The following is a 143,081-nucleotide window of genomic DNA, read 5'->3' as shown; positions in this document are numbered from 1 at the left end:
AATCCCATTCCAATATATATTGACCAGGTTTCAGCCTATAGAAATTAGAAAAATCTTGCAGTTCTTTTGGATTATAAAGTATTTCCTTCGGAATCAGACTTTGTATTTGTTCCCTTGGAATATGCTGGGTTTGACCCTAGTTACGTCCTGGTGGCAACAAGGAATAGTTAGGCTGTGTCTTAGAGAATATAGGCACCTCCTTGAAAGGCTCTTGCCTCAGGTGAGGTTATTACAAGGTCTTCAAGCAAAAGATAGCTAATCTCAGACATGGAAGATTTTCAGCTTCATCCAAGTCCATGAAGATGTCCTCATTCCAAGTCTTGGGGACACTTTCCAAATTCTCACCCTAACTTTCGCTGGGAAATGTGGGCTATGAAATGTATCTAAATCTCATTTAGATACTTTTAGGACTGCCACAGATGCTCTCTAGTTCTCTGACAAAGACTTGAGCTGAGATTTGAAAGAGCTGAGTGTGACATTTTCTTCCTATAAGCACTCCATGCACTCAGAAGCAGGCATCCCACCTCACAATGTTTATAGTGATCTTCATTCTAAGCAGCCACGTGGGCCCCCAAGGCACCTGCCTCAGGGGGTTCTTTATTACAATAAATAATTTGAATATCAGTGTCATTCCATCCCATGGATTACCAGCATCCCATTTCATGACAAAGAGCTCAACATTTCATTCAAGTCTAAAGACAAACCCAAACACCTCAAAAATTCCATCTTTGAGAGTCTGTTTCCTGGGACTCCTGATCCCAATTTCTGAATCAATCAGGGTTCAGTCAGGATACATAAGCTATACCAGTTACTTTCACAGGGAGAATTTAACATAAAGAAGTGTTAACCAGGTATTGGAGAACTGGAGGGGCAAAAGGAATACTATAGTAAATGCACAAAGCAGCTACCAGCCCTACAGCTGGGAGAACATAGAGAGTAATTTAGGATTATTAAAATGCAGAAGCTTTGATGGAGGGCCCCACGGAGCTGGGACTGAGAGAGCATCTGCCATCTGATACTGGTTGTCTGAAGAAGTATAATGAGACTGAGATTGTGGAAAAAAATGCAAACTTGAACCAGCTGCTCCTACGGGAAATAACTGTCATTGCCAGGGTAAGGAACTGTTGCTTAGTGACAATGACAGTAACAGGAACAAAACAGAAAGGACCAAGTTCCTTGCCACTGTTCTTGACTTCCAATCTTCTTCTAGTATTCCCTATTTGCAGGCTGACAGAAAGCCGGCTGGTAAAGAAGAAATGGGATTTGCAAAGTACCAGCCCTGGCATCACATAGCTGAATTTGGAACTGAGACTATAGCTTAATAACCAATACTGTGTGTGTCTGTCTGTGCATGGGTACACTTGCATGTGTGTTCATGTGTGTTTTCCGAACCATTTTAAAGTGAGTTCATCGTGTGCCTTTACCCCTACATACTTCAGCATGCATCTCCTAAAAATAAGGACATCCTTTTTTTTTTTTTTTAAACAGTTTCACTCTTTTTGCTCAAGCTGGAGTGCAATGGCGCGATCTCAGCTCACTGCAACCTCCACCTCCTGGGTTCAAGTGATTCTCATGCCTCAGCCTCCCCAGTAGCTGGGATTACAGGCGCACACCACCACCCCCAGCTAATTTTTGTATTTTTAGTAGAGATGGGGTTTCACCATGTTGGCCAGGCTGGTCTCGAACTTCTGACCTCAGGCAATCACCCACCTCGGCCTCCCAAAGTGCTGGGATTACAGGTGTGAGCCACCATGACCAGCTGACATTATCCTTTCTAAGTACAAAACCATTCTTCACACCTGATAAAAAGTAATAATTCTTTAATATTACCTAATACTCAGACCATATTGAAAGTCCCCCCCCAATATCTTTTATTTCTGATTTTATTATCTTTTATTTCTGAACCACCTTTTTATTTTTTCATGACATTAAAATTTTGAAGAATATCCCACTTACTTGATTGGAGTATCTTCTTGTATGCCATTTAATGAATTATTCTAGGTTTTCTGCTAATCAGAGATTAGGTTGAAAGGCTTTATTCAATTCAGGTTAGTATCATTTGATTCAGTTTAGTAGGTGTAAAATGCCAAATTGTTACATCCTTGGTAATGCTAAATTTACTTAATTGGTTACAGAGTAGCCACCAAATCTATGTTTTTCCCTTTGAGCTTTTTTTAGAATGTCTTATTTTTAATATGTAATACATGCATATGGTAAATTGCAACCGTACAGAGAAAGCTGTGACTCCCGTCCTATCTCCCAGCTCCAGAATTCTCCCCAGAGGCAGCTACTGTTACCAGATTATGGATTTTTAAAGAGATAGTTATTAATAAACGAGTATGTGCATGGGTGCCTGGGTACACTGTGTGTGTGTGTGTCTGTGTGTGTGTGTAACCTTTTTTTCTTCACAAGTAGTAGCACATTACACATTCTTGAATACTTCAAGATTTTTAATTTACTGTCAATAAAGTAAATTTACTGGATGTAAATTAAGTGGATGAGGCATAGTCTTCTGAGTGTTATTTAAAGGGCATCTGTAGAAGTCTTTTGAAATAGAAGATTTAGATAAATTAGTCACCTTCTACTTCAGAACAGCTAACAGTTAAAATACCCCTTTCCAGCCACTAGCAATATCTCATTTATGCAGTTTAATCATGTCTCATTTCCTTAATGTGGGACTCCTACTTTTCTTCCCAGCCAAAAGGCAAAGATGGATCCTTTATTTCTCATATTCCCTCCTAAAATCACGCGGGCGAAATGTGGCAAAGCCTGTTTCTGGACTCATTCGTAGGCTACTTTCCTCAGAGCCTGATTCTACAAAGCAGAAGCCTCTAGAACTTAGCAGGGCATTTTCTCAAATCAAATGTTAGTTCATTTCTGATCCACACACTGAGTGGAGAAACCTCATCAAGAGCTTTTTGCATCAGATTCCAAAATGAAGTCTTTCCAGCTGAGGCCCTTCGAGTTACATCTGGAAACTGATTGGAGCTTTTCTGGGTCAATTCTTGTTGAATGTAAACGATACCTATTTTAGTCTGATTTCTTCTACACTAGGGCTCTGTCTCAGAGCTTTAACTTTTTTTTTTTTTTTTTGGAGATGGAGTTTCACTCTTGTTGCCCCAGCTACTGGAGTGCAATGGCGCCATCTCAGCTCACCGCAACATCTGCCTCCCAGGTTCAAGCGATTCTCCTGCCTCAGCCTCCCGAGCAGCTGGGATTACAGGCATGCGCCACCACGCCCAGCTAATTTTTTTGTATTTTTTTAGTAGAGATGGGGTTTCTCCATGTTGGTCAGGCTGGTCTCGAACTCCCGACCTCAGATGATCCACCTGCCTCGGCCTCCCAAAGTGCTGGGATTACAGGCGTGAGCCACCGTGTCCGGTCAGAGCTTTAACTTTCTTAAAATCTGAAATGGGGCCAGGCGTGATGGCTCATGCCTGTGATCTCAACACTTTGGGAGGCCAAGGCAGATGGATCACCTGAAGTCAGAAGTTCGAGACCAGCCTGACCAACATGGTGAAACCCCGTCTCTGCTAAAAATACAAAAATTAGCCGGGCATGATGGCACATGCCTGTAATCTCAGCTACTCGGAGGCTGAGGCAGGAGAATTGCTTGAACCCAGGAGGCAGAAATTGTGGTGAGCCGAGATCACGCCATTGCACTCCAGCCTGGGCAACAAGAGCAAAACTCCATCTCAAAACAAAACAAAACAAAACAAAAAACAAATAAAACCTAAAGCAAGAAGAGCCTCTGAGAACTCTGGTTCTTCTTTTCCTTCCCATGAAAACTACTCGCTTGTTGACGCCCTCTGCCCAGCTAAATATAGTCTAGTAGAAGGAACTTATGGCTGGGTGCAATATTTTGGTTATCCCAACTCTGACCCTCATTCAATGTGTAACCTTGGGAAGATGACCTGCCTCTGTGCCTCAGTTCCTTCAGGTGTATAATGAGGGAAATACTTGTCCCAAATTTGAAAGATGGAACAAAAAGCTATTTTAAAATTTTTTTAAGAAAGCATATCATTGTAGAGGGATTACTATTATTAACTATCCAAACTCTGGCACATCCCCAGATCCAGCTCATCCATAAGAGCAAAAGAAGAATTTCCAAAAACTACAACACAGCATAGACTTTATTTTTTATTTTCTTGGAGGGAGGGATGTTGAATAAGTAACATATTCCCATGGTTTTAAAAATCAAATCATTCCAAAAGACAAGCAGTGAATAAGCCTCCCTCTCACAACTGTTTTCCAGTTCCCCTCTCCAGAGACAACTTCATGGGTTACAATTTCTATATCCTTCCAGAAATAATTGTTTTTATAGCCATGTGTGTTTGTGTGTTTTCCTTGCCTTTCTTTTATTAATGTGTATAGTAGCGAACTATATACATTGTTCTGCTCCTTATTTTTCTCACTAAACAGTATATCTCAGAGATCATTCCATATAAGACATAGAATTCTGCCTCTGTGTAGATATGTATAGTGATTTATTTAATCAGCTCCCTGTTATTGGGCATTTAGATTGTTTCCAATCCTTTATTAAACAAAGTTGCAGTGAATATCCATATGCACATTCCCGGAATAAGTTCCTGGAAACAGAATGGCTATATCAAAAAATAAATTGTGTATTTTTAATTTTTTTAATAAATCAGCAAGCTTTCATGTGGGTTGATCTTGTTTCATTCTAAGTGACATAATACACAGAGCAGCCAACATTCACTTCAACATCATGGTCTTTTAAACCTGGGCTGTTTTGATCTTTTCCCTCATATGGCATTTCAACAGTGAGTACAGTTCTCCAGGCTTGAGGGCTTAGAAGTCTGTGGAATGGCAGCAAGTCCTCTCTATGAACAGCTGTCTCCCCGGTACTGCCACATTGGTGAGCACCATCTGGAATTATCTCATTCTGGAGAAACTCACAGACCCTTATTAAAAGTAAGCATCTGAGAACTTGGGTCTTGGCCATCAGCTGTTTGGAATGATTCAACAATAGTTTTAAAATATTATTTTATACCAAAATTGGAGAAAATAAAAGGCTGAAAATGGCAAAAAAAAAAAAAAAAAAAAAAGCCTACATTTAAATAATGAGTGTAAGTCAGAAGACTTTCTTCTTGGCTCCACAACCATTAAATCATTGAAGGTCTCTGGACCTCTTTGTCTTCGGGTATAAAATGAAGACCGTGGACCAAATTATTTCTCAGGACCTTTCCTCCTTTGATATTCTGAAGATTCAGATGCAGCATAAGGGGTACTTGTCCTCCCAATCTGACCATTTTCAAAATGCAAGAAGTGTCACAAATCACTACATGATTACTATCCAAATGGGTGATACAGTTGTGAAGGGATTTAGACAGTGATGTGCTGGTGAACAGGCTGGGGGCTGGGGTAGAGGGAACAGTGCTCTCATTTGTAGAATTTGCTGATTTCATGGTGTGATTACTTTCACATTACCAACATGACATCACTAAACTCAGAGTTGGGAAGAGATGCATGGAATTGGCTGCTGGGATCCACCAAACCACCAGTTAAGAATGCAAAGAAGGGATTTTCTTCATACTGTTCTATGCTGAGAGGACTTCATAAAAGAGGAAAGATTTGGACTAGGTATTGAAGGATATTGATTAGGACTTTCCATGGTAACTGACAGAAACAATTCAAACTAGCTTAAATAAAAAGAATATGAGAATGAAACTGTTTTAGCACAAGTATCTGAAAAAAGGGCTTTAATAATGTAGTCATGGCACTTGCTCCACCTTTCAGTTCTTCTTGAATCTACTTCTCTTTGTGTATTCATGTCATTGTCTCCTGCCATAAGCAGGCTGTCTCCAAGTGGCAGGAAAAACATGGCTAGTGGCAGCCCAGGGGCTACCTCTTTGCAGTCAGCAATTCAAAAGAAAAGCAATGCACTCTTATGGAGATCACATGGAAAGACTGATTGGCTCACTTGGATCTCATGCCCACCAATTCAACTCCTAACTGGGCAGAAAAGGAAAGGGTACGTAATTCACATGCCCCTGGCACTGTAGCCAGAGAGCAGACAGAGCACTAGGATAGACCTCTCTTCCCCTACCACCCAAAACACGTGAGAGTCATCCAAACAGACTTCACCAATGGAAAAAGCCATGAATTTCTGGTAGAAATAATGGTAAGGCTTTGTGGAGAGGCAGAAGAAGATATAGTAATTAGAGGGAATGGCATATGTAGGTGCAGAAATGTAAACATTGATGGTGCATTTGGGAGTCAGTGAGAAAACCACCCTGAGCAAAGCAGAGCTTACCTATGAGACAGTGGTTTGCAACAGAGGGCAATTTTGCCCCTCTGGAAAGATTTGGCAAAGTCTGAAGACATTTTTGTTGTCCCAGCTGGGGTCGAGGAGGGCTGCTACTAGTAGGTAGTATCTAGTGGGGAGAGGCCAGAGATCCTGCTAATCCTACAATGCATAGGACAGTCCCCTCAACAAAAAAAGGCTGAGTTTAGGCTTTATCCTCTGTTACACAGGGAAGCATTAGAAAGATACTTAGAAAGACTAAGGTAGCTTGTACATACCCTGCTCCTTCTGCCTGGCACCACTCCTCACCTTGGCCACCTTTGTATGACTAGCCCTTTTTTATCCTTTAGGACTCAGCTTAAATATCACCTACTGAAGAGATCATCTAGACTTTTCAATCAAAGTAGGTTATCTCACAGACTTCATACCGTTATTCTTTCCCATGTTTCCCTCTTATTTTCACCACAATTTTGAATTATATGTTTATTTGGTTGCTGGTTTCACATCTGTCTCACAAGGAGAGACCTTCCTTATTCAGTCATCACTGTGAGCCCAACATCAAGCAGAGTGCCTGGTGCATTGTAGTTGCTGATACTTAATCAATGATTAATCTGAAGGTTGATGGGAGGATTGAAATGGGTTGAGCATAGGAGGTGGATAGAAAGAGGAAAGAAGGCAGTCCTCTAGATTTCTTCTCTGCTTGTTCTGATCCACACTCATCTCCTTTCCCTGACTTTCACAGCACCTATAGTTCATAACATGACATGTCAGTTAGGATTTTAAGCAAACATGAATTTAATAAAAAGAATCAAATAGACTCAGAACCACTGCAGAACAAGTTCTGGCTTGGGCTTGCAGGAATGGGTCCCAAAACCTGCCGTTGTACTAACCCCACCACCCCAAGGGATGTGGCCTTCTGCCACAATCAGGAGGCTGGCGACTGGCCTAGTCTGACTACAAGAACACAAGATCTTTGGTGTAATCTGGGGATCAGGAACTGGCAGAACTCTAGAGTCACACTGCACCTTCCAGGTCACCACCAGCAAAGTGGATTCCTCCCAGGCTGCTTGCTGCCTCCTCTTCACATAACTGTTTTTGTTTTTTGTTTTTTGTTTTTCTGAACACAATTTTGAATTCAGGTCTTTCCCAGGTGCACAGGACTGGCTAAGCCTAAATTATAATGGGAGCCCCAACAGCAAGGAGTCTAGGAAATGGATTTTTAGCTTTCTAGTTTCTGTTGTATAGGAAAGCACACCAAGAAAAGTTTGGACAATTGTGGAACAAGCCAATCTGCCACATCTGCCTCATGGCTGCCCCGCTCTGTGGCCATCAATGTCATAATACCATTCATCTTCTCTAGATGGATACTAGCATGTTCTCTAGCTGTGAATGGATGTGAAATGAATTGAATGAAATCGAAGGAGAAAATCCTCCTCTTTCATGTTCACACTTTACACCTTTACTATGGCACTTAATTGTATTTTGCCTCCTGCTGTACTCTGTGTTCTCATTCAGAAGTTCATCTCTTTGTCCCCATACTCATAATAGGTAATAAATGTTTATAGACTGTGGCCGGGTGCAGTGGCTCATGCCTGTAATCCCAGCACTTTGGGAGGCCGAGGCAGGTGGATGACCTGAGGCCAGGATTTCAAGACCAGCCTGGGCAAAACAGTGAAGCCCCATCTCTACTAAAAGTACAAAAATTAGCCTAGTGTGGTGTTGCGCACCTGTGGTCCCAGCTACTCGGCAGGCTGAGACGGGAGAATTGTTTGAACCCGGGAGGTGGAGATTGCAGTGAGCTGAGATTGTGCCACTGCACTCCAGCCTAGGCAACAGAGCGAGACTCCATCTCAATCAAACAAACAAACAAATGTTCGTAGACTGAATTCAAGCAGAAAGTAAAGACAGAGAGAGGCTAGGGAGAGGAAGTTCTAAGCCCCATTCTAGCTTGACACAGTTCCTGCAGCTCGTGGAACTGCCACTTGACAAGTATTTTGGATTGCATGCTACATGAAGCCATCACCACTGCAAGGAACCATAGGACAGGGACCCAGGAACTCTGCTAGGCTTCAGGAAACCTAGGTTCCAGGTATCCTTCAAAAGTTGGGAAAACATGTGCCCCCATTCATTCAATCAGTAGTGTTTATTAAATGTTTCACACTACCAGGTATAGCAGCACTGCCTTTCTTAACTTTTCATTTACCTTTTTTTTTTTTTAACCAATGAGAGCATGCCAGTGATTTCAACCTCTGTCATAATGGAGCCACATGGATAACACACAGATATTACCACTCTACTCTAGGAGAGGGGCTTTCCTGAGCCCTTTAGATTCTGAATGGCCTCCAGGCATTCTAAGCAGGTTCCTCACCTTTCCAATTGCTGACACATCTGACCCAAGAGGCGGTGGATGGAAGTTTCCTTTCCAGCCATCTGTGTATCAACACCCTAAACTCCACTCCACATGTTATCATTCCTTCATTTTTTGAGCTCACACTTCCCCTACATTCAGACAAGTCTCAGTCATCTCTCAGGGTTCACCTGAAACATCAGTGTCCCAGGCCTTCCCCTGACTGCCCAGTTTATACTTTAAGCTTTTCTTTTCTGTAACACTCATTTCACTTGTAACCACTTGTGTCATCCCCAGCTGGAGGACTCTAAGTTTCATGAGGGTAGGCATCAAGCCTATTTGTTTCCCTCTATGTCCCCAGCACCTTGCTTGGGGACTGACACACAATGGATGCTTATTAAATATTTGTTGAATGAATGTTTGTTGAGCCTACAAACTTTCTTTCTCAAATAGTATTTGTGTAATATTAGTAATAATTCCCTACATAGTTCAATGGCTTACCAAACATCTTTATGAGTTAGTGTCCCAACTTTGGGGTAAAGGCAGTGCAGGTAATATTATTCTCCCAATTTTTTTAGAAAATAAAACACCATCTGTGAGATTATCTGACTTGATTAAGGTGGTGGATACAACATTAGAATTCAAATGCATATCTGTATTAAACTTCTGACTGTAAATTTTGTGTCACTTACCAGCTGTTAACCAGATGCTCTGGCTGTGCGGAGTGAAATATGGGTAGCTAGTGGAAGAGAGCAGTGGAAGGAACAGGAAGAAGCAAAAGCCAGGCCTTGGAGGATTTCCTTTCCTCCAGTACCTGCTTGATTCCCAAATAGGATTGCTTTGCCTATCCTGGGAGCTGAGACCCTCCATAAGTCTCTCAATGACTTGAGGCTGGGCCAGAGAGTGAGTGAGACCAGTGAATCCTCACCTTCTGGGGAGAAGAGAAATGAGAGCTGGGACACAGGGGAACTCACCCACACTAGTGTGTATGTGCACACTCACATCCGGACAAAATCCACACCAAGGCATGCATAGAAATCAACACATAGAATGAACCACTGCACAGTCATACACACATTTAAACATACACCCCACATACAGATGTCAAACCAACACACAGAATGAGCCCCTGCACAATCACACACACATTTAAACATGCACCCCACATACAGATGTCTAGCCACTATCGTGTACATCTAACCACTGACGTGCACTCCAGTTGTACACCAAGCTGCCATCTTGGACATGTGCATGCATGTGTGCATACACCGAACAGCCCTGATGAAAATTTGGATAAACGCACGTACGCACACACACAACTAAACACATCCCTGTGATTTATCATCACACTCAAGTACATGCACACCTTTGCAAACGCGTGGGAAACAATCACTGATCACTCTGGCGCACAAAACCTCCAAATACACTAACAAGCTCTACAAACGCAGAGATGCATCGACACACCCGAGTTGTCATCAGCACTGCAAGTTTTTTCCAAACAGCTGCTAAAAAGAGAATGCTGCGCTGCGGGCCAGCCCACGTGACCGGGAGGAAGGCTCTCCCGCCCATGACGGGATGGGAAAACTATGCCTGGGGCCGGCGCTCGGCCCGGCTGCTGCCGCTAAGGAAAGCCGGGACGCGGAGCCCCGCCGAGAGCTTCTTTGCTGCGGACGCCCCTGGACGTGGCGGGCAGCCGCGAGGGTGAGTGTCCCGCACCGCGGTCAGGCGGGGGCAGCAAGTGCGCGCGGGGAGGAGGAGGAGGAGGACTCGCACTGCTGCGGGCGGGGCGGGATGCGGAAGGTGGGAGAGCTGCCAGCGCGCCTTTATTGCGGGCTGGGCAGCTCCTGCATTCCTGCCTCTCGACTTCTGCCTTCGTATTATAATACAAATTAACATGTTTTGAGTCCTTACTGTGTGCCAGGCTCTGTGCCCAGTGGTTTACCCGTTCCAATAGTAACACCCGTAGCTCTGCCATCTATTGAGCGCCTACTTTGTGCCAAGTCCTGCCAGCACTTTACTTGTGCTCTTTCATTTTCATGACAACAGATTATCCCCGTCTACAAAAGAGGAACTGGGCTTAGAGACATTAATGACTTGGACAGGGTTGCACAGCTAGTAATTGATAAAAAAGGGACTTGAAGTCTGGTAAATCTGAGTCCAATACCCGAGCTAACAATCACAGTTAACATTTACTGAATGCATTATTTCACTTAACCTTCACATTTATTTAAACATATGATACAGACTGGCAAACTGAGCTCAAAAGGTATTGAACGGCAGGCAGAGATTTGTACCCAATGCCTCATGACTCTCTTCACTCTCCTTCCCCACCTAAACTACTTGTCTTAATATGCTTTGTCCTTATTTCTCCATCCCCACTGCTGCTGCCCCATTCTAGGACCTCGCTTTTCAGCTAAACAGTTGCAGTGGGCCCTAATAGTCTCCCAGCCCAGGTCTCTCCTCTGACACCATGAGTCCCTTGCATTACCTCATTGTGATCCTCCTCTGCTCCTTGACCACAAAATTGCCCTGCTTGGAAGCCTGCAGAGGTCCCTTCCTTAGACTGGCCATCTCTCAGAGACCCTGTGTTTCCACCATGCTGAAGTAGCAGTAATAGAAAGACAATGTCTTACATAGGTCAATCCAAGGCTGGTGCTCAGTTAGCACTGTTAAAAATCTGTCCTCTCACATCCTTATTTTTGCCCTCCCTCTGCACCATTCTGTAATTTATTCTGTCATCTGGAGTAATTATATCAATTACTCCTGCTTTCAACTGCCCGATCCTCAAACTCTCCGCACATTTCCAAGCATCACTACAGCTCTTCATTGTAACACATCAGATTCACTGCAGAATTTGTTTCCTCCAAAATGTCTGACTTCTCCCCATCTCCTAGCAGGGATACCACACTTACCTGTCTTCCAATCCTTAAACCTTAGGGTTACCTTTTGTTTTAAATGTTATAAAAGTAACGATGCTCATCACAAGAAATTCGAACAGTTCAAAAAGGTAGAAAGAGAAAAGTAAAAGCCCACACACTCCCTCCCAATTCTGAAAGGTAACCCCTTAACAAGATTGTGTCTTTTCGGAAAGTATTTCCCCAACCCTTCTGTACATATATATACTCTGTATTTGTGCTGTTTTTTTTTTTTTTAAACTCAAAGAGAAGCATACTTTACATTCCATGGTACAACTTGCTTTTTTCACTTAACAGTGTGTCTTCGCCATATTTTCATATCTGCATACACAGGCTTACTTTGTTCTTCTAATGGGCATAGTGTGTCATTGTATGGATGAACTGAGATTATTTTTCACAAGGCTGGAGTCACGTTTGAAGCCACTCTGTCTCCATCGAATATTCAGCAAGTTCTCCAAGGTGTCACTTTTTTCCTCTGCAAATCTCCCTATTCTTCCCCCCGTCTCACTATTCCTTCTCTTATGCTGACCCTGCTGATCAGACAGCCTCTCCTGCTGTCTCAATCACTGATGCTTCCTACTCCTGAATGTTCACTGTGGGGTAACAGAGTCTCTCTCCACACCCACAGCTTCACCCACTCCTTCTTCCTGGTCAAAGGCCTGCCAACCTTAATTTACCTCTGTGAGATGAACTCTTGCATAAATCAAACTTCTGTTAGTTATATTCCATTTTAGCTTCTCTTTTTTTTTTTTTTTTTTTTTTGAGAAGGAGTCTCGCTCTGTTGCCCAGGCTGGATGGAGTACAGTGGCACAATCTCGGCTCACTGCAATCTCCGCCTCCTGGGTTCAAGCAATTCTTCTGCCACAGTCTCCCCAGTAGCTGGGACTACAGGCGCACGCCACCTCACCCAGCTAATTTTTGTATTTTTAGTAGAGACGGGGTTTCACCATATTGGCCAGGCTGGTCTCAAACTCCTGATCTTGTGATCCGCCCACCTCGGCCTCCCAAAGCGCTGGGATTACAGACATGAGCCACCGCGCCCAGCCCATTCTAGCTTTTCTTTTGAAAGGAATTATGTGCCAAATATTTTTTCAAGCAAATAACCTTCCCCTGGATTTGTTCACTTCTGTTAAGCGGCTTACTCCTATAACACACATACACATGCGCATACACATCACTGCCCTGTTAGTAACTCCCCTGTTAGCTGAGGGGCCATGGTAGAGGAGCATGAGCTCTGGGCCCTGAGCCAGCAGGCCTGAGTTCCACCCAAACATTGACCTAGGAAAAGTAATTTTTCCCTTTTCTGAGCTCTGTTTTCTCTTCTGCCAAGTGGAGATGACAGTATCAGCCTCTTAGAAGTGTGGGGATATTTAAAGGAGATATGAACATCAAAACTTTGAAATAAGAACACACAACATACATGGAGAATCATTACTTTTTTCCTCTAGATTAGGGTTTGCAAACCCAGATACTGACAGAGACTGTGCACAATGTGTATAGGAATGGGATGCATGACATTTGGGAGTGGTGAGGACTGTGGACACTCTAGAACACAGGCTCTCTGTCCTAGTCAGTGTGGGGCACCGTGACAACACCACAGACTGGGGAGCTGCAACAATAGACATTTATTTCTCACGATCCCTAGAGGCTGGAAGCCCGTCATCAAGGTATCTGCAGTGTTGGTTTCTTCTGAGTCCTCTCTCTGTGGCTTGCAGGTGGCCATCATCTGCTGTGTCTTCACATGGTTGTCACTCTGTATGTGTCTGTGTCCTGATCTCCTCTTAATGTAATGACACCACTCATACTGGATTAGGGCCTACCCATATGACTCATATTACCTTGGTTACCGTTTTTAAGGTCCTATCTCTAAATACAGTCCCATTCTGATAATCTAAGAGTTAGGACTTCAATGTGTGAATTCTGGGGAGACACAAGTCAGCCTGTAATACCTTGTCTCAAGGGGCAGCTACCTGTTGACCTGCCCAAATGCAGGCTCAGTGCTGCCCAGATCCTTCTGCTGCCCAAGAAAAGCTGCAAACGTCGATGTTAACAGAAAATCTCCCAAGTTTTACATTGGCAACAATTTCAAATTAAAAACCCAAAACAAAAAGTACAGAGTAGTCTGTGATCTGTGTGAGGCCACTGATAAGCCAACTGATCCCTGCTTGTCTAGGCTATAATTTCCTCAGTGGCAGGGGCATGTTCCATAGCTTTTTAATCCTCCTCAGCCAGTCTCTGCACGTTGTTTATTTTTATTTTTATTTTTTTGACAATGTCTTGCTCTGTTGCCCAGAATGAAGTGCAGCGGCACAATCTCTGTTCACTGCAGCCTCTGCCTCCTGGACTCAAGCGATTCTCCCCACTCAGCCCCCCAAGTAATTGGGACTACAGGCATGCACCACCACGCCCGGCTAATTTTTGTAGTTGTTGTAGAGATGAGGTTTTTTCATATTGTCCAGGCTGGTCTCGAACTCCTAGGCTCAGGCACTCCACCTGCTTTGGCCTCCAAAAGTGCTGGGATTACAGGTGTGAGCCGCCACACTCAGCCTGCACATTGTAATATTAACAAAAAGTTAAAAGCTAATCATTGAATGACTAAATTTGAATTTTACAATCTTGTTTAAAGTAGGGCACACCTGTAGAAATCCTGTACCTCTTTGCATTTATGCCCAGCTATACAATTGCATCAGCCATTATAACTGCTTTCATTGCCATTGATGCCAAAGTTTGCAAATGTTCAGCTCCTCACAGGGTCACTGTTATGGCCACTTTACAGATGGGGAAACAGCAGACCCAGGTCTATCCAGGTCTACCCAGGTCTGCTTGTTTACTCTCATGAGTGTGGCAACCTTCTCCCATGACATCATCTCTCTCTTTGTTCTCAGGAATGATTATTGTATCAAAAATCACTACTGTTACTGAGTGCTTACTGTGGGCTGGTTGCTGCATTATCTCATTAAATATTCACAATTACTCTGTAAGGGAGGTGTGAGCAGTCAAATTACTCAAGGGAGGCATTCCTAAAGACCTCAAATAATTCAAAACTGGTGTCATTAAAAGCTCACGGGCTGAATGGAAAACCAAACATCGTACGTTCTCACTCATAAGTGAGAGCTAAGCTATGAGGATGCAAAGGCATAAGAATGACACAATGGACTTTGGGGACTCAAGGGGAAAGGGTGAAAGGGAGTGAGGGATGAAAGACTACAAATAGGGTACAGTGTATACTGCTCGGGTGATGGGTACAACAAAATCTCACAAATCACCACTAAAGAACTTACTCATGTAACCAAACACCACCTGTTCCCCAATAATCTATGGAAATTAAAAATTTTTTTAAAAAGCTCACCTGCTGAAGAATGGTAGATATATCTGATTACCTGTTAGGACAGTGCTGTTATGTGGCTATAGCATAAACACAGTTTACAACTTACAATTCACACTGCCTTACAAGATTCTTGACAACTTTTAACTTGGGAAAATTGGGGTTATTTCAGATTTCACACATCAAGTGAAACAATGAATATTCAAATTCAAATAAGACCATACAGTATTATTTTTCTCATTTTACAGACAAAGAAACTGAGGCCTAGAGAGATTAAATAGCTTGGCCCAAGGTCAAACAGCTGGAAAACGACTTAACCACCAGACCAGCTCGTGCTTCTCTAGGGGTAGACCTGTATCTGATTTTTTTTTTCTTTGTAGAGATGGCGGGGTGAGGTGGGGTGAGGGTCTCACTTTGTTGGCCAGACTGGTCTCGAACTCCTGTCTTCAGGTGATCCCCCCACCTCAGCCTCCCAAAGTGCTAGGATTATAGATGTGAGACATTGTGCCCGGCCCTGTATCAGAAGTTTAGGGTTACTCTGAACGCCCATCAGGGCCTGACCAGAAATGACTCCATGGAAGTTCTTGGGTTCACCCAGAAAAGTCAAGGAAAACTTAGCCTTTTCTCCCCGTCCCCTTCAAAGTTCAGATTTTGTTTCTCTCCCTCAGTTCTTAGATCTTCAAGTGTAGTCCCTTTTATGTCATTCCCAGGGATTGTTGCCTAATCCCAAAATTTCCTTCCCCTACCGCCTGCCTGGTCTTGAATGCTGTTATGTCTAGATGCTGTTAGGTGCCTATTACAAAGGAAAAGGAGAGTGAGGCTTTTCTTTCCTGGTTACACAGGTGTGCCGGCTGGATGCTCAGGTAAGCAGACAGTTATAACCTGCCCAGGTAGTTCTAGGGATCAGAGTGGGCCCTACAGGAGCAGCAACTACATCTTTTCACCTCTAATTCCCCAGTGTCTGGCCTCAAAGGCAGTAATAATAAACCATACTATGTATTGGGTATCCATGTGCCAGGCTACAGTATCATGCACACATGCACACCTCATATCCCATTTGGCCCTGTCGCTTGATGAAATGAGCACCATCCCGCTTCTTCCCTGGTCTTTGTATTATGGAGCACAGACACGCCAGGTGGCTCAAAGTTGTGGAGCCAAGGCAATACCCCATCCTTCCCTCAGAGCAGAAACAGCAAGGCATGAAAAAAGGCCCAGCCTCCCTAGGACTTTTTTTTGGTAGCACCTGACAGAGCCATAACTCAAACTAATAAGTGAAAATGGGAATTTATGAGAAGCTACAGGAGTCTCTACCTGAAATGCATGCAGGACTCAGGGTGGCAGATCAGGACTGGTTTTTGTTAGTTCAACTGCAGTTAGTGGCAATTACAATTTTAAACAAGGTCTTAAAACTCGTATCATTACATTCAACATCCATTATCTTGTTTGATTTTCGGAAGGGCAAGAAATAATAAAATAATAGAAGCTAATGCTTTTATACCTCTTGCCATATGCCAGGCCTTATTCTAGAAACATTAAATCCTCGTAACAACTGTCTAAGGTAGGTTCTATTATTATAGTGTTCATGTTGGAGAGGAGGAGACTGAAGGGGAGAGATTAAGTAACGTGTAAACGTACTACAGCTAGTTCATGGCATCTGAACTCACACAGCTATGCTGGAGCTATTATGGAAGCCACCATGCAGCTATTGGAGACTTGAAATGCTCCAGTCTGAATTGAGATCCGCTGCAAGTGTGAAATACATCACTGGGCTTCAAAGACTTAGTACTAACTTAAGAATGTAAAATGTCTCATTAATAATTTTTATGGTGATTACATGTTGAAATGATGATATTTGGGAAATCAAGGGCTAAATAGCATTGAAATTAATTTCATCTGTTTCTTTTTTACTTTTTTAATGTGACTACAAGACAAACTGACACATGTGACTTGCGTCATTTTCCTATTGGGCTGAGCTGCTCACACCCACTCCCCCACCGCTGTAGTCAGGCACGTGGAGACTGGCCCTGAGGATGCGATATGGGGATGTGAACACCCTCAGCCGCCTTCTCTACCCCTCACATCTCACACAGCTGCTGCATTCTTCTCTCCCATGGCAGTCTTTGGTCTCCACGTGGCAGAAAACAGCTGCTTGATGGCTTTGTCTTCAGCTGCTCCAGAGCCTGACTCTTGCCCTCATTGTGCAGAAGAGGCAGCTGAGGCTCAGACGTGCAGCAGGCCAGGGCCCAGGGGGTGGGCTCCACTGCCCACCACGTTATACACCACGTTTGTCATTTTGTAAAGGCTGGGCTTGTATATATTAGAAGGTATAATTCTTCGGCTTTAACATACGGGCTGATTTCCTGTGTGCTTTCAGGAATTCTTGCTGAGACAAACCCCTGGCTTCTGAGACCTTGTTAGATCATGATGTGTCCTTGGATCTCATTTTCTAGGCTGAACCAGAAATGAGGAGAGAGAAAATAGCAGATCAAATATTTTCTGAGGCATCCTGTCAAGTGGGCCCCAGGACTTTTAAGCCTCTGTATTTAGACTCTGGATTCTGGACAGTTTCCAAAAGGACACTGATCTTGAGATCTGGAGAGAGGGGACATTTCGTGAGTACTGTGAGGAGCGGCAGCCAGCCGCTTTTTCCTCCAAAGGATCTCTTTAGCTTTTCAGAGAAGCTGGAGAGGACTGTTTCCAATTTACTTCCTGGAATTCAGGGAGGGTGTGGAGTGTTTTTTATTATAGTATTCTATTCTCCCATCAAAGTGGATTTTCAGCAAGCTTCATCTGCAAGCAAGCCTTGTCCCTTTTAACACCAAACACAGGGAGAATTGCCCTGCTGGGCGAGATTTGGGTGTCCTCCTCCACCAAGGATGAGGCCTCCCCTGAAACACTCCGGGGGCTCCCAGTGGGAGTTCAGGACTGTGATCCCTTAGTTCAATTGCAACTAGTAACAATTACAATTTTAAATACGACTCTAACTTTTGTATCACGTTTTGTTTTCAAATCCACTATCTTATTTGATTCTCTGAATAACCCTGTAAGGCAGACTGGGCAAATGTTAATATCTCCATTTTACAGGTGAGGAAATGAAGGCCCAGATAAGATGAAATGACTTTTTCACAGTCACACAATCAGTAAGTTACAAAACTAGGACTGGGACCCCAGTCTTCAGAATCCAAGCCCAGTCATTGCACTTGGTTTTCCTCAGTAGCCAAGTGAGGCTTTGTCATCCGCACGTTTATTGAGACCTTGTGATCCCCTTGTTTTATAAATTATACTAATACCGGTGGGCTGGGGAGGTCCTCAAACGCCAGTGGGACCTCGACCCCAGCCAGTGTCCAGGCTCTTGACACCATCTCAAGAAGGAATTCAAGGATGAGTCAGAAAATTGTGAGAGTATGGTGATTTTTTGCAAGGGAAAACAGTACACACTCAGGAAAGGGGGCTGTGGGCATTCTCAAGAGAGAGTTGGGCGGAAGTGTTTGGGGTTTCTATCTTTATGGGTTTCTTTAACCAAGAGGTGGAATATTCATGAAAATTCCTGGAAAAAGGTGGAGATTTCCCAGAACTGTGGTGCCACTCATTTCTACACCAAATATGGGTGTTCTCGGAGCTGTCGTGGCACTGGTGGGTGTGTGATTGAGTACATGAATGAGCGTATAAAGAGGTCCTAGGTGAAACCTAGATCAAATCCATCACCATGTTGGGTCCAGTGGGTCTTAGCCAGCTTGGTCCACACCCTGTTTTTCAGGGTCTTATCGGTCTATATAGCCTCTAATCATGTCAAATTGCTGCCTGGGATTTTTCTCCTATGACCACCCTGGATTATTCCAGTCTCCGTAAGGGTGGCCAGTTCATTCAAGGTTATTCAACAGCTGCGTGTTGAGCACTTACTCTATGCAGTGCTGCGCTAGGCTCCAGCAGCCCAACTGAGAGCAACATGCAGGGCCCATACGTTCCTGGACCTTCCATTCCAGGGAAAGAGCCAGAGAGTTAACAAGTCAAGAAACAAACAAATACATAATCACAAGTTGGGCCAGGTGCCTTGAAAGAACAGGATGGGAGAAGAGCATATGCAGGATGGGTGCAATGCTTTGGATCACGTGATCAGGGCAGGTCCCTCTGAGGAGATGATATGAGACCTGAGATTTGAAGGATGAGGCTGGCAGCTACCTGAGGGCTTCCCAGAGGAGGCTAAGGATTGGGGGCATTTTAGGCACAGTTCTTTCCAACTGTGGAGCGTTTACAGTGTCAAACACTGGGCTAGATAGAATCTTTGAATGCATTCCTTCACTCACTTCTCACACAAACTCCCTGAGGTAGGTATACTATTATTTTCATTGCATAGTTGAGGGAATCAAGTGCTGGGTGTTCCATGGCTCTTAACCACGGAGTTAAATGCCACTCCTATCTGTCAGTATGTCAAAACCTGATAACCAACAGGTCAGATTTATTTGAGCATAATTTACATCTTCCAATCTGCAACGGGAGACTGTTCAGCACCCAGGCCTAGTAGGCTTGCTCAAGACAAGTATTCCTGGAGCTTCTACTACTAGCAGACACATTCAGGAAGGATCAATGAGAGGCCCACATCCCCACTTTTGGCACCTCTCACATCACAGTCTGGGCAGAGGGCCCTTGGGAATAAACCAGAGGGCCATGTCCTGTGGGCCAGGAGGAAGACTTCCCTGACAGTAGACCCAGCCTGTGGCACTTTAGCTCCTAGCGCTTTTCTAGAACATGTGTATTGATGAATCATTAGCTACTTAACAGAGAGATGAGAAGCCCAGGGACTGGGCAGCTGAAAGCCAGACTTAAGAACTCATCCAAGTTCAGCCAGGTACGGTGGCTCACACCTGTAATCCCAGCACTTTGAGGCGAGGCAGGTGGATCACGAGGTCAGGAGTTCGAGACCAGCCTGGCCAGCATGATGAAACCCCGTCTCTACTGAAAATACAAAAAATTAGCTGGGCATGGTGGTGCACACCTGTAGTCCCAGCTACTCAGTGGGCTGAGGCAGGAGAATTGCTTGAACCCAGCAGATGGAGGTTGCAGTGAGCTGAGATTGTGCCACTGCACTCCAGCCTGGCAACAGAGCGAAACTCCATCTCAAAAGAAAAAAAAAAGAACTCATCCAAGTTTAGCAACCCACAATTCCATTTCTGGGGTTTAACCAACTAATATTTTTTATCCCTTTAGTAGGAAGGCTCTAATGAAGGCTTCCATATTCAACTAACACCTTCCCACCCCCAGAAAGGACAATTTAGGAACTCAGATTGTTTTTTCACAGGTGAGAAAGGACTAATACTTACCTCTCTTCCAGTTAATTGGACAGCTCTCTATGGAGCACCTATTCTATGTAAGGCATTCTGCAAGGCTGGCCCCACCCTAGGGGCCAGAGAGGGAACAACCTAGCCCCTATACTGTAAGGGGTCAAAAGCAAGGAGGGATTTGATCTGATTCGGGTTAGAAAAGCAGAGGAAAAAAGAACAGATTTGTATCAAGGGGTGTCAGTGCTCTCTCTTCTGGATTTCAGCCACTGTCTGGTTTTCTCTTCGCTGTGAATTTTCTTGAGGGCAGAGTCTGCGTCTCCAACACTTACTAATTAAGCAAATATTTCTTGAACATTCACTGTGTGTGAGGAAGTTTGAAGCCAGGTGGCCAGCTGGGGTCCTGTACTCATGGAGCTTACATTTTAGTGGAGACACATGGGGGAGGCAACCAAGTAAAGTGAATATGGGTGAGTGGTTTCAAGTGCTGGAAAAGAAACAAAGAGCTGGGAAAAGGGAGCTTGCAGAAAGCGGGCCCTGGCTGAGAGGGCACGTCAGGGAATGCCTGGAGGAAGTGACACTTAAACTGAAATACAGCAGATAAAGAGCCAGCAAACCAAGAGGGTGGAGCCGTGAGGTTACTGGTGGAGTGGCTGGAGCCTTGGGGCTGAATGGAGCTTGGCCTAGAAAAGGTAGGGGGGGTGGGTGCTGGGCCAGAGGAGCCGAGGGAGCCAGGGAGGAGCTGAGGTTGGGGCAGGGGCTAGAGCCAGCTCAACTGGGTCATTGTAAGCCATGGCCTGGGTTCTGATGTTTGCTATTTTAAGCCAGCACCTACTGGAGGGTCTTGGGGAGTGACACCCTGATCTTTTGGTTCAGGCCTTGGAAACTCCCCCATTAACACACCAGAGGGGCTTATGGTGGGGACGCAGGGCCCAGGAGGCTGTCCCCTCCACGCCTCTCATCACCTTGTCTAATCCAAGTGTGGGCCTCTCAAAGGACAGGAGGTTTTGCTCAAGCATTGATTTACTCCAGCACCCCAAGAGAGAGAAAAAGCATCTTGTACATTTTCAAAGTCATGTACTGTGTGTGTAAAAATTGTAAAATAAAATACGGGGCATCAGAGAGATTTCTCTATGGCTGTGTGTGGTTTTGGCATATGCTTCAAGGTCTTTTCTGTAATGTGGAATATTTAGGGGGAAAAATATAAGAAATGCTGACATAATGGAAAGCATTTGGGTACTAGGATCAGCCAAACCCAAGTTCAAATATAACTTCTGCCACTAACTACTTGTGTAAACATAAGTAAATTAGCCTCTCCAAGTTTCAATGTCTTTTATAAAATGGGGGGAAAATAGCAGGGGCAGGAAGCAAGGTGGCATGGATTAAGCATAGTTTTCAGAGGCACACAGACATGGGTTTGGATGCCATCTCCATTAATCCCTGATTGTGTGACTCTGGGTAAATAACTTCACTTCTTGGAGTATCTGTTTTTTCCTCTGAAAAAAAAAAAATGGGACAATAAGGGCTCAGGTAAGCTTCATAGGGCTCTAGTAAGCTTTGTATAAAACAATGCAGCAGGCTGGATGCGGTGGCTCACGCCCGTAATCTCAGCACTTTGGGAGGCTGAAATGGGTAGATCGCTGGACTGGAGTTTGAGACCAGCGGATGACATGGCAAGACCCCATCTCTACAAAAAATACAAAAATTAGCTGGGCATGGTGGCACGCTCCTATAGTCCCAGCTACTCGGGAGGCTGAGGAGGGAGAAACACTTGAGTCCGAGAGGTGGAGGTTGCAGTGAGCCGAGATCACACCACTGCACTCCAGCCTGGGCGACAAAGTGAGACAAAAAAAGCAATGTAGATACAGGGCTTCACACAGTGCCTGGAACATTGTAGGTGCGTAATAAGGTCAGTTTGCTTCTGCCTTGGTTTCCCCATCTGTAACTGAAGAGGTTGGATTAGATGGTTCCTTGAGGCCCTCCCCAAGTTCTTGATTCTAAATGTATTTAAAAGGTGCTAGCTGAGAGTGGTGGCACACTCCTGTAGGTCCACCTACTTGGGACAGAAGGCTGAGGCAGGAGGATCACTTGAGCCCAAGAGTTCAAGGCTGTAGTGAGCTCTTGCACCACGCACTCCAGCCTGGGCAACAGAGCAAGACCCCCATCCCTAAAAAGAAAAAAAAAAAAATTAAAGAAAGGCCCTGGAAGAGTTAATCTGCCTGGATTCCTTGGGGCCTTAGTGCCCCTCTAAGCACCCTGCCCCCCAGGCTTTCTCAACACCCTTGTGTAGAGAGTGGGGTGAGGGTGGGGCAGGGCACAAGCTGGGAGCAGGGCTATTTGGAGCCTTGTTTTTCTTGGAGGTGTTGTGGAGGCAAGGAGACTCTCCTCTCCCTCCCTTCCTCTAGGTTTGGAACTAGAATCTAGTCTCCCCGCCTTTATTTCCAAAACAGTTCCTGGCTCTAGCTCCCAAGACTCCTCTGGGACTCCAGGAGCTTCAGGCTCCAGTTCAGAAAACGCTTCCTCCCTGTGTGTCTCAGACATACACCCTTCCACCCAGGCACTGGGGCCTGCCCCAAACCAGCTTTCGCAGACAGGCATTCCCTCTTTGTCCAGAGAAGCTGGTGCAAGGCCATTGTGGGCAAGAGAGCAAATCCGCCTTCCTCTTGTGGAGCCTGTGTGGCTGGGCATGGAGGTCAGAAGAGAGAGGGAAGTTGTCAGCTGTGACAGATGGTTCCCTTTCTCTCCCTCTCTCTCATCCGGCTGGCTCTCTTTTCTGCCTATCTCTCTCCCTCTCTCTCGTCCGGCTGGCTCTCTTTTCTGCCTGTCTTCAGCTAGCTGTTTGCAGGATTCTCATCTGCCTCGAAGACTCGCTTCTACTTCCTCCCTCCCTCTCTCCCTACTGCAAAATGGTTGTAGACTGCAACTTTCCAAATCATTTCGAACCTGCTTTAAAAATTCAGTTTCTATTCTGGGGGTCCCAGATGTGCTGCAGCTCACAAATAAGGCCAACCAGTTTTCCAAGACTCTCCTAACGTAGACAAGGGAAAGAAATGGTGATTCGCAGGGCCTGGGGAGTGTCTAGGCCGTAGTTTTCCAAAGCACCTGTCATTCATGTAACATTTCCATGATGTTTGCCGTACCTGCCTACCATCTCTACTATTATTTATCCAACCTAGGTTGAGCAAGTGTGACATCAGAAATACAATCAAACTGCGTCCTTATTTTTGCCTACCCCTCCCTACTTATAATTTAGTCAGTGAGGGGAGCTCCTCCTCCCCCTGGTTGAAGTCTCCACTCCCAGGCAACCCACACCTCAATTTCCATTCGAAGGTGAGATTTCTTCCTGCTCCCCCAGTGAAGGTGTGAAACGGGCAAGGCCATCTGCTCTCCTTGTCAGCTCACCTCTTTCCAAGTTGAAGGGAGGGGAGGTACAGGGACAGGAGGAGGATTTCTAGATGTTTCACGACTGGGGCGGGCCTAGACTGCTCTGTGTCTCTGTGCCTGGCAGACATTTAAAGCTGTCTTTTCCATGGGGGCCTTTTGCAGGCTCTTTGGGAGTAACCATTTTGGGCCCTGTGATTGTCACACTGCTGGGATGTGGGCAATGAACATTTTCCTTTCTCTGCAAGTCTAGGCCTTCCCCTCAGCATCTGTTTCCAGGGTTAAAGATCCTGGAGGGGGCAGGAGGAGAGGTATGGTCAGCCTCTTTCTGAGGGGAACAGCCAGAGGCAGCCAAAAAGCCTGGACAGGCTTCAAGAGCCAGGGGCCAAGCAGAGTCTGAAGGGAAAGGGGATTGAAAGCCCAGAAGGAAAAATGAGTTCCAAAGGTCAATGCCTGAGTAATGCCCCTGCTGTGCAACCAGGACCACAGCTGCCGAGGATCCCCCTAATACTTAAACGCTCTGATTGGATAGCCACAGGCTGAGTGAGGACTACAAAGCCCACAGTGCTTTGTATCTGGAAAGAGAACAGATTGAAGTCTGAAAGCCTCACCATTGGAGCTAGAAGAGACCCTAGAGACCATCTACTCTAGTGGTTCCCAAAACAAGGTCTCTGGACCACCATCAGCAGCATCCCTTGGAAACTTATTAGAAATGCAAATGGTCCAGCTTCACCCCAGAACTAATGAATCAGAAACTTTGGGGATAAAGCCCAACAACCTGTGTGTTAACAAGCCCTCGAGGTGAGTGTGATGTGCACTGAAGTTTAGGAACCACTGCTCTAGCCCAGCCCCTGTTGTTCAGGTGAGGAAACTGAGGCCCAGAGAGGGAAAAGGGTTTGCCTAAGGTCACAAAGCAAGTTGCCATTTTATAGTTAATCGCATGGCAGGAAGTCATGCCTGGGATGTTCCCCCTCCTGGTTTCATTCTTGAGAGAGAGGCTGTTAATTACAAAGCAAAGGAACTGATTTGTTGAGAGATCTTGGGCAAGTTGCTTATTTCTGCTCTGGGTCTCAGTTTCTGCGTATGCATAGTGAGGGCAGGGAGTAGATACCTCCAGGTGCATAGCACACTGATCTCCAGTGGGATCATGCTATTGTTGCCATCAGCCTTAAGGACACGGTCTAGCCTGGGACAGGAGGGCACAGGCTCTGGATCTGGACGGCCTGGTTCAAACCTTAGCCCTGCCATCTACTCATCGCATGATGTAGACCAGGAGTGTCCAATCTTTTGGCTTCCCTGTGCCACATTGGAAGAAGAATTGTCTTGGGCCACACATAAAATACACTAACGATAGGTGATGAGCTTAAAAAAAATCGCAAAAAATATCTCACGATGTTTTAAGAAAGTTTACAAAACTTGTGTTGGGCTGCATTCAAAGCCATCCTGGGGTGCATGCGGCCCACAGGCCCTGGGTTGGAAAAGCGTGATGTAGACACATTGCTCAACTTCTCTGAGCCTCCGCTTCTTCTCCTGTATCTATTCTATAAGGGTATTGTGAAGATCAAGTAATGAATGGAAAGCTCTTAGCACATGCCTGGTGCACAGGAAGCGCTTGGGGGAGGAGCTGCTACCACGGCCTGCCAGGGTCACTCAGGTGATGGTTGACCTCCACTCAGTAACTGAATCCTCAGCCCTCCTCATGTGCAACCCTGAGTCTCCCATGAGAAGCAGACTAGTTGCAAAGTCACCTACAATTCAAACATTATCCTTGTAGAACTGTAACTTTCTATTCATGCCACAGATTTGGATGAAACCATGGATCATTTCTCTCCATTCACAGCTCCTCCCAGTCATCAGTCTCTGGGTCATAAGTTCTGCATCCATTTCAGCCACTCTGGAAGATGATGGTCTGATGATGAGGCCTCACCCCCGAGACCCCTTCAAAGTGTATTCTGGGTAATGACTCCACTCACCCAAATACGTCCTCAAGATATGACAACTCTGTCCACATCACATCTACTTGTATGTGATGCAGGAAAGAGCAAGAGACAGAAATCCAACTGAGAGTATCCCAGCTGCCTCCTCCTGTGCATCCCCTCTGACCAGCCCCAGGTCAGCTTGGTGGCCACACTCACCTGTCACAGCTCTCTTGCCTCCCACAGGTAACCACCATGATCCCCTGGGTGCTCCTGGCCTGTGCCCTCCCCTGTGCTGCTGACCCACTGCTTGGCGCCTTTGATCGCAGGGACTTCCGGAAAGGCTCCCCTCAACTGATCTGCAGCCTGCCTGGCCCCCAGGGCCCACCCGGCCCCCCAGGAGCCCCAGGGCCCTCAGGAATGATGGGACGAATGGGCTTTCCTGGCAAAGACGGCCAAGATGGACACGACGGCGACCGGGGGGACAGCGGAGAGGAAGGTAAGAGGCCTATACCTGCCACTCTCGTTCCCACCTGGCTGACAGCATCCAGCATGTGGGGGGCGTCATGAAGTTAATAAAACTAGTATTAATCCTCTTCATTATAAATCAAATTACTATTTACTTATAAATCTATCTATCTATATCTATATCTATATATATTTTTTCCCCCTTGAGACAGAGGCTTGCTCTGTCGCCCAGGCTGGTGTGCAGTGGTGTGATCTCAGCTAACTGCAACCTCTGCCTCCTGGGATCAAGCAATTCTCCTGCCTCAGCCTCCTGAGTAGCTGGAATTACAGATGCATGCCACCATACCTGGCTAATTTTTGTATTTTTTAGTAGAGAGGGGGTTTCACCATGTTGGCCAGGCTGGTCTCAAACTCCTGACCTCAAGTGATCCATCTACCTCGCCCTTCCAAAGTGCTGGGATTACAGGCATGGGCCACTGTGCCCGGCCTCAGAGCAGTTTATTCTGAAAGGAACATGGGTATTGAATTTTGTGTTCCTGCCCCTGGTGCACCTTTGGGTTGCTAAGTGACTTTGGAAAAGTCTCCCAAAATATTACTGAGAACTCTTGATAATTGCAAGTGACAGAAACTCAATTTATAGTCCCAAATGGAATGTATTAGCCCATAAAACTGAGACATCAGGCCAGGCGCGGTGGCTCACACCTGTAATCTCAGCACTTGGGAGGCCGAGGCGGACAGATCACTTGAGGCCAGGAGTTCAAGACTAGCCAGGCCAACATGGCAAAACCCCATCTCTACTAAAAATACAAAAAATTAGCCAGGTCTTGTGGTGTATGCCTGTAATCCCAGCTACTCTGGAGGCTGAGGTAGGAGAATTGCTTGAACCCAGGAGGCAGAGGTTGGAGTGAGTTGAGATCGTGCCACTGCACTCCAGGCTGTGAAACAGAGCAGGACCCTGTCTCAAAAAAAAAAAAAAAAAAAAAAAAAAAAAAGCCTGAGAAGTCCAAGAGCCAAGCTCCAGGAATAGCTGAGTCCAGGAGCTCAAATATCATTGTCAGGGCTCTGCTTCTCTCTGTGTTTGTTGTATCCTCACAAAGGCTGGAAGTTCTGAAATAGCACTGCTGGGCTCCAGCCCACATCTTCCTGGCTTCATCCACAGAGCAAATCTCAGAACAGCCAATTCTCCTTGGCCACATGTGTATCCTGGACCAATTCCCTTGACCAAGGAGGTGAGGTGCCTCCATTTGCAGGGCAGGCTCATGGACCCACCCCTGCGTGTGTGTGAGTGGGTGGTGGGGGCAGTCAGTCATTGTGACTGACAGCCCCGCTAGGACCGTATGAAATGAAATGGTGAAGGGCAACTCCCCAAAGGAAGGAATGCCAGGCAGACGGCGAGCAGAATGGATATACTCTACAGACCTTTCCGTTGTGACATTCCTTATATCTCCAAACTTTCACCCCAGCAACCAAGCACTTTTCAGTGTCAGCGGCATCCCTAAGCCTACATTTTAAGCAGTAGAGAAATATAATAATTTTTATTTGTATGGCATTTTAATATTGACAAAGCACTTTTGAACATGTTGCCCATCTGACCATCCATATTGTATGCCAGAGGGATTTTTATTTTCCCCATGTTACAGATGAGGATACTGAGAGTCAGAGTGATTCAGTTGATAGCAAAATGTCATCCTTGCAAGAACGTGAACTTTGGAAACAAACCTGGACACTGATTTTGACAAACTACTTCTCTCCAAACCATGGTTTCCTCATCTCTAAAATATGGATAATAATAGCACCTGTCTCACAAGGTTGTGGTAAAGATGAAATAAAACAATGTATGAAGCACCAGTCTCAGCATAGACATACAATAAATGTTAGGCACCCTGTAATTGACTTATTGAGCTCACATAACATGCAGATAGCTGACTCCAAATCCAGGTCTTTTCCTACCACACCAAACTAATTCCTTCAAAGGTACCTCCTCCCCAGGAGATTAGTATAAAAGTAACCATCGTAGCTTTAACTGGGGTGGGTCTTCCAGCGTGCTGGGCACTGGTGTCATGATATCCAATTTCCTGACCACGGCGGCAGACTCAGGTCTGGACATGTGCTCCAAGCAGGCCAGCTAGAGTTTTCCCTGAGATTTGCCTATGGATCCTGAGGGACAGAGTCTCTGCTGTTGACTTTTTCCCCAAATAGATAAAGCTTACCAGGAAGTTCTACCATGTACTGGGGCTGCCTTTGGCCATCTGTTCTGCTATGTGTTGAGTCTCTGCAGAGAAGGAAGCCACCACACCAAGGAAGGCAGTGTTGGGAGAGTCCCAGCGCATGTAACTCAAACAAAGCTTGTCACCCTGGGGCCAATTCAGGATAACATCCAACCACCCGCCATCACCACACATACAAATTCACCTCCAGAAAAGTCTTTCAAGAGTAAAGTCAGCTTTTCCCAAAGTCTCTCAAAAAAGGTAAAGAAGAGGGAAGCACATTATATAATACATGGTAGGACCTCCTGGTAAGCTTTTTAATCTATTTGTCTCCCGCCAAAATCCCCAAGTCAAAATGACTTGGAGGCTGCGTGGTGGCTCATGCCTGTAATTTCAGCAGTTTGGGAGGCCAAGGCAAGAGTATTGGGAGGCCAGGAGTTTGAGACCAGCCTGGGCAACATAGGGAGACACCATTTCTACAAAAAATTTTAAAATTAACTAAGTGTGGTGGCGTGTGCCTGAAGTCCCAGCTACTCAGGAGGCTGAGGCAGGAAGATTACTCGAGCCCAAGAGTTTGAGGTTACAGTGAGCTATGATCGCGCCACTGCACTCCAGCCTGCATAACAGCGTGAGACTCTATCTTTAAAAAAAAAAAAAAAAAAAAAAAAAAAAAAAAAAGATTCTGTCTCTATTCCTCTTCTCTTGGCCCCTTTTCCCACCTTTTGTTTATTTTCATTTTTTCAAGAAATAGCTTTGTGACTTTTCTGAGTTTTATTTTTTCCCATTCTTTTTGTTTATTTTTAATTATATGAGTAATATACAAATACAGTCTCATTGTAATATATTCAAACAATGCACATAAAGCAAAAGTCCTCCTTACTTACTACCCCTTCTCATCCTTCCCTCACCCTCCAGAGGTAACCACTATTAATTGGTTAGGTATGTATTCCTGGCCTTTTTCTGTGTATTTACATATGTATTTAATAATACCAGGCATTGTCAGGCACTTAACATAAGCACTCTGTTCCTGAAAATCAAGTGTTCAGTAACAAAATGCAATTTGGAAACCTCTTTCCGAATTATGTAAAATAGGAAAAATTCAGATGCATTACAGATTAACTCAAAACTCTAAAACACAGTGAAATGCCTACATACAAATGTATAAGAAACAAAGTAACTTGTTAGGATGTAAAATGCCTAAAACTTTACTTCCTTGATCACCCAGTTCATATGGTTCTAACAACCTTGTGTCGAGTGAACTCAAGTCATTATCCATATAGGTTTTGCTTAAAATGTTGTATTGAGTTGAGGGGACATAAACTAAATTGATTTTATGCAATCAGTAGCCAAAAATGTTGGATTGAGAGAAATGTGCATTTTATGAAACATTAGAGTATGAAACATCAAAAAGCCTTCTAAAGGAAAACACTACTGGGGGAATTGTTCTGCAGGGAATGCCAGCTAGTATTTAGGAACGTTTGCTATAGGCCAAGCACTCTTCTATGCGTTTAAATGGGTGTAGAAATATTTAGCACTGTGGGCCGGGAGCGGTGGCTCACGCCTGTAATCCCAGCACTTTGGGAGGCCGAGGTGGGCAGATCACGAGGTCAGGAGTTTAAGACCATCCTGGCTAACACGGTGAAACCCCATCTCTACTAAATATACAAAAAATTAGCTGGGCGTGGTGGCAGGTGCCTGTAGTCCCAGCTACTCAGGAGGCTGAGGCAGAAGAATGGTGTGAACCTGGGAGGCGGAGCTTGCAGTGAGCGGAGATCGTGCCACTGTGCTCCAGCCTGGGCGACAGAGCAAGATTCCGTCTCAAAAAAAAAAAAAATTAGCATTGTGGATTCCATTCCTTTTGTTTTTCTAATTTTTATTTTTTAGAGACAAGGTCTTACTCTGTTGCCCAGGCTGGAATGCAGTGACACAATCATAGCTCACTGTAACCTGGAACTCGTGGGCTCAAGGGATCCTGTCACCTCAGCCTCCCAAGTAGATGGGGCTACAGGCACATGCCACCATGCCTGACTAATTTTTGTATTTTTTGAGAGACTGTCTGGCTACATTGCCCAGGCTGGTCTCAAACTCCTGGCCTCAAGCAATCCTCCAGTCCCAGCTTCCCAAAGTGCTGGGATTACAGACGCGAGCCACCATGCCCGGCCTGCCTTCCTTTTAACACAAAGGGTCTGGCCACCTGCTCTTTCCTCTTAGTGTATGTTAGAGAAGGTTTCATAGAGCACACGTAACTCTACTTTTTTTTTTAACTTCTGCTAGAAATCCACAGTATAGATGGACCATAATGTTTTTTATCATTTGTCTTTGGATGGGCATTTAGTTGTTCCCATTTTTTGCTATTATAAGCAATGCTGCAATAAAATCCTTGTACACGTGGGCAGGGCTTATATGCACTAGGCAGGGATTTTACTAAGATCAATGTGTTGAAATCAAGAGGCTTTTTCCAGTTCTCTTCTCAACCCATTACCAGCGCAGCCCATGGAAGGATTGAGCTGGCAGACAGACCAGACCCTTCCTTAGAAGGCAGGAAAAGGAAAGGGTGTGAACAGTTACAAGTTATTCTTTTTGCCCTGATCCACAGTGATTCTTGAAGGTAAGTATCATCATTTCCATTTTCCAGAGAGCTAGCATTAGGATTTGCACCCACTTCTATGTGTCTGCAAAGCCTTCTTGTTCTTTCTATTACCCAAGCCCTCCTTCTCCAAGATTGGAAGACCAAGGCGCACCCCTCTGCCTAGGTCTGTGAGGACCCTCCATAACACCAGCTGCTCTGTCTTCCAGGTCCACCTGGCCGGACAGGTAACCGGGGAAAGCCAGGACCAAAGGGCAAAGCCGGGGCCATTGGGCGGGCTGGCCCCCGTGGCCCCAAGGGGGTCAACGGTACCCCCGGGAAGCATGGCACACCAGGCAAGAAGGGGCCCAAGGGCAAGAAGGGGGAGCCAGGCCTCCCAGGCCCCTGCAGCTGTGGCAGTGGCCATACCAAGTCAGCTTTCTCGGTGGCAGTGACCAAGAGCTACCCACGGGAGCGGCTGCCCATCAAGTTCGACAAGATTCTGATGAACGAGGGTGGCCACTACAATGCTTCCAGCGGCAAGTTCGTCTGCGGCGTGCCTGGGATCTACTACTTCACCTACGACATCACGCTGGCCAACAAGCACCTGGCCATCGGCCTGGTGCACAACGGCCAGTACCGCATCCGGACCTTTGATGCCAACACCGGCAACCACGATGTGGCCTCAGGCTCCACCATCCTGGCTCTCAAGCAGGGTGACGAAGTCTGGCTGCAGATCTTCTACTCAGAGCAGAACGGACTCTTCTATGACCCTTACTGGACAGACAGCCTCTTTACGGGCTTCCTAATCTATGCTGACCAGGATGACCCCAACGAGGTATAGACATGCCAGGGTGGTCCTCCAGGCAGGGAACAAGCTTCTGGACTTGGGCTTACAGAGCAAGACCCCGCAACTGTAGGCTGGGGGTGGGGGGTCGAGTGAGCGGTTCTAGCCTCAGGCTCACCTCCTCTGCCTCTTTTTTTCCCCATCATTAAATCCAAACCTTTTTATTCATCCAACCATCTATTTATTCACTTCTTTTTAAAGTATCTACTGTGTAACAGGCACTATGTTATTCTCTGAAAGATGCAGCAGTGGACAAGACAGAGTATCTGTCCTCATGCAGCTTACATTCTAGCAGGAGATACAATTTACAAATATACAAGCAAATAATATAATATTATGCCAGGACAGAAATGAACATGCCATGGTTGACAGTAATAGGAATAACAGGAGACAGGGAAGAGGTGGAAATTTGTTTCTTTTTTTAAATTTGCCTTTTTAGGTTTACTTACATACAGTGACTCTCCAGATTTTAAGTTGACAACTCAGTGAATAATTTTTACTTATTGAAACCTCCATGTAGATCAAAGAACAAGCTATTTCCAACTTCTCACCTCCCTTCGCCAAAAGCTCTCTTAAGACCCCTCTAAGACAGTACCTGGAAAATTTCCATTTTTGAGCTGAGTTCCAAAGAAGGAAATAGAGCAACGCAAAGGCCTCGAAAAGAGGTCTCCAGCAAAAGGCTCTGCAAGTGCAAAGACCTTGACAGGAAAGAGGGAGGGGCCAAGGTAAGAACTGAGAAGGGAGGCATGAGGCGTGAGGCTGGAAGATAATACAGAACGTCCCAGGCCATGGCAGAGCTCGTTCCATTCAGAACGTCCCAGGCCATGGCAGAGGTCGTTCCATTCACGAAGGCTTATCAGAATACAAAGTGACACTGATAGGCGGATCATCTTGAATCTGCTCATTGCATGAGTCAAGTCGGCCACAGACTTGAGCACTTTATTATTAGTTAATCTTTTGCAGGCCCGCTTCTCAATGAATGAGATACACCAGGGTATGCACGTGCACCTGAGAACCGCTGCTCTGAGATGGCAGGAATGGATCCCATGCAAATGAATCGCACCCCAAGCACAGGTGTTGCCAGTATGCAGGGATCTGGGGGCTTAAGAAGCTGCAGTAAAAGTCCAGGTGCTGGCGGGATGTGGTAGCTCATGCCTATAATCCCAGGACTTTGGGAAGCTGAGGTGGACAGATCATTTGAGGTCAGGAGTTCAAGACCAGCCTGGCCAACATGGCAAAACGTCATCTAAAAAAATACAAAAATTAGACAGGCGTGGTGTTGGGCGCCTGTAATCCCAGCTACTGGGGAGGCTGAGGCGGGAGAATCGCTTGAACCCGGGAGGTGGAGGTTGCAGTTAGCTGAGATCCTGCCACTGCACTCCAGCCTGGGCAACAGAGTGAGACTATCTCAAAAAAAAAAAAAAAAAAAAACGCAGGTACTGAGAGCCCCATGAAACGATTTGCTGGAGATAATTTTCAGTTGGAGCTGCAGCTCCCTAGCAGCTTTCTCTGGCTGCCCGCCTAGTGAGATCCTCAGGGACAAGGATAGCTGCACGGGATGGTTCCGGAAGGAGTGGCCATCTCCATAAATAAAATGGGGTTTATTTAAAATAACTCCATTTTCTCTGGGCCATAAACGGTTTGGGGTTGGGGTAGGTCTGAAAAGTTCAGGAAAGGCTTTCCGGCCCAATCAGATTGACGTGTGGGTTGGGGTCCCCTGCAGCACCCCTGTGGGAAGGGGTCAGCTTTGGTCAATGAACAGTTCTTTTTACCTTTTCTTTTTCTTACAAAAATAAATTTTAGGAGAGCCTTTCGCTTCTTCCTCTTCCTTCCCTCAGGGATATAGGCATTTGAAGGCATTTGACTTAACCCTTTGTAGCCCAGGTAATAAATCCAAACTCAGCAAGAATGGGCTGGACCCCAGAGCTCTGTGGTTGCCACTTTTTGGCCCATATTGAACTGATGTCCCCTTGGCATCTACCAGGGACTCCTCAGGGAGAGTGTGGGAATGATGGGGGAAGACTCGTCACTCTTTTGTAGAGCGTGGGGCAGATGATAGCAGAGACCTTCCAGGGCCCAGGGCTGGGGTCTTGTCTTCCTTGGATGTGGTCTAGCGTTGCTGCAGATGGTGAGTTTGTGGCAGGTGGGGCAGAAGCAGATGATGCAGTTGAGGCGGGTCTCTGGTAGCCAGTGATGTCAAGGATGAGGGCTCCTTTATCCCCTGACACTTCTGAGGATGGCTGCCTCCTTGGTGAGCCACTTGGAGGTCTCAGGCTGATCATGCGGGATGGTGGCCCAGATGAGGAAGGGGATCCAAGGCGGTGGCCTTCCCAGATGCACTGGGCCCCAGCCCTTCTTCCTAGCTTCGGCTGATTACTGTGGGCTTCAGCAACCAGGGCCTACCTGTAGGTCTCCACGTTTGTAAGCACCACAGAACCCAGTGCATCTTTGTGCACTCAAATCGCCGTTGATCCAGGGGTATTTTCTCATTCATAACACACTTTGAAAGGCGGCCATTCCCCTTCTGGAGAAAGCCTGGAGAATCTGCAGCTCCCTTACTTACAGTACAAAGAGCACTAGACACACAAGGCCCTCACAGGCCAGCCCAACCCTGGGTGGAGCCTCAGGGTTCAGCTGACAAATGATGAGGGTCGCACTCCCTATGTCTAGGGGGGCTTCGTGGGCTGACTTCTGCATCAGGACTATGATGAGGGTGGGGGAGCGAAATTGAGGCACTCACGTCATGCACAAAATGTAAGAGGGTGACAAAAACCTCAGTAATCAATAGAAATATATATATTTTTGAGACAGGGTCTTGTTCTGTCACTGAGGCTGGAGTGCAGTCGCACGATCACAGCTCACTGCAGCCTCGACCTCCTGGGCTCAAGTGATCCTCCCACCTCAGCCTCCTGAGAAGCTGGAACTATAGACCTGTGCCACCACACACGGCTAATTTTTAAATTATTTGTAGAGACGGAGGTCTTGCTATGTTGCCCAGGCTGGTCTTAAACTCCTGGCCTCAAATGATCCTCCCACCTCAGCCTCCCCAAAGTGCTGGGATTACAGGTATGAGCTAGCACACCTGGCAGAAATAATTTTTTTAAAGATGGAATCTTGCTCTGTCGCCCAGGCTAGAGTGCAGTGGCGCAATCTCAATTTACTGCAACCCCTGCCTCCCTGGTTCAAACGATTCTTCTGCCTCAGCCTCCCGAGTAGCTGAAATTACAGGCGCACACCAACACGGCTGGCTAGTTTTTTATTTTATTTTTTTATTTTTAGTAGAGACGGGGTTTCACCATGTTGGCCAGGCTGGTCTCAAACTCCTGACCTCAAATGATCCACCCACCTCAGCCTTCCAAAGTTTTGGGATTATAGGAGTGAGCCACCACCCCCAGCCAGAAATAATATTTTAATACAATATTTTAATAAATCAAAAATAACCCAAAAACTCTATGATAAACAAAATATCAGAATGTTAAGTAAAGATGAGATCTGACAGGGCCGGGATCAGGGCGAGGTAAGGGAGGGCGAGTCATGCAAGATCAGCTGGATCCTGGTGTCCATCCGCAGCTCTGGAGCCCTTGGCCCCCAGGCCTCACAGGTGAAAAGGCTTTTTTTCCCTCCTGCCTGTCATCTTCACTTAGGCCACTAGGGGGAGAACGTCGACTACACAAACCTCCAGGCCTGCGGCATGGTGGCTGGGAGATCCACCCTGGTCTCAGGCTGTTTTTTAGATTGCCTGCCACAAAGCAGGTTGTTGTTCAGTCCGTTGAAAGTCTCTTTCAATTCAGCAGACGTGTCCTGAGCACTCACTGAGGCAAGGCTGGAGAATGCACCCGGGGTCCCCAAACCAGGTGAGGAGTCAGATCTATCTGGCACCACAACCTCATTCAGCAGCCGAACCTCCTGCGGGCACAGCTTCCATGCGCTTTCATAAAAGCTCCTCAGCCGATTCTAACCCACAGCCAGCTTTGCCAAGCTCTGGGCCGGGCTGAGGGGAAAACTAACACAGGAAAGACTCGAGTTCTGCCCTTCAAGGGAGGACATTTTGTGTGCCTCCCTTGTCCCGGTGTCATTTCCACGGCTGTCCTCAGGCCGGGGTGGCACTGAGAATGGAGCAGAGTGTGGGTTTGAAGGTCACCTCGCAGGCCCAGCTCCTCAACCACAGCATCTGAGGGTGCTCCCGAAGACCTCTGTGGCTTCCCAACACTTTTCTCTCCCTGCTCCAGAGACAGAGACCCAAAAAGAATTTCTCCAAAAGAGGCCGGGCACGGTGGCTCACGCCTGTAATCCCAGCACTTTGGGAGGCCGAGGTGAGTGGATCATTTGAGGTCAGGAGTTCGAGACCAGCCTGGCCAACATGATGAAACCCTGTCTCTACTAAAAATACAAAAAAAAAAAAAAATTAGCCGGGCATGGTGACGGGTGCCTGTAATCCCAGCTACTCGGGAGGCTGAGGCACTAAAATTGTTTGAACCCAGGAGGCGGAGGTTATGGTGAACCAAGATTGTGCCACTGCACTCCAGCCTAGGCAACAGAGTGAGACTCCGTTTCAAAAAAAAAAAAAAAAAAAAGAATTTCTCAGAAAGAGCCCAAAGATGGTGGGGTTTGTTTTTTATTTTTTATTTTTTAAACATTCTCCATCTACTTCATACTTTTGCCTCAGATTGGCCCTGACTTAAAAACAATAATGAAGAGTTCAACCTCATCACAGGTATTTATTTTTGCTGATGCCGTTGCAAACTTCCGACACTCATTTATCTCCACCCCAAGTGGGTTTCAAGCTGATGCTGACAGCGGTCCGAAATGGCTTCCTCGTGTGAAATGTCCATATTCTATTTGGGGCTCTCTTATCCCATAAAACACACTTAATGTGTGAGCTTCAAGACATGGAGATCAAGGGCCTCAGAGGTGAAAGGCTAACGGGGCATTAATCCTCAACCTCATCACAGTTTCCTGTCACTTGGCAGAACTAGATGGACAAATCACTTTTGAAAAGCTCCTCATTCCCTGGTGTTGAGTCTGGTTCTAGGCATCCTACAACCTGAAACCGAGGAGGATGTGGAGGGTCTAGAAGTGCCACCTGCCATAGGAGTGTTGGCTGTTCAACCTTGAGGAGAGAAGACTGGGAGTCCTGGTGAGACTGTCAGGGAGTAGCACCGGTGGAGTAACGGCAGAGCTGAAGGGCAAGTGGGAGTTGGCAAGGGAAGCTGGATGGAGAGGGCTTTCCAGGGAGGGGCATGGCAGGCAAAGGGCCTGTGGTGGGGCAGGGCATGACAGAGGGGAGGAATCAAAGAAGCCCCTCCCCAGGTCATGGGGGCAAAGTGTGCAAGGGGAGAAGATGAGGGGGCAGAGCCCAGACCTTGAAGGCTGATAGGTCAAACTAAAGATGGCTATCTTGACCATGAGAATAACAGGAAACCACAGCATGATTTTAAGGGGGCAAGTGACATAAGCAGACTTGGGTTTTGAGAAGACCACTCTTGCAGCTATAGGAGAAACATTTCAACTTACCCTATAGAAGAGCTTTCATTTTGTTTGTTGGTTGGTTTGTTTGTTTTGAGATAGAGTCTTGTTCTGTCGCCCAGGCTGGAGTGCAGTGGTGCCATCTTGGCTCACTGCAACCTCTGCCTCCAGGGTTCAAGCTATTCTTCTGCCTTAGCCTCCCGAGTAGCTGGAATTACAGGCACCCGCCACTACACCTGGTGAATTTTTGTATTTTTAGTAGAGATGGGGTTTCACCATGTTGGCCAGGCTGGTCTCGAACTCCTGACCTCAGGTAATCCACCCACCTGCACCTCCCACAGTGCTGGGATTACAGGCGTGAGCCACGTCGCTTGGCCCAGAAGAGCTTTCTAATAGAATGCTAGACCTTGGGAAAGTAATAACAATAAAAACTAACATTTACTGAGTTCTTACTAGGAATGAAACACTGTGTGCTTTTCATGGATTAATACGTTTGGCCTTGAGAACAACATGTAAGGTAGGTGTATTACGATGATCCACTTTCCACAGATGAACAAATAGAGGCTAGAAGAGGTTCAGAAAGTTGACTGAGGTTACCCAGTTGGAGAAGTTGCAGAGCAGGAGCTCAAATCCAAGTCCTTCAGACCTCAGAGGTCATGGTCATAATGACTACAGCCCTCTGACATCCAGGCTGCAAGGGACCACAACTCTGGTTCTAACCGTGGTTGCACCTGGGTGGGGTGGTAAGACTTCTAATCCTGTCTCCCACCCACCAAATGACTCTAATGCAATTAGTCTGGAGTACAGCCTGGACATTGGGAATTTTTGGAAACTCCCCAGCTGAGTCTGTGGTGCAGCCAGGTTGAGACCCATAGGCAGATAGCTCGTAAAACACTTGAGAGAGCTGTTGCAGGGAAGAGCCATCTCTCTGGCTGGACTCAGTGATCTCTGAGTTCCCTTCTAGCTTGGATTTTTTTTTTTATTTTATGATTCACCAGTTCTGCTGCCAGAAGGCTTTCTCCAAGGTGACTGAATTTCTGGAACTGACAGATGGAGGCTGAGGGACCTTGGTAATACTGTGTCAGCTCCCGTGGCCAGTCAGGGAGAGCAGAGTCTTCAGGGCTGTATCTCCGTGCCCTGCCCACCATCTTCCCTCTGACGCAGACCAAGCCCGCAGACCAGTGAGAGGAGAAGAAATGAAGTCAGCTGACCCACAGTTGGCACTGCCAGGACTGGATGCTGCTGGCTGTTGGCCAGGATCTGATCCACTCCTTTGAGAGTGTCAGGAGCTGTGGAAGGTATGGGGTGGGGGGCGGGGTTCCTCCCAAGGCAAAGTTCCTGTAGAGGTCAGATGAGACTGAGCTTGAGAACTGAGTTATCAAAAAAACCTCAAGGAACATCCTTCACCTGCCCTCTATGGCTCCTTAGCTTCTTGAGGTTCTGCTGCTCAGAGCCTAATGTGATAAATAACCTCTTTCTCTTTAGCCACCTGGTCTCCTGTCACTTGAAGGGGTGGCAAGCTCATTCCCCACTCCAGGCCTTTGCACCTGCTGGTTGAACAAACTGTGATGCATCCATACCATGATGTACTACTCAGCAACAAAAAGAAACGAACTATTGATACAATGAAACAACCTAGATGAAAAATTATAAAAAGTAGTCATCGCTTTTGGCCCCAAATCCCAACTTGAAGAAGGGAAATGCTGAATACGTAAAAGACTAGTTATTGAAATAAATGCTGTCAAAGGACAAAATTTTGACAAATTTAAAGGTCTTAATTGGCTTTTATTTGCAATTCTAGAATCAGGCAATACCTCATATTCTGTAAAACAGAATGAGTGTTCCTAGAATTGGAGCAGAGAATGTTGGTTTTATAGACCAAAAAGGGCTGAGGAAAGCAGAAACAGAAAGCAAAAAGCGGATGGGTTGCTTCAAAGTTACTTTCCTTGTGAAGGTTAAAGAAGAGGGGACTTCCTTATCATACCAGCTAAAACTAGCTTGTTTAGAAATTTGGCTATTGTCTCTCCTGATTTCTGGGAAGGTCAGATAAACAACTTAGTTTTGGCTGGGTGACATGGAACTTCAGCATGACTGATTCCATTTTGGTTTATTCAGTTGGGCCTAACGCAGGAGTTCAGTCTAAACCAATGGCCTCTTACACATTTTATTTAACAGCACTTACTGAGGACCTTTATATGCCAGGCTCTGTTCTGGGCCCTGGAGATAAAGCAGTGAACAAGACAGAGAAGGATTCCTGCCTTCATGGAACTTACATTCTAATGCAGAGACTGGCAATAAACCAAGTAAACATAAAATAAAATGGGGTTAGATGGTCAAAGTGCTACGGAGAGAAAATAAAGTAGGGGAGAAAATGGGGATGCTGGTTAAGGGTGGATTACAGCTTTATGGGGGTGGTTAGGGAAGCTGTTACTGCAAAGGCAACGTTTGAGTACAGTCCTTTTAGAAAGTGAGATGAGAATATATGAGGGTAGGGGTGGAAGGTAGCAGGGAGCATTTCAGGCAGTGGAAATATCAAATGCAAGAACCTGAAGCAAGAGTAAGCCTGGTGGGTTGAAGGAATAGCCAAGAGGCCACCATGGCTAGAGTCCTTGGTCAGAGAGATCATGGATGGCATTTATGGACCATTGACCTGACGGTGGCCCCTGGAGTTTTGTTGTTGTCTTTTTTTTTTTTTTTAAGATGGAGTCTTGCTCTGTCGCCCAGGCTGGAGTGCAGTGATCTTGGCTCCCTGCAACCTCCACCTCCCGTGTTCAAGTAATTCTCCTGCCTCAGCCTCCTGAGTAGCTGGGATTACAGGCACCCGCCACGATGCCCAGATAATTTTTGTCCTTTTTGTAGAGAAGGGGTTTTGCCATGTTGCCCAGGCTGGTCTCAAACTCCAGACCTCAAGTGATCCACCCGCCTCAGCCTCCCAAAGTGCTGGGATTACAGGGCATGAGCCACCTCGCCCAGCCCCCTGGAGTGTCTTGTACAATAAAACACTCACATGTAAACAGGAAATAAATGTGAACTCAAGATCCCCCTGCAGAGATGCTGATTGTGTGGGTCAGAATCTGACCTTGTCCTGAAGTAGGTTTCATAGTGAGTAACAAGAAAAGGGGGGCAGGGTAGGAAAGAGCTCAAGAGAAATGCATATCTCTGAACAAATTATAAATAAGAAATAATCCCCCAGAGTAGGATGGGGATGCTTTTCCTGGGCTTTTTCTGCTCAGGTTCGGTGAGGTGATGGTGGAGAACTTAGCAACACACAGGAGTAGGAAGTGGAACATCCCCACTCAGGCTGCAGCCCTTCTCACTTTCCCTCATCGGCCCTGGGGTCCAGACACTCCGAAATGCTTTACAAACAACACCACACTTTAACAAATTTAATCCTCACAGCAACCTCATGAGCCAGGTCCTGTCTTCTTTGTTACATTTTAAATCAACACCATGTAAAATAAATGCTTTCGATTTTAAAATTTGTCTGTTAAAAGACCCTTCAAATGGATTAATTTATTAATTAAGACACATTCTCAATAGCAGAAATGCCAAAAAATCAATAATAGGATTGAGGAAATTTCAAATGGACATCCATTTCATAGATAATGAAATTGAGGCCCCTGCAGTTGGAATTAAACCATCAGGGGCTTGAACCTGAAACTGTTCCAGCCCCAACTCCCTCATTTTAATAACTGGCAACTCCATCCACCCAGGTGCTCGGCTCAAAAATGTAGAAATAATTCCCTCCACCACAGTGTTGTCACGGAGGGTTTGTCTTAGTCCTAAATTAGCGGGACCTTGAATTGGCAGATGGCACCTCCTACTATAACTCCCATCTGTTGATTTCTTGATCCATGGCCCAGCTCGTGAATTTTGCTGATATGTTTTAATCTTTCGAATATATGTGATTTTGACATTCTCCTTATTAACATCTCTATTTGTATGAACATAAAAATAAAATGTTTTTCTCAGCCAAATCTTTGAATCGTATTGAAGCTTGAGGAAAATGGGCCGTGGCCTTGAGTACCTGGAACACGCTGATAAAGTTGATCCATTTGGTTGTGTGTTTCCAATTAGTCAACCACAGCTTGCAACTTGGCAGATATGAGTAACAGATGAAAAAACACTTTCTGTGTCAGCACTAATGGATAACTGAAAGCAAGTCGACAAAGATTTAGAAAATGAGGCGTACATCTAAAAGAAAACCACAATATTATGAGGCTGAAATGGTACTGAAATATTACAAACACTTGGAGGAGTAAGTAAATCTTAATGTATTTAAATTGAAGAACGTGTTTGGATGTGTTTTGGGGTTTTGGCTTTTTTTTTGTTTTTTTTTGTTTTGTTTTGCATGTTGCTCATTATATAGAGTTACAAAGTGATAATCACTTTCACTCTGGCAATTATACATTTGATTTGTTTATACCATATATATATTATATATATATGCACATTTCTTAAGTATTATCCATGTCTTGGATTTTATTGCTCTATCTTCAAAGCCATATCTTGTTTATAGAGATTGAGGTTTAATTGCAAGTGCTAGGCTAGAGCATGGCACTGTGGTTAATTTTGCCAGGTCTTTTTGAGGTTTAAGAGTAGTTTTAGGCTGGGTGCGGTGGCTCATGCCTGGAATCCCAACACTTTGGGAGTCCGAGGTGGGTGAATCACAAGGTCAGGAGTTCGAGACCGGCCTGGCCAACAGGGTGAAACCCCATCTCTACTAAATAAAAAAATTCGCTGGGCATGGTGGCAGGTGCCTGTAATCCCAGCTGCTCAGGAGGCTGAGGCAGGAGAATCACTTGGACCCGGAGGTGGAAGTGGCAATGAGCTGAGATCGCGCCACTGCACTCCAGTCTGGGTGACAGAGCCAGACTTAGTCTCAAAAAAAAAGAAGAAGAAGAAGAGTAGTTTTAGTATACATAGGATGAATGCAGTTACTGAGCTTTTAAAATGTGCCAGGCCCTATGGTAAGTGCTTTATACGCATTACCTAAGTCCTTCTTACCCATCTGAGATCTCATGGGCCAAGATTATAATCATTCCCTTATACAAATAGCCCTTACATTCTTGCCCTTTTCTCTCATCATTCTTTCCTAGCAAAACCTTAATCCAGCCAAACCCAATCCTTCTCTTTCTTCATTCTGTGAATGAAAGTTCTCTAAAAAGGAATTTGGAGGAAATAGGCTTTATTTCAGTGAACACTTTACAGACCAAGGGGACACAGCCTTTAGTGTAAAATGAAGATATGTTCCAGAGACAAAGAGAAGGTTTGGCTTTTTTGGGGGGGGTGGGGAAGTTGGGGGGACAGGGTCTCACTCTGTCACCCAGGTCGGAGTGCAGTGGCGTGATCTCAGCTCACTGCAACCTTCTCTGGGCTCAAGATTCTCCCACCTCAGCCTCCCAAATAGCCGAGACTACAGGCCCATGCCACCACACCCGGCTAGTTTTTTTGTGTTTTTTGTAGAGATGGGGTTTCACCATGTTACCCAGGGTGGCCTCCAACTTCTGGGCTCAAATGACCCACCCGCCTTGGCCTCCCAAAGTGCTGGGACTACAGGAGTGAGCCAGGTTTAGCTTTTATAGAAAAAGTTCCTACATAGGTTTCCAATCAAACATGTTTATGCAAATGAAGGATTCAAACTTGCTTAGTTCTGAATTGTTGATACAGCTGAGTTCTGCTTGATTGATACAGCTGAGCCCTGATTGGCTGAAGTAGGTGAGCTCTGGTTGGTTGAGGTGAGCCCTGAAAGTCCCAAAATTAAACAGAGGTGAGGGGTGTTTGCAGAACTCAGAGTATGTGTGTGATCTGTAGTCAGCAAATGGTCATTTGGCTCTATTTTAAATTTAGGCCCAGTTAGCCACTCAGGATCTATCTTGAAGGATTGGTTCTTTCAGGTTCACATTTGTTCACAATTCACTCATTTCCAACTAAATATTGAGAAGAACACGTAACTGTGCTGAGTGGTCCTACTTTCAATTCATGCCTACAAATCCCCAACGGCACAAAATGTAACCTGGCAACATTTTGTTGGAAGGAGCTCTACCAGCTCCTTCCCAACCCCCGACATTCTCAATGCAACGTCCCTGAGGTGGGAGTCAACATGGTTGGCTCAAGGAGCAGAGTAACAGGAAGAGAGTGGCAGGTGATGACCTCAGAAAGGTTACAAGCACCCAGATCATGTAGGGCCCTGCAGAACATGGTAAGCACTTGGCTTTTATGCTGAGTGAGACGTGAAATAATTGGAGGGCTTTGAGCAGATGCGTGATGAAGTCTGGTTTCAATTATAACAGCATTCCTCCAGCTACTATTTGAGAATAGACTGTGAGGGGCAATGACAAAGGAGGGAGACAGGAGATTAGTTTAATAATCCCAGCAGCCAAGTTCGGTGGCTCACACCTGTAATCCCAGCACTTTGGGAAGCGAGGCGAGACGGAAGGATCTTTTCAGCCCAGGAGTTCGAGACCAGCCTGGGCAACATGGTGAAAACCTGTCTCTACACCCTAAAAAAAAAAAAAAAAAAAAATCAAAAATTTGCCGGGCATGGTGGTAGGTGCCTGTAGTCCCAGCTACTCAGAAGGCTGAGGTGGGAGGATTGCTTGAGCCCAGGAGGCAGAGGCTGCAGTAATCCATGATCGTGCCACTGCTCTCCAAGCTGGGCAACAGAGCTAGACCCTGTCAAAAAAAAAAGAAAAAGAAAGAAGGAAGGAAGGGAGGGAGGGAGGGAGGAAAAAAAAAATCCCAGCAAGGGATGATGGGAGCTTGGCCCCAAGTGGTTGCAGGAAAGAGGTAAGAAACGATGTAATTTTGGCCATCTTTGGAGATAGAGCCAACAGGTTTCACTGAGTATTTGGATGTGGGCTGTGATGGAAAGTGAAGGGTCAACACTGACATAAAGGTTTTTGCCTGAGCAACTTTAAGGCTGGAATTGCCCTTCACCAGGATGGGAAACACTGCTCCTGGGAGGAGTGGGAGGAGCAGGCTCTGTGGATGGGAGCAGGAGGTGAGTAAATAGAGTTTGTTTTGAGAAACATTGTGTCAGAGATGTCTATAAAACATCTGTGTAAGTTTCCTAGAGCTGCCATAACAGATTACCACAAACTGTGGCTTAAAACAACAGAAATGGATTCTCCCACAGTTCTGGAACCCAGAGTCTGACATCTACATGTCAGCAGCAGGGCCGCGCTTACTCTGAAGGATCTTGGTTGGACTCTGTTCCTTGCCTCTTCCAGCTTCTGGTGGCCATCAGCATTCCTTGACTTGTGGCTGCATTGCTGCGGTCTCTGCCTCCTTGGTCACACAGCCTTCTCCTCTTCTGAGTGGTTCTCCTCTCTTTGTGTCTTATAAGAACACTTCTATTTGACTTAGGGACCCTCTTAGAGATCTTCTCACCTCAAGATCCTTAATTACATCTGCAAAGACCCTTTTTCCAAATAAGGCCACATTCACAGGTTCCAGACATTTGATGTAGACATATTCTTTTGAGGACTGTCATCAACAACTAAGTTGAGATGGCAAATGGGTAGTTGAATGTATGAGTCTGGAGTTCAGAGAAGAGGTCTGGACTGACAATATAAATTTAGAAGTCCTCAGTCTATAGATGGCTTTTAAGCCATGGTTCTAGAGAGATCACAAGGGTAAGAATTCAAATAAAGAAGGGGAGAGTCTGAAGACTGAGCCCTGGGACACTCTGGTATTTGGATTGTGGACGATGAGGAGGACTGAAAAGTAAGTGGTTGCTACAGAGCTAGAAGAGAATCAAGAGACTGTGATGCTGGAAACCAAAGATACTGTTAAAAAGAGGAAGGGGTCTGGGTGTAGTGGCTCATGCCTGTAATTCTAGCACTTTGGGAAGCTGAAGCGGGAGGATCACTTGAAGCCAGGAATTTGAGAATGGCTTGGACAACAAAGCAAAACATTGTTTCTACAAAAAAAAAAAAAAATTAGACATGATGGCATTTGTCTATAGTCCCAGCTATCTGAGAGGCTGATGCAGGAGGATCTCTTGAGCCCAGGAGTTCAAAGGCTGCAGCGAGCTATGATCACGCCACTGCACTCCAGCTTGGGCAACAGAGACCCCATCTCAAAAAAAAGAGAAAGAAAGAAAGACGAAGGAATGCTCAACCATATCAGATGATGCAGACTAAGTGGTGACCATTGGCTTTAGCAAGATGGAGATCAGAGACCTTGAAAGAGCATTTTGGGTGGAGGAATGGAGGCAAAACATGCCCAGGCAAGAGACAATAGGAAGCTGTACTCTAGCAACTTTCTTGTGGATTCTTTGGGATTTTCTGTATATAAAAATATATAAATTCTATATATCTAGGTATATAAAAATATAGATATATAAATAGATCACAAACTATATAGTCTATATTATATATAAACAGATATATTAAAATGTAATTTGTCTTTTAGATGGAGTCTCGCTCTGTTGCCCGGGCTGGAGTACAGTGGCAGGATCTCTGCTCACTGCAACCTCTGCCTGCCAGGTTCAAGTGATTCTCCTGCCTCAGCCTCCCCAGTAGCTGGGATTACAGGCGCATGCCACCACACCTGACTAATTGCTGTATTTTTAGTAGAGATGGGATTTCACCATGTTGGCCAGGCTGGTCTCGAACTTCTGACCTCAAGTGATCTGCCCACCTTGGCCTCCCAAAGTACTGGGATTAGAGGCGTGAGCCACTGTGCCCGACCAAAATGTATAATCTATATATAAAATATTAGGACACAGTGGTGATGGTTGCACAACAGTGTGAATGTAATTAATGTCACTGAACTGTACAGCAGCACCGCCTGGGCAGTTGTTGGAAAGGCTCATCATCAGCCCACATTTTCTTGTCATGGATTTGGAAGCCCAGAGAATGGGGTCCAGCCACCTGTTCTTAACAAACCCTCCAGGTGGATCTGATGCCAGGTCTCATGTGAGAAGGCTGGCCAAAGGAATTGTGGGAGAAATGCTCAACAACAGCGGTGTGTGAAGTTCATGGATCCCGAGAGGCCAGTGTAGTGGTCCTGAGTATCAATTCTGGGGCTGAATTGCCGGTTCTGTTCTAATTCCTCCACCCAGCTGTGTGATCTTGGACAAGTCTCTTAACCTTTCTGTGCTTCAGTTTTCTCATCTTGAAATGAGGATGATAATAGTAGTATCTCATAAGGTTGTCGTGAGGATTAAATGACTTACTGTATGTCAAGCACCTATAATGGTACCTTGCCCATGGAGAGCACTGTGAGAATAGCTATTGTGATTGATTTAAAGTGAGGCCATCGGCATGGATTTGTATCATTTTATTGTGCCCCCTGGTTGCGCAGGTGCTGAGTAGGTGGAATGTTGCCTTTGATAAGGGCTGGGTTTTTGCTGGGTAAAAATCATGAATCGAGAGTAGGCAGCCTAGTGGAGATTGTGTACAACCAAAGGATTTAATGGTGAGCCATGGAATCTGCACTGTGTGTAGCACAGGCATGACAGCGGTGGGCGAGGCAGTGAAAAGGTGGAGGGATCAATGGATGGAGGACCCAATGGAGTAGGGTGGTTGCTGAAGTCGGGGTGCCTGAGGGGTGAGCTGGCAAGACAGGGTTGTTGGTCACAGCATGCGATTCCTGAAATGGATGGTTTGCAATTATTCGTAACAACACAGTCTGAGTTTTGGCCACAGGGTAAGTGGCTGAGTTAGGGTGGAGAATACGATTGTTGGAGAGGACTTTAAGGAACTGAAAAACCTGGGTCTTGGATGAATCGTCTACCAAGACAGCAAAATCACCAAGAATTCTGATGAAGCAATGTTGGAATTGCAACAGCAAGGCACCGACTCAGCTCTTCTAGGAGTGAGGGGAAAACCCTGGGGGTCCACAGGAGACAGGGGCAAGAGGGACTAGTCTGATGATGTGAATTGCTAAGCTAGGGGGCGTAGAGAAGGGAAGGAGAGTGGCTTGGGTGTGGTGATGGGCAGCAGGGGTCACCACCTTCCGCTTGGGCATCTTGGTACAAGGGGAGAGGGACAGAAAACAACTCCACCTAAGGGAATTATAGTGGAAGCTTGTTCTCTTAGCTAGAGGGAAAATAGAAAGGGAATTTTTTTTTTTTTTTTTTTTTTTTTTTTGGAGACAGGGTCTCACTCTGTTACCCAGGCTGGAGTGCAGTGGCGTGATCATGGGTGACTGCAGCCTTGACCTCCTAGGCTCAAACAATCCTTCTACCTCAGCCTTCTGAGTAGCTGGGACTACAGGTGCACACTGCCATGCCTGGCTACTTTTTAAAAAAATTTTTGGGCCGGGCACGGTGGCTCATGCCTGTAATCCCAGCACTTTGGGAGGCTGAAGTGGGCAGATAACGAGGTCAGGAGATCAAGACCATCCAGGCTAACACGGTGAAACCCCATCTCTACTAAAATATACGAAAAAATTAGCCGGGCATGGTGGCGGGTGCCTGTAGTCCTAGCTACTCAGGAGGCGGAGGGAGGAGAATGGCGTGAACCTGGGAGGCGGAGCTTGCAATGAGCCGAGAGCGTGCCACTGCACTCCAGCCTGGGTGACAGAGCGAGACTCCATCTCAAAAAAAAAAAAAAAAAAAAAAAATTTGTAGAGACTGGGTAGTCATATGTTGGCCAGGCCAGTCTCAAACTCCTGAGCTCAAGCAATCCTGCTGTTTTGGCATCCCAAAGTGCTGGGATTACAGGTGTGAGCCACCATGCCCAGCGGAGGAAGAGAATCATTGATGAGGTTGATGGTCTTAATTCACTGATCCACTTCTATGCCTGGCACTCAGCTGGGCACTGCGATGGAGAAGAAAAGTGTAAGATATTTATGCCATCATGGACTTTATGCTCCACCCAGGAGACAGAGAGTAAACAAGATTTTAAAAGCCAAATATGTAGTCTATTAGATAGTGCTAAGGACTAGGAGAAAAAAAAAAAGCAGAGAAGACATATGGAAGGGTCAGTAGTTGAAACTATAATAGGTGGCTGGGAAAAGCCCCCCTGCTAAGATGACATGGAGTAAAAACTTGAAGGATATTGGAGAGCTGGCTGTACAGATATGTGGGGCTGGGAGGAACGGCAAGTGCAGAGGCCCTGAGGTGGGAGCATGCCCAGAATGTCTGAGGACAAGCAAGAGGCCAGTGTGGTGGGAGCAGGTGGACAGGGTGGGGACCGTGGGAGAAGATGAGGTCAGACAGGGTAACAAAGGTGTAGGCAGATCACACAGGGCCCTGTAGGTATAGGCCTTTACTCTGAGTGAGATGAAGAATCATTGAGGGGTTTTGGGCAAAGGAAGAATGTGAATTGCATTTTGATGGAGTCATTCTGGCTGGGCAAAGTTGGGGAGAGGGGCAAGGGCAGATGTAAGGCGACTGGTTAGGGAGCTTTTGCCACTATCCAGTGGAGAGTTGGTGGCAGCTTGGATCAGGTAAGTCGTGGGGCCTGGTTTTAAGGCCAGATGGCCAGCGTGTCCTCAATAAAAGAAAGCAGGAAGCATGTGTGGGTACAGGTGCAGTAAGAGGAGGCAGAGGTGTGGTGTGGGAGCTTGTGGAAGTTCCTCTGATTTTTCCTATTTTCTTAGTGTATAAGGAAGCTAGCTGAATGTGAGGAGGGGTGAGGAAGTATTAGACGTCAGCAGGGAGAAGAGATGGCATGAAATATTCATCTTGGAGAGAGGGAGGGGAAACAGATTCTAGCAATGGTATATACTGGGGCCCATGCATCAGACTCACCAGAGGCTTGGTTAAAGTAGAGTGCTGGGCCCACCCCCAGAGTATTATGATTGAGTAGGTCTGACATGGGGTCTGAGAATTTGCATTTCTAACAAGTTCCCAGATGATGCTGATGCTGCTGGTTCAGGGACCATCCTTGAGACCCACCAGACAAGAGAAATATAGTAGGCTTGCTCAGCCAAATGGAAAACTATTTGTGCTTAATGATGGTGACTTCACTGGAAGGCCATTAGTATGGCTGTGTTTCTGTCCCATCACGGTCAGTGCACAGGATCTGGTGCAGAACAGGCAGCTGTATTGAACCTGGGTTGAAGGTTGACCGAGTGAATGCTGCAAGTTATGAGAAAGTCAAGAGGGTTAAGGGTAGATGCAAATGATTGATTCCACTGATTGACTTTGGAATGGAATCTGGAAAAGGTGAGAAGAGAGGAGGTGAGACAGCAGAGAGGAGATAAGATCCAGGACTTCGGGCTGGGCACGGTGGCTCACGCCTGTAATCCCAGGACTTTGGGAGGCCGAGGCAGGTGGATCACGAGGTCAGGAGATCAAGACCATCCTGGCTAACACAGTGAAACCCTGTCTCTACTAAAAATACGAAAAAATTAGCCGGGCGTGGTGGCGGGCACCTGTAGTCCCAGCTACTTGGGAGGCTGAGGCAGGAGAATGGTGTGAACCTGGGAGGCGGAGCTTGCAGTGAGCCAAGATCGCGCCACCGCACTCCAGCCTGGGCGACAGAGCAAGACTCCATCTCACAAAAAAAAAAAAAAAAAAAAAAAAGAAAGAAAAGAAAAGATTCAGGGCTTCAAGGATAACTGGGGTCTGGGTCCTAGTGAGGGTGAGCTGGAAAGATGGCAAGTGATAAGTGGTGAGTAGTCGAGGAGTTATTGGACGCTGAGACCATGGATGGTACGAGACCATCACAAGGAACAGCTGAGGTGAGATGGAAGACAGGGGATTAGAGGACAGGGGATCAGAGTCTCAGAAGGTCCATCTATCTGTTTGGATATTGAAAACACTGAGAATTAAGACACGAGCAGTGGGCCGGGCACAGTGGCTCACGCCTATAATCCCAGCACTTTGGGAGGCCAAGGTGGGCAGATCAGAGTTCGAGACTAGCCCGGCCAACATGGTGAAACCCCATTTCTACTAAAAATACAAAAATTAGCCAGGCATGGTGGTGCATGCCTGTAATCCCAGCTACTTGGGAGGCTGAGGCAGGAGAACTGCTTGAACCCAGGAGGAGGAAGTTGCAGTTAGCTGAGACTGCACCACTGCACTCCAGCCTGGGTAACAGAGGGAGACTCTGTCTCAAAAAAAAAAAAGAAAAGACAAGACAGGAGCAGTGTTAGAGAGAGTGATAGTGAGCCAGGAGCTAAAATCCTCAAGCAATCAGGGGTGACCTGGTGGCCAGGAGATGTACTTTGAAGACATGAGGTTTAAAGCCTGAAGGTTTTACAGGAACAATGATGGAGAAGAGAGTGGCAGTGACGAGGGGGAGCCGAGAGGAGAGAGGAGCCCACGACACCTTTAGGCCCATGGTGCGGAGGCGGCAGGGAGTGAACACAGCCACCACTTAAGGCAGCTGAGCTCTCAGGGAGAGCCAGGGTCTGTTCCATCTGTGGTTCTTGACCCAGCCACAAATTAGAAACACCTGGGGAATTTTGAGAACATGCCAATACCTGGATGCCACAATCTGAAATTTTATTTAATTGGTCTGGTGAGGAGCCTGGACTTCAGGATGTTTTTAAGCCCTTGAGGTGATATGAATGTGCAGCCCAGGAATGAGAGTAAGAAGATCAAGGGGACCCTGAGAGATTTGGACCAGGGTCCAGAACAGAGTGGCAGGTTTCAGGAGACAGGGTCAGAATTGGGGACAATGGCAAGGCGGGACATGAGGATTCAAATCTGAAGGAGCAGGGGGAGACCTGAGCTTCTATAGTAACAGACATGAAGAAGGCTCAGGTGCCTCACTGTGGTCTCAAGGCAGGTCATGGTGATGAGTCTGTGTTGGAAAGAGGCAGGGGTGGGGGTCTTGCCAGGAGCAAAGAGAGGGTGGTGGTCTCTCTCCATAACCACAGTGGTGATGTGGAGGACAGCAGAGGGGTGTCCTAACAATACCTGTCTCAAAGAATGAAATGTCAACAAATTGAGTTTCAAAGATTTAATTGGCTTTTCTTAGCAATTCATGAATTGGACAGATCCCATCTGCAAAATAGAAAGGTGTTCCAATGAGCTGAGCAGAGGTGGTGGGCTTTATAGGCAGAAAAAGGCTGAAGAAAGTAGAAACAAGCATCAAAAAGCAGATGGGTCATTTCCAAGTTACTTTCCTTAGAGGGTTAAAGAAGAGGCCGGGCATAGTGGCTCACACCTGTAATCCCAGCACTTTGGGAGGCCAAGGTGGGTGGATCACGAGGTCAGAAGATCGAGATCATCCTGGCTAACACGGTGAAACCCCGTCTCTAATAAAAATACAAAAAATTAGCCGGCGTGGTGGCGGGCGCCTGTAGTGCCAGCTACTCCGGAGGCTGAGGCGGGAGAATGGCGTGAACCCGGGAGGTGGAGCTTGCAGTGAGCCGAGATCATGCCGCTGCACTCCAGCCTGGGCGACAGAGCGAGACTCTGTCTCAAAAAAAAAAAAAAAGAGAAGACTTCCTTATCATACTGGCTCAGGTTGATGAGCCCCTTTGGGTTGGTTGCTGTGAATCTCTTGTTTTTCAAGAAACTCTCCTGTTTCTAAGTTTAGTTTGACTACAAAGCACCTAGCATGAGGGACTCCATTCTGGTTTGATCTGGTCTGCTGGGGCCTAGTATAGAGGCTCAGTCCAAAACAATGTTTTTTTGTCTCATAAATTGTTTTTAACACCTGGACCTCCAGGACTGTGGCTTGGCTCCTAGCTTCCTCCTCCCTTTACCTCCATGTCGGATTCCTCAGCCAAGGCGTGGGTTCTGGTGAGGCAGGGGAGCCTAGTGGTTAGAGTACAGACTGTGGAACCAGATGGTCTTGGTTCAAATCTCTGCCCTGGGTAACCTTGGATAAGTTACTCAATCTTTCTGTGCATATAGTAGGGCCTAGTGTGTTGCCGTTATTCATTTTTTCTTTTTCTTTTTTTTTTTTTTGAGACAGAGTCTCGCTCTGTTGCCCAGGCTGGAGTGCAGTGGCGTGCTCTCGGCTCACTGCAACCTCCGCCTCCTGGGTTCAAGAGATTCTTCTCCCTCAGCCTCCTGAGTAGCTGGGACTACAGGCACATACCACCACGCACAGCTAATTTTTTTTTTTTTTTTTTTTGTATTTTTAATAGAGTCGGGGTTTCACCATATTGGTCAGGCTGGTCTTGAACTCCTGACCTCATGATCCCAAAGAGCTGGGATTACAGGAGTAAGCCAATAAGCCCAGTCTTTTTTTTTTTTTTTAAGAGACAGGCTCTTGCTGTGTTGCCCAGGCTGGTCTTGAACTCCTGAGCTCAAACGATCTTACTGCCTTGACCTCCCAAAGTGCTGGGATTATAGGCTTGAGCCACCATGCCCAGCCCGCCATTATTCTTTACAAAACATATCCCAAATCATCTATTTCTCTTCATCCGCGTTATTCCAACACCAGTCCAAGCCACCGGCATCGGCATCACTTGCCAGGAGTTCTGCAGTAGTCTCCTTAACGGGTGTCCTGTTTCTACTCACCGCCTACTCTAACTCACTCTCATGCTGCAGCCAGGGTGAAATTTTGAAACTGAAGATTAATACCTGTTCCTCCCGTGTTTAAAATCTTCCCATGACTTCTCATCCATGGCATTTAGAATAAAGTCCCAAATCAATATACCTGGGTTACAGGAAAGTCCCTCACAATCTGGCCTTCCTCTTCACCTCATTTCCTCAGCCACTAAATTCCAGGTTCGCTGCCCTTTCTCTTCTTTAACATGCCACGCACACTCCTGCCGTGAGCCACTGTACCAGCTGTTCCCTCTGCAGAGTATTCATCCTCTAGCCGGGGCATGGCTGGATTCCTCCTGTCACTCAGCTCTCAATGGAGGCATTCCATGGCCCCAGTGTCAGGGGGTCTCTGATCACTCACTTTGTTCACACCTGTTTTCATTCTCTGCATGGCACTTACTACTCTTTTGTATTGTTTTTTTGTTTTTGTTTGTTTACAATTTGTTCTACTTTGGATTTCCTCCAAAGCAGACACTGAAACAGGTTTGGATACAGATAGTTTATTTGGATAATGTTGCCAGAAAGCAGGGAAGGTGAGACAGGAAAAGTGCAAAGTCAATGTGAGGGTGTTACTAGCGTCTCTCCTTACTCTGGAGCTTTATCCTGCCAGGACCTCTGACAAGGGTCATACAGAATGCCTCCCAGAGTTGTTCTTCTGAAGGACAGGGGCCATATCCTCTATCGCCAACTCCTGGCCCACCTTGTTGGGGGCTGCCTGTGGGCATTAATTCCTCCCTTCCAGGTTGTGCTTGCCTGAGAGCCAAACTGGTTCCAGCTACATCGCTGCATTGGAGAAGGCTTTGGCAGCCAGAGAAGAGTCAAAACTTTCCCCTATGGCTGTGGCTGAACTCAGTGGTGGCCCAAGTGGCTATGCAACAGGTATCAGTGGTGTCTGCTGCCTGCTCCGTTTCCCCCAACATCTTCCTAAGTTAAGCTCTTCCTAAGTGGAAATGTGGCTGTTTTGCTCACTGATGCTCCCAAGACCCTAGCACAGTGCCTGACACAAAGTAGCTATCACTAAATATTAGTTGAATGGACTCCTTTCATCAGTCCAAGGGTAGGCACTGCTGTTATCCTCGTTATATTCAGACGAGGAAACAAAGACTCACCCAGCTCACATAGGTGGCACAGCTGGAGTATGAGTCCAGGCAATCTGACTTTAGACTTTGAGCTTTTTTTTTTTTTAAATACAAACAATCCCATAGCATTTATTGCCATCTTGTAATAACATAAGGGTAATCAAAACAATACGAATAAATGTTCATATTGGACAAAAGACATCTAAAAACAAACTGTATCCATCTCAACAATTTCTCACTTCACTGATCGTTTCTAGTTGGAGAAACTTCGTAGCAGAGTAATATTATGTCCTTTTAGCATGATCCTACTCAGTCGTATTCATGACTTTGTTTTAGAATGAATCTCTTCTGCATCATCTAATACAAGGTTCATATACTCATCAAAACTAATGATACAGCCTTCTATCCGCATATTCACTTGCTCATAGAGCCACACCTGAATCCGCGATCTATTTTGTAAGTTTATCTGAAGATGAGATTGATGGGCTGCACCATAACCTTCTGCACTTTCTGGCCCTGGCCATGGTATGCCATGGTGGAATTTCACAAAGAGCACACCCACCCGCTGATTTCAAGCTTTTAACTCTAAGAACCTACTTTATCAGTAGCTATAGTTACTGAGGACTATGATTAGAGTTGATCATTTAATTTATATTGGCAGTGTAATCGTTTTGAATATTTATTTTAGAGATTGCCTTGCCTTTATGGCATAATGGCTTTTTTTTTTTCTTTTTTTTTTTTTTTTGGAGACAGAGTCTAGCTCTGTCGCCCAGGCTGGAATGCAGTGGTACAATCTTTGCTCACTGCAACCTTCACCTCCCGGGTCAAGCAATTGTCCTGCCTCAGCCACCCAAGTAGCTAGGGTTACAGATGCGTGCCACCATGCCTGGCTAATTTTTGTATTTTTAGTAGAGACAGGGTTTCACCATATTGGCCAGGCTGGTCTCAAACTCCTGACCTCAGGTGATCCGCCTGCCTCAGCCTCCTAAAGTGTTTGGATTACAGGCTTGTCCTACCACACCCCGCCCGGCATAATGGCTTTCATATTGTGTTAGGATATGATCAAGAGGATTAAGAAGAATGAAAAACTCTAGTATTTCAAAGGCCTTGGAAGACAGGATAAATACTTGCAACTGGCCAGGTCTGATATGGAGTAGGAAGAGGTCCTGGAGTACGTGCACACTCCACAGTTGGTACCTTGTAGCAGGAGTTGGCAAACTTTGTTGTAAAGGGCTGGATAGCAAATAGGCTTTCTAGGCCATAGAGTCTCTGTCTCAACTACTCACCTCTGCCACAGTAAAAGGAAAGCATCCACTGTGAATATATAAACAAATGGGTGGGGCTGTGTTCCAATCAAACTTTATTTCTAAAAACAGAGTCCAGGTCAGATTTGGCCCACAGCCTGTGGCTTGCTGACCTGTCTTTGAGGATGTAAGCTAGATCTTCTGACCTTTCAAGAGAAGATGAAAATCAGGATTTTTATGTTAAAAAAAAGTCCCAATTCTGAAAATACAGTGTGGGCTGCCAGTTTGCTTGCTTATGTTGCCTCAAATATGTGTATACTTTTGTTCAGTAAATAGGACATAAATATCAACAACCATAATACCCATGGCATGTGGAAAATACTGTAGTTCAAAAGAGTGACAAATTCCCCTGGAACAGGCAATAGTCACTAATGGCTTAATGGAGGAGACGGTGCTCAGCTGGGATTTAACAGTTAGGTAAAGTTTTTCCATACGAAATTTAGGATGTGGTAACATTCCCAGCAAAAGCAATAGTATTAGCAAAAATATCTGAGGAACCAGAAATATTCATTTTGCCAGGGAGCAACAAGCGATAAGATTGGACAAGCAGGAAGGGAGACCAATGACTGCTGAGGGGGCTGGAGTCTGGTTTATGGACTGCTAAAAACTGCACTGTAGGGAAGCTGGTGTTAGCAATGCCCATTAACAACTGGGGCATGGAGCAACCAAAAATGGAGAGACTAGTTAACAGACTGCTGTACTAGGCAGTAACTGTTTCTTAAAATGAGCTCTTAACTCAGAGCCAGCATGCCCAATTTCTAGCTCAAGAACTAAAATCATAGGATGCCAGAGCTAGGAGGAAGCTCAGAGGTCTTACCACCTCTGCCCCCCACTGACAGATGGGGAAGCTGTGATCTGAGAGATGTCACTTGCCCACAGCCACAGAGCAAGCTAGGGCAGAGGCAGGCCTGGAACCCAGTTCCCATGAGCACACACACCAAGTACCTTGGAAGCATGTACCAAGGGAGAAAAGGTTTGGCTGCTCGTATTCTATAGTGTAGGTCATAAAAGCCCAACACAAAATTTAAAGACAGCAGGAAAAACATGTGTAACAAATTCAGTTTTAATGCATAACTAATTCTTCCTTTAGCAAAACTCTAAGACACCGACAGAAAGATTGGCAAAGGACAGTTTGTAGAAGAAGAAATACATATGACAGATATTCACATTCAGAAAACACCAGTCTTGCTGGAGAGCAAAGAAATGTGAACTACAATGATATATTCAATTTCATAATCAATTTGAGGAAACTGATTCTAAATATATATTTATGATAGATAGATAGATAGATAGATAGATAGATAGATAGATAGATAGATAGATAGATAGATAGATAGGGTCATTCAGTGTATTGCCTAAAGAGAGTCAGGTTCTCTCCCTCCCCCTCCCCCTCCCCCTCTCCCTCTCCCCACGGTCTCCCTCTCCCTCTCTTTCCACGGCCTCCCTCTGATGCCGAGCGGAAGGTGGACTGTACTGCTGCCATCTCGGCTCACTGCAACCTCCCTGCCTGATTCTCCTGCCTCAGCCTGCTGAGTGCCTGCAATTGCAGGCGCACGCCGCCATGCCTGACTGGTTTTCGTATTTTTTTGGTGGAGACGGGGTTTCGCTGTGTTGGCCGGGCTGGTCTCCAGCTCCTAACCGTGAGTGATCTGCCAGCCTCGGCCTCCCGAGGTGCCGGGATTGCAGACGGAGTCTCGTTCACTCAGTGCTCAATGTTGCCCAGGGTGGAGTGCAGTGGTGTGATATCGGCTAGCTACAACCTCCACCTCCCAGCCGCCTGCCTTGGCCTCCCAAAGTGCTGAGATTGCAGCCTCTGCCTGGCCGCCACCCCATCTGGGAAGTGAGGGGCCTCTCTGCCTGGCCGCCCATCGTCTGGGATGTGAGGAGCCCCTCTGCCCGGCTGCCCATTCTGGGAAGTGAGGAGCGCCTCTTCCTGGCCGCCATCCCGTCTAGGAAGTGAGGAGCGTCTCTGCCCGGCCGCCCATCGTCTGAGATGTGGGGAGTGCCTCTGCCCCGCCACCCCATCTGGGATGTGAGGAGCGCCTCTGCCCAGCCGCCCTGTCTGAGAAGTGAGGAGCCCCTCCACCCGGCAGCCGCCCCATCTGGGAAGTGAGGAGCGTCTCCGCCTGGCAGCCGCCCCGTCCGGGAGGGAGGTGGGGGGCGCTTCTGCCCAGCCGCCCCTTCTGGGAAGTGAGGAGCCCTTCTGCCCGGCCGCCACCCCGTCTGGGAGGTGTACCCAACAGCTCATTGAGAACGGGCCATGATGACGATGGCGGTTTTGTCGAATAGAAAAGGGGGAAATGTGGGGAAAAGATAGAGAAATCAGATTGTTGCTGTGTCTGTGTAGAAAGAAGTAGACATAGGAGACTCCATTTTGTTCTGTACTAAGAAAAATTCTTCTGCCTTGGGATGCTGTTGATCTATGACCTTACCCCCAACCCGGTGCTCTCTGAAACATGTGCTGTGTCCACTCAGGGTTAAATGGATTAAGGGCGGTGCAAGATGTGCTTTGTTAAACAGATGCTTGAAGGCAGCATGCTCGTTAAGAGTCATCACCACTCCCTAATCTCAAGTACCCAGGGACTCAAACACTGCGGTAGGCCGCAGGGTCCTCTGCCTAGGAAAACCAGAGACCTTTGTTCACTTGTTTATCTGCTGACCTTCCCTCCACTACTGTCCTATGACCTGCCAAATCCCCCTCTGCGAGAAACACCCAAGAATGATCAATTAAAAAAAAAAAGATAGATAGATAGATAGACAGACAGATAGTTTTTTGTGTGTGTTTTTGTGTTTTTGCTTTTTGGAGACCGAGTTTTGCTCTTGTTGCCCAGGCTGGAGTACAATGGCACGATTTCAGCTCACTGCAACTTTCACCTCCTGGGTTCAAGGAATTCTCCTGCCTCAGCCTCATGAGTAGCTGGGATTACAGGTGCCCGCCACCACACCTGGCTAATTTTTGTATTTTTAATAGAGACAGGGTTTCACTATGTTGGCCAGGCTGGTCTAGAACTCCTGACCTCAGGTGATCCACCTGCCTCGGCCTCCCAAAGTGCTGGGATTACAGGCATGAGCCACCACACCTGGCCAGATAGATAGATTTAACAATGACTTAGTCTTGGTGAGAATCCACTTTTTAACATTGTTGATGAGGATGTGTTTTAGTATAGCCTTCCTGGAGGTCAATTCATAATCTATTTCAGAAGTCTTAAAACTATTCATACCCTTTGTATAAGTCAAGTTTCTCTAGAGAACCAGAACCAATAGAAGATGAATGGATTGATGGATTATAAGGAATTAATTAATATGTTCATGGAGGCTGACAAGTCCCAAGATCTGTAGTTGGCAAGCTGGAGACCCATGAGGTCTGAGGGTGTAGCTCCAGCCCAAGCCCACAGGCCTGAGCAGCAGAAGAGTCTTGGGGATAGTCCCCATCAGAATGCGGGTGAGCTTGAAACCCAAGAAGAGCCAATGTTTCAATCTGAGTCCAAAGGTGGGAAAAATCAATGTCCCAACTCAAAGACAGACAGAAAAAGAAATTCTCTTTTACTCAGCCTTTTTATTTTATTCAGGTCTTCAACTGACTAGATGAAGCCCACCACACTGGGGAGGGCAGTCAGCTTCCCTCCGTCCACCAATTCAAATATGACTGTAGAAACCCCCACAGACATACCCAGATCAGCGTTTAACTAATTATGTGGGCACCCCCTGGCCCAGTCAAGTGGAGGCACAAAATTAACTGTCACACCCTTCGTCACAACCATTTCACTTCTAGGAGTGTATCCTCAGGATATTGGAGAAGCATAAAGAAAGGATGTTTTTAGGATTTTCATCTCAGTGTTGTTTACAATGCACAGAGAAAAGCCAGAAACAGCATGAGTCGCCAATAGCTCTTAGTCATATTTTAAATACCTAAAATGAAAGACTGGTTAAATAAATGAATTGCCTATATGATAGAATATTATGTAGCTAGTAAAAATATTTTTGAGCCAGGCATGGTGGCTCACACCCATAATTCCAGCTACTTAAGAGGCTGAGGTGGGAGGTTTGCTAGAGGCCAGGAGTTCAAGACCAGCTTGGGCAACATAGTGAGACACTGCTTCGAAACAAACAAACAAACAAATTTTTGAGGGACTTTTTTTTTTTTTGAGATGGAGTCTCGCTCTGTTGCCCAGGCTGGAGTGCAGTGTCACGATCTCAGCTCACTGCAACCTCCGCCTCCCGGGTTCAAGCAATTCTCTTGCCTTGGCCTCCCGAGTACCTGGGACTACAGGCACCTGCCACCACACCCAGCTAATTTTTGTATGTTTTTAGTAAAGACGGGGTTTCATCATATTGGCCAGGCTGGTCTCAAGCTCCTGACCTTGTGATCCACCTGCCTCAGCCTCCCAAAGGGCTGGGATTACAGTCGTGAGCCACCGCACCTGGCCTTGAGGGACATTTTTATTATTATTTTTTTTTTTAATTTTTTTTGAGATGGAGTGTTGCTCTGTCTCCCAGGCTGGAGTACAGTAGCGCAATCTCGGCTCACTGAGCCCTCCCTCTGCCTGCCTGTTTCAAGCGATTCCTCTGCCTCAGCCTCCCAAGTAGCTGGGACTACAGGTGCGCTGCGCAACCATGCCCGGCTAATTTTTGTAGCTTTAGTAGAGATGGGGTTTCACCATATTGGCCAGGCTGGTCTCAAGCTCCTGACCTTGTGATCCACCCACCTCAGCCTCCCAAAGTGCTGGGATTACAGGCATGAGCCACCACGCCCAGCCGAGGGACATTTTTAAAGGTATCTCATGAAAAATGCTCGTGAGATCATTTTGGGCTTAGAAGTAGCAGGCTAGGAAACTATGTATGCATACAATTACAACTTAATGATTACACAGTAATTTTGGCTCACACTTATTCAACACCCTTTATATACCAGGCATCATATCATTTGATCTTCATATAACCCCATAAAGGCAGTACTATTATTATCCCCATTTTGGAAAGAAGGAATCTGGGGTTACCTAACTTGCTTGAGATCATTAACTAGAAAAAAATCAAAGCCAACATTGAAGTCCGGGGCAGTCTTAGAGCCTTAGCTGTAATACTGAGCTGGTGGAAGCAGGCTGGGTTGGGAAAAGAGGGAAGAGGGCAATACATCAAAAATGTCCCTGGAGATGTGATTAAGTTCCACATCTAAGTAAATGGGAACTTCACCCTTTAGGTGCTCAGAGCTAAAAACTGGGGTCATCTGATTTCTTTCTCTTACACCTCACATCTAGTCCATCAGCAGATCCTATAGGCTCCTGTTTCTAACTATGCTCAGGATCTGGCCCCTCCTCACTCCCTTCACCTCTTCCCCCTGCCCAAGCCAGCCCCATCTCTCAGCTGGATTATTACAGTAGGCTCTGACCTGGTCTGCCCTCCCTCACCCCCACTGCCTATGTGCCTGGCCAAAGACCATTCCATCAATATCACAGTGGTTACCTGCTGGTAGGGGGCAGGGTTGGGGGAGGTGTTGTTCAGGATCTTAATAATATATATATTTTTTGACGGAGTCTCACTCTGTCGTCCAGGCTGGAGTGCAGTTGCACCGTCTCGGCTCCACACCCAACTAATTTTTTTGTTGTATTTTTTTAGTAGAGACAGGGTTTCACCATCTTGGCAAGGCTGGTCTTGAACTACTGATCTACCTGCCTCTGCCTCCCAAAGTGCTGGGATTACAGGCATGAGCCACCGCGCCCGGCCAGGATCTTAATAATATTTTAATCGTGCTTTAATAGTGGTACAAGGAGAAAGATACTTGCATAATCAAGAAATTTTTTCATAGATTTCCCAACCCTTCTCCACCCCAAGCCTGAGTCCCCTCAGCTGAGCGGCTGCGACCGTAATCCTTGGCTCTTGAACTTTGGGTCTTTGCAGCCCTGGAAGCTATGGAAGCCCCTCATAGAAGGTGGCTTTGTGGCATCCAGGTGGCCCAAGGAAAGCAGCACCCTGCTGCTGGCAGTGAGTAACTTCTAGGCATGAGGGTCCCCCGGCAGGCTTGTCTGGTCACCTTTCACTGTCCAGTCTCAGTCTCCTTCCTGTTTATTGTCTGTTGGAGGAGCAGGGCTGGCAGGCTCAGGGGGGTTGAAGTTAATGGTGCCTTTTATTTCCTCCTCCTGGAGTCTGGAAAGCTCTTATCCCATTGTTCCCTGCAGAATCCCTGTCAGGCTGGAGGGCTCCTATCACACACCTACGCCAGGGTTCCCAAGCCAGGGCTGATGTGGTGTGTCGCCCACATGGTGGAAAAAAAGAGAGAGAGAGAGAGAGAGAGAGAGAAAGAAAGAAAGAAAGAAAGAAAGAAAGAAAGAAAGAAAGAAAGAGGAAGAAAGAAAGAGAGGGAGGGAGAGAAAGAGAGGAGAGAAGGAGGGAGGGAAGGAAGGAAAGACGGAAGGAAGGGACAGAGGGAGGGAGGGAAGAAAGAAAGAAAAAGAAAGAGAGAGAGAGAGAAAGAGAGGGAGGGAGGGAGAGAAAGAGAGGAGAGAAGGAAGGAAAGAAGGAAGGAAGGAAGGGATGGAGGGAGGGAGGGAGGGAAGAGAGAGAGAGAAAGAAAGAAAGAAAGAAAGAAAGAAAGAAAGAAAGAAAGAAAGAAAGAAAGAAAGAAAAAAGGAAGAAAGAAAAGAAAGAGGCAAAGTCAAGCCAGTATTTTAAAATCAGGAGATATCTCAATTTCCTCTTTCTTTTGAAGTCAAACAATCTGGCAATAGTGGGCACCAATTCCCAAGCTTTCACAATTTGAAGGGATGCAGAAGGGGCTCCCCACCCTGGATGCAGCGCACACCCACTGGTCAACCATAGTCCTCATCGCTCCACACTGCTTCCTGGCACTGTGGCTGGTATGGACATTGACTGTCAAACTCAGGCTGTTTTTTCCTCATAAAGAGGAACACTTCTCTCCCTCCAAGTTTCTTCCAAAGGTTGGGGAGTGGGGGAAGTTAGACCAGGAGGGCTGTAAGTCATCTTCTCATTATGTTTTCTTCCTGACCCTCTTATCCCCCCGGATTGTGTCCTCTGGGATCGAATCCCACCTCCTCCTTTCACAGAAGGAGAAACTGAGGCCCATGGAAGGAAGGCTACTCACTCAAGCCTCACCATGGGTTCACAGAGCTTGCTTCAGGCTCCAAAGAGCAATGTCATCGGAAGGTTCTAGCCTGCTCTGTTGTTATTATGGATGACAAAATAATATTAGAGAGCAATTTATACCTCATGATTCTTCATGTCATACAACAGTCCTTTAAGGAAAGAGTAGTTTTCTCATTTTACTAATATGAACAAGGAGGTCCAAAGAGCATAAGTGGCCCATAGAGGGTCAAACACTTTCTAGATCTCATGTGAAAAATGAGGACAGTAACTCCTGACCAGTCTGAAGTCTGGGCCAGGTGATTCCCATAGGTCTCCTTTAGCTCCGCTATCCATGTTATCCATCGTTTATTTATTTATTTATTTATTTATTTACTGAGACAGGGTCTTGCTCTGTTGCTCAGGCTGGACTACAGTGGAGAGATCAGGGCTTACTGCAGCCATGATCTCCCCACCTCAACCTCCCAAGTAGCTGGCACTAACAGGCTCGCACACCACCACACCTGGCTAAATTAAAAAACAAAAAAAATTGTAGAAACAGTCTCACTATGTTTCCTAGGCTCGTCTTAAGCTACTGGACTCAGGTGATCCTCCCACCTCAGCCTCCCAATGTACTGGGATTCCAGACTTCAGTCACTGTGCCTGACCTGTTGTTTATTATTTCAGTAAACCTATATTGACGACGTCCTTTACTACAGGCACTGGGCTAGATGTTGGGGATACAAATACGGAAAAGATACAGGTCTTGTCTTCGAGGAACCTGAAGTGTGTGGGGTAGATAGATGCAGGTGTGGGAGAACAGAAAGAAAGGCAATGGATAATTATTTGGGAAGTAGGGAAGCCTGCTCTCAGTGATTGCTTGGACATGTGTCACAGTGCTGGCATACGCTAAGCATGCCACAAATGATAAGTTTTCGCATATTTATCCACAAAAATACATTACTAGCAAGGGGAAAACTTTGCCACAAGGATTGCTCACAAAGGGGATGGGTGACTTCAGGTTAAAAACAACATGGGCTGGGCGAGGTGACCCTTGCTTGTAGTCCCAGCTACTCAGAAGACTGAGGCAGGAGGATCCCTTGTTGAACCCAGGCGTTCTAGGCCACAGTGAGCTATGATCATACCCCTGCACTCCAGCCTGGATGACACAGCAAAACTCCATCTCTTAAAACAAAAGAGAAAGAGAGAATATCTTTGGAAGGAAACATAAATGAATTTCTTCTGGGATGGCAGTCAGGCGGGACAGAGTGGGAGCAGTGTGAGATAGTTTTTGGACAGTTTACGGAGCCCTCTCTCAACTTGTTGTGAGTTCTTTTTAAAAATTTTTTATTGAGATATTTTAAAAATATGCTATTTAATGTCATTTTCAGCAAAGAAAAATTCAAAATGTGAAGTATTAGCAAGAGTTTTTATCATTTATATTATGCAATGCCAGTTTTAAATGCAAAAACAAGAACACAGCTCACATGCAAAATCACTGAAATTACACAAATTCTATTTTGTAGCTTGAACATGCATATATATTTCATTCTTTCCGTAATGGTGAAAACACTCCACAAAATTAAGTTAACTATTTTTATTTCATTCTTGATACATGCACATCCAATCAACACTCTTTACCTTACACATAATACCAATGAGTAAGGAAGAGCTGAAGGAAGAGGAACTATGGGTTGCCCCATTTTTCCCTTTCTATTTATGTCATAATACATGGTTGCCTAACACAGGGACGTAACACCCCTAAGAAAGCATATGATAGGGTTCCCCGGTCATTCGTGTTTCCTAGAATACTATCGCCTTCTGTTATGGATTGAATGGTGTACCTCCACAAAAGATAAGTTGAAGTCTTAATCCTCAGTAGCACACAATGTGACCTTATTAGGAAATAGGTTCATTGCAGATGTCATTAGTTCAGATGACATCATATTGAGTAGGGTGGGCCCTTAGTCCAATACGACCGGTGTCCTTGTAAGAAGACATGGCCAGGCGTGGTGGCTCACGCCTGTAATTCCAGCACTTTGGGATGCCAAGGTGGGTAGATCTCCTGAGGTCAGGAGTTCAACACCAGCCTGGTCAACATGGTGAAACCCTGTCTCTACTAAAAATACAAAAATTAACCAGGCATGGTGGTGTGTGCCTGTAATCCCAGCTACTGGGGAGGCTGAGGCAGGAGAATTGCTTGAACCCTGGAGGCAGAGGTTGCAGTGAGCCGAGATTGTGCTACTGCACTCCAGCCTGGCAACAGAGTGAGACTCCATCTCAAAAAAAAAAAAAAAACAAAAAAAGAAGAAGAAAAAGAAGACTACGTGAAGAGAAAGAGAAGAAGCCCGTGTGAAGACACAGGCAGGGTCTGGAGTGCTGTAGCTACAAGCCAAGGAAGAACAAGGGACTCCAGTTGTAATATCTGGCCACCCCCAAAAACCAGGAAGAGGAAAAAAGAATTTTTCCTTAGAGTTTTCAGATGGAGTGTGGCCCTACTGATGCCCTGATTTGGGACCTCTAGTACCCAGAATCGTGAGAGAGGAAAGTTCTCTTGTTTTAAGCCATCCCATTGTTGTACTTTGTTATGGCAGCCCCAGAAACTGATAACACCTTCTTTCCGTGTTCCAAGCAAGTTCTAGTTCAAATAGAAAGCACAGCCTCTCAGGTACTCCCCCCGCCCCATGCCCACTTATACACATGATCCACTGACCTTCTGCTCCCTTTGAATGTCACCAAACTCCATGCATCGCAGGTCCACTGGAATTCTATGCTCATGAGGCATGGGGTATAGTACATGCAAACAGAGAGAACGGAACAGCAGACACTTATCATGTGTCTCCTCTGCTCCCTGCATGCTTCACTGTCCTGAAGGACTTCATTTACAAAACACAGGTTCAACGATAAAATTTTCTATATGGATGGAGCTGGCCCTGGGTGAGAGGGAGGTTTATTTTTCACTTATTCCTTCTGTGCCTTTTTAAATTTAAAAAAGTAATGTGGACCAGCTTTATGAATGTCCTAGGCTTTGAGTTCTGTTTGCAAAATGCTGCTTTTTTATTCTTCCTGCCTTGTTCTCAGACCTAATCTGCCGACTCATATCTCAAGAACTTGTAGTCAAGGATCATAAAGGATTTGGCAAATGTTCTCTTGACTAAGTAGAGCACACTTAAAAATCGTTTAAAGGCATTGGATTGGTTTTTGGTTAAAGATCAAAGTGGTAATAAGGCAGATATCTTCCGTCTGTCTCTATAAACTGAGCCAGGCTTCATGCTTTTGGTCCTGAATGGAGCAGTGCCAACCATTAACACCATGAGGAAACACTATTCAAAGTATATGCCTCAACTTCCCCTGGACAGCTGAGTATTTGAGGAATTTATATGCTTGACCCTGTCAGGATATTCACTGCAGTATGGTTACATGGAAGCAAACATTCACTGCAATGTGGTTATATGGAAGCAGAAGGCTAGAAATGTATGGACATTCCCAGGCTAAATGTCCATACATCATGATGGATCCATACTATGGAACTACGGGATGCCATGCAGTTCTTTGGGCACTGCCATGAAACAACAAAACAGAAAACAGTAAGGCACACAAGGATGTGTAGAGTATGCTACCATTCATGTAAAAGGAGAAAAAGGCATGAATGTCTACGTTGGTGAATGCATAAATCACTTCCGAAGGAAACGTAAGACTCTGGTTATCATTGGGGAGGAGGAGAACAAGGCCTGGGACCAGAGGGAGAACGTGTACATTTTTCCATGTTTGACAGTTTGTATCATATGAAAAGCAAAAGGAAAGTTCAGTGCAAACTGGGCAGTTGATAATATCACAGTGAAAATATTAGACCAATTTGTCCTCTAAGGAAGATTGAAAAGGGCAGATTTTTTTTTTTTTTAGGGATATATAAGAAAGCTGAAGATAAGTAGAATGGACTTGCTCTAAATCTGTTGTTCCCAACCTGTGAGCTTCAGAGGTTGAGGGTGGAGGGATGGTAACTGACTCATGGTAAGCACTTAATGAAAGTTTAGTTTTTGAATGGCTTAATGAATGCTTCTTCTTGGCTTGGTTGGGGGTGGATGGGAGAAGTGATTCCAGTTGCATTGGTACTTCCTGCTGCCCGGCACAGGAAGCCTTCTCTGCTAAGGGCACCTGTGGACAGTGACTCAGCACAAAACCATCTGTTTATTGGTGCAATGTATATTTACTCTTCAGAAATACTGAGAAAATGAGGGACTCTGGAGAATGATACACAAAGGGGTGTGGAATGAGTATGCTTAGAATCCTACTGAAATAGCCCCTGGAGAAAAGCCCAAAGCTTCTGCTTTCCCTCTTAGTTATCCAAACTCCTGATAATTGATAGCTGAAGTTTAGGAAAAGGGCAGTACATATTAGTGAATAATAAAGGCCTATCTTCTTTCAATGTACCCAGCATAGAAAGACTGGGAAATAAATAATACTGCTATGAAAAACAAAACAAAACAACAATGGTGTTCATTGTTGTTGAATGGAAGAACCCTCCAGTACATATTGATATGTCATGTGATTATTTTAAAGTAACATTCACTCTTTTTTTCTGGTTATGAAATAATGCATATTTCTTGTTGAAAATTTAGAAAATACAGAAATAGTAGGAAAAAAGGTAAATTAAAATTTACCGTAATCCTACCACTCTGATTACACAGTTAATATTTTTGCATATGTGTGTGTGCATGAATGTAGTTTAACTGGGATCGTACTCTAATCTTTTTTTGTTTTTATTCATCCCCTTAAAGACAGCTTATTCTTTCTCTTGTTTTTGTTTTTGTTTTCAGAGGCAGTGTCTTGCTCTGTTGCCCAGGCTGGAGTGCAGTGGCACAATCACGGCTCACTGCTGCCTCAACCTTTGGTGCTCAAGTGATTCTTCTATTTCAGCTTTCCGAGCAGCTAAGACTACAGGTGTATACCACCACACCTGGCTTGTGTGTGTGTGTGTGTGTGTGTGTGTGTGTGTAGGTGTGTTGGGGGGCGGGGGCGGGATCTTGCTATGTTGCCCAAGCTTGTCTTGAACTCCTGGTCTCATGCAATTCTCCCACCTCAGCCTCCCAGTGTGCTAGGATTACAGGCATGAGCCACCGTGCCCAGCCCAGTTTATCCTTTTTATTTAATAAATTATAAACATTTTCTCCAATTCATTATGCATCCTTTTAAAAATGCTTTTAAGAGACAAATAATTATTAAACCAGTTCCCTGTTCTAATGGTTCACTATGATGAAAAAGCATTTTTGATGAAACACCTTTGAAATAAATCTGCTTTATTTAAAAGAATAAATTTCTACAGGTGGAAGAGTTGGATCAAATAATACAGTTTAAAATGTTTTGATTTATGTTGTCTTTGAGAAAGATGGTATTAATTTATATTCCCAACAACACTGTGTATTTACCAAAATTCCTTAACAAAAACGTACCCCACTATTTTTTTAAAAAAAGCTTTTAATTTGCATGCTAGGGAGTATGAGCATTTTAAAAATAACATCTATCCATATGAATTCCTTCTCTGACGGCATACCTACTCATGTCTTGCATCCATTTCTGCACGTAGGGTGTTAATGTTTTACATACCGATTTATCAGAGGTCTAGAAAGTAGCATCAACCTTTTGTCACATTTGTTAAAAATATTTTCTCAAATTTGTCGTTTGCCTTTTTGGCAATGATAATTGATGTATCTAGATCCTGCATATTTATTCAAATTTGTCTACTCACCTTGCCTTTGGTTTCTTCCCATGTCTTAGTATCTAGGCCTTCCCCTCCATATAATTCGTGTATGTTTTCTTCTTATCCTCTTGTGATTTGCTTATTTGTAGTTCTCCGAGTTCTTATATTTATTTTGGTGATATTTAAACAAGTCCTTGGTTTTACTTTTTTCCCCCAACCTAATTTATTAAATAATTTAGCCGTTTATACTTGTCCCAACAAAGTGAAATGCCACATTTATCATACAGTGAATTTTTAAATATATTAAATTTTCCTAGACTTTCAGTTATTCCACTGATGCTTAATCCATCCATTCTTGTGTGAACACTACACTGTTTTAACTATAGTGTTGCAATATGCTTTAAGATTTGATAATACAGGTCTGTCCCCCCAGTTTTTTTGTTCGTTTGTTTGTTGAGATGGAGTTTTGCTCTTGTTGCCCAAGCTGGAGTGCAGTGACACGATCTCGGCTCACTGCAACCTCCGCCTCCCAGATGCAAGTGATTCTCCTGCCTCAGCCTACCAAGTAGCTGGGATTACAGGCGTGCACCACCACACTCGGCTAATTTTTTGTATTTTTAGTAGAAACAGGGTTTCACCATGTTAGCCAGTTTGGTCTCAAACTCCTGACCTCAGGTGATCTGCCCGCCCTTGGCCTCCCAAAGTGTTGGGATTACAGGCGTGAGTCACCGCGCCCCGCCATCCCCCCATTTTTAAAATATAAATTTCTTAGCTTTTCTCGCAGATATTCTCCCATTTGAATGTTAGAAAACATGTTAAGTGCCCCCTCCTCCAATCTACCCACAACCATTAAAATTTTATTAAATAGAGTAATTTGGGTTAAGTTGGTGTTTGTGCCTCTATTCCTTCAAGCCTTCTTTATTATGTTTCAACCTTTGTAATGTCTTCATTAAGAGCCTGCACATTTATTCAGTTTATTTTTAGGTATCTTACACTTTTAAAATGGTTCTTTTTGTTTGTTTTACATTAAAACTGCTCTTCAAGGTCCAATTGAAGCTTATCAAAGCTGATTTAATTTTTTTTCCCAGGTGTGTCTTTATGTGCAGGAAAGCAGTCAGAAACTAAAGGCTCTTCAGTCACAGTTGTTTATTGAGTGTTCACTTAATACCTGGTGTAGTGGTTATCCCTTTACACGCATTATCTCCTTTAATTTTCAGCAGGTTGGTTTAACTTTTATTTCCATTTTACACACGAGGCTCTGAGTTTGAGGAACTTGACAAAAATCACCCAGTTGGTAAGTGGATTTGATTCCAAATTTGTGAATCTCCAAAACTATCACAAAAATCAATCAGCCAAGAAGGATAGCCCAATGCTATGCCATCAGATGGGCTGACTCAAAAGAATGACTTTCCAAAAGCAATCAATTGAATTAAAAAGACAATGTTTTCCATCCACCGGACCCGGCAAAAAAGACTGGTTTTCCTCCAATGTGAGGCGTAGAGAAATATTCTGCAGGAGCACAATAATACCAGTGACTTAGGCTCCTTTAGAATTCGGGACTCGTGGGTGAACAAGGGTGGTTTTTCTGCAGCTTTCACTGGAATTGTCCGTTTGGAAATCTACCTCCCCCATGGCAAGGCAGGTTTAAAAGAAGAGGAGAACAAACAAAAAACAAAAACAGGAAAAAAAAAAAAAGAGAGAAAAAGAAAAACAGGTGGAACCGACATAAGGATAGCTAGAGCAGTGCGCGCGGAAGGCAGAACTTTCTGGGGGCGTCCTGCCCGCACGTTTCACGCGTGGTGCGCGCAGGTGGCGCCGCGGTCCCTTTGCTCCCCGCGCAAGCCGGCGGGGTGCCCAGAAGGCTACCACTAGCCTCAGCGAAGGTGAGAGAGAAGCTTTCCGCCGAAGCGAGGGAGGAGGGCGGGCAGGAAGCGGAGCCAGAGCTGGCAAAGAAAGGCTCCAATTCCCAGCCCCCCGCACCGCGGGCCGCGGGGGCGCCGGCAGCGCATGCGCGAGGCCCGGCCCCCAATTCCCCCAGCGAGGGAGGGAGGCCCCCGGCGGCCGGGAGCCTGCGAGCCGCGGCGGGACCCGAGCGCACGCAGGGGCGCGGCGACGGCCGGGGCTAGTCGGGCTGCGGAGGCGGCCGTCGGGAGTGCGGAGCGCCTCGGGCGAGGGTCCAACCGCCGGCAGGCACCAGAGGGCACGGCTGGCTCGGCACTGGGAGGGGCCCGGCGCTCGCAGCCCCCCACGCCCAGAGAGGATGCGTGAGTTTCGCCCCGGCTCGAGGGCAGGATGTGGGAGCAGGACAAAGGCTGGGCGGCGGGGGAGGAGTTGGGGACGGCGAGCCTGTGGCCGCCGCCAGAGCCCCAGCCTCGAGCGAGCTAGCGGAGTTGACAACTTTCTCTGCAACTTTTGCAAAAGGGAAGATAAAAATTCTGCAAGTTGTTGCACAGCTCCATATCGCCCCGTGTCCGGCGAGCAGAGGGGAGGGGGCACCGCAGCCTTCCGCGGACCAGAGGCGACCGCCAGCTCCTCTGAGCGGCGCAGGAGGGGGCACCCGCCGGGGCCCGGGGCCAGGGGCGAGAGAGGATAGGGACACCGGGGGTCGGAGCCCGGGGTACGCTCTGGCCGCTGAAGTTGCCCGTGTCCACGCAGGGTGCGCCCTAAGAGCCGGGTAGCCTCGGATAGCGGCGCTGCGTACGCGATGATGGATGAGCCGTGGTGGGAAGGGCGCGTCGCCTCGGACGTCCACTGCACCCTGCGCGAGAAGGTCAGTCCCTCCCTGCCCTTGTCACTCTCAAGACTGGGTACAGTCTCCTTCGGTCTCGACTTCGCGTTCTCAGGTCGCCTGCGTGGGAACTCAGAACTCCCGGGTGCCTTTTTTTCCTCTTACCCTTTACCTTCTCCCGGAGTGTCTGAGCGGAATTGGGGGGCGGGGGTTAGAGACTGGAGATGGGAGAGATTGAAGTTGGTTTTTCTGATAAGGAGCTCAGAACTCTGGGCCAACTAGTCAGAGACAGCCACTGTACCTCTAAGGCAGTGTTTCCTATAGTATTGCCACCCTAGGTTATTTTAAACCGTACGTGAAGGGGTCTTTAAAAAATATTGTGTATTCATTCTAATGTGTAATTTAAGAATGTGTATATATCTAGCAAGCTCTGCGTTTGCGATTTTCCATTTATTGTAATAATGATGTCGCAGTTTATTTTAAAACAAATTTAAGTAAAAGTAGTGACTCTATATAAAGATAAGTGGTAGTACAGGGAATACATGGTTATGGCCAAATACATGTATATATGTGTATATCTAGAATGGGACCGAATGAAATTTAAGGAACACCTGTATAATTGAAAGAGGCTACAAAACAGGGAGGCTGAGGGAAGAAAACAAAAACTCCCCTGCCGGTTTGCCTCCTGTGGCAGAAGGTGGGTGGGAGCAGCTGAAATGTGATCCCTGCACACCCCTCCCCTCAAGGAGAGAAGGGCTGAGGGGCATTGGGAAGGTGGAAGAGTCCAGGTGGGCTGGAGGCATGGCCTGTGTGTCTTGCCTCCAGTCCCTGGGCTGAGATTGGCAAGGGTTGGCTTGGGGAACAGGTGTGAAGTAGTGAATGGATTGGTTTCCTAGGGCTGCCATTACAAAGGACCACACAAACTGGAGGGCTTAAAGCAACAGAAATTTATTTCAGCTCTGGAAGCTGAAGATCCCAGATCAAGGTGTTAGCAGGGCCATGACTCTCAAAAGGCTCTAGAGAAGGATCTTCCCTTCTTCCTTCTTAAATTTGCTGGTGCTTGGTCATCCTTGGCATTCCTCGGCTTGTAGTACATCATTCCAGTCTCTGCCTCCACTGTCACATGGTTCTGTCTGTCTGTCTGTCTGTTTTCTCTTCTTACAAGGGTACCCGATCATTGGAGTAGAACCCACCCTAATCCAATGTGATGTCATCATAATTTAATTACATCTGAAAAGACTCCATTTCCAAGTAAGGTCACATTCTGAAGTTCCAGATTAACATGACATTTGGGGGGACACTACTGCGCCCAATACAGGGAGGAAAAGGTCTTCCTAGTGCAGTACCTGAGCCCCCACACAGGTTTCACAGTCAGTGCATTTGCTCCGAGTGTCTGGAGATCTCCTTAACTCCTTAAAGGGTCACCAGCTACTCAGTGTTTTTACCTCATTGAGTAGCTGTCTTCCTGTCCAATTAATGCCTTTTTCTTTTCTTTCTGGACCTGCTGACCTGTCTTTGTCCTGCGTTGCTTGGCAAGGCTGTGGCTTTCATCTGTTCCCTTGGTCTTCTTCCCAGAACAGAGTGGCCAACGTGTGGCACATTCTAGGCATCTGGACAAGAAGAAATCCAGGTCTTGTTGGTTCAGTTGAAAAGCAAGGAAAGTGGTAGGGGTATGGTCCTGGCCCTTTTCTGGAGGTGGTGGCTGAATGGAGCTAGTGAGGACTGCCCTGGAAATTGGGCTTCCTTGTTTATCATAGACTCAAGTGGTTGTCATTTCTGCTCATAGCTTAGGAGGAACGACTTCTACCTGATTTGCCCCTTTCTAGAGGGAAGGATGTCTAAGAGCAATAAATGCCATTTGTTTAGTTACCTGAGAATGCCCAACCTTTTATACATAAGGGAGGATGTCCTAAATGTTCCTTCAGCTGCTCAAAGAAGCTAGAAAGGCTCCATGAACTGCTATAGCCATGTCATAGTGCCATATGAGTTTACTATTGGGCTGCCCACCTTGGAGAGACGATGAGTTTGTCCCAGTTTTGCAGGTTAGAAATAGAAAGCTCACCCAAGGACTGATGGCCAAGGTCAACCTTGACTTAAAGCTGGCCTTATTAGGACAAATCCCAAGTTCCTTTGGTTATAATGTCCCACCTCCTCAAAATACTGCTATTGTTCTCCTTTACTTTATTTCCTCTCCCACTTCAAAGAAGAAAATGCTTCTTCAAAAATTTGGCTTCATGGAGTTTGGCAAGAAGAGTGAAGAATAGGGGAACCTAGTAGCCATACTAGCCTCGCCTTTCTTGAGGAATGAGGGCTGGCATTTTGTTTTTCTCAGACAGGGTAATTGTTTTTCTCAAATGTCTACTCTGATAATATGTTTCTAACACTGTAGAACAACTTTACAAGTGCCTGGCACACAGTAGACACTCTTAGTTGAATGTTGCCTGATGAATACAAAGCATGTTTACATATATGCTGTGTAACTGTTTCCATACAACCACAAGCAGTTATCCTCACCTGACCGACACAGGAGACGAAGTTGAGATCACTGAGACGTTGGGAGCCCCACTTTGTCAAATATGAGATTCCAGTCTGGCATCATACTACAGGGTATCAAAAACTCGACACCATGGAAACAAGTCTTGGTACTGCATGCACGCTAGGATGGAAGTGAAACCCTGATCTGCTCATTTAACCTCTCTAAATCTGGCCCCTATCATCCGTTCTTCCCAGAATAGCCAGAATTGAGATTGTGTCATTCTCTGCTTAAAGACCTCCAGTGTCATCTCACTGCACTTAAAATTCCCAGTCCTTACCACTGCGTGGAATACCCAGCATAGCCTGGCTCTGGCCTGCTCTCTGACCTTGTCTCCTACTCCTTCCCTACCCTCCATGCCATTGCTCTTAAGTCACACTGACATCCTTTCTGTTCCTGGAACAAGTCAAGCTTGTTCATGTCTCAGGGCCTTTGCACTGGCTCTTTCCTCTATTTGGATTCTGTGTTTCTCAGACTCTCACATGGTTGCTTGTCTCCCTTAATCTATTGCTGCCTCTCCATGTCACTCTGTTAAATCACCTTGCTTTTTCTTTCTAGCATTTACCAGGATCTGAAGTGTTTTTCTGTTTTTTTTGTTTGGTTGGTTGCTTTCTTTGAGACGGAGTCTCACTCTGTCGCACAGGCTAGAGTGCAGTGGCACTATCAGCTCAGTGCAACCTCCGCCTCCCGGGTTCACACCATTCTCCTGCCTCAGCCTCCTGAGTAGCTGGGATTACAGGCATGTGCTACCACACCCAGCTAATTTTTGTATTTTTAGTAGAGACGGGGTTTCACCTGTTGGTCAGGCTTGTCTCAAACCCCTGACCTCGTTATCCGCCAGCCTCGGCCTCCCAAAGTGCTGGGATTACAGGCGTGAGCCACCGTGCCTGGCCTGAAGTTATTTTTCGTCTGTTTGCTGCCTTTCTTCCCACACTAGAATACATGCTACATGAGAAGAGGCCTGTGTCTGTCTTCTTCCTTGCGGGGGCCTCAGTGCCATGAACACAGCTTCCCAATGTGTATGGAATGACAAGGAGAATGAATAAGTCAGTCTTCGCTTTCCTCTTCTGTAAGCTGGGAGAAATGTTTTACAGCAATGTTAAGATTAAGTGAGATAACTTAAGAACAGTGTGAGGTGCATGGTGGGCACTTGGCAGGCATTGCACCTCTCCACTTAGGGTTATTGCAAGACAATGATGGCCCGTTCACATAGTGCTGCTCAGAGTAAGGCTTCGGGTTTGTGACCACCCTCCAAGGGGTCCACAGATGTGATAGGTAATCCTTGTAAGAAAGGCACTGTTAGCCACTTGGACCATTGGTCCTATGTTGGTGTTGAAGTCAGGAAAGGGACTAGTTCACCAAAAATCATGTATCTACTGAGGGCTGGGACCCAGGAGTGAGACCCCATTGGTAAGACCCTCTAAGCAGCCTGGCATCCCGATGGGTGAAAGTGGGGAGTTGAACCCTCCTCCAGCCCAAATTGCTCTGGAGAAATCTCTCCCTCCCCTTCCTGTAGGCCACCTTTATCCCATGCTCAGCCCTTAAATTCCTCCTTGGATCCTTCTTCCTGTCCCTGCTGCATCTGCAGAAGCCCACCTAGGACCCCGCTCCCTTCAGCTCCTCTCCTCTGACCTTTCTGCTGGGGGTGGGAGTGCCAGCCAGTACAGGGATGTGGGGTTTCTTGCCTGCTACATGTGTGCCCCTTGACCCTCTTCCCTGAACCAAAAGGAGGAGTAGATTGTCACCAGGCTGGCATCACCAGTGAGGAGGCTGCTAGTGATGTTTTTCTGGTAACCAAGTCTGTGCCAGGTCTGTCCAGATTAAAACTCGGAGCCATTTGTTTTTTTCTTGAAAGATACATCCACCTAAGTTTAAAATTAATAGGGTATTGAATCCAAGAACTAACAGATTTTGGTGAGTGCTGGTTACACATGATGGAACGAGAGCATTGGATGGTATGCAGCCTCAGGGCCACGTTCCTTGTCCCTTAAGCCTCTCCTTTGTCATGTGTCCTGGCCCCACCCTCATCCTTGCTTCTTTCACCATCTTTGTCACCCTGCATAGTGACTTGTCCTACCCACTAGACTGTGAGCTCCTTGCAGGTATGAGGTGTGCCTTGTTACCTTGGCATTCCCAGACCAGTGTCTGAGTCAGAGAGGGACCTCAGGGTGTCTCCCACCTCACCTGATGCAGGCACAGGCATTGGGAGTGCACAAAAGAGTGAGACAGCCCCCAATGGACTCTTCTGGGAAATGTTGAATGAATGCTTGTGTGCAGGGATGCTTCCTGGGAATCCTTCATCTCGTCTTCGGCATCGGCCAGGACAGTCTTTGTGTGTGTGGGCACAGCATTGACTGTGGTGCCCAGCACAGGATCTGGTTGATGGAGGATGCCACCCCAGCTTCCTACAGACCTGCATGTTCTCCTGTCAGGTAACATGGGGCAGGAAGTTAGAAAAGCAATTACCTGCAAGGGCAGATTTACTGGCCTGGACCAAAGTACAGCTTAAGGATCTTAGGAAAATAACTGCAGGTTGAGCCCAGATAACAGAAATGTAGATAATTCCTCCCAGACTTCTAACAGGAGGTCCTGTTTTTCTTCCTGAATTTTCTGAGCAGCAAAGTAGATAGAACTTGCACTCGTCTCCTTTTGATTTATGCCCATTTTACACATAGTCTTCACTCTCCAATTAGAAGGAAATAGTTATGTTAGTAAGCAAAGACACACACCACTCTGACTTAAGGCTTCTTGAGTGTGTAGAAGACTTTCTGAATATAGGGATTTCTGGAGTTCTTAGGGGGAAAAAATCTCCCTCCCAAAGCCATGTTGATAAGCTCTGCTTGACATGAGCTGGTAACTTTATCTTCCTGGGCTCCAGGGAGCCAGGGGCTAGGGGCTCCCTCCTTCTCGTCCACTGGGTGTTTACCTTCTCCCAGGATGCGAGTCACGTGATACCTTAGGGGTCTTCTCATCCTGCTCCAGACTTGAGATCTGCAGGGCAACCAGCCACCTAATGCATTTTTTCCCACTTCCTGAAGCTTACTTCATTGCACACTCAGAGGACTTCAGCTCTGTGAAACCGCTTTTTTTTTTGAGACGGAGTCTTGCTCTGTCACCCAAGCTGGAGAGCAGTGGCATGATTTTGGCTTACTGCAACCACTGCCTCCTGGGTTCAAGTGATTCCCCTGCCTCAGCCTCCCGAGTAGCTAGGATTACAGGCGCGCAACACACCCAGCTAACTTTTGTATTTTTAGTAGAGGCGGGCTTTCACCATGTTGGCCAGGCTGGTCTCTAACTCCTGACCTCAGGTGATCCGCCCGCCTTGGTCTCTCAGAGTGCTGGGATCACAGGCGTGAGCCACTGTTCCCGGCCACATTTCTTAAACCAGTGGACAGATAAAAGATGTTTGATTTGCGACTGAATCTATGCAAAGATCTTCCAAAACATGAACAGCAAACGTTTCGTTTAGTGATGATAATGTTAGTAGCTACTGTTTATTGAGCACTTTCTAGATTTCAGGCAGTGTGCCAGCATGCTCCCATATATTATATTATTTACTCCTCACTTTGGCCCTAGTGTTAGGATTAACCCCAGTTTACAGACAAGAAACTGCAAGGCTCAGAGGAATAAGTGTCTGAGATGAAACCGCGGGTTGTATCAAAGCTTGAACGTAAATTCATTTTAAAAATATCCAATTTAACACAAAGTGGAAATACAAAGCAGGGGAAAATTGAGGTTCTGTCATCCATGACACTATAGGCTGTTGTGTTTTAGTTTGTTTTCTGGCGCTCTCCAACGGATGTGCTCTCTCTAAACCATCCTGAGAAGCCAGCCGCTATAGACGTGGGCCTTGCTGTGGGCATTGGAAAGGGCTGATGACTAGGCCAAGGTCGCCTTTATTTGGCCCTGGTGAGTGGCCATGCCTGGGCCTCACCTGTGTGTAGTGCCTCTCCCCTCGAAGTGATTTGGCCTCTGCCATTGCCTGTCCCTAACTTGCGAGGGAAAAGGACACCTCAGGGCCCCCCCGCTTGCCGAACTCTGACAGCTGGATAGTGGTAGAAATTCATCCCAGCTTCATCCTCAGCCCCTGTGTCAAAACTGCATCATTTTTTTAGTGACTTCTGAAGCTTGCACACCCTTTTATTTCTCTCCTTCAACATCAGTTTTTTTTTCTCACTCCTTCCCCTAAATTCCTCAAATTTCCCCACTTCAAGGCTGAACATCTGTCTCCTTATAGAAATCAGTGACCTGGCCAGGCGCGGTGGCTCATGCCTGTAATCCCAGCACTTTGGGAGGCCGAGATGGGCGGATCATGAGGTCAAGAGATCGAGACCATCCTGGCCAACAAAGTGAAACCCCGTCTCTACTAAAAATACAAAAAAATCAGCCGGGCGTGGTGGTGTGCACCTGTAGTCCCAGCTACTCACGAAGCTGAGGCAGGAGCATCGCTTGAACCCGGGAGGCGGACGTTGCAGTGAGCTGAGATTGCGCCACTGCATTCCAGCCCGGCGACAGAGCGAGATTTCCTCTTAAAAAAAAAAAAAAAAGAAAGTAGTGACCAAGGTCCATACTCAACAAAGGGCTCATGGATTTGGGTAGGTCATCCTCCGCTTGGTTTTTCCATTCCCTTCCCCTCCTTTTGGATTTCTGCATCCCTCAAGGGGAAGTTCCCCCCAAATCACAAGATGCCCCCAGATCTACCAAAAGGAAAGTGTTCCAAACTCTGGCAGTGGGATGTGTCTGCCCGGCTTAGTTACAGGAATGTGTCATTCAGGCCTTTCAAGCTCAAATGCTGGCTTTGACAAGCTCTTTCCTCCTCTAATGGCAGGGCTATCTTATGTTTGCGGTCTTCAAGTGAGACCTGAAGCAGTCTGCCCTCATGACCCCCTGGAGATGAAGGTGTGGGGGTTCATAAAATAAGGAGAAATTTCCTGCACTCTTAACCTGCAGAGGTGATTCAAGCTGTCTTAGAAGATGTATACAGAGGATGGAAGATGGACTGGGAAGAATTGAAAACTGCAAATGAGGTTGGGGGACAAGATGGGCTGCCACTCAAGATAGTGTCTAGCTTTGAAACTGACTGCAGTGCTTCACCCGTATTCTCGAGGAATCTGGTGACAAAACTGAACCAGAACTTGGCGTTGTCACTTGAGTCTTTTAGGTCTTAGAATACCAAAATGCTCAGTGTGTGCACGATACCCAGTCAAGACATGGTCTCAGTGCACCTTATCTGTGGCAGAAGCAAATTACCTTTGAAGGCTTCCTTTCCTCTGCAAAATCACGACAGCAATCCCTGCCCCACCTGCCACCCAGGTGTCCCAGGGAGAAAATGGGTGTGGGTGTACCCCATCAATCTCCAGGGCCTCCACATCGTGAGATGGGCAAGGGAATTGCCTGGGCACCCTGGTTGGCTGGGGAAGCCTGTGCTGTCTAAGGGAGGGGAGGACATTTAAGACTTGGAGCTGGCCCTGTGCCCTTATCATTGACTTCTTCTTTGTCTTCCTAAATCACACAGTCCCTCAGGTAAAGGGAGTGCAGCCAGCAGTTCTCTAGTATATCAGCACCTGGCAGAAAGAGGTGACACTGCGACTCTGCTGTTCTCTCTTTTTCTTTTTGAGTTATTACACACACACACACACACACACACACACACACACACACAGACACACAGAGCATTTGTTTAGGAAATGGCAAAAATGAATACAAGCAAACAGAAGAAAGTAAAATTCCCCTCACAATCCTACCACTTGGAAACAGTCTCTGTTGACATTTTTGGTATGTGTCCTTTTCTGTGCGTGTCATCACAATACATTTTTATTTTGGATTTTTTTTTTTTTTTTTTTAGTAAAAATGGAAAATACCTGCCAAGTGCAGTGGCTTACGCCTGTAATCCCAGCACTTTGGGAGGCTGAGGCAGGTGGCTCACTTGAGGTCAGGAGTTTGAGACCAGCCTGGGCAACATGGAGAAACCCTGTCTCTACTAAAACTACAAAAATTAGCTGGGTGTGGTGATGAGTGCCTGTAATCCCAGCTACTGAGGAGGCCGAGGCAGGAGAATCGCTTGAACCCGGGAGACGGAGGTTGCACTGAGCCGAGATTGCACCATTGCGCTCCAGCTTGGGCAACAAGAGCAAAACTCCATCTCAAAAAAATAAATAAATGAAAAGGAAAATACCTTGTCGTAAAACACTTTGTCTATTTCCCATATACATTTTTCCATATCATTCTTCTCCACCCAATTCCTGATTATTGGACACTAGCAAAAAATTAGAAACAATCGTTTGTTTAGAACAGATAACACATGAATGTGATTTTGAAAAACCACGCTATACAAAAGAGTAGATGATGGAAAGGCTTCCTGCCACCGTTGTCCCCAAATTTCCCTCCCCAGAAGATACCACTGACCCCAATTTCTCGTGAATCCTATTCTGTGCATAAGAAAGCATAAATTACATATGCTTTGACAGAGAGGTAGTGTGAATTACACACTTTACAATTTCATTATTTTAATGTTTATTTTATTTTATTAATATTATTATTTTTTTAAATTGAGACAGAGTCTCACTGTGTTACCCAGGCTGAAGTGCAGTGGCATGATCTTGGCTCACTGCAACCTCTGCCTCCTGGGGACAAATGATTCTCCTGCCTCAGCCTCCTGAGTAGCTGGAATTACAGGCATGTGCCATGACGCCCAGGTAATTTTTGTATTTTTAGTAGAGATGGGGTTTCATCACGTTGGCCAGGCTGGTCTCAAACTCCTGACCTCAAGTGATCCGCCCATCTCAGCCTCCCAAAATGCTGGGATTACAGGAGTGAGCCACCATGCCTGGCCTCATTATTTTAATGTTTAGATTTTAATAATCTAAATAACTTTTATGAAACCATGAGTAGAAGGGATTTTTTGTATATTTCGCTAATTGTAGCAATAATGATATATAGTGGGCACTCAGGAAATTTATATTGAACAAATGAATAGAAGATTTCCTTTTGGTCATTTTCTATTCAAGTATATACATTTTATTTTACAAAAATACTATCAAGTATATCACAGTTTCGTAACTTTTTTCCTTAACTGCACATGCTAAATAACCTTCTATGTCATTTTCTATCCTTCTGCAATCCAATGCATAACATTTTATGGATACATCATGATTTCACTAACTCATCTCGTTGTTGGATATTTAGGGGACTGCTTATTCATTTTTTAAAAATTGAACTATAATTTATATACAGTACAATATACAGATGTTAAGTGAATATACCATTTATAGTGTACAGTGAGTTTTGACAAATGTATATACTCATGTAACCACCACCATAATCAAGACATAAGGCCAGGCGCGGTGGCTCATGCCTGTAATCCCAGCACTTTGGGAGGCCGAGGTGGGTGGATCACATGAGGCCAGGAGTTCGAGACCTGCCTGGCCAACATGGTGAAGCCCCATCTCTACTAAAAATACAAAAATTAGCTGGGTGTGGTGGCACATGCCTGTAATCCCAGCACTTTGGGAGGCCGAGGCAAGTGGATCACAAAGGCAGGAGTTCAAGACCATCCTGGCCAACATGGTGAAATCCCATCTCTACTAAAAATAAACAAAAATTAGCTGGGCGTGGTGGCACACGCCTGTAGTCACAGCTATTCAGGAAGCCGAGGCAGAAGAATCGCTTGAACCCGGGAGGCAGAGGTTGCAGTGAGCCAAGACTGTGCCACTGTACTCCAGCCTGGGTGACAGAGTGAGACTCCATCTCAAAAAAAAAAAAGACATAGGACATTGCCGTCAACCTAGAAAGTTCCTCATCAGTCCCATCCTGCCCCCAGCCTTAGGCAATCACTGATCTGCTTTTCGTCCTTGTAAATTAGATTTGTCTTCTAGAGTTTCATATAAATGGAGTTATATATATGTACTCCTTTCTGCCTGCTCCTTTTTACTTAATGTAATGCTTTTGAGATTCATCCGTGTCGTTGTGTCTATCAGGAGTTTATTTCTTTTTATTGCTGATTAGTATTCCGTTTTATGTCTATAAAAATTTGTTCATCCATTTCCCCACTGAATGCCTTTTTGAGTTGCTTCTCGTGCACCATTTGATTTTATATAGCACTGCTGTGGTGATCCTTGATTTATATCTGTAAGTATGCTCAGGAATAAGTTCCTAAAATGGAAGCGCTAATCACAGGGTATGATTTTAAGAACCTTGCATATCACCAGGTAATACATTCCCACAGGATTGCGCTAGTATACTTCCAGTGGTGGTATGGAAGAGTGCCTGCTTCCCAGCAACTTTGCTAACCCTGGATATTACCCTTAAAAAAAAATTAGTACCATTTGGATAGGTTAAAAATGGTGCTGAATGGCTGTGTTTAAAAGGAGCAGGAGCCAGACATGGTGGCGTGCACCTGTAGTCCCACCTACTAGAGAAGTTGAAATGGGAAGATCACTTGGGCCCAGGAGTATGAGGCTTCAGTGTGCTATGATTATGCCAGAGTGAAACCCCTATCTCTTTTTTTTAAAAAAAGAGTGGGAACGTCGAGTGGGAAAATGACTAGAGCAGGGGTGTCCAATCTTTTGGCTTTCTTGGGCCACACTGGAAGAAGAATTGCCTTGGGCCACACATAGAATACACTAACACTAACAATAATTGATGAGCTAAAAAAAAAATCACAACAAAATCTCATAATGTTTTAAGAAAGTTTATGAATTTGTGCTTGCCACATTTACAGTTGTCCTGGGCAGCATGGGGCCCATGGTCTGTGGGTTGGACACACTTGTGCTAGAGGATGGCAAGGTGAGAGGAAGGGAACTCTGAATCCTTTCTAGGCTTCATGGAGCCCCATCTGCAGCACGGAACTGGCCTGAGACCTGCATCAAGGGCTGGATGAGGGCTGTTAAGGTGACCTGGCTGGAAAACTCCTCCAGCTCCCTCTTAGTCCCCGCATTGCAGTGTGTGCTGCCCCTGGTAACCGGATCCTTCGGAGGCAGAATTTGAATCATCCTGAGGCACTCAGTGCCTTGTAGGTCCCTGGAGCAGATGGTTCCAGGCCCTGGGCATTCTTGTGACATTGATACCCACGCCATGCCGCCAGCTGCTAAGTCTGGAAGTGGTCATCAAGTGATTTGGGTGGAAGGGTTGGGGGGACACGAGGAGGAAGGAGAGGATGTCATTCAGAGCAGAAGCATCGGGAATTGGATAGATTCAGTTATTGTAAGGGAAAGTTGGAGAGAACTTCAATGGCATCAGAAGGAAATTGGCCACACTGCGGTCCGTCCATGCATGAAAATATGGTGCAGTCATTAGATGCGACGTGGTAGACAGTGTTGGTGTGCAATGGACTTCTCTGATTATTGTAAAAAAAATAAAATCCAAGCAATTCAGAGCACTTCTGACTCTTTGGAGTGAACCATTGTTTTTTCCTTAACTTTTTATTGTGGAAATTTAAAAAGATAACACAAATGTGGAAAGAACAGTAGAATGAGTCCTCACATACCCACCACCCAGCTTCCTCACCTGTTTCATCTGCTCCCCCAGACAGTGTGTCATTTTACCCATAAATGGCACTACCAGATAAGGGCTTTTTTTTTTTTTTAACATAACAGCTATGCCATTTTCACACCTAAAATAATTACCAATAATTCCTTAATATCTTCTGTTGTCCATTCCTCTGTTGTCTCAGAAATGGTTTTTATAGTTGTTCACATCATAATCCAGATAAAGTCCTTGCATTACATTTTTTTTAAGTGTCTTTTAAGCTGGGCATGGTGGCTCACTTCTATAATCCCAGCACTTTGGGAGGCTGAGGTGGGTGGATCACCTGAGGTCAGGAATTCGAGACCAGCCTGGACAACATAGTGAAACTCTGTCTCTACTAAAAATACAAAAAAATTAGCCGGGCCTGTTGGCAGGCACGTGTACTCCCACCTACTCCGGAGGCTGAGGCAGGAGAATCGCTTAAACCCGGGAGACAGAGGTTGCAGTGAGCCGAGGTCGCGCCATTGTGCTCCAGCCTGGGCAACAAGAGGGAAACTCGTCTCAAAAAAAAAAAAAATTTTTTTAATTAGCTAGGCATGGTGACACACACCTGTAATCCCAACTACTTGGAAGGCTGTGGTGGGGGGATTGCTTGAGCACGGGAGGTCCGGGCTGCAGTGAGCCGTGTTTATGCCACTACACTGTAGCCTGGGTGACAGACCAAGACTCTGTCTCAAAAAATAAATAAATAAATAAGTATAAAATACATAAGTGTTCTCAAGTATTTTACTCTCCAATAGTCCCCTACCCTGCCTGAAAATATTTTTTTCATGCCATTGATTTTCAGAGAAAACAGTTTGATTTGTCCTGATAAATGTCCTATATTCTGGATTTGACCTGCTACCTCCTCATACTGTCATTTAACTTGAATTCATTGTTAACAGATTGGTTTATACACTTCGCTAATGTTGTGGGATTATAATATGCTTTAACCTACCTGTTTTCTAGCTGTAGACTCAAGCATCGCTTCCTCAGAGAAGCCGTCCCTGACTCCCAGACAAGGACAGGCTGGGCCTTTTGTATGTTCTCAGAGCACCCTTGGTGATTCCTTAAGCACTTAGCACAATTTGTAATTATACACCTATTTCTGCAATTATTTGTTGTAGAGCTAGCTCCCTCCCCAGACTGTAGGCCCAGGGGAGCAGGCGCTGGGTCTCTCCAGCTCTCAGCAGAGTGTGTGTTGCATAAGAGTCCCTCCATCAGGATTTGCTCATCACTGACACCTTATCTGACTGAAGTCTGTGCTGTGCAGCCCACAAATTGCCTTCCTGGACTTCACTGTCGAAACTGTCTTTTTTTTTTTTTTAAATAGAGTCTCTCTCTGTTGCCCACGCTGGAGCGCAGTGGCACAACCTTGCCCACTGCAACCTCCACCTCCTGGATTCAAGCGATTCTCATGCCTCAGCCTTCTGAGTAGCTGGGATTACAGGTGCGCACCACCATGCCCGGCCTCAGCATAGTCTTGTGGGGTAGGTAGCACGGCTACCAGTAACTCCACCATATACTAGTAGAAAAATGGCGTCTGAGGGGTTAAGTGTTTGACCAGAGTCCCCCTTTTAAGCAAGGTAGTTAAAGCCTTAATATTTTGCGGATCTGCTGTCCCCGCCTGACCTTAGATAAGGCACACATAGAGCAGAGGACTTGCAATGCAGCCTCCAAGTTGGTGATGGTGTAACATGGACTTCCCCTCAAGCAGAGCTGACACCCTGGGCAGCCACCAAGCTAGGTGAGAAGGCGGGGGTTGGTGGAGCAAAGCTGTTGACTTGGCGTTGGAATTTCTCTTCGGTCTCCTTTTGTGTTAACTTTTGGTTTTGAAATCATTTCAAACTTAGAGAAGAGTTGCAAGCATAATATGCAATTTTGTGAACATTTTAACACATTTGTCCTGTCATTCTTTTTCTCTATTTATATTTCTTTTCTTCAACCAAGTTGCAAAAATAATGCCCTATTATCCCTTAATACTTCAGGGTTTATTTCTCTGGTGTTTTTTTTTTTTTTTTTTTTTTTTGTAAATAGAGACGAGATCTCACTGTGTTGCCAGGTTGGTCTCAAACTCTTAGGCTTAAGCGATCCTCCCACCTTGGCCTCTTAAAGTGTTGGGCTTACAGGCGTGAACCACTGCACCCAGCCATGGTTACTTTTAAGATTGGCTCTGAAGCGGTTTCTGCGGGAATTTTTGTCAGATCACTAGGGACATCTATCTTCCCAGGACCTCCCTGGAGCCATGTTTCAGGAAGAGGGGATTCAGCATTCTAGTTAGGAAGGAAGAAGCCAAGCAGTCACTGGTGGGCTTTGCTGGCTTCAACTGTGGGGAAGGCAGAGCTCTGGCTAATTTTCTGGGGCCATCTTCTTGGCTTGGTTGTCACACAGTGCCCGCGAAAGCAGCCTCTTTATCCAGTGGTCATTTAGTGAGCCTCATGTGTAACCTGCAGGACCTGTGGGAGGCTCTGCCAGGAGAAACCGTGACCCAAAACCTGCCCTGAGGCCCTTAGCATAGCTGAAGATATAGTCATATCAAACCACTTACAGCCATATGTTAATGGCCATAATAGCCATTTAATGTTAGTAATGATAGTCCACTTTTAATGGGTGCTTACCATGTGCTGAGAGCTTGAGATCCCCTTCATTAGCTAAGTCCTCAGGCAACTCCTTCCAGTAGGTCCTATACTTATCCCTATTTTACAGATGGGACATGCAAAGTTTAGAGAGTTACATACTTTACCCAAGCCCTCATAGCTAGTAGGCAACCTGGCTCCAAAGCTTACTCCTACCGCTATACCAAAGACAGGTCCAGTTGCCCAAGGAAGTCTTAAAAAGCTTCAAGGAGGAGGTGCTGTTTGATTTGGGTTTGAAGGATGAGTAGGAGTTTGCCAGGCAGAGACAGGTGTGAAGTTCATCTCTCTGCAGGGTCCAGGGCAGCTAGGGAGAGTCAAGCATTAGTGGCCTGCAAGGGGCAGCCTGGTCAGTTGTGGGGAGGACCAGGAGATGCACCAGGAACACTGGCTTAGAGGATGTGGGTCTTCCTAGATGTTTGAACCTTATCCTGAGAACCCATGGAGGGCAATGGGAAGGGTGGGGAGGAGAGTGCCAGCTCCCTGGAAATGCACCCTGGCCTCAGAGACTAGTTATTACAGTTATTGCAGCCGCCCCAAAGCGATGGCATCTGAACTAGGGGAGGAAGTGAGGATACTTGACAGGTTGTAGACAATAGGATCAAAAGGACCAGCGAACAAAAAGCGTGGAAGATTTCAAGTTTCTTGCTAGTTGGAACAAAGTAACTTTCCTTAGCTGAGCTTGTTCAGCCTTTTTCATAGTGAACATTATTCTTGGAGGGCCCCTTCTGGAAACTGTCAGTTGAAGGACCCCCTCTGCCCCGTAAGTGAAGGGAACTGATGTTCATTGGGCACCTGCAGAGTGCCAGCAACTGTTAAGTGCCTTGTGTATGTTATCTGGCTTGATTATTAAAGTTGCTTCAGAAAGAAAAAGGATGAGTTAAATGTACTGACCAAGGCACTGGTGGTTCTTGAATATCTGTGCATGTTTATTCCTGCATTTAACACACTGTTTTTAGCAGCCAACTGCATGCTACACACTGTGCTAGCCACCGCCTACGGGATGAACAAAAATTGTGTACACAATTGGGGATGAACAAAAATTGTGTCATGGACCTTATAGTTGAGCATCAGGCTCAAGCGGAGAACTTGTAAAGCACAGATAGGTGCCCAGCTTCATCTCCAGGAATTCTGATTTAGTGAGACAGGAAATAGAGGGTGTATTAGGTCCCTAGGGCTACTGTGACAACGCGCCACAAACTTGGGGCTTTATTCTCTCACAGTTGTGGAGACCAGAAGTCTGACATCGGGGTGTCAGCAGACCACGGTTCCCTCTGAAGGCTCTAGGGGAAGGTCCTTCCTTGCTCTTCTATCATTTGGCAGCAGCTGGCATTTTATCCGTGGTCTTCCCTGGCTTGTAGCTGCATCATTCCAGTTTCCGCCTCCATCTTCACAAGGCCTTCTCCTCCTTGTCTGTCCTCACCTTGTCTTCCCTCTGTGTCTCTGTCTCTGTTTACTCTTCCTATAAGAACACAAAACACTGATTAGCGCCCATCCTGATCTAATATGACCTCATTTTAACTTGATTGCATCTGTAAAGACTCTATTTGCTTATTTATTTATTTATTTGAGACAGAGTCTCGCTCTGTCGCCCAGGCTGGAGTGCAGTGGCGTCATCTCGGCTCACTACAACCTCCACTGCCTGGGTTCAAGAGATCTCCTGCCTCAGCCTCCCGAGTAGCTGGGACTACAGGTGTGTATTTTTAGTAGAGACAGGGTTTCATCTGTTGGGCAGGATGGTCTCGATCTCTTGACCTCGTGAACCACCCTCCTTGGCCTCCCAAAGTGCTGGGATTACAGGCATGAGCCACTGTGCCCGGCTGACTATTTTCAAATAAGGTCACATTCTGAGGTTTTGAGTAGACAAGAATTGTCAGGGAAATACTATTCATCCCAGTACGGGGGGGAACCCCCTTTTTAAATAGGTCCCCAGGGGATTCGAATGCGTGTGGTTAACTGGCAACCCATTTGAGAAACCTTTGGACTGTAGGTGGGTAGGGAAGTAGAGTCGCAGCGAGGGGGTAGTGGTGCAGTCACCCTACTGTCCCATTTTGGGCTTCTCATTAGGGTCGAAGCTCCCAGGAGAATCCACAAAAGGAATCTGGTAATCGGGGACAGGAGCTGGAGGTGTGGAGGGAAGAGCTTTGGAGCCACTCCACAGAGTGATCCAGGAGGAAAGCGGAGAGATCCAAGAATTGGACCTGTGACAGAGAACCAGCATGGAGGGGCACGTCAGGACCTCTTCCCCTGGATAACAGAGGGCGTGGGAGGATGAGGGGCACCCCAGTCCTCCACTCCAGAAGGTATGGGGGGTGCGGTCCTGTAGGAAGCTGGCAGAAGTAAAGAATTCAGTTGGAGGGTGTGGTGTCTTTTAAAAAGGCCATGAATGTTGTCTATGGGGGTGTTTGGAGGCCCCAGAGCCATGGGTTGGATGGGGGACCAGTGAGGGTTGTGCACACATGTGTGTGGTCACTGTGGATGCCCTGGCAGCTGTGGCTGGGCCTGATACAGAGTTTGCCCAGAAGGGCAGTGGCTCTGGCTTCCGGGAATGAGGAGGTGTGCTTGGAGCTGGCCTGCCTGCCATCTGCCCAGGAGTAGTACAGACGCCGGCTGCGGATGTGACACCTGGGTTACCTTTCACTCTGCTGGAAGGAAGCTACAGGCTGGACTTCAGCAGGAGGGGACGTTACGGGCATTGTTGGCCTTATGTGACACGGGCCACCGCCTCAAGAATGTTGAAATAGTGTTCCCACAGAGGTGTTGATGCTTTACGGAAAATGCTTCCTTGGGCCTTATGAAGCAATCAGGGCAGAGAGAGGAAGGAGGGTGAGCCTCCTGCCTTGCTGGGCCTCCCAGGTCGTGCTGTGTACTGAGGCCTCTGAAGAGCCAGCCTTTCTCCCCCTTTCTTTGCCACTTTACATTTGCAAGTCTCCACTTCCTGTTGGTCACCTTGGTTACACATGGTGTTTCTTCACCTCTCTGCGGTTCTTTGTTCTTAGACAAGACCCCTCTAGCTGTTGTCTCAACCCAGGGCGTGGATTCCCGGACTCTTGTTGGCAGCAGTAGGGATAGGCATGGTGGGGAGATTGGAGGAGGAGAGCAGAGTGGTTTCTCTTGGTGGCTGGTGTTTGAGAGCAGCTCAGCCCTGCTTTACTGCACCTTGAGCTGTTTACGAAGTGGTTGTCGCCTTCCAAGTATTGTCATACCCCAAGCCCTAGCCCGCTCCTCCGATGTCCAAGCCCAAGATTTACCACTCACCTGCAGTGTGGCCTTGGCAGTTATACTTGTGTGCCTCAGTTTCCTGGCTACTAGGGGTAGTGCTGGTTCCACCTCGGAGGGTGGGTGTGGGGAGATAGCAAATGCACATAGCATTTACGTTCTAGTTGTAAGGGAGGAGATAGTCCCATGAGAGAGAGAGAAGTGGACATGCGTGCACACAGAGAAACAGGACCGGACGTACGTATGCCGACATGTGTACATACTCCGAGTATTTACGTGCTGGTGGAATTGCTGGAGACTTTAGTTCTCTTTGTGCTCCTCTGTATTTTCTAAAATTCCTATAGTGATTAAGTATTTTATAATCTAAATAAAACATTATTATTATTATCATTTTCTGAGATGGAGTCTCGCTCTGTCACCGAGGCTGGAATGCAGCCCACTGCAACCTCCACCTCCCGGGTTCAAGCAGTTCTCTTATTTCAGCCTCCCAAGTAGCTGAGGCTGAGGTTACAGGCGTGCACCACCACGCCCAGCTAATCCTTTTGTATTTGTAGTAGAGACGGGGTTTCACCATGTTGGCCAGGCTGGTCTTGAACTCCTGACCTCAGGTAATCTGCCTGCCTCGGCCTCCCAGAGTGCTGGGATTACAGGTGTGAGCCACCATGCCCAGCCTAAAACATTATTTTGAAAGGAAAATACAAACAAACCTAAACTATCACCTGGAGGGTTAAAACACAGTGTTTTGAGAACATAGTGTCTGGAAAACAGTAGAGTCAGAAGACCCAGGTTCACATTCACCATTTATTAACTGGGTGATCTTAGGCAAGTTACTTAGTCTCTCTGAGCCATCCTTGTCTGTAATGTAGGGATGCTGATAATCTCAGAACCCTTTTCTGTAGGAAGCATATTTTGAGATTGTGTGACACAGAATATATATTGAGAAACATTGCCTTTGAAATGACTGCTAGGTGCATAGTTTATAATTTTTGAAGCTTCCAATCTTTGTGGGTCTGTTGGAGAATTAGAGTACAAGATGCATGGAATGCAGTGTCTGCCAAATTATAGAAAAAATATTAAATTGTGTATATACATACATACAGACTTTCAAGTTATATATATATAAAACTACTATATATATACACACACACATGTTACATATATATACAGACACACATATACATACACGTTAGAGACAGGGTCTCACTGTCACCCAGGCTAGAGTGCGGTGGCATAATCGTAGCTCACTGCAGCCTCAAACTTCTGGGCTTAAATGATCCTTTCACCTCATCCTCCCAAGTAGTTAGGACTACAGGTGCTCACCACCATGCCCGGCTAATTTTTTATCTTTTGTAGAGATGAGGTCTCCCTAAATTGCCCAGGCTGGTCTCGAACTCCTGGCCTCAAGTGATCCTCCCACCTCAATCTCCCAAAATGCTGGAATTATCGGCATGAGCCACCATGCTTGGCCTTAAGTTAGATATTTTTAATGTATATCTATCTGTATGTATAGAGATATCTATGTATCTCATAAGGCTCTATAAAACTGTTCATCATAATGAGCAATTCCAAATACTCATGAAGACTTGCGGGAAGGTATGAGAAGCTGGAGGAGCTAAATTTCGGGGGAAAGAGAAGGCTGTGTCCTTCCTTGCCCTAGGATGGTGTGTGCCTCGGTCTACCAAGTGGCAACAGAGGGTTTCCAAGGAGGAAGCAGTTTAGTGTTTTTCTTTTGTTTTGTTTTTTAAAGAGACGGGGTCTTACTGTGATGCCCAGGCTTGAATGCAGCGCGTATTCGGAGGTATGGTCCCAATAGTGATCAGCATGGGGGTTTTGACCTGCTGCATTTCCAAGTCGGGCCAGTTCACCCCTCCTTAACCTGGTGGTTCCCCACTCCTGGGAAATCACCATATTATATACATAATATATAAGAGATGGGCACCTGGACCTCCCAAGGCAGGACACCCAGCACTTGGCTGCCTGGGGCTTCTGTGAGCTGCCATGTGCTTTTTGTAATCCTCTCCTAGGCTCCTGATGCCATGGCCATGTGGACGTTCTTACCAGGGTGTTTCTGCAGGTGAAAGCTGTGGTTCTTAATCTCGGCAAGCTTTTCAGTAAATCTCTAGGTTTAGAATCATCGAATTATTAGGCATCATGCCAGGGATTTTTGCGAGGCTCGCCTTGTGGATGCACTGCAGTTTCATTTTCGCCAGCATACCAGGTGCCCCGCAGCCGGCACCCTCAGGCACCTTTTCCCAGAGTCAGCTTTCTGGGATGCTACTCTGCCCCCCAAGAGGGAGGAGGGCAGGAGGAGTGTCCTGTGGATAAATTCAGCCTAGAGTTTTCCAAAGTTATATTAGTTTTTTGACGAACAAATGTTTCAGGACCTCTACTGGGCTAATACAGGCTTCCTTTAAGGAGCAATGTAGTATGCGATGTTTCGCCAAACTGTGGCCCACAGAACCCTTTTTTTCAGGGAGCATATCTTGGGACTGGTGTGCCACAGAACACACATTAGGAAACATTGCCTTTGAAAAATGACTGCTAGGTGCACAGTTTATAATTTTTGAAGCTTCCACTTCTCCATAAACACTGACCCGCTTCCTCCGTGGAAACCCACTGTTGCTCTTGGGTAGACTGAGGCACATGTCACCCCAGGGCAAGGACAGAGCTTTCTCTTTCTGCTGGAATCCAACTCCCTCACTTACTTTCTTTTCTTTCTTTCTTTCTTTCTCTCTTTCTTTCTTTTTTTTTTTTTTTTTTTTTTTTTTAGTAAAGACGGGGTGTTTCTATGTTGCCCAGGCTGGTCTCATCAAGCGATCTTCCTGTCTCAGCCTCCCAAAGTGTTGCAATTACTGGTGTGAGTCACCGCACCCAGCCCCTGCCCTGTTTCTTATGCCTCCTCGCTGGTCTTCATGAGTACTGGGAATTGCTTATTATGATAAATAGGTTTATACAACCTAAGATCAGGAACAAATAATGTTTTTTCTCACCTGTTTAAGTATTTGCCATTCCTGAAATATGGAGGTTTTTGTAATTATCAGGTGTTCCTTTTGCATCAGGTATTGGGGTCACAGAGCTGAACAAGACAAGCCCAGTCCGTGCCCTCATGGTGGTTACAGTCTAGCAGGCAGGAGGACAGTAAGAGCAAATGAATGAGTAGATAAAAAGTCCTAGGTGCTTGGGGAGGATCTCACAGAAGCATGAGCCTGAAACACCTTTTTCAGCAGTGACTTTTAGGCCAGGCATGGTAGCTCATGTCTGTAATCCCAGCACTTTGGGAGGCCGAGGCAGGCAGATCACTTGAAGTCAGGAGTTCAAGACCAGCCTGGCCAACATGGTGAAAACCCCGTCTCTACTAAAAATTACAAAAATTAGACGGGTGTGGTGGTGGGCGCCTGTAATTCCAGCTACTTGGGAGGCTGAGGCAGGAGAATCTCTTGAACCTAGAAGGTGGAGGTTGCAGTAAGCTGAGATCGTGCCACTGTACTCCACCCTGGGCAACAGAGCAACACTGTCTCAAAAAAAAAAATTAAATAAATAGAAAAAAAAGAAGTGACTTTTAAGCTGAGATCTGAAGGAAGAGTGGATTAATAATGAGAAGTAAAACCTCAAGGCAATTAGAAGAAAATAATGCAGTGCAGGACACTAAAAGTTAAACCGAGGACTTCACTTCCTCCCCTAATAGAAGAAACCAAGGGTGCCTGGCAGAACTTTCATAGTACAAGTCACCTTCTAACCCCTCTGAGGTTAGCCTCAAAATGCTTTCAAAGCCTGTGTGTGAAGAGCACGTGCTGAGTTTTCTCCTCCCCCTCCCCGGCTATGCAGCAGTGATAGGTATGGTTCTCTTGGGGGCAGTCTCTGCCCTGCACATCTGGCCGTAGGCCCAGGGTCTTGAGTGACTGCATTTCACCTGGCCTCACCTGCACTCCCGGGCACGTCTGAGCCCAGCACAGGTATGGGAAGTGTTTGTCACTCTGCCAAGGTCAGCACCTGGGGACGGGGGTTGGGAAGAGCAGCCGAGGACCAGACACATGCCTGGAGTCTTCAGAGACCTGTCCAGGCAGCCCTGCTGCCTCTCTGTCTCTCCGTGTAGCTTAGTTTGGGGCTTTAGGTGGGCTGTGATTCATGAGTCCTTGGCCTTTTCCGGGGCACTTTCCCTCTCAGGTAATCCTCTTTCTGCTTGAGAACCCCCAGGCAAAACTCTTGGGCAGCAAGGAGAGTGGTTTCTAAAGGGGCAGCCACCTCTCCTTCCCCCAGAATGGCTCCTCTGGTCTCAGAAATGCTGGCTCACACGTCACAGTGGGGTTTCCCACTTGGGGGGCAGTGACCTCTACCATGGGTTACCCTAAGGAAGGAAGCCAGGGTAGATAAGGAAGTCCCGAGGGGAAGGGAGGGCATAGAGGGCCACAGGCAGAGGGAAGATTCCTCAAAACAGTCTCCATGTATTCAGACGTCCATTCACTGAGCCAGCAGCTACTCATTGGTACTTACTCTGTGCCAGGGACCAAGGGTATGGCCAAGGGCAGGAGAGAAAAGCAGCTCCGTCCCTCATGGAAACCCCCTTCTGTGGGGGGCAGGGGACAGTTCCTAAACATGCTTCAATGTGCAGTGGCTGCTGGCGGTGGGAAGCCCACAGGAGGCTGCTGGGTAGGAGGGAGGTCAGGGATGGCCTCTGAGGAATGGTCTGAACAGGGACCTGAAGGAAGAGAAACAGCCCACATGCCCAAAATCTGGGTTTGATGACGTCATGGCACAACCTTACGGTGGAAAACTAGGCAGCCATTGCAGACATTGTTTCCCATGCTCTCTGAGGGGCAAGTGGGAAGCAGTTGTAGATCGCTATGACATTTTATGAGAGTTTGCACAAAGAAATATCTGAAGAATCCAGGTAGAACGTAGTAGTACTTCTGTCTGAATCCTTCTAAGTGAGGGATTATGAATGATGTTATTCTTTTTTTTTTTTTTTTTTTTTTTAGACAGAGTCTCGCTCTGTCGCCCAGGCTGGAGTGCAGTGGCACGATGTCCATTCACTGCAAGCTCCGCTCCCCCGGGTTCATGCCATTCTCCTGTCTCAGCCTCTAATTTTTTTGTATTTTTAGTAGAGACAGGATTTCACCATGTTCGCCAGGATGGTCTCGATCTCCTGACCTCGTGATCCGCCCGCCTCAGCCTCCCAAAGTGCTGGGATTACAGGCGTGAGCCACCGCACCCGGCTGGTTATTCTTTTTAAGATTCATCAGTGAACATATAATTTATAATTAGTAAAAAGAAAAAGAAAGGAAAAGAAAAAAATGGAAAATTCCTTCTGGAAGGGGCTTTGCATTGTAGGAAGATGAAGTGGGATACTTACTGGGCATGGGGTGTTATTATGACAGGGCAGATTTTGTTAAAGGGATGATGTGGGGTTGCTAGGAAATCCTTGGGGATAAATTTTGAGCTGGGCCTTGTAACACAGTGGGTATCTAGTCTTTTTGTTTGTTTCCAAACTGAAAACATAGTAACTGAAGTAATAAAGTGGTTATGCATTGAGCATTTTTGAAAAATTCAGGCTGTTGAAAAGCATGATCGTGAAAATCATGCAAGATCTCAGTGCCCATCCCGACCTCCCCTCCGTAGCCACTGTTAATATGTTGATGTATCTTTTCTAAGTTTTTTCTAGCCCATAGCTATTATGTTAAATAATAATAATAATAATAATAATAAAGGACTGTGATGACAAAAGCAGGGGTTTTTGTAAGGTGGATTTCTTTTTCCCGGAATTCCACCACGACCATCTGTCCATGCCTCCACCTGTTCATCTCTAGATACTCCTGCGGCAGATGGGCTTCCCTGAGTCAGGTGATCAAGGGCCAACAGCTGGGGAGGGAGAGTGATCAGGAAGCCTCTGCCCTTCCCTCCCCTCCCACCTCAGCCCCCTTCTTCTCCAGCCTCCCCCCAGCCTTTCTGCTGCCCACACTCTCGCCGCCTGTGGCCCTGCCAGGCATGCTGAGGGGAAGGTCACCCTGCCTGGCCGGGTTCCTGCCCGCCCAGCGCCTGCCTGATTGCTGAATGCCTGCCAAGCGCCTGCCTAATCTGGGGAGAGCTTTAGAAGCCGCCCTAGGGCAGGCTGCTCTTTTGTTTCTGGAATCCAGGCTACTCAGCAGAGGGGCTGGCTTCCTGCACTGCGCTGCTGTGGCCTTCAAGTGGACTTAGGTCAAGAGTGCCTGGGGAGGAATGCAGTCCCTTAGAGCAAAGCCCTTGTAATGAATGCCTTCCCTGCACCCCCTAATTGGGTTAGCGAAGTGATCAGCTGGATTCTCAAACTAAACAGGATAGGCATGCTGCAGTCCTACATTGTTATTTCCATGCCAAAGAATCTCCCTTTTCCCAGTGAGGGGAACAAGCTGAGGCTCAGAGCTGCTAATTCTACTTGGTTTGAGGGCTCTGCAGAGGACACACTGACAGAGGCGCCTCAGCTCAAAGGTAGAAAGCCTCATTGCACATTTCTCAAAGCAGGTTTCTTTGAAAGCCCAAAGAGCCTTTGACAGAGATAGATCAATTCAACTTCTCTGAGACTTGATTCCCCAGCTTGAGGGAAGAGGAAGGGCCACTAGGCTTGCTGAGCTGCTGTTAACGCCAAATACTCTACATTTATGGCAGCGTGACCCCCATTTCTCAGATAGGGACACTGAGGGTCAGTTCACTTGCCCAAGGTTGGTAAATAGTGGAACTAAGATTCCGACCCAGAACTGCCTGACCTCACACTCTGTAGGTATCAAGCTAATCCCCGGTATGTGGGGGCGGGAGGTGAGGTGGTTGGTACAGGGAGTGACTCTGTATTTGTTCTTTCTTATTTGATACATATTTATTGAATGTCTGCATCTGTGCCAGCTACATAAATAAGTAAATTTTTGGCCACAAAGACAAGACTACCAAGAGAATAAGGGGAACCTGATTTGGAATGATGGAGGGGTCACAGAAGTCTTAGGAAGTGACATTTAAGTCAGTATTTGAGGGACAAACAGAAACAGGGAGAAAGAGCATCCCAGGGAGCCAGTGTTCTAGCTTGAAAATCCTGCCCTCTTGAGACCAGCCCCTTCCAGCATGCTGTACCTACTAACCCCTACTTGCCGTATATTGCTATGCATTCCAGTGGTCCATAACTTTTCCTTTTGTCTTTTCTTTGCTTTTTTTTTGAGACAGAGCCTCACTCTGTCACCCAGGCTGGAGTGCCGTGGTACAATATTGGCTCACTGCAACCTCTGCTTCCCGGGTTCAAGTGATTCTCGTGCCTCAGCCTCCCGTGTAACTGGGACCACAGGTGTGCACCACCACGCCTAGCTAATTTTTGTATTTTTAGTAGAGATGGGGTTTTGCCACGACGGCCAGGCTGGTCTTGAACTCCTGGCCTCAAGCGATCCGCCCGCCTTGGCCTCCCACAGTGCTTGGATTACATGAGCCACTGCACCTGGTCCATAACTTTTTCTTTTATGCACCAATGTCTTTCTTTGAGAATCTGCTCAAGGCAAAGGACGCTTCTCCCAGGAACACGTACAGGAAAGACGTTCTTTATGTTGCCTTGAGTTCTCTTCTCTCACTTGGCTCAAGGGAAAATCTAGAGGGCTTTGAGCTTGGCCAGTTGAGTGGGGAGGGAGGTCAAGACGTTGCCTATCTGACTTGTGTTTGGGGGCTTTGGACTGCACTGATGAAGGCAGCATGGCCTGGCCAAAGGTCACTTGGCTAAGGCTAATTTCCGGCAGCTGCAGCCCACCAGACACCAAGGATCTATGACTGTGGCTGCTGCTTGTCATGACCCTAAACTTAGAGCTCTGTGCTTAGAGGAAATACCCACGTAGTCTGCAAGCTTGTAGGGGCTGCTGGAAGGTAGGAGCACTGTTGAGAGGAGCTGCCGCCCCGCACTGGCTGCTGCTACCAGCTGTCTGGCCTTACCCTAGGAAGAAGCTGGCCAAAAGATCTCTGTGCAAGGCTGCTCAGACCAGGCCAATGACCTGCTCTAATCCCTTCAGTTTCTATTGCCCTCAGAGTAGGGCAAGGCAGTTTTCTCAACAGGGCATGCAAGCTGGGCCCCTGCCCACGTTTCCAGCCTGTGTCTAGGCACACCCTGCCTGACTGGCTGTTCCCCAGATGGGACACTTGTGTGGCTTTGCAGGTGCTGTTTCTCCTAGTGAGAGATCCTTACCTTTCCTGCATCTTCAACAGGTAAATTTTACAACTCGGCTCAATCTGTCTTCTTTGACGTTCCCACGGACTTGCTACTCTGTAGAGTTGGTCACGACTTCCCTCTGTTGGCCAGGACCTTCTGTATCCACCACTGCAATTCTTTCCTTGCTTTCTTTACTGCCTCTCCCTCCCTCCCCACTCCTTCTGTCTTTCAACAATTAGTTATTGGGCACCTAACCCTGTTCTCTTCACACTGGGGTGCTGAAGTAACAGTGATGTGCAAAGGAGACCCAGACCTGCCCTCAAGGAGTTTGAACTCCATGGTGGCTGCATAAATTCATCAAACCATGAAGATGAAGAATACACAAGCACATCAGGTCTTTTCCTTAAAGAAGTTAAGCTGGGGCTAAAAGAGCTCCATGACTGATTGATTGATTGATTTTGAGATGGAGTCTCACTCTGTCACCCAAGCTAGAGTGCAGTGGCGCGATCTCAGCTCACTGCAACCTCCACCTACCAGGTTCAAGTGATTCTCCTCCCTCAGCCTTCTGGGTAGCTGGGATTACAGAAGCGTGCCACCATGCCCAGCTAATTCTTGAACTGAGGTCTTGAACTCCCGACCTCAAGTGATCCACCCCCGTCGACCTCCCAAAGTGCTGAGATTACAGGTGTGAGCCACCGTGCCCAGCCGAGCTCCATGACTTAAAAAAAAATAAAAAAGTTTTCTGGTAAACCCAAGCAATTAAAAAAAAAGTTGAAAAAAGGGATACTTTGAAAGTCTTCTAATTAAGATCTTTTGCTGGTTAGATAAAGCCCAGGGACTCAGGGACTTTTTGAAACTCAATTTCTTCATATATAAACATAAGGGAGAAGAAGTAATTTATTCAGGCTTTGAGAGCCTTCCATGAGCAAAGCTCTAGGACTGCGAAAAATAGCTGAGTCCTGGTGTCTGAGCTCTCTGGAGGATCAGGCCAGAGGAGAAGTAATCAGTGTGAAATCTCAACTCAAGCCTCACTTTCAGGAGGCAGGTCTCCCTCCCCTCAGAGACGATGGGGCCTCCCAGAGCATCGGTGGCTTTCTTTTGCAGTATTAGTTCATCACAGTTTGGAATTCTGCAACTGTCTTATTGCTGGATTGCCACCTCTCTCCCTTGTTGGACTGTGGACTCCATGACTGTGGGTGATAACGTCTGTCTTGTTTTTTTATAGCAGCTTTATTGAGATATAATAATTCACATATCATAAAATTCACTTTTATTTTATTTTAATTTTTTTTGAGACAGGGTCTGGCTCTGTCATCCAGGCTAGAGTGCAGTGACACAATCTCGGGTCACTGCAGCCTCCTCCTCCTGTGCTCAAGTGATCCTTGCACCTCAGCCTCCTAAGTAACTGGGACTACAGGCACGCACCACCACAACAGGCTAATTTTTTTATCTTTTGTGGAAGTGGGGTTTTGCCATGTTGCCCAGGCTAGTCTCAAACTCCTAAACTCAAGCGATCCACACGCCTCAGCCTCCCAAAGTGCTGGGATTACAGGTGTGAGCCACTGCACCTAGCCAAAATTTAGCTTTTTTAACGTGCAGTCAAGCAACCTAAATGTCCATCAACAGATAAATGGATAAAGAAAATGTGCTACATATACACAGTGGAGTACTTTTCAGCCATAAAAAAGAGTGAGATCCTGTCATTTGCAACGTGGATGGAACTGGAGATCATTGTATTAAGTGAAATAAACCAGGCACAGAAAGACAAACTTCACATGTTCTCACTTATTTGTGGAATCTAAAAATCACAACAATTGAACTCATGGACATAGAGAGTAGAAGGATGGTTACCAAAGGCTGGGAAGGCTAGTGGGGGTTGTGGGGGAGGTGGGGATGGTTAATGGGTACAGAAAATATATAAAGAATGAATAAGACATACTATTTTATTGCACAACGGGGTGAATATAATCAGTATCTTAATTGTACATTTCAAAATAACTAAGAGTGTGATTAGATTGTTTGTAACACAAAGGATAAATGCTCGCGGGGATGGATACCCCATTCTTCACGATGTGATTATTTCACATTGCATACCTGTATCAAAACGTCTCCTGTACCCCACAAATCTATATACCTACTATGTACCCACAAAATTAAAAGTAAAAAAATTAAAATATGCAGTTTAGTTGTTTGTGTATTCACAGAGCTATACAATCATCGCCACTATCTAATGACAGAACAGCTTTATAACTCCAAAAAGAAACCCCATACCCATTAGCAGTTATTTCCCATTAACTGTTACCCCTAACCTCTGGCAACCACTAATCTACTTTCTGTTTGTATGGATTTGCCTATTCTGGACATTTCATATAAATGGAATTATGTAATATGTGGCCATTTACGACTAGCTTTTTTCACTTAACATAATGTTTTCAAGATTCACCCCTGCTGTAACATGTGTAATATTCTGTTGTATGGATACATTACATTTTGTTTATCCATTCATCAGTTGATAAGTGTTTGAGTTGTTTCTACTTGGGAACTGTTATGAATGATGCTGCTGTGAGTATTCATATACAAGTTTTTGTGTGGCCATATGTTTTCATTTCTCTTAGGTATATATATATAATATATACATATATATATAATATATACATATATATACATATATAATATATACATATATATAATATATACATATATATAATATATACATATATATAATATATACATATATATATTCCAAGGACTGGAATGGCTGGGTCACGTAAGAACCCTATGTTTAACATTTTAAGGAGTTTCCAGACTGTTTCCCACAGTGGCTGCACCATTTTACTTACCCACCAGCAGTATATGAGGGTTCCAATTTGCCCCTATCCAGCACTTGTATATACATTTTCAGTTTTGTATTGATTTTTTTTTACAACAACCATTCTAATGAGTGTGAGGTGGTATCTTATCAGGGTTTTAATTTGCATTTCCCTAATGATTAGTAATGTTGGGCACTTTTTCATGTGTTTGTTGGTCATTTTTATACTTTCTTTGGAGAACTGTCTGGTCAGTTCATTGCCTATTTTTAAATTGGGTTGTTTGCCTTTTTATTGTTGAGCTGTAAGAGTTCTTTGTGTGTTCTGGATACAGTCTTTTATTAACATGTGATTTTCAAATATTTTCCTCCATTTTGCAGGTTGTCTTTTTTCTTTCTGGATGGTATCTTTGGAAGCATAAACGTTTTAAGTTTTGAAATTCAACTTATGTATTTTTCCCTTGATGCTTCTTGTTTTAGTGTCATATCTAAGAAACCATTGCCTAATCTAAGGCCATAAAGATTTCCCCCTGTTTTCTTCTAAGAGTTTTATAGTTGTAAGTCTTACGTTTATGTCTATGTCTATCTTATTCCAGATTGCATCCCCAGTGCCTAGAATAACACCCAGTGTAGAGAAGGTACTTCATACTTACTGAGTAAAATGAATGAATAGCTCTTGAATGAATGAATGAATGAATGAGTGAGCAGATATCCCTTTCTAGTCCTGGATCTGCTGCTAGTTAAGTAAGCCCCAGGGTTGAGAGAGGTTTTCTATAGAAGAGGGGCACCAATTTGTTTCGATCTCATCCCGTTGTGAGCCTGCCATAAGTGAGCTTTCACATTCCTTTTCTGCCAACTTATTTCCTGTTTTCCTTCAATTTTACTTCTTTTTAGTTTCCTTCTTTGGCAAAATGTTGCAAAGACATTTCCTAAACAAGTAGTGTCTAGGCTGGGCTTGATGGCTCAGGCCTGTAATCCCAGCGCTTTAGGAGGCCAAGGTGGGAAGGATCGCTTGAGGTCAGGAGTTTGAGACCATCCCAGGCAACACAATGAGACCCCTGTCTCTACAAAAAATACAAAAACAATTAGCTGGGTGCAGTGATGAATGCCTGTAGTCCTAGCTACTTGGGAGGCCAAGGTGGGAGGATTGCTTGAGCCCAGAAGTTCAAGGCTTCTGTGAGCTGTGATTGCACCACTGCACTCCAGCCTGGGTAAGGGGGGGAGACTCCTCTCTTAAACAAACAAACAAACAAATAGTGTCTAATCTTCTTTGACTGAACGGTAAATATGAGAGATACTGCATATAAGAACATTTTTATGTTGTAAAAATCTTTGTTGGTTTGATATCTTTTATTGGTTTTTCTTGAGTTAGACAAATAAAATAAGGTAATGTGGCAGTATATATATTGCAAAGTAGAAGTTAAAGTCATCTAGTCACCTCCCAGGGGTGTGGGAAGTATCATGATATCTGAACTTACTTTTAGAAAAAAAATGTATATGCATGTAGAGAGAAAGAAGGCAGATGTCAAAAATTAGGGAATTGAGGTGAAGGGTATTTGGGAGTTCCTTGTACTATTATTTCAACAACTTTTTTAGGTTGATTTTTTTCAAAAACCTGTCTCTCGTAATCCTACCCTCAGAAAGAATTAGATGTGGATCCTGAGAGGTCACAGGTGTGCTACGCATTTTGCATACATTTTAAATTTAGTTCTCAGCTCTCGAGGAGGAAACAAAGGTGATGGCAGGTGACCAGGGTCACACGACTTGGCTGAGTAGTGGAACCAGAATTTGGATGTGTTACTTCAGACCAGACCCTAGGGAAAAAAAAAGAATTTGGACTTAGACCTCTGACCCCAATGCCTTTACTCCTTTATGGCCTTGTGTATCTCAAATAGCAAACCTTTCCCATGGGAAGGAATGACTGGCTTCCTCTGTCATCCTCTAGGTCCTTGATACTTTATGAGCCTGTGCTTAGTGAAAGCAGATGGGAGATAGCCCAGGAGGGGCTGCCATCCTGGGACTTGCAAGAAAACTAAGAAGGGTATGGAGGGAATCGTTGCCTCCCATTCAGGCCCTGAGGTCCCATTTCCTGGGACAGCCGAGACTCTCAGGAGGCAGCCCTGACCGTCACCCCTCCACCCCGCCTGTCCTCCAGGAACTGAAGCTGCCCACCTTCCGAGCCCACTCCCCACTCCTGAAGAGCCGCCGGTTCTTCGTGGACATCCTGACCCTGCTGAGCAGCCACTGCCAGCTCTGCCCTGCAGCCCGGCACCTGGCCGTTTACCTGCTGGACCACTTCATGGATCGCTACAACGTCACCACCTCCAAGCAGCTCTACACCGTGGCCGTCTCCTGCCTCCTGCTTGCAAGTAAGGAAAACCTACGTCTTCCTCCGCGCTTGTGCAGTCGCCTCCCCCTCAGTGCGCCTGGCTGCTTCCAAATCACTTTACATTTTGACGATCTTTGCACGTCTTATATGTTCATCCTTCACTGAGCATTTTTTAGCATCAACATTTTTAGATGCAACATTTTTTAGCATCTTTAATGTACCAGACCAAGTGATAAGGATGTTAGCAGCTTGTCTCACTTAATCCACACAGCAGCCCTAGGAGGCAGATACTCTTAGTATACCCCACTTTACAGAGGCACAGAGAGGTGACGAAGCCAGTTTTGGGCTGCCCGGGTAGTATATGGCAGACAAGATTTGAGCCCAGAACTGCCTGGTGCCAGAACCTGTGCCCTCAACCTCCTGTCTCCTGCTTCCTGGTATGGGGGATCTGAACGTGCTGGGAGGGGAACCCTAGCAACCACTGTTCATAAGGTGTTTTGAAATGTGACTGCTTGATTTCGACCTAAGCAGGACCCATTGTGTGGTCACCAGGCCTGGGCACAGCCCTCTTGGGGTTTGCACCTTCCAAACAGGCCTCACTAAAAACACAGCGTAGCTTTGACCATCTGTCTGTCTGCCTTGGTAGAGATTACTGTGTTAATTCGCTGCTACTCGGATGATCTCCTTAAAACCCAGTTCTGCCATGCCACCCTTCCACTTAACATCACCCCATGGTTTACTGGCAGTCTTAGGATAAAGACCAACCCTTGAGTTCCTGCCTCTTTGCCATGTGCCTTTCTCCTCATCACTTCCTGGGTTCCAGCCACACTGGCCAAGCCCCCTCTTGTCATAGAGCTTTGCACATGCTGTTCCCTCTACCTGGATTGCTTCTCGCTCCCTCCCGCTGCCCACCTGGTTCTGGGTAAACATCACCGAGGCTCTACATCCCGGTGAAAACCTTCCCCCACTCCCTCAGCAGGTGAGGTCTCCCAAGTATGCAGACCCTCAGCGTCATGTGCTTTGAATTAACAACCACCACCCCCCATGGACAGCAAGTTTCAGAGATGGAAAGGAGCTTGGCACATATAGTAAGACCTCAAAAATAATTTGTGTAATCAATGAAACTAATGGAGCTAATGGTTCCTTGAGAGCCAGGCCTCTACACTTCTATAGGTTGCCCTAATGCAGAGGAATGGAATGCCCCAGAGGCCTCAGGCTCAAAGTGGCCAGGTACAATTAGGACATTTCTTTGACATCTGGTATTTTATCCTTGACAGTCAGATTTTACATTCTCCTCTGAGATATGTTTCTGTCCTATTTCATTATTCATTTCCCCTCCCTGCCCCTCCATCCTTCATCCTGCTTGGTGCTGCAGGACTATGGCACCCACTTTCTTCTGTAGCTTTGTCTGCTTTTGGCAGGCTTTCATAAATCCCATGGGCACGATCACCCAGTTCCAGAAGCACAGATTTAGAGTTTTCAGAATTCTGTCTCGTTTTCCACCTGGCACCTTTTACCTGCTGTTGTTCATGATCCCATTGGCTGCTTTAGGCTCATAGCCCCACATTTGGTGATTTTTCTCTACCTTTGGCCAACTGGATTCCCTTGTTACACATGCGAGCCAGTCTTGCTGGGTGTCCAGCCTGTCTCAGCACCCCAAATCAACGTGCAGCCCCCTTTCGTCTGCAGGGCTTGTGAAACATCTCCAGCTGTAGAGGGCACACTGGGCATCGTATTTCAAGCAGCGCAGGAGAAATTTGCGCCGTGGCCTTTGGCCTGCTGCTGTCTGTGATCTATGGGCTGCATCACGGCCTGCTGGGGGCAGGGGACTTATATTTCCATGGGGCCATGGAAGCTCTCCCCGAGTGTCTGTCTGGGGAGCTGGGATGTGAGGCACACACTGGAGACTCCTTTGTGCTGCTGCCGCCTTGGCGGAAAGAGGGGACATTTCAGACGGAGAGGCAGACGCCCCCACCCACGTGTCTGAGGGCAGCACAGCCTCGGGCAGCAGGAACGGATTTTTCAGGACATCTGCCATATGCTGCAGAGACCAGAGGGAAGAAAAGTTTCCATGACAGCCTGAAATCCTATTCTTCCCTCCTCCCCTCTCCCCAGGCCATTGTGGGCCACAAGGGGGATCCCCTTGCCTCAGGAAGTTTGGAGATTTGCTAATTTGGTACCAAATTATTCTGAGATAAGAAGAGCTGGGGTTCTTGCCCCCCCACCTGTCAATCTCAGGTTTTTAAATCTGCTTCCAGATAGACAGGAAGGCCGGGCGAGGTGGCTCACACCTATAATCCCAACACCTTGGGAGGCAGAGGCAGGTGGATCACCTGAGGTCAGGAGTTTGAGATCAGCCCAGCCAACATGATGAAACCTTGTCTCTCCTAAAAATACAAAAAAATTAGCCAGGCCAGTCGGATAACCTGAGGTCAGAAGTTTGAGACCAGCCTGACTAACATGGAGAAATCCCATCTCTACTAAAAATACAAAATTAGCTGGGCATGGTGGTGCATGCCCGTAATCCCAGCTACTCAGGAAGCTGAGGCAGCAGAATCTCTTGAACCCGGGAGGCAGAGGTTGCAGTGAGCCGAGATCACACCATTGCATTCCAGCCTGGGCAACAAGAATGAAACCCCATCTCAGAAAAAAAAAAACAATTAGCCAGGCGTGATGGACGCCTGTAATCCCAGCTATTCAGGAGGCTGAGGCAGGAGAATTGCTTGAACCCAGGACGGGGAGGTTGCAGTGAGCCAAGATGGCGCCATTGCACTCCAGGCTGGGCAACAAGAGCAAAACTCCATCTCAAAAAAAAAAAAACAGATAGACAGGAAGCAGAGATGGGATTTTCTCACCTACCTACAGCCCCTTCTGCCCCGTCAAACAGGGCTCAGCCAGGGACCCATGTCTGCGGGCCATAGGAGGAGGCAGAAGAAGCGAGAGCATTTCGTCATTCCACAGTGGACACGTGGCAAAGACACCCTCTCTCCCTCAGAGTTCATTGTTTGCGTCTCCTACCTTAACACAGGATAGAACTCTACTATAAATATAGTATAGAGATCACTAAACAGTAAATGAAGTTGAGCCTCCCTCTTCTTTAATCTTTCATCTTATACAGCACCCCTCCTGCAATGTCTTTTTGTTCTTCCTGTTGTTTAATTAAAAGGATAATTTGACAACGTAGAAATCCCACAACTTCCAGGTGAGTTGGCTTTGGCAGTGCCCCTGAATCATCGGCATCACGGCGGCTGTGGCTTCCTTCCTTACTGTTCTCTTTCTACATGCTGGACCCCATGCCAGGCACTTTACACACATCACACGGATCCTCACGACCAGCCTATGCGGTCGTGCTGTCACCCGCCCCTTTTATAGGTTCAGAGAGGCCACGAAACTTGCCCAACTTGTAGTGTGGGGTTGTGTGTGTGGGTTTTTTTTTGTTGTTGTTTGTTTGTTTGTTTTTGTAAAGAAAAATACAACCAGGCACGGTGGCTCACACCTGTAATCCCAGCACTTTGGGAGGCTGAGGCAGGCAGATCCCTTGAGGCCAGCAGTTCAAGACCAGCCTGGCCAACATGGAGAAACCCTGTCTCTACTAAAAAGAAAAACCCACAAAAATTAGCTGGGTGTTCGTGGCTCGTGCCTGTAGTCTCAGCTACATGGGAGGCTGAGGCTGGAGAATTGCTTGAGCCTGGGAAGCAGAGGTTACAGTGAGCTGAGATCATGCCACTGCACTCTAGCCTGGGTGACAGAACATGACCCTGTCTCAAAAAAGAAAAAAAAAAGAGAGATAAAATTCATGCCACAACATAAAATTCAGGATTTTAACCATTTTCAAGTGTACAGTTGAGTGGTGTTTAGCACCTTCACGCTCTCTCTACTTCCAGAACATTTTTATCACCTTAAAAGGAAACTTCGTACCCGTTAAGCAGTCACTTGCCGTTTCTTCCTATCCCCCAGCTCTGGCAGCCACTAATCTGCTTTCTGTCTGTATGGATTCGTCTATTCTGGCTATTTTATATAAAGGGGATTATACAATATGTGACCATTTGTGTCTAGCATTGTTCTCTTCATACAGAATTTTGAAGGATCATCCATGTTGCAACACGTATCAGTACTTCATTTCTTTTTTTTTTCTTTTTCTTTTTTGTTTTTGAGACGGAGTTTTGCTCTTATCGCCCAGGCTGAAGTGCAATGGCACAATCTCAGCTCATTGCAACCTCCACCTCCCAGGTTCAAGCAATTCTCCTGCTTCAGCGCCCTGCCCCCCACCCACACCGCCCCAAGTAGCTGAGACTACAGGTATGTCCCACTATGCCCGGCTAATTTTGTATCCTTAGTAGAGACAAGGTTTCACCATGTTGGCCAGGTTAGTCTCAAACTCCTGACCTCGGGTGATTCACCCGCCTTGGCCCCGCAAAGTGCTGGGGTTACAGGCGTGAGCCACAGTGCCCAGCCGTCATTTCTTTTTATGACTGAATAATATTCCATTGTATATCCCACAGTGTGTTTATCCAGTCATCTGTTGATGGATGTTTAGGTTGTTTTCACCTTTTGGCTATTGTGAACAGCGCTGCAGTGAATATTCGGGTACCAGTTATATTTGAACACTGGTTTCTAATTCTTTTGGGTGTATGCCTATGGGTTGGATTATGGGTCATGTGGTAATTTTATGTTGGACTTTTTGAGACACCTTGGAGTTTTGCTTTTGCTTGGTGGTTGCTGCCTGGAGATGACTGCAGTGTTGAGTCTTTGGCCCCAGGGCATGGACCAGCCTGAGGAGGGAGGGAGGGTTGGGGAGAAAGCCAGGAGGGCAAGAGGTGACCTTTTGCTAGGGTAGCTAGGCCTTAACTGTAAGACCTTATTATTTTGCACAAGAAGTGTGAGATACGTTTTTACTTTTAAAAACCTGAAAGAATTTAGCCAGGTGTGGTGGCACGTGCTTGTAGTCCCAGCTACTTGGGAGGCTGAGGTGGGAGGAACTCTTGAGCCCAGGAGGTGGAGGTTGAAGTGAGCTGAGATCTTGACACTGCACTCCAGCCTGGGCCATAGAGCCAGACCCTATCTCAAAACAAACAAACACAAAAAAACTGAAAGGTACAGAAGTACCTAGTGCGAAAAATTAGTTTCTCCCCTTTGCTCACAGTCCCACTCCCACAGTTTTGTGTGAATCCTTCCAGACCTCAGCCGGGCGCGGTGGCTCACGCCTGTAATCCCAGCACTTTAGGAGGCCAAGGCGGGCAGATCACTTGAGATCAGAAGTTCAAGACCAGCCTGGCCAACATGGTGAAACCCCCTCTCTACTAAAAATTCCAAAAATTAGCCAGGCATGGTGGCACGCACCTGTAATCCCACCTACTCAGGAGGCTGAGGTGGAAGAATTGCTTGAACCCGGGAGGCAGAGGTTGCAGTGAGCCAAGATTGCACCACTGCACCCCAGCCTAGGCCACAGGGCAAGACTGTGTCTCAAAAAAAAAAAAAAAAACACGAATCCTTCCAAACCTAGATGTGTTTTCATAACTGGGAAAATTTATTTTCATTTATGGGGGGAAAATGAATCATAGATTACACCCCTACACACTACCCAGTGAACAAAACTGCCAGATTCCCTCTCTTCCTTCCTTTTCCATTCTTCCTTTTTCTTCCCCATCTAATTGCAATTCCATCGTACTTTTTCTGTTTTCTTTCACTGTCACTTCCGGACCCTGAGCCTGAGCCTGTCCCTGAGAAAACAAGGTTTCTCACTGGTGAGTGGTTTTCCTCTGTCCTCTGAGCCCCTCCTGCCCCTGGCCCACTGCCTGTTGTCTGTGAAAAGCAGTGGAAGGTGAGGCTGATAGATCTGACTTTTACAGTAAAGTTCTGACTTCTGGTTTCTGTAGGTGGGGCCACATCCTGTGCTGACCTTCGTGCTGGCCCCTGTCCTCCTCCCTAGGAGAGAGAAGTGTCTGGCAGGAGGTGGTCGCGTGGCCTTTCTTTCAAGGGGGTGGGAAAGCCCCCATCTCTGGCTCTGGTCCTCCTGCAGAGCAGGGTCCCTTAGCTCTGTGAGTCAGTCATGCTGTGCTGAGCTTACCTGTGAAAAGGCCCATCTCCTTACTACAGATTGTTTTTTTTGAGACGAGGTCTCACTCTGTCACCTAGGCTGGAGTGCAGTGGCGTGATCTTGGCTCATTGCATCCTCTGCCTCCTGGGTTCAGGTGAGTCTCGTACTTCAGCCTCCCGAGTAGCTGGGATTACAGGCACACACCACCACATCCAGCTCATTTTTTTATTTTTAGTAGAAACGGGGTTTCACCATGTTGGCCAGGCTAGTCTCAAACACCTGACCTCAAATGATCTGCCTGCCTCGGCCTCCCAAAGTGCTGGGATTACAAACATGAGCCACCACACCTGGCCCTTACTATAGATTTTTAAAATTACAATTATTATACTCACTTGTAAAGTGAGATCCAAAGAATAAAATAAAAATCCTTTTCCCAATCCCAGGTAACCCCTGGGAACAGTTTCTTCTGAATTTGATCTGGCGTATTTTTCTGGAATTGTTCCATGGATATACAAACACAGTTGATTCTCATTACGGATTCTGTTCTTGCGAATTTGCCTACTTGCTATAACTGTTTTGTAGGCCGGGTGCAGTGGCTCACGCCTGTAATCCCAGCACTTTGGGAGGCCGAGGTGGGTGGATCACCTGAGGTCAGAAGTTCAAGACCAGCCTGGCCAACATGGGGAAACCCCTTCTCTACTAAAAATACAAAAAAATTAGCCGGATGTGGTGGTGGGCACCTGTAGTCCCAGCTACTCGGGAGGCTGAGGGAGGAGAATTGCTTGAACCTGGGAGGCAGAGGTTGCAGTGAGCCAAGAGCGCGCCACTGTACCACAGCTTGGATGACAGAGTGAGACTCTGTCTCAAAAAAAAAAAAAAAAGTGGTGGCACTTTCGTGGTGCTTTGCAAACACGCACAGAGCTGTGTGTCCCATATGGATTGACCCATACCCATATTCCAAGCTGAGACCCAGTAAGAAGCACTCTGCCTTCTTCTTTCACCTCTCACACTGTAAACAAATGTGTTTTTAGTGGACTTAGTGCCACATTTTTCATATTTTTATGCTTTTTGTTGGTGATTTTGGTGTCAACAAGTCTCCAAGAATAGAGCTGAAGTGCTGTCTAGAGCTCCCAAGGTCAAGAAGGCTGCGATGTGCCTTGTAGAAAAAGCCTCTGTTAGAGAAGCTGTGTTCAGGCAGAAGTTATAATGCTGTTGGCCATGAGTTCAATATTAATGAATTAATGTATTAAACAAATACACAACACAAAGTTATAGGCTGATCAGTTGATGAAATGTTGTGATCAGAGCCTTGCAGGAACCTAACCTTGTACCTTCCCCTAGGAGCAGTGGTTCAGTATTCACTAATTCAGTGTTCACAATGGCTTTATAGAGCATAACTGACATGAATAACAAGAATTGACCAGATATATTTACACAGCTGGGTTACTGCTAAAGGTGCTTTCTTCCTAGTATGTTAGGGAACCTCTTTTTCCATCAGCGCTTGTGGATTTACTTCACTCTTTTTATTGACTGCAAAGTCCTTTGTTTTATAAACACTGTCATTTATGTAATGATTTCTCTATTTTTGGACATTCAGGTTGCCATCTGTTTTTTTCACTGCTGTACACAATATGACAGTGACTGGCTTTTTCCCTGTATCTTTGCAAACTTACATGAGTCTGTCTGTAAGATAAATTCCCAGAGGTGGAATTGTTTTGGTCAACAGGTAGGTACACTGAAGATTTTGATAAGTAGTGCCAAATTGCCTTACGGAAGTTTTAACTCAACCAACAGCTGATGAGACCTGTTTTTCCCTAAATTTAACTTCATTTGTGGGAGCCTTTGGAACTGTTAGCATTGGTGGTACGGTGGTGAGCACAGCTGCCTTCCAGAAAAACATTTATTTGACTTACTGTCTACCTAAACAATAAACTATAAAAGAACAAGCAATGTCTCTTCTCCATCCTGGCCCCTCACCCGTGTCCACTTGGGGCTTCTCTTCTGTGCTCCCAGCCACGAGAGCCTTTGCCCTGCATTTCTGCCTTTCCCTATCCAGGAAGCACAGACAAGGAATCCTTTCCAGACTGATTGCTTTTAGTGCCTGTTAAGCCTCATGTCTTAGGGCAGATACCACTAAAAGCTATTGCCTGTCAGGTACCTGCAGTGGGGCTTCAGGAGATTCTAGGAGAGGCCTGTCTTCCTCCCAGTAAACCAGCATCACTCCCCTTTGCATCCTCCATCCCCCACTCACCCCTGCTTTGATTACTTGGCAACTGTTGCTTCTGAAAAGCAGCTTCTTTGACAACAAGGCAGGGGACGGGATGGGGTCTCCCCACTGGAGATTTCAGAAACTTGAAAGCAGTCTTAATCCTTTCTGGTCGACAAGGATGAATGAATATGCTGCTTCCTAGCCTGGAGAAGTTAAACACATCAGCTCTCCCCAAAGCTGGGAATGCTTGAGATGCCTCCACAGCTCTAATTGTAGGCAGCAGCTGCAAATGGTTCAATATTTCCAGGTGGTCTTTTTCAGGGGTGTATTTCTGACAAAACATGAGATTTATTGATAGAATTAAACCTAAATCTGCAAGGAAACGTGGCAGCGCCCTTGCAGGAGATAATTTAATAGCTCCCTAGATCTCATGCAAGAGTGGTCAGGAGGAAACTCCATTTCCTCCCTGCCGTGGAGAGCATTTGAAATGCTTGAGCCTTTCAATGTTTGAACATTTCAGGAATCAGAACAGGTCTTACATTTGATGTGCAATTAAAGTGACTATTGCTTATCTTTCTTCCAAAACACTGCCATGACATCAGTGGTGCTTCTCTAATCAGTGACGTTTGCGTGGTGGCCACGCGGCACAGGGCAACTGGAAAAGGTGGTCTGTCACATTAGTGAGGGCCATGCTGAGCAAATCTGGGCACGGGGCTCGAATGTCACAGCACAGTGAGTGGAGGACATGGTGATTTTCCATTTCCTGTTCCCATCTCTGCAGACTGGCAGGCTTAGAGCTGTTTCAGGGGAGGGATTTTGTGTAAACTGCCTGTCAGACAGCTGGCTGGGCTGGAAGCTCTTAAATTGTTCAATTTGCCTTAGCAAGTTTAACACCCAGACCTGTTTGTCCAGGGCCTAACTTTCTGGGCTCTGCATGGCTTTTTTTTATTTTAATTTTATTTTTGTTTTCCGGGAGTGGGGGTTGTATTTCAAGCTGCACGAATTAATTGAACATGCGGTGTTCAGGAGCCCCTGATCGCAGCAGCCCACCTCTCACCACCCAGGCACTTACCTATCAGTATTGTCGGTTGTGATAGCTAGCACTGGCAGGGCAGCTTTGGTTGATTTTGAAATCCGTTTCAGACTCGAAGGAGGTATGTTGGCCTATTGTATCCCTTGGTGCTAAGATTAGAGATTATTTTTATGTGTGGAGCATTTACCTGGATTTTTGAGATTGTCTTCGAGGAGTGTGTGTTGCCTCCCTCCACCTCCTAAATCTTAATTTTAATTACAAGCATTGTGGTGTCTAGACAGGAAAAGTCTCTCTTTGTCACCGACATAGTGAGGTTTCTGGGACTTTTCTAGGAAAGTCTGATGCCTCCTGACTTGTAGGTACTTGTAAAACAGGTTCACGCCGAGATATTCTTGGACTGGAGCAGACCTACGTTCTGGAATGTTCTCTGGCAGTTATTCTGCTAGCTCTGGCTTCTAGATTCCCAGCAGCAGGGTCTTGCCTTCTGAGGAGTTTAAAGTGTTTTTTATCAGCAGGAGAGTAATATTTGTTCCTGTAGAAAACCAGAAGATGGGAAAAAATAAAAATAACAAAATAAAAATAACAAAATAAAAATAACAAAATAAAAATCACTTGTAATCTCACTACATTTCTCTTTTCTATAATTGGAACCTGGGGGTGGAGGGTAAATCCTAGCGTCAGTGGTGATGGGATCGTTAATGTGTATTGAGTGTTTATTTTTACTTATCTTTTTGAGGCAGGATCTCACTCTGTCACTCAGGCTGGAGTACAGTAGCATGATCACGGCTCCCTGCACCTCAGCCTCCCGGTACCTGGGACCACAGGCGCGTCCACACCACCGGGCCCTGCTAATTTTTTTTTTTTTTTTTTGGAGACACCATTTTGCTCTGTCACCCAGGCTGGCGTGCAGTGGCGCAATTTCAGCTCACCGCAACCTCCGCCTCCCAGGTTCAAATGATTCTCCTGCCACAGCCTCCTGAGTAGCTGAGATTACAGGTGCCCACCACCTCACCCAGCTAATTTTTGTATTTTTAGTAGAGACAGGGTTTCACCATATTGGTCAGGCTGGTCTTGAACTCCTGGCCTCAAGTGATCTACCCGCCCTGGCCTCCCAAAGTGCTGGGATTACAGGCGTGAGCCACTGCGCCCAGACTTTTTTTTTTTTTTTTTTTTTTGGTAGAGACAAGGTTTTGCCATGTTGCCCAGGCTGGTCTCTAACTTGTGTGCTCAAGCAGTCCACCAGCCTCGGCCTCCCAAAGTGCTGGGATTACAGGCATGAGTCACTGTGCCCAGCCTGTATGTCACACGGTGTTCTGAATTTTTTACACAGATTTACTAATTTAATCCTCAAAACAATTCTATAAGATAGGCTGTAGTTGCATTTTCCGCAAGTATCAGAGGAAGAATCCGAGGCCCAGTAAGTTAGGACACTTCCCTAAAAGCATACAGCTAGGATGTGCCTAGTAACGGGGACACAGGTTGTCACCTTGGGGTTGACTCAGTGGTTCTCAGCCACTGTACAGCTATGGCCCTAGTTGTACAGCCAGACCACGTCCTTCCTTGGCTGTGCCAGGAAGACTCAGGTCAGAACATGGAGAGATTGCTGGGAGACTCCTGGTCACACTTCCTTCTGAGCCAGCAGAGCAGCATTTGTGCTGACCCCGATGAAAACATCAGCCCTCAGGACCAGCTCTTGTATCTGGAAGCATCTCCCCTCTGAACCACAAGGGCGGTACCCAAGATGGCCTCTCCTTTTCCTTCTCCCTGTTCCCCGCACGGGTCGGAACAAAGGATCAGGGTCCCCAGTGCCCACACATTCAGCACAGCAGCCCCGTCAGACCTGGGCCAGAGGCAGCCCCTGGTGAGTTAGGAGTGAGCTTTCTTTAAAGCAGTGACACCGAAACCTTTCCTGACAGGAGATAACTCCTGTCCTCCGTACGAGGACAGAAGCACTTGTGGGATGCAGGCCCCAGATGCCAGCTATTCGGGTGACAAATGGCCCCCACCCCGCAGGCCCTGCTTTCAGTCAGTGACACTTATTTGGGTCACGTGTAAAGCGGAGCACAAAGGAACCAGGGATTGCCTGAGGCCGCAGTGTGATGTCATCACAGCAGTTTCTCCTTCCTGACACAGGGAAGTCCTCCCAGCAAGAAGGGAAGCCCGTGGGTGACCCAGCTGGCCGAATGCCACCTCTGACCTAGAAGGCATTTTCACAATTTTCTCCTAAAGAAAACAACCACCCACAACCTCACCTCTGGTCTCTTTTTAAAATTGGGCTCAGGAATTGATTCAGCCTGTCAGAAATGGGCTTGCTTTCATTCTTTCATCCATCCGTCCTTCCATCCATTCGTTGATTATTTATCAAGGCCTACTCTGTGCCAGAGACTGGAGATGCAGCCCTGCTCTTGAGAGAGGAAGGAGAAGAAGAGAGCTTTTTCTTTATTTGCTGGAGAAAGGAAGCTCAGCCAGGCAGGGTACCCAGATCCACCTTCACACGAGGTCTACCCAGCGGACTTTGGAAGCCCAGGAATGGCTGGTGTTGGAGGCCTGTTTCTCCAGGATGTTTCCTAACTACAGGATCAGAAATGGGCCAGAGATCTTGGATGCAGCTACAGCAGGTCCTTAAGGGGACTTAAGGGGAGGCTACCTGGCCTCCAACCCCTGTGGTCCTCTCAGCTTTCTCCCTTCCTTGAGCACCACTGAAGCACCCTCTTACAGATGAAGGGTTTTCTTGCTTTGTCCCTGGCTTTCTCTCTCCCCCACACCAAATCTCATCCAGAAACCAAACCACCGTCATTGTAGCTGTGACTGTCATTACAGGGCTGGCTCTGAATTGAGCACAGGTTTACAAAGGGCGCTGTTCTAAGCACACTAAGCCATCATGTCACCCTCACCGCAATTCTATCTACTTGTCTTCTTCCCATTTCACAGATGAGGAAACACAGGTCCAAGAAGTTGTGACTTACCCCAGACCACATGGATAGTAAGTGGCTGCCACTCCGTAGAATCCAGGACAGTCATCATCAGAGTGTGGGCACTGCCCGCTGCGCTGCCTTACACAGTAAAAACAGCCTGCCAGAGCATGGTGCCCTCAGAGTAGTTTCACACCCTCTCCATCAATTGCTCAAAATCTGTATCCCCTGGTTTCTCAGAAAGACACTTGTCTGCTGGGCGTATGAGCAGTGCCTTTTTTTGCAAAGAGTAGGAAGCACCTTTCTTGCCTTCAATAACTGCAAGAAGTCAAAGAGAGTTTCTGTTTTTTAAAAAAAAAGTCAGGCTGGGGAGCACCTTTAGTACAAAAAGTTTCCTGTTAGAGAGCCACTCCTTTGACTTAAACGCTATCACTGGAAGAAAAAACTAAGTCCTGTTGATCATATAGCTCTTTAGTGGAAAGGCTCCGGAATTAAATTGCTAAGTAGCATAAGCAAAGGAGAGATTGAAGTCAAGAGAATTTGTGGAAGGGCCAAGCATGGTGGTGCATGCCTGTAATCCCAGCACTTTGGGAAGCCAAAGCAGGAAGATCACTTGAGCCCAGGAGTTCAAGACCAGCCTGGGCAACATAGTGAGACACTATCACTTCAACAAGTAAACAATTTTTTAAAAATTTTTCAAAATTAAGAGTATTTGTGGAGAACAGGGTGGTTAGATGGGGTGAAGCTGAAACTAGCCTGACACACCCATAGAAGTTCCTCCACCCAGATAGATACACTTATTATGGAGCTTATAGGATTGCAGGGGGCCTTGTGACTGTATATAAGGTTTCCTGCTTATGATGTAAAAAGCTCGGGACTTTGGAATCATTTATTCATTCATTTTTTAAAATACACAAAAGCTATTATTAATTTTATGCTAGAGGCTGTGCTAGGTGGACAGGATCTGTGGTGTTCTACAAGACAGATTTGTTCCCTACCCTCATGGAGCAGACAGACTTTTAAATGCTGCTTTGTCCCCTATCAGCTGGGAGATCGGGGTAACTCAACCTTTCTGAGCTTCTGTTTCCATGTGGGAAACACCCCCAACCTCCCAGGGTCGTTGCCAGAATCAGCTGAGAGCATCTGTTAAGGGCACAGCAAGCACAGTTCACAGACCCCCTAGCCCACCCAACCCTGCAGTAAATAGATGTGTGGTCCAGGGTCTGCCAGCACATTTGATGCCTGCTGTGCGTTGGGCCTTGGGATGCAGCAGAGAACCAAATGCCAAACGAAGCTCCCCGCCCTCCCAGAGCTCACATCCTGGTGTGTGGATTCTCTGCCTCTTGCTACCCAGTGGATTCTCTGCCTCTTGCAACCCAACTGGGTTACCTGGGAAAAGTCTCACCCTGGGGGAGGGAGACATCTGGGAAAGGCCTTGGACGCAACACTCACTCCCCTTTCTTCCTCCCTGACTGTGAGCCTTGAAATCACCAGCAGGAGGTCAGAGTTCAAGGTCACAGTCCTGGGGAAAGGAAGCTGTAACGACTCCAGTCCACTTCATGCATTCCAGCACAGCGTGGACTGTGGAGTCGGGTAAGGGTAGGGGAGCCTTTTGTTGGGCCTTTTTCAGCCCCTTTTTCAGAACCTGTAAGAAAATATTTCTAGCTAACAGGACTTGAGAAGATCCCGGGTCTGGAGTGCAAAGAATACCATGTTCAATAAATAATACAGCAGCTGCTGCCATTTATAGAGCACCTCCCACATGCCCGTCATGTTACCTGGGACACTCCTTGCACCCTCCCTACTGCCCTATGAGGTGTGGGTTTCCGGGCGATTGCCCAAGATCACACAAATGATATCAGGAGTGAGGATGGGAAACTGGCACTTGAGCCCCTGCCCTGCCCCTGCTCCAGGACATTCCTGCCTGTTTCTGGTGGGGACCTCCCCCAGAATCCTGGCTGTCCCTGGTCACACCGGCTCCAAGGCCATAAATAAAGCTGGTAGAAGTTCTGCCTTTTCTGGCGCTACTTTTCTCCACTCCAGGAAGGAAGAATCTGAGGGAAAAAAGCATTAGCATCAGAAAGGTCTCTATTGAGCCTGGCCCTGCATGGGCTTCCACCCCTGGGACGCTGGCCTCCCTTGCCAGCAAAGTCTGCAAAGCTGGGAAAAAGCCCTTTCAGCCAGAGCTTTCTCTTTCCTCTTCTGTCCCTGCCACCTGACTGCATAGCACTGCCCACATGCACCTGTGAAGATAGATGTCAGGCCCCACCTGGGAAAAGGCAAGGCCTGGGTACTACTGGGTGGTCCTTGATCCCTCTGACCCGCCAGCCCCATCTTTCCTTTATCTGATGATAAAGCACCTGCAGGGTAGGCTGGTGGCTGCTGGAGGGGCATGGGGATAGCTATGGGGTCTCAACTTCTGATAAAAGTCTGGTTCTCATTCTCAGATAAAATGAGGAAGAGATTTTTTAATAGGAGAGCGGCCATTCTTGTGGAAGAATAGCTTTGCTTATTTTTAAAGGCATTGCATTTCTTTCTTTTTTTTTTTTTTTTTTGCCCTGGAGACAGAGTCTCGCTCTGTCGCCCAGGCTAGAGTGCAGTGCCGCGATCTTGGCTCATGGCAACCTCTGCTTCTGGGGTTCAAGCAATTCTGCCTCAGCCTCCTGAGTAGCTGGGATTACAGGCATGCACCACCACACCCAGCTGATTTTTGTATTTTAGTAGAGACGGGGTTTCACCATGTTGGCCAGGCTGGGGCATTGCATTTCCTTTTTTTTTTTTTTTTTTTCTTTTGAGATGGAGTCTCACTCTGTTGCCCAGGATGGAGTGCAGTGGCATGGTCTTGGCTCACTGCAACCTTCGCTGCCCAGGTTCAAGCGATTCTGCCTTAGCCTCCCGAGTAGCTGGGACTACAGGCGCACACTACCACACCTGGGTAATTTTTTAATTTTTTTAGTAGAGACAGGGTTTCACTATATTGGACAGGCTGGTCTTGAACTTCTGACCTCATGATCTGCCCGCTTCGGTCTCCCAAAGTGCTGGGATTACAGGCGTGAGCCACCACGCCTGGCCGGCATTGCATTTCTTTAGGGAAGAAAAGTAGCCAGCTGTGGCTTTAAAACCTGTTTCTCTTTAGCCAGGAAACTTTGGCCTCATCTCTGAGCCTGGGTTAAGCACCTGAAAGGGCAGCAGGTAGCACTGAATGGGTCCGTCAGTAGGCATCTTCCCACGCGTGAAGGACTTTTGGGGGCATTCGTGGGGCACAGTGCAGAACACGGTCTGTCTAGTTGGGGGTGGGCCGCGCTCAAGCCTGGGCAACAGGAATGAGGCAATGCTGAATTTGTACAGAACCTTGTTCTGTGCTGGTTACCTTTTTGTTTTAAGTTTTAGGGCTTTTTTAAAGGCAGTGTAAATGCTGATGACTGTTGGCACTGGGTAATAACATTCAAGGGAGTTCATTATAGTAACATTTCTCTCTCTCTTTTCGTATATTTAAAATTTTCTAAAATGAAGTGGCTTTTTAAGCAATTAAAAATAACTGCTCCTCTTGGCACTAATTCAGAAGAGTCAGGAATCCTGTTTGGTCTGCCTTGAGGCTTGATTGCCAGGACAGTAGGTAGAAGATAAGCCAGTCTTCAGAGTGGTCACCTTCATAGAGAAAGAAAGTAGAATGTGCTTGCCAAGGACTCGGGAGAGGGGGGACCTAGGAATTATTGTTTAATGGGGACAGAGTTTCAGCAGGATGAAAAGAGTTCTGGAGAGGGATGGTGGTGATGGCTGCCCGTCATTGTGAGTGTCCATATAATGTCACTGAACTGTACAGTGAAAAATGGTAAACTTTATATTATGTGTTGTCATAAGTTTTTTCTAATTAAAAAAAAAAAAAAGCCAGTCTGTAAGCTGGATCCACAGCATCTTGCCACCACGGCCTCATCTGTGGTTAAGCATGTAGGCCACATGGATGGATGCACGGTCATCCTCACCTGCCACGAATTGCCCAGGAGCTCTGTGTGCCAGCCTCAGGAAGTGGTGTTAGGGATCAGCCAGCCACATGCAGAAAGGAGGGCACATAAGAGGCATCACTTACAGGCACCACCGTCACCACCAACACTAGGGGTACACGTGCGTCTGCCTGGCCTCCGAGAGCCAGAGAAGTGCTTCACTAGGTTTAGAATGCTTTTTAATCTTAAAAGTATGTTGATAGTGCCTAGGCACAGTGGCTAATGCCTGTAATCCCAACACTTTGGGAGGCTGGGGCGGGCAGATCACTTGAGCCCAGGATTTCAACCAGCCTGGGCTCTACTAAAATTACAAAAATTAGCCAGGTGTGGTGGCATGTGCCTATGTACCTAGGTACTCAGGAGGCTGAGGTGGGAGGGTCACCTGAACCCAGGAAGTTGAAGATATGGTGAGCCGAGATTGAGCTACTTGCACTCCAGCTTGTGCGACAGGAGTGAGACCCTATCTCAAAAAAAAAAAAGAGGTTGATAGGGCTCCTGCTGTTCCAATTTAGGACAATGCAAACATCAAAAAAGAAAAATGTAGATGGAATGATATGATTTTTAAAACTTCCTTTTCAACCCCCAGTATAATAATTTATTCAGAAAAGGATCATCCATGGATGCAAAGCCATTGAGCTAAAGGTTGTTGAGAAACAGGATATTCACAAAGTGTGCCCTCCCAGATTACTTATTAATTTCCCAGGGAAGCTGGTACCTTGAACCGGAGCAGTCTCGTGTCACCACCTTAATCAAGTGATCTAACATAGGCCAGGACAAAGTGACGTTGCCTAGGACTCCTGCTATGGTCCAGCGGGTGAGAAGGACAGAACAGCTTCTGTCATTTGCTTGCCTGTACTGTTTGACCTGCATCTAATTGTGAGGAAACAATCAGGCAGATCCAGAATGTGGAGCATTTTACAAGACAACTGGCCTAGATTCTCCCAGAGTCAGTGTCATGAAAAGCAAACGTTACAAGGGGACTTCAGTGGTAATAGACTCCGTGTGTGAACCTAGTTTGGATTCTGGATCCAAAAACACAAAACAAAGGTTATAAAAGGCATTTTTAGGACCCCTGGAGAAAGTCAGATGTGGACTGAATATTAGAAAATGTGATTGCATTAATGTTCATGTCTTAGAAATGCTAATAACATTACAATTTGTAGGAAAATGACCTCAGGAACGGATGCCGAAGTGTTCGGGGTGGCATGTCATGTCTGCAGCTTGACTAGAAATGGTCCAACAAAACCAGTATTTACAGACAGAATACACCTAGACAGAGCACACATGGATCAGGGTCAGCAAGGGCAGAATCTGGTGAAGGGTCCTATGTGTTCATTGTTGTCTTTCATCTTTTCTCTGATTTGAAAATTTTCGAAATCAGAAGTGCATCAAAGAAGTCGGAGATTCCATGGCTATTGTCTGGCTTGGAAAGACTCAGAATTCTGTTCCCAGCCTCTCCCAGGGGACTCGCCTGAAGTCTTCTAGGCATCTGTTGCCTGTGCAGTTTGTCGATAAGGAGGAAGCAGCTGAGTAACGGTGCTTGGTGGTGGCAGCGCTGGGGACAAGGGCACAGCCCCATTCACAGTCCCAGGAGGAAGGGAGGAAATGTCTGCCAGGCACGTGCAGCATCAGGAAACTCATAAAATCTTTTCTGGCTGCTTTTTAACTGCTGGCCAGGCCAAGCCCAGGTTAACTCTGAAGTCTGCTTCTGGGTGTAGAAGCTGAGTTCTCCCATCAGCTTTTTCTCTGAGCCTCTGAGGATTGTAAAGAACCTACCTAGAAGGTTCCTGCCACGAGCAAGTGCATGACCAGCTCGAAGCACAGCCCATTCTGTGTGCTGGGGGCTTGTGAAGCACTTTCCATTCTGCAGCACCATTTTATCTTCACGTGGGACATGGTCCTACATCATAAGCAAATAAACAGCCTGTAGAGTTTAGTGCTCGTAGGTCCAGGGCAAACTCCTGAGGATTCAGACCCAGCACTGCCTGGCTGTGGCCTGCCATGTGCGTTCCCAGGAAGCAGAGGGAGCAGGTGAAATCAGATTCTGCAGTAATCCCTGGTGCCTTCCATTGGAGGATAATCCTCTTGGGCCTGGTAGCAGAGCTCTGAAAGGTTTGAAAAGCGAGGAGGGGAGGAGGAAACTAATCTGATTGAGCACATCTGCCAGTTCTAAGAGATTGCTGGCTGCCAGCAGTGCTGTGCAAGGGTCTTAGTGCCACCCCAGTACAGTGCACCTTCACCTCGCCACCTCCTGCTCTGGGGAGGGAAAGAGAGCTCGTTTCTACTGAGTGCATGCAACCAAGGCTGGCTCAGCACAAGATTCAGGGGAGCTGGGGCAACTTTGGAAAAAATAAATAAATAAAATTCTTCCTTTTAAAAACTGCACAAAGAATACATGATCATTGGAGAAAAAACTGGGGAATACAAGATCATCAGAGAAAAATTCAAATGGCCTAAAATATCTGTTTCCTGAGAGGACTATTCATTCATTTAACAAATATTTATTGGGTACCTACTATGTGCCAGGCATGTGCTGGGAACTGGTGGCACAGCAGCGAATGGGTTGGACTCAGTTCCTATTCTTACAAGGTTTAGAGTGAGATGCCAGCCATTAATATTAATACTTGATGTTAAGCAAGTAATCTGAGTGTAGGAAGTCCCTTTCATATCTGGAGGTCTCTAAACTGAGCTCTGGAGGACACCGATAAGGGGGGTGAGGGGAAGAGCATTCCCAGCCTGGGGAGGGGTTGGAGTCCCACGTGGCTGGATCCAGTGCTTGAAGAGGGAGTGTTGGGGGGAGTATGGGGGGAGCTGCCAAAGCCAATAGAGCCAGTCGGCCAGAGCCTCAACACTGGGATTTCCAGCCATGCAGGAGGCTCTTCCTCTTTGGGCAGCTTTGACCTCGCGTTGGCCTGCCTGAGTTGTTCTTGTGTGCAAGACAAGAAAGTGTGTACTTTGGACACAGCACCATTGCAGGCTGAGCGACTGGGCTCCGGAAAGGGATGGAATGTGTGCTTGCTGTAAACTGCATGGTGCGGGGCTGGTAGTGCCTCTGCCCTTCACTGTCTTGTACATTTCCAATCACTAGACTCCTCTGCATCAAAGACCAGAGCTCTGTGTCAGGTCGTCGTTACCCACCGAGTGGGCTGCTGCAAGGCTTGCCGAGAAGGGAGCAACCCTGGCCTGCTGAGACGTGGTTGATTCATTCTGCAGTGACGTCTTTTGAGCCGTCCTCAGGAATGTGTTGTATCTACTGTGGAGCAGCCTGTGGTGGTTACTTCCTTATCTCCCCTAAGCAGCATGAGAGATGGGAACTGGGTCAGAGGCACTTGCAGCTGGGAGCAGGTGCGTGCATGTGTTGTTTGCCCTTCCCTTCGTGAGCACTGATGTGTGCTTTGAGGTCAGCTGGGCCGCCCTACTGCCTCTTTTGGCATTTACTTAGTGGCAGCTCCACACCCCATGAGGCTGGCCTTGGGGTCACGGGTGAACAGACCGAGGCCAGGCCCTTGAAGGCCTCACCACCTGATGTGGGAGTCGTACAGTACAGGGGGCTGGTGTGGAGGGCGACTTCTGAGAGGCAGGGACTCCAGATGAAGGACATGTCAGGGTTGGCTGAGTGAGGAGGGGATGGGGAAGGGTGCTCCAGGCCCAGGGGGCTGTGTCAGTGAAGGCTTATAGGCAAAAACTGCCAAGGACAGGGTCCACGGCCACCTGTGGGGTGGTTTTCCCAGAGTGAGGAACATTGAGGCTGGAGAGGCCCACAGTCTGCAGAGTCTCACGCAGTGGAAGCTGTCATGCCCCCCCACCAGCCCCTGACTCTTGACCCTTGGGGCACAAGGACCTCCCATTGTCCCCTGAGAGCATCCACAACTGATGACTGCCGGGGTTGCTATGTAAATGCCTCTGCTCTTTAACCCTGCCTCTGCTCTTTAACCCGTGGGTAGGATAACCTGAGGCCTGCCTGTCTTAGGCTGTTTCTCAGAATTCCTCAGTAGGATTAAGCTCGGGTTGTCCACAGTGGTGACTCGCTTGTGTCCTTTTGGGCTTTCTTCCCTTTCCTGTTCTCGTCCCCCACCTACCGATCTTTCCTGGGCTTACCTTCCAAGACCTGGAAACCAGAGGGAACCCAAACTAAGACCCCGTTTACACAGTTTGAACTCAATAGCAAGGATAGCGGGAAGCCATTGAAGAGCTTTTCTACACATGGACGGACAGGGCCAGGTTTGTGTGGCCATGCTGACTCTAGCCAGGAGGTTGGATTGGTTAGGGGCAGATGGAGAGTAGGGGAGGGCACCTTATTATTCCCCAGCCCCTGGCTGCTGCTGCTGACCCCTATCGCCTGCTTTGTGTTCCAGAGGCTGGTCTGAGCATTTGGTTTGCATTTTCCCGTTGACTCTAACAAAAGCCTTACGAAGTATAGGTTCCATCTTACAGATGAGGAAACTGAGTCACAGAGAGGTTGAGACACCTAGCCATGATCCCCCAGTGGGAAGTGATGGCTTGCGGATTCAAGCCTGGGTTTGACAGATCTGGAATGTGTGCTCCTATTCCTCCGCAGTCTGGCCTGTCTGCTTTCTGTCTTCTTTGCCAGCACTGTCCAGGCACTGTAAGGTGGGCCGTTAGCTTCCTGGGTTCAGGTAAATGTCTTCCAGTAACCCCTGCTTCCCCTGCTCCCCGACAGGTAAGTTCGAGGATCGGGAAGACCACGTCCCCAAGTTGGAGCAAATAAACAGCACGAGGATCCTGAGCAGCCAGAACTTCACCCTCACCAAGAAGGAGCTGCTGAGCACAGAGCTGCTGCTCCTGGAGGCCTTCGGCTGGAACCTCTGCCTGCCCACGCCTGCCCACTTCCTGGACTACTACCTCTTGGCCTCCGTCAGCCAGAAGGACCACCACTGCCACACCTGGCCCACCACCTGCCCCCGCAAGACCAAAGAGTGCCTTAAGGAGTATGCCCATTACTTCCTAGAGGTCACCCTGCAAGGTGACAGCTGGGACCCCATGGCAGGACCTCCCACCCCTTCCCCACCACCCAGGGGTCGGGGTCAGGCAGCTCTAAAAGGCATGTCCATCCAGATCAGGCCTTCTCACTGGGGCCTGTGCACCCAGATCACTCTTAACTTTGCAGGCAGTAAGCAAAGAAAGGGCAAGGATTCGCCCAGTATGTTACCAGTAACATGTAAAAGAGAAATAGCAACTTATAGGCGGGCAGCCAGAAACCTAGAAACTTACAGATCTACTGGTAATTTTTCTTACAGTAACCTGAAGCATTGCAAATGAATTAAATAGCACAGATTTGCAGATCGGTTATTCTCAAATAGCTGCCATCATACAGATAGTATGGGGAGAGGGAATTATGTTTACATCTGTTTTAGCAATAAGTTACCCTGTTACTTGAAACTTACTTGAAACTCGGTCTTCCCAGTGTTTTAAAATCTAGATGTTAACTGGGTCAAAAATACTGCTGTTATGGGCGGGCGTGGTAGCTCACGCCTGTAATGGGAGGCCAAGGCGGACAGATCACGAGGTCAGGAGATCGAGACCATCCTGGCCAACATGGGGAAACCCTGTCTCTACTAAAATACAAAAAATTAACCGGGTGTGGTGGTGCATGCCTGTAGTCCCAGCTATTTGGGAGGCTGAGGCAGGGGAATTGCTTGAACTCAGGTGGCGGAGATTGCAGCGAGCGGAGATTGCGCCACTGCACTCCAGCCTGGCGACAGAGCGAGACTCTGTCTTTTTTTTGTTTGTTTTTTACAATAGATATTTATTTAAAGTAAAACAGCTGCAGACCAAATAATTCTTAAGATTGTTTGTTTCAAGTTTAACCATCTTCATAACAGCTGCATCCACAGACTTCAACTACATGATTACCTCTTTGCCCATTCTTCTCTTTCTTTTCTTTCCCGAATAACCTCTTTCAGATACGGTTCAAGGTAGAAATTTTCCTCTTCATATTTGGTCCACTGCTCTTTAGGCAAGATCTGATGCTTCATGGACAGGTCCAGTGCCCTCTTCATGTGAAACATCCTGTCATTATAAAGGTTCTCAGGAAGCATTCTTATGGCTTCTTTTACATCTTCATTCTCATATATTGTATTATCTCTCATTAACCCCAGTTTATTGAATCCTGAGGCATTGTAATACCATTTTCGAATACCATCCAGCCACTTGCCTGATGCTGCAACAGCCTTCTTGCCAGCCATTTTGACCAGCGAGACTCCATCTTAAAAAAAAAAAAAAATACTGTTGATAGAACCATCCCATAACCTACCACAAACTAAAATGGGCATGAGTATACAGATCAATGATTGGACTGGGCGTGGTGGCTTATGCTTATAATTCCAGCACTTTAGGAGGCCGAGGTGGGCAGATCACCTGAGGTCAGGAGTTCAAGACCAGCCTGGCCAACATAGTGAAACCCCATCTCTACTAAAATACAAAAATTAGCCAGGTGTGGTGGTGGGCGCCTATAGTCTCAGCTATTTGGGAGGCTGAGGCAGGAGAATTGCTTGAACCCGGGAGGCAGAGGTTGCAGTGAGCTGAGATCATGCCATTGAACTCCAGCTTGGGCAACAAGAACAAGACTCCATCTAAAAAAAAAAAAAAAAAAAAAATCAGTGATTGTGATCCCAAGCATTAACTGAGCATTTACTGCATGCCAAGTGTCTTGCTTCAGTGCTTTGCATACATTATCTCATTTGAACCTCACAGCAACCCCACACCAAAATCACCTCCATTAATCATATTTTACAAAAGAGGAAAATGATGCTGTAACTTACCCAAGGTTACGCTTATTTTGTTTTTTTTCCTTTTTGTGGAGAACGGGGTCTCGCTATATTGACCAGGCAGGTCTCGAACTCCTGGGCTCAAGCTATCCTCCCGCCTCTACTCCCTGAGAGCTGGGATTACTGGCGTGAGCCACCACGCCCAGCTGTAACTCACCCAAGGTTATTGGTAGGATTTTATTTTTTATTTTTATTTTTTGAGACGGAGTCTTGCTCTGTTGCCCAGGCTGGAGTGCAGTGGCACGATCTTGGCTTACTGCAAGCTCTGCCTCCCAGGTTCAAGCGATTCTCCTGCCTCAGCCTCCCGAGTAGCTGGGATTATAGGCACCCGCCAGCACACCCAGCTAATTTTTTGCATTTTTGGTAGAGTCAGGGTTTCACCGTGTCAGCCAGGATGGTCTCGATCTCCTGACCTCGTGATCTGCCCCTCTCGGCCTCTCAAAGTGCTGGGATTACAGGCGTGAACCACTGCACCCAGCCAATTTTTTTAGAGATGGGGTCTTGCCATGTTGCTCAGGTTCGTCTCAAACTCTTGGGATTACAGGTGAGAGCTACCAGGCCCTGCTCATTGCTAGGATTTGAACCTGGGGAGTCTGACTGAATGATCGTTTGTATCACCCTATTGCCACCCTGACTGATACTTTATTTTTTAAATTTGTTGTTGTTGTTTAGCTGCCCTATGAACTGATCTTTAAAAGGCGAAAGTGGAAGTAATTGAAAATCATGAAAAAAATTTTTTTTTTTTTTTTGAGATGAAGTCTTGCCCTGTCGCCCAGGCTGGAGTGCAATGGCTCGATCTCAGTTCACTGCAACCTCCGCCTCCCGGGTTCAAGCGATTCTCCTGCCTCAGCCTCCCAAGTAGCTGGGATTACGGGCGCCCGCCACCACGCCTGGCTAATTTTTTGTATCTTTAGTAGAGATGGGGGTTTCACCATGTTGGCCAGGCTGGTCTCGAACTCCTGACCTCGTGATCCACCTGCCTTGGCCTCCCAAAGTGCTGGGATTACAGATGTGAGCCACTGCGCCCAGCAAAAATCATGAACAATTTAAGACAACAGAGTAATAAACTGAAAATCCAGTGGCATTCCGGAAAACTGCAGAAATTTCAACTGTTTGCACATATTTAGCACCAGCTTTTCCTTGTGGCCAGATATCTTAGTTGGACGTTAAGATTCCTCAGTCAACCTAAGTGCCAATTTTAGTTATAAATATCAAAGTCTTACAACCACTCATTCAGTAGATTTTCACTAAGTGCCTACTATGGGCCAGGCATTGTTACAATTAATAAGTAGCTTTTAGTCATACCCCAAAACGGAAGCCTTTGAAATAGTGTGTCATTCTCTTATAATAACCAAAGAAAGGACAAATGTTTTGTAGTTCTGTTTGTAGAACATCAGCAAGCTCCTTGCTGCTCCCTGGGAGCCGTGGACAGTATTTTGAAAACACTGTTCTAGGCTGCTATCAGAAATCTCAGACTGGTCTGAGTGTGGTGGCTCACACCTGTAATCCCAGCACTTTGGGAGGCTGAGGCAGGAGGATTGCTTGACCTCAGGAGTTCGATACCAGCCTGAATTACATGCTGAAACCCTAGCTCTCAAAAAAATACGAAAATTAGCCAGATGTGTTTGTACATGCCTATAGTCCCAGCTACTCAAGAGGCTGAGGTAGTAGGATCTCTTGGGCCTGGGAAGTTGAGGCTGCAGTGAGCTGTGATCTCACCACTGCAGTCCAGCCTGGGCAACAGAGCGAGACCCTGTCTCAACAAAAAATAAACCCCAGACCAAGAGCCAAGGTTAAGATTCAAAAATGGAACTTCACAGTTTCTAATTTTCCATCCTATTTGTAGGGCAGCAATGAAAAGCCTTGAAAGCGATTCATTTGTCCATCCATTCTCAGGGTGGGCCTGGGATTCCATGGGGAGGATTTGGATGCTGACTCCCTCCGTGGCTTTCTTTCAGATCACATATTCTACAAATTCCAGCCTTCTGTGGTCGCTGCGGCCTGTGTTGGGGCCTCCAGGATTTGCCTGCAGCTTTCTCCCTACTGGACCAGAGACCTGCAGAGGATCTCAAGCTATTCCCTGGAGCACCTCAGCACGTGTATTGAAATCCTGCTGGTGTAAGTTTCTCCCCTGAATCCTGTGTTTCTGAAATAGTGAGGTTCCTCTTGCCTTGAGGCCTGCCTCAGGCCACGGGCAGTTTCCGGAGTCTGGAACTTGTGGTGGTTCTTCCAGCTACAGGGTCTCAGGGAAAGTGGGCCATGGTGACTCCTGGTAGAAGTGGGGTTTCAAGAACCAGTTCTTCCTATTTTGAATAGCTTCAGGTTTGCTTTTTATTTTATTTTATTTTATTTTATTTTATTTTATTTTTTGAGACAGAGTCTCGCTCTGTCACCCAGGCTGGAGTGCAATGGCACAATCTCGGCTCACTGCAACCTCTGCTTCCTGGGTTCAAGCGATTCTCTTGCATCAGCCTCCTAAGTAGCTGAGATTACAGGTGCGCGCCACCACGCTTGGCTAATTTTTGTGTTTTTAGTAGAGACAGGGTTTCACCATGTTGGTCAGGCTGGTCTTGAACTCCTGACCTCGTGATCCACCCACCTCAGCTTCCCAAAGTGCTGGGATTACAGGTGTGAGCCACTGCGCCCGGCCGGGTTTACATCTTTAAAGTCAGGCAGCAAGGGAGAAGAGGGCTGTTTGCACCTTTAAATGTCTAGGCTATTTGATGTAAGTCCCAATGTAATCTTACAGATAATCGCATTGAAGGACTTCCATTATAAGCTGCTTTTCTCAGACATGGTCACAAAGCTGACCTCTTAGCCAGTAAGCTCCCCTAAGCGCCACAGCCTCTGCAAGGGTCCCTGGGAATCTTGGGGAGGAAATGTTCAGTGTGTCAGAGAAGATACTTAAAGGCATCATGAGCCCAACACCCTGAAACTGACACTGGAGGTAAATGTGCCCCATAGTTACTGCAGGGAGCAAGGCAGACAGGACAGAGCCATTCCCAGTAGGCACACACTGTCCAGTTCCCCTTCCACCTGCCAGGCACCGCGTATCGTGGGTGCTGGCCTGACTGACTGGTGGGCTGTGTGGGCAAAGCGGAAGCCCTTAGACCCCTGAAGAGAGCCCTCCCCGATGTGGGAAGCTTTGCTGGCAGCTGTCTTTATCTCATTCCTCTGAAAAGTCAGTCCTACTCCGTAGGCCTTATTTTAAAATTTGTGTTTTTGAGAAGGTCCCCAAAGCCTGGTCTGAGTGTCGGTGCACGCCTTACATAAGCCTCTAATTGTTTTGTTTTCCCAAAAAGCTATATGGGAAGCTTTTTTTGAGATGGCAAAAATCTCTGTTCCAGCCCCCTTTTCAGATGAGAAATCCTAGGCCCCAGGGGTCAATTTGGTTGATATCAGCTAGCTAAGGAGTGACCCCGCTGGGGATGGAGCTGGCCCAGAATTGCCTGGAAAGCAGAGATTGGGCTCATTCAGGCCCCAGGAACACTCCAGTGCCAGGGGATGGGAAGGCATTGGTGAGCACAAGCAGGCGCCATCCTCCTGGAAGCCAGGTAACTAGAAGTTACCCTCTGGAGCAGGTTACTCTCTGGGGTATTGACTGTGGAGATAGGGCAGCATGGGGCTGTGGGGACAGCCAGCCTAGTGTGGAGGGGCCAGAAGAAATTTTCTGTAGGAAGCAGATCCAAGCTGAAAGCCAAGGCCTGAATCTAGTTGGTGAACAGCTGGAGCGGTGCCACACACAGTGAGCACAGCCAGGTAAGGCCTGGTGGACACAGGGCACACGCATCTCTTCCAGTCACACTTAGCAAGACAGGTAGAGACACACACAGGCATCTGGTGGCTTTTGGCCTCCAGTTCTCACCCAGGACTTCTCGTTTCAGAGTGTATGACAGCGTCCTCAAGGATGCCGTAGCCGTCAAGAGCCAGGCCTTGGCAATGGTGCCCGGCACACCCCCCACCCCCACCCAAGTGCTGTTCCAGCCACCAGCCTACCCGGCGCTCGGCCAGCCAGCAACCACCCTGGCACAGTTCCAGACCCCCGTGCAGGACCTATGCTTGGCCTATCGGGACTCCTTGCAGGCCCACCGTTCAGGGAGCCTGCTCTCGGGGAGTACAGGCTCATCCCTCCACACCCCGTACCCCCCGCTGCAGCCCCTGGATGTGTGTCCCGTGCCCGTCCCTGCATCCCTTAGCATGCATATGGCCATTGCAGCTGAGCCCAGGCACTGCCTCGCCACCACCTATGGAAGCAGCTACTTCAGTGGGAGCCACATGTTCCCCACCGGCTGCTTTGACAGATAGGCCACCTCCGGACCTCACGAGGAAACGTTGGAGATGTGGGCAGAGGAAGAGGACACTGAAGAGGATTGCTCAGCCAAGTGAGGCAGCAGGAGGCCATCCCTGAAGAGCCTTGGAACATGGAGGCTCTGTGATCCTTTTAAATAAAACTGACCCAGAGCAAAACATTCAATAACATACCTCACCCGAGAGCATTCCTCTGAGAAACGTCTGCCACATGTGGCTAGGGTACAAAAGGATGGCTTGGTGGCCGTCCCCCCACGCAGGGGCCCAGTGAATCGAGAAAGACTTGATAAGAGGCCAGGAGAGGGGGAACTGGACACAGACCACTGATCTCAAGCATGTCCAGTTTTTAGCATTAAAGACTTCTCTATTCTTTGCTGATGGCAGCTACACCGCTGAAAAAGGAGGGGCAGCCTGGTGTGTTCTCAGGACCCCCGGAGGATCCCATATTGGGTGCTTTTCTTTCCCTGGCTCTGTGCAGAGGAGCCTGAGTTGGTGTGTATGCCTGAGTGTTTGCCTTGCGAGGCACAGTGGGTGGCTGTCTTGCCTTTGTTTTTGAACCTAAAACCATTTTCAGCCTTTTAGATATGTCATGTGCTGCTGCTTCCCGAAGTGGTCTCGCTTTCTGTTTCGTAAGATGTCTTGTTTACACACTGTATCAGGGATTTGGTGATACTTGAAAATTCCTTTGGAGAAAAAAACAAATTTAATTGCCACACTGCCTGTCCCACATGAGGGCTGTTAATTTGGAACCCAAGTTTGAACCCAACTTGTGATGGACCCGCAGGTAACCACAGAGCTTCCTTTTTGAAAGCATATGGTTGGAGAGAACCATTTTCCCAGCTCTCGGTTCTGGAAGATTCCACGTCTTGGAGGCTGTGTTCACCACTAGAACTTTAATAACTACCCAGGGAGGGAGAAGCTCGTTGATAGGAAGACAAAGATTTAAACAGTTCCCACCTCTCTCCACCACATACTTACAGGGCATGAGTTTAACCCAGTCTAGGCTTTGAGTGTGGCTGATAGCGAAGGATAGCAATGTGGAAAATTTGCTTAGTCCCACCTGTATTTGGGGAGTGGGATGTACATGGGCGTTTGATACCACCATTGATAGGCAAGCGACTGGTTGGATCAAAAGCCAGTATTTAGGGATCTGCAGCGAGAGGGCCCTCAGGAAGACTCTTGTAACCATGTGCAATATGTTTTTATTCTGACTCGCAGCTTGCGCTCAGCATGTTCTTTGGTTTAGTTTGGGGTTGGGGGACACATTGTTCACCCATCAGAACTGGGAGGTGCAAAGGACCGTGGAAGCAATTTTTGTTTTGTTTGAGGAATACCTGTCTTGGATTCCTTAGCCCCTTGCCAGTCCTGGAGACTGTGGCAGGGGCCGCCAGGAAGGCAGCTGTCTGCTGCTGAGTCAGATCCGAAGGTGGTGAATCTTTCCAGAGCAGCTGAAAATCTCAGCGTGGAGACAGTAAGAAAAGAGACGGGGTGTGGATAAGACTGCCACCGTGTCACACTAGCATAGGAGGCTGCACGTTCATTTGTTGTTGTTTTTTTTTTTTCCTTTGCCAACCTCCGTTCTATTTATGTGCAAGCAGTTTGGATTCAAGTTCTTGTATCTGTCTGTTCTGGGACCTGGGGATTGTGAGGGTTCCCTCACAGCCAGCACGACCCCCAGAAAGAGGCGTCCCACAATAAACACATCACCTGCTCTTGGTCTCTCGCCTCTTGTCCTAGGCATCCCCTCTTGGGCCGGCCCCTCCTTCCCTCTCTCAAATCAGCCCTGGTGAGCATCTCCTCATGGTAGAGGGTGGAATATTGGGGGCAGCAGCAAGACCTCGGGAGCTGAGTCCTGCCCTCTGAGTGGGAGCTGGGCCTCCCTCGGCACATAGAGGCCAGCGGAGGGGTGTGTAAGGCTTGACACCCCAGCTCCATCACCGTCTCAGGGTTTTTCCAAAGAAACCAGTAGGATATATATGGAGAGAGATTTATTTTAAGGAATTGGCTCATGTGATTGCAGAGGCTGTGGTCTAAAATTTGTGGGGCATGTCAGCAGGCTGGAAATTCAGGTAAGAGCTGATGTTGCAGTAGAGTTCCAAATCTGTAGGGCAGGCCCACAGGCTGGAAACTCAGGCATGATTTCTGTGTTAGCAGTGTTGAGGCAAAATTTATTCTCCAGGAAACCTCAATCTTTGCTCTTATGACCTTTTACCAATTGGATGAGGCCCACCCACATTATGGAGGCTTTTCTTAAAGTCAACTGATTGTAAATGTTAATCACATCTAAAAATACCTTGACAGCAACATCTAGACTAGTACCTAGCCACACAACAGGCACTGTAGCCTAGCCAAGCTGCCACAGAAACTTAACGATCACACCGCTTACCAGCTGTTGGAAGGCAGTTGACCCAACCTCTCTCTGAGCCTCCATCTTGTCACCTGTTAAAATGGGAGTGATAACAGACCTTGCCTCATAGGGTTCTTAAGAGGATTAAATAACATAATGTACATCAAGGCCAGTACCTCCAAAAAAGGAGATAATTATATTTCTTCAAGCATAAGATCAGCTTTTTGTAAGATGCACTATTATTTTATGCACTAATAAGGCTTTTTAGAAAACTAAATCATGAGGCAGTTTTCAAGATACCATTGATTATATGTTGCATTCTGATTTCAGAAGCGTTACATGTCAAAATATGTATATGTAGAATTGATGAGATAGAGCATCAGCTGTTATGAAAAATGTCAGATTCGTACTCCTCCTTGAAGGGAGTCTCACTCAAGACTTCTGTCTTGCCCTCTACCTACCCAGCTTCCAGCAGGAGAACCACCCCAGAGAGCCGGTGTCACTGTGGGGCTGAGACATTTGCTAAGTGCGGATGCCTTCGATTAGACAATTAGGGGAGGAATGGGAAGATGAGCTCAGGGCCTGAGGCTGCAGCCCAGACCCAGGAGTGTGTTTGACACCGCCAAGGGCGGGGCTGAGGGCAGTGCTCACCACTCGCTGTGTGCAAGGCTAGGCGAGGCAGGAAGCTCTAAGTTTTGGGGATTCAGAGACAAGGCAAGTCTTGGGTTGACCAAGAGCACCCACCTCACTTTGGACAAATCCCTCCCTCTTTGGGCTTCCATTTCTCCATCTGTTACTATGGAGAAGGTCAAGTTGGTGGATGGTTATAAGCTCTTGGGGCGGGGGAGACTGTGCCAAAGAGGCTGTGACCTCTGTGGCCTTCAGCCAGAGGGATCCACTTGTATTTCTTCCACCCTTGGGCACTCCCATGTAAGATTGTGTTAATTCCCATGCTGGAGGACAGCTATGAAAGCTTTAAAAAGCACAAAGATAGTCTTAAAGTTCCTCCCAGGGCTGGCATCAGGTTAAATTCAGAGGTTTTCAAGCCTGAGCAAGCTGCAGAATGACCTGGAGCCTTCTCTAGGAGGGGTGGGGACCTGGAATCTGCACTTTAGCCAGCTTCTTGGTCATTCAGGCATATGATTTCTTTGTTTGTTTTTTATATTTCAGTTGTATTTTTATAACTCCCCAGTTTATTTTGATTTTTTAAATTTTTAATTTTTTTTTTTTTTTTTTTGAGACAGGGTCTCACTCTGTGGCCCAGGCTAGAGTGCAGTGGCACAGTCACGGCTCACTGCAGCTTCAACCTTCTGGGCTCAAGTGATCCTCCCACCTCAGCCTCCTGAGTAGCTGGGACTACAGGCACCTGTCACCATACCCAGCTAATTTTGGTATTTTTTGTAGAGATGAGGTTTCACCATGTTGTCCAGGCTGGTCTCAGACTCCTGAGCTCAAGCAATCTGACTGCCTCGGCCTCCCAAAGTGCTGAGATTACAGGTATAAGCCACTACGCCTGGTCCAGTTTGTTTTGAAAAGCATTTTCTGACATCTATATGAATTTAACAGAATTATCTCAAAGTACACAGAAATTACCTGTATTTGCCAATAAATATGAAATGCTGATGAAAGAATACTTAATATACCAATATTTAAGCATGTCAACATAATAGAACTTTTTCCACCTTTTTAAATTATTTTTCCCACCTAACCCAATTTATATTTGACATTTGGGTTACATGTGCATATAGAAACAGACCTATTCCACAACTGACCATAGATAAACTAGCATACAAGTGTCCTTTCTGGATGTAATTAAGTTTCAGAGGCAGCATGGTTCAAATGGGAGCAAATGAGCTGACCTCCTCATGAAATACACTAGGCAAAAAATCAAGAAGTATTAAAGTTGCTAAAGACTGATTCCAGATCTTTTATTTCTTCCTTTTTCTTTTTAATTTTGAGACAGGGTCTCACTCTGTCGCCCAGGCTGGAGTACAGTGGTCCGATCTTGGCTCACTGCAACCTCTGCTTCCCAGGTGCAAGCAATTCTGCCTCAACTTCTCAGGTAGCTGGGAGTACTGGTGCGTGCCACCATGCCCGGCTAATTTTTTGTATTTTTAGCAGAGACAGGGTTTCACCATGTTGGCCAGGCTGGTCTCAAACTCCTGGCCTCAGGTGATCCACCCGCCTTGGCCTCCCGAAGTGCTGGCATTACAGGCATAAGCCACCCGCCCAGCCTCTTCCCTGTCTTTTAAATATACAAGTGTGCACTGTGGGTGTGTGTGAATTAAAACAATTCTGGACTGTGAGCTCCTATGGGCGGGGCTATTGTCACTCTATAAAAAGCCCTAGGGCAAAAAGATGGAGGTAGTGCAGGGAGCAGAGGGCGCCTGTCCTCCATCCAGCCATCATCAAACCCACTGAAGAGGCAGAGCCGATTAAGTCTTAGTGGGTTAGGTGTTGACCTGGGCCTTCAAGGGAGGTTTTACTCCACTGTGTTTTATTTTGTTGTTTTATGTCGTTTGTTCCACTATTTTTGTAACTGGGGCAAAGTGAGAGGTTCAGCTAATCTAAGAACACTTAATATACCCCAGAAACTGTCTGAATCAATTATTTTTATTCTTCTGCCAAACACAACTGATTTCCATCTGCAATTATTTTTTAAGGTAAGAAACAGTCAGTGAAGAAAGAGCTGGGTTAGCTTGCCCACTGAGAGATGCAGAGCCGAAGGCTGGGGTCTAGTCAGGTTGGCCGCAGCAGGGTACAGAGCAGCCTCGGTGGGCTTCCTCCAAGAACGTTCTGCAGCACCTGACACACTGCTGGTACACCGTCTCAAAAGGCAGCCATTTCCATAATAGGGATCTGCATTAATAAGTTGGTTTTGTGATCACAGCTCCCAAGTAGTTCAATTTTAGCTTTGCAGTTTTTAACTTGATTGCTTTTTCTATTCCTATCTCTGCTGGGCAACGTGGCTCATGGGAATGTTGTGTCTCTTCATGCAGCTGTGCCCTCGGTAGTCAGGGGATTCCCTATCTCGTACCCAGACGTCACCACACTGTCTACCCTCCAATTCTCTGAAATGTTTTTTTTTTTTTTTAAGCCAGAGTCTTGCTCTGTCGCCCAGGCTGGAATGCAGTGGCGCAATCTTGACTCAGTGCAATCTCCGCCTCCCGAGTTCAACCGATTCTCCTGCCTCAGCCTCCCGCTTAGCTGGATTACAGGTATATGCCACCATGCCCAGCTAATTTTTGTATTTTTAGTAGAGATGGGGTTTCCTCATATTGGTCAGGCTGATCTCAAACTCCTAACCTCAGGTGATCTGCCCGCCTTGGCCTCCCAAAGTACTGGGATTACAGGCATGAGCCACTGCACGCAGGACTTTGAAATGTTTTGATCTGAAAACTGCTTCTGCAGTGGGTGACCAACAGATGTTACCCAGACACACAAACAGCACCGACTTAGGCACCTGCTCTCCCATCTTTACGTGCACAAAGGTACCCAGAGACTGCCTGTGTGATTTCTTTGAAGAAACATTGAAGGATTAACTGTGCAGGAACTGGTTCCCAAACTCAAATGAGAGTAAGGAAGTAGCATCCCTGTCTGAATGTCAACCATTTGAGTCCTAGACCTCAACTTTGTTCTATACTTAGTATTTCTTTGTTCTATGCAGCATTTCTTTGGCTTAGCTGAGTGAAGGGCTGGGACACCCAGACTTCTTTTCCAAGAAGAATCTGCTTCTTTCCAAACTAACACTGCAGACTAAATGCCTGGATTTGGCTTGGAGTCAGGGTTCCAGTTCCTTCTGCCCTCCAGGTTCAAAGCCCATCTCTCCAAAGCTGTTTCTGCTCTTCCCCTTAGTCCTTGTGAGACTGGCTCCTCACCCTTATTATTATTATTATTATTTTCTTTTTCTGAGACACAGTTGCTCTGTCACCCAGGCTGGAATGCAGTGGCACCATCTCAGCTCACAGCAGCCTCCACCTCCTGGGTTCAAGTAATTATCCTGCCTCACCCTCTCGGGTAGCTGAGATTACAGGCAAGCGCCACCATGCCAGACTAATTTTTGTATTTTTAGTAGAGACGAGGTTTCACCATGTTGGCCAGGCTGGTCTCACACTCCTGACCTCAGGCGATCCGCCTGCCTTGGCCTTTCAAAGTGCTAGAATTACGGGCGTGAGCCACAGTGCCTGGCCTGCTGCTCACGCTTTATATCAGTGATTCTCAACGGGTCATTTTGCCCCCCAGGGGACATTTGGCAATGTCTGGACACCCATTTGGTGGTTGTAACTGAGGGGGGCTACTACCAGCATATAGCAAGTAGAGGTCCAGGATGTTGGTAAACATCCTACACTGCACAAGAGAGCCCCTCATGGCAAAAAATTGTCCAGCTCCAAATGGCAATAGTGTTGAGGCTAAGAAACCCTGCCGTAGGTCTCAGCTCACGTGCTACTTCCCGAACAGGCCTCTGTAACAACCCTAGTCATTCTCTCATTAGCTGTTGATTTTCTTCATGGTATTCAAACCATCTGAAATGACTGAATTAATTTGTTTACCTGATTTGATGGCTGTGCCTAAACTACCTCCCCTCCCACCACCCCATATAATAATAGCTCCTGGTGGTGGTGGCAGTAGTCATCACAGCTAACATTTATTAAGTACTTACTGTGTTTCAGGCATTTGCTCATACTATTTCTTACAGCCATCCTAGTAACCCTACAAAATAGGAAGTGTTATTAGCTGTGTTTTACAGATCAGAAAATAAGGGCCCAGAGAGGTGATTTGCCTAAGGACAGCAGCGGCAGTGAAGGAGCCACAGTTCAACCCCGCGCCCCAGCATCCTGTGCTCCTGACCCAGTGGCTTTGGAGTGCAAGAGGTAAAGTCTCTGTGGCTGGCCCAGCTGGCCATCCACTCACCTGGTAGGGAACACCCCACTAGGACAGAACAAGGGACATGGGTTCATAAAAGCAAAGAGTTGCCTGGCGTTCACACTCCTGATTCATGGCTGGGGTTCTCAGAGCATGCTCACCAGCAGACACAGAACCGTAACTCCTTGCACATCTGCCACCGGCTAACAAGATTTGCGGCTCCATCTGTCTGCTTCTAACACGCTCAGATCTGGGAGGGGCTCCCTGAGCTCCCAGCCCCATCTGTGAAGGTGAAGACCTGGGGCCAGGCTTGGGGCCTCCCCAGAGCTTCCCCCAGGAGGGGACCTGCCTCAGTGCTGGCTCAGACCAGTTCCAGGCACCATCCAGCTTGTCAAGCAGCCCAAAGAGCTGCCTTCCTCCTTGCCAGCAACCAGCATCCTTGTATTTCTGAGGCAATCCCTGGCACCAGGTGCCTGGAAGAGAATCTTAGCAGCCCTCATGAACCAGGATCTGTTCCTCAGAGTAGACCCTTGTGAACCGAATTTCAGCAGAAGACACCAAAGCATGTGGTAGGTGTCTCAGGTCCAAATGCCCGCCAGGGCCAGGTAGGTACCATAAGTGTGCAAATACAGCTGGATGACTGACAGCGCGAGGTGGTGGGGACTGTGTTGAGCTATAAAGCCAGTGTTTCCCTAAAGGATATGATGTCTACTCAGCTCCTACCTGGTATTATCTTTCTTTTTTTTGTTTTCTTTTGTTTTTTTTTTTGAGACGGAGTCTTGCTCTGTCACCCAGGCTGGAATGCAGCGGCACAATCTCGGCTCACTGCAAGCTCCGCCTCCTGGTTCACGCCATTCTCCTGCCTCAGGCTCCCCAGCAGCTGGGACTACAGGCGCACGCTGCCACGCCCTGCTAATTTTTTTGTAATTTTAGTAGTGACAGGGTTTCACCTTGTTAGCCAGGATGGTCTCAATCTCCTGACCTCGTGATCCGCCTGCCTCGGCTTCCCAAAGTGCTGGGATTACAGGCGTGAGCCACCGCACCCAGCCCCTACCTGGTATTATCTTTCAGAGATGTAAGCTCCATGTTTCCAGAGAAACTGGGAATCTGTGCTTTCTAGGAAATTAATTTTTAAAAATTTTTTAAATTAAATTTAAAACATTTTAACAAATAGGAAGCCAATAAGACATTTTAAGTTAGAGTGGAATCTAGGCTGGGTGCAGTGGCTCACGCCTGTAATCCCAGCACTTTGGGAGGCCGAGGCAGGTGGATCACCTGAGATCAGGAGTTCGAGACCAGCCTGGCCAACATGAAACCCTCTCTCTACTAAAAATACAAAAAATTAGCCAGGCATGGTGGCAGGCACCTGTAATGCTAGCTACTTGGGAGGCTGAGGCAGGAGAATCACTTGAACCAGGGAGGCAGAGGTTGCAGTGAGTGGAGATGGCGCCACTGCACTCCAGCCTGGGTAATAAGAGTGAAACTCTGTCTAAAAAAAAAAAAAAAAAAGAAGTGCAATCTAGACAAGAATGCAGGGCCTGAGAGGTGAGAGGTCTGAATGTGTCTGGTCTTGACGATAGCCATCCCTCCATTCTGAACCTCTGTCTCCTCATTTTAAGGGGAAGGCTGCCAACCTAGTCTGTGGTTCAGGTGTATGGTAAGGAAGCCTGGAACACGTGGTATTATCATTCAGCAGTGAGTTCCACAAGGAACACTGGAAATAAGTGGACCCCCCCTTCTTTAGGGCTCAGATGAGACAGCTGCACCTCCCCCCAACCCAGCTCCCACTTCAAAGGAAGAATTCAAGTGGCCAGGCTTCTGCTGGGCCAGCTCTGGCTGGTTCTAGGCCCCTCCCCTTATCAGAGACACACAGGCAGGACATCTGGAAAGTCAGGCCTTCTGCTGCTCCCAACTGTGTGGACTTAGGCAGGTCATTTCCCTTTTCTAGAGCTCAGTTTCTCCGTCTGTAAATGAGAGGGTGGGACTGGAATGGTCTCCCAGGTCATACCTGGCAGGGGAGCACGTCCCAGTGGCAGTCCATGGTCTTCTTACCTAGAGTCAGGTCCAGCAGGTCTGAGATGGGAGGTTTCCCAGGAGAGGCTCGTGCACAGCCAGGCTTGGACACTGCTCCCTGCTCTGAAGCCCTGCCCTGTATGTGCCAGTTCTCACCAGTAGACGTTTCAAGAAGAGCCCTGGCCGGGTGCGGTGGCTCACGCCTGTAATCCCAGCACTTTGGGAGGCCAAGGCGGACGGATCACAAGGTCAGGAGATCAAGACCATCCTGACTAACACGGTGAAACCCTGTCTCTACTAAAAATACAAAAAGTAAAATAAAATAAAATAAAAGCCGGGCGTGGTGGCGGGCATCTGTTGTCCCATCTGGAGGCTGAGGCAGCAGCATGGCGTGAACCTGGGAGGCGGAGCTTGCAGTGAGCCGAGATTGTGCCACTGCACTCCAGCCTGGGCGACACAGCAAGACTCCGTCTCAAAAAAAAAAAAAAAAAGAAGAGCCCTTAATAGCTCCTTTGTACACGCTTACTATGTGGCAGGCCCTGTCTTTGGCACTTTCCTCATGCTCTTATCCTTACTCCTCTTTTGTCCTCACAACGCCACCGTGAGCTAGTTGGATTATCACCATTGCCTAGATGAGGATACTGAGGATCGTGGAGGCTGAAGATCTCACCATGCCATGTCACCCTGGGTGACACACAGCCACACAAAGGCCCAATCACTCAAGATTTCACTGCTCCTTCCCCCCAAACACATCAGGTATCCAAGGAATGACAGGCAGGTGGCAGAGTGCCACCTAATGGTGATCTTCTTTTATTTATTTATTTATTTATGTATTTATTTTAAGACATTGTCTGACTCTGTCCCCCAGGCTGGAGTGCAGTGGAGTGCAGTGGCACGATCTCAGCGCACTGCAACCTCTGCCTCCTGGGCTCAAGCCATCCTCCCACCTCAGCCTCCCAAGTAGCTGGGACTAAAGATGCCCACCACCAAGTCCAGCTAAATTTTTTGCATGTTTTGTAGAGACAGGGTTTCACCATGTTGTCCAGGCTGGTCTCAAACTCCTGAGCTCAAGCGATCTGCCCACCTCAGTCTCCCAAAGTGCTTGGATTACAAGCATAAGCCACTGCGCCCAGCCCTAGTGGTGATCTTTAAAGATGCTATGAGTAGCTCCCAAGTTCACTAAAGGAGCTTGCCAGGAGGGAGGCAGGTGCCCTGGCACAGTGGGAAAGATGACTCCCAAATGTCAGGGTGAAGGTGATGGAAAGCCTGTGGTAAAGGGCACCTGAACCAGGTCTGTGGAATGGGGAGTCTTTCCAGCATCTTGCACAGTGCAGCAAATAATGAAGCCAGTCTAACTTTCTGGGAGTCATGAGCATGGATAAATAAAAAAAAAAAAAATTGTTTTTGAAACGGTATTTCACTCTGTCACCCAGGCAACAATGCAGTGGTGTAATGATGGCCACTGCAGCCTCGACCTCCTCGGGCTCAGGTGATTGTCCCACCTCATCCTCCCAAGTAGCTGGGACTAAAGGCATGTGCTACCACGCCCGGCTAACTTTTGTATTTTTTGTAGAGATGGGGTTTCACCATGTTGCCCAGGCTGGTCTTGAACTTCTGGCTCAATGGTCTGCCCGCCTTGGCCTCCCAAAGCAAGGATTTTTACCCTTTATCCTTGTAACTCCTCTGTGACCAAGGAAGGGAAGGTCTTACTAATTCATTTTACACATGACCAAGATGAGGCTCAGAGAGGTCCAGTGACTCACAAGTTAGTGACAGAGGCACTCTTAACCCTTTGATTGCACTGACCTGAGAGTGATGGTTGTGATGATGGAGGTGATGGTAGAAGCTAACATTGAGTGACTTTGTAGCAAGTCCATTAGGTAAGTACAGTTGTTATTCCCATTTACAGGTGAGGAAACTGAGGCTCAGAGAAATGGATGAACTTACCCCAAGGTGACACAGCTACTAAGTGATAAAGAAAAGATTCAAAGCCTGGTAATGTGACTCCAAAACCAAAGCTCTATTTTTTTTTTTTTTTTTTAAGACGGAGTCTCGTTCTGTCACCCAGGCTGGAGTGTGATGGCACATCTCGGCTCACTGCAGCCTCCACCTCCTGGGTTCAAGTGATTCTCCTGCCTCAGCCTCCCAAGTAGTTGAGATTACAGGCACACGCTACCACACTTGGCTAATTTTTGTATTTTTAGTAGAGATGGGGTTTCACTGTGTTGGCCAGGCTGGTCTCTAACTCCTGACCTCAGGTGATCCACCTGCCTCAGCCTCCCAAAGTGCTGGGATTGCAGGTGTGAGCCACCGTGCCTGGCCCCAGAGCTCTTTTTTTTTGAGACCGGGTCTCTCTCTGTCGCCCAGGCTGGAATGCAGTGGTGCAATCATGGCTCACTGCAGCCTTGACTTTCCCGGGCCCATTCTATCCTCCCACCACAGCCCCCCAAGTAGCTGGGACCACAGGCATGTGCCACCATGCCCAACTAATGTTTTAATTTTTTTGTAGAGATGAAGTCTCCTTATGTTCTCGAACTCCTGGGCTCAAACGATCCTCCTGTCTCGGCCTCCAAAAGTACTGGGATTACAGGTGTGAGCCACCACACCCAGCCCAGAGTCAAAGCTCTTAACCACCGGCTCTCTGGCTGAGGAATCCTCCCTGCCAAGATGCCAGTGACATAGGTGCTTTTCTCCAGCTCACCTTACTCCATTTACCCACACTGAGAAACTGTAGCTCCATCAGTGAGTGAAGCCCACACCTGCATCACTACTCTCAGAGACTCACTCTCTGCTGTGTGACTTTGGATGAATTTCTTTTCCTCTCTGAGCCTCAGTTTCCACGTCTGTGAAATACAGACTTTAAACTAGTTGAGAGCTAAGGTCCTGCTTTTCCATAGTCTATGAATCTGTGAGTTTATAAGAATACAGGCTTAAGAATTTCTCCCCTGGCTGGGGGCTGTGGCTTATGCCTGTAATCCCAACACTTTGGGAGGCCTAGACATGGGGATCACGAGGTCAGGAGATCAAGACCATCCTCACCAACATGGTGAAACCCCGTCTCTACTAAAAATACAAAAAATTAGCTGAGCGTGGTGGCGTGTGCCTGTACTCATGGGGCTGAGGCGGGAGAATCGCTTGAACCAGGGAGTCAGAGGTTACAGTGACCCGAGATCACGTTACTGCACTCCAGCCTGGTGACAGAACAAGACTCTGTCTCAAAAAAAAAAAAAAAAAGAATGTCTCCCCTGCCAACAATTTGAATTTGTCCTTGAATCAATTACAGGAGTGAAAATTCTCTCTTATCTCTTCTGTCTCTCCCTCCCTCCATCTCTCTCTCTCTCTCCTCTTCCTTCCTCTTTCTCTCTCTCCCCTTGTCTCAATTTTCAGCCTAATTATAGTTAACTCTGTTATTTAGAGACTTATTATCCAAGCTCATTATGAGCAATTATTCATTCTGGAGGGGAAACAGCAACACTGCTAGTTTAATTTAATGCTTACCTAGTTCACTTAATTAGTAATAAGTCTTGGCAAAACGGTGGAATTCATGGGTCCTTGCTGGATGGGTGGGTGGGGAGAGGCTGTGTATTGTTCTTAGAAAGATAAACAAGGTTTCAGAGCAGAATGTGGGAGGAGGCAAGAGAAGGCTGCCTGTGACCTGGGCTGTGACATCTGTCCAGGTTGAGGCTGGCCCACAAGAGTGAAAGGCTGCAAATTGCACAGAGCTGGAAGGACCTTAGGTCAGGTAGCACTTATTAGGCCCCTTCTGTGTGCCATACCCTGTGCAAAGCTCTGGACAAACCTTATTCCTTATGTCTCACGTGTGGGACTTGTACATTCGAAAAAATGTAAGTACTACCTGCCTTCGGTAATTCAATTCTTATAGTGAGTACATTCTCCTTTCAGTAGTCTCTCAGGAATTTTGATGAGTTAAGGATAAATTTTCCCATTTGATACCACTATGTCTTTTACCTCTCTCACCCTTTTCACAAAGGGAGGCCTTAGGCCCAGGGCCTTGGGCATGCAACAGAATCTAGCTAGAAGTCAACATTGTTCAGCTATGACTTTTTAAATAGTTTTAGTCTACTTATGGCAAATAACAGTGGTTGTCTATGTGTGGAAGTGACGTGATTTTCCATTATAGTAAAAATAAGTGAATTGTCCTACAGAAAAATATAGGGTAGCCGGGCGCGGTGACTCACGTCTGTAATCCTAACACTTTGGGAGGCCGAGGCAGATGGATCACCTGAGGTCAGAAGTTTGAGACCAGCCTGACCAACATGGAGAAACCCTGTCTCTACTAAAAATACAAAATTAGCCAGGCGTGGTGGCGCATGCCTGTAATCCCAGCTACTTGGGAGGCTGAGGCAGGAGAATAGCTTGAGCCCAGGAGGCGGAGGTTGCAGTGAGCCAAGATCGTGCCATTGCACTCCAGCCTGGGTAACAAGGGCAAAACTCCGTCTCAAAAAAAAGAAAAATATTGGGTAAAAAAGAAGTCAAGGTGGTACCCAGATGTGGTAACACTTCCAAGGAGAGAGGAGGATGAAAAAAGTCCCCTTCAGGAGTCTGGATTAGAGATTGTCCCAGGACAGCTGCCAAACCCAAATGCTGCCTCAGAATGCTTCTCAACCCAGGACACCAGGCACCAGATGTCTGGGTGACCCCGCCCCCACTTCCCAGCCCCCCATAGCCTCTCAAAGTTCTTCCCAGGCACCCCGCCCAAGCCCTATGAGTCAAAACCAGGACACTCCAGTCCCTCCTGTCCCTCCTATAACCCCCATTGCCCCTTTGCCATCTCATAGACCACTGATTCCCCTCAGCCTGTCATTGGTCCTCCTGGACCCCCTTTGTACCCCTCAGTGGGTAAACTGAGGACCAAAGGGATGACTCCACAGTGAATAACAGCAGAGCCCCAGCCAAGCTGAAACAGCTTCCCTGGGCGAGCTCTGGTCCATCCCCACTTTGAGCCTTGGAGCCCAGCAGCTGGGGCCCTTCCTAGAGGTACAGCTCCCACCCCACAACCCCCAAATCCTGATATGCCTGGCCTGTGGCCCATCCGAGAATCAATGCGTTACCCTTCCCAGCTGACTTTGTCTCCATAAAGGAGGCTTCAAGCAGCACAGAGTAGT

The 143,081-nt window shown here is 46.7% G+C and overlaps 3 protein-coding genes and 1 pseudogene across 4 annotated transcripts; 2 read left to right on the top strand and 2 right to left on the bottom strand.

Moving 5' to 3' along the window:
- The first annotated feature begins 10,161 nt into the window (after positions 1–10,161).
- Positions 10,162–31,692, top strand: C1QTNF2 (C1q and TNF related 2). 2 transcript variants are annotated; one of them, XM_055387521.2, is made up of 4 exons: positions 10,170–10,316; positions 25,675–25,927; positions 30,900–30,917; positions 31,122–31,692. In XM_055387521.2, the coding sequence occupies exons 1-4, from the start codon at positions 10,191–10,193 to the stop codon at positions 31,511–31,513; spliced, it is 789 nt and encodes a 262-aa protein (XP_055243496.1). In that variant the 5' UTR covers positions 10,170–10,190; the 3' UTR covers positions 31,514–31,692. The 2 variants fall into 2 exon arrangements, with proteins under 2 accessions (XP_004042978.2, XP_055243496.1); XM_004042930.4 differs by having other exon boundaries at positions 10,162–10,316; positions 30,900–31,692.
- A 22,034-nt stretch (positions 31,693–53,726) lies between these two features.
- Positions 53,727–54,033, bottom strand: LOC101145677 (small nuclear ribonucleoprotein E-like; annotated as a pseudogene).
- Positions 54,034–69,420: 15,387 nt separating this feature from the next.
- Positions 69,421–130,451, top strand: CCNJL (cyclin J like). Its single transcript, XM_031011531.3, has 6 exons — positions 69,421–69,813; positions 70,205–70,319; positions 101,271–101,484; positions 122,318–122,620; positions 126,383–126,542; positions 128,309–130,451. Exons 1-6 carry the CDS (start codon positions 69,557–69,559, stop codon positions 128,727–128,729), a joined length of 1,470 nt encoding a protein of 489 aa, XP_030867391.3. The 5' UTR covers positions 69,421–69,556; the 3' UTR covers positions 128,730–130,451.
- Positions 123,407–123,842, bottom strand: LOC109027080 (cytochrome b-c1 complex subunit 7-like). Its single transcript, XM_055387520.2, has one exon. The coding sequence runs from the start codon at positions 123,840–123,842 to the stop codon at positions 123,507–123,509; it is 336 nt and encodes a 111-aa protein (XP_055243495.1). The 3' UTR covers positions 123,407–123,506.
- Positions 130,452–143,081: the final 12,630 nt, after the last annotated feature.

The sequence above is a fragment of the Gorilla gorilla genome, chromosome 4, assembly GCF_029281585.2.
Source record: "Gorilla gorilla gorilla isolate KB3781 chromosome 4, NHGRI_mGorGor1-v2.1_pri, whole genome shotgun sequence".
Classification (NCBI taxonomy): domain Eukaryota; kingdom Metazoa; phylum Chordata; class Mammalia; order Primates; family Hominidae; genus Gorilla; species Gorilla gorilla.
This window is presented reverse-complemented; position numbering and strand designations above follow the sequence as displayed.

Coding starts and splice junctions, on each gene's coding strand:
- C1QTNF2 (XM_004042930.4), top strand. CDS start 10,191: ATGGGAAAACTATGCCTGGGGCCGGCGCTCGGCCCGGCTGCTGCCGCT. Junction 10,317..25,674: donor CGTGGCGGGCAGCCGCGAGG/GTGAGTGTCCCG, acceptor TGCCTCCCACAG/GTAACCACCATGATCCCCTG. Junction 25,928..30,899: donor GGGGGACAGCGGAGAGGAAG/GTAAGAGGCCTA, acceptor TCTGTCTTCCAG/GTCCACCTGGCCGGACAGGT.
- CCNJL (XM_031011531.3), top strand. CDS start 69,557: ATGCGCGAGGCCCGGCCCCCAATTCCCCCAGCGAGGGAGGGAGGCCCC. Junction 101,485..122,317: donor CTCCTGCCTCCTGCTTGCAA/GTAAGGAAAACC, acceptor GCTCCCCGACAG/GTAAGTTCGAGGATCGGGAA. Junction 126,543..128,308: donor TGTATTGAAATCCTGCTGGT/GTAAGTTTCTCC, acceptor TTCTCGTTTCAG/AGTGTATGACAGCGTCCTCA.
- LOC109027080 (XM_055387520.2), bottom strand. CDS start 123,842: ATGGCTGGCAAGAAGGCTGTTGCAGCATCAGGCAAGTGGCTGGATGGT.